Below are 118047 nucleotides of genomic sequence, written 5' to 3'. Positions count from 1 at the left end.
CGCACCAAATATCTTCAAGTGCTCCAACAATCTTTCTGCATTTAATCGAGTGTTACGTTGAACTCAAACTCCTCTGTTTTCACATGCTTATAGTGTCTTTGACGCCTTATAAACTAAAAGTACAGTAAAATTTATAATATTCCATAAATTTATATTCGGGTGAATCCAAATTTCCAAGAGAAGCAGTCCCTTTCTCCAACGCTTTGTATAAACCGGCTTTACTATTTTCGTTCTGGTTGATCACATTTTGAAAGCATAGCAAACGAAAATAGATATGTCAAGTAAATGTTTTTTTTTTTTTATGTCAAGTAAATGTAAACTTAATTAATTTGTAAAACGGGTTAGATACTATTTTGGCTTTTAGATATTATTGTAAAACGAAAATAGATATGTCAAATAGATATTTATTTTTATTTTGAGTTGGATACTTTTTTAGCTTTTACACAGCAATCTACTTTGGCATTCACATAGAGATTAATTACTTGAAATTTGAGTTTCCATTTTCTTAACGTTTTAATTCACTTAAAGTAGAAAGCTTTTACAAATTTCCTAGCAACCTACCAAAAGAAAAACAGGAATTAATGTTCACTAAAATTAAGAAAAGGTAAACTTGCCAAGCTACAACTACTTCAATCTTCTTCTTCCTTACTTCAAGAGCTTCTTTCTCCAAATTATCTTTTAGAAGCTTCTCCTAAAACTGCAGTGGGTTTTCAACAAAAGGGGCATTGTCCTTTGCACTTGCACATTCCATAACCTCCCCCAAAAGATTAAAAAAGGTTACTGTGTTTGTTTAATACTTGGCAAGATCTCATCACAGCCCCAAGAGAATGTAGTAGAGAAGCGTTATAGGCAAGGCAATTAGCATTCCAAATATCACACTGCAAACAAAGGAAACAACATACGTTAACATAAAAACCCAAATCATAATCCAAAGTTCATAGATGTAATATAAAAGCTAAACAATACAAAAATAGAATAAACTTACGCAGTGCTGAGAATGGAAGGATGCACATTGTACTCCTTCGCGAACACAAACGGTACAATCCCTTGTGGCAAAGCTGCCTGTTTTTTTAATCAATAAAATAATTTTTTTAAACTTATATAAATGACAATAGGCACAATGCCATGCGAATAAAAACAGTTTAATTTATATATTTAACCACTGCATATCATCTAAGAAATACCTGAATGATGGCTACGCGAAGGAGAACGCCACGGAGGCCGACGGCATAGGAAGCAACAACCATGACAGCAGGTCCGACGAGAAATCTCATACCCGCCGCAAATGCTGCTTTTCTGTTTCCACACGCTATTATTTTAGGGTTCAACGCCATGAACAGCCCTTTACACGTTTAACAAAAAAGCCACAGTATTAAACAAACAGTTTTAACAATGTTATGCCTTTTGTTTTGTATAATTTAAAGTTCTACACTTTAACAGATAAACTGCAAAGGAGTGTTAGAAAAATAATTATTACGGCCACTATTACACCACCATATAGCATCATCATCTTATATTTATTTTCAAAAAAGTTATGATTCAAAGACATTATAATAATGAATTGATGGAGACTAGATTGAAACATAGTTCCTCTGGCCAAGAGAGACATGTTATGATGAAAAGCAGAGACTGTGAAGCATGCTTTCTGCTGTGAAGCCAGTTTTGTTTGCTTTTTCTATACAAACATGCTTTTTTAGTAGTTATGAAAAGTAAAAGGCAGAGAGAGAGAATTATGCATTCACATGATTTACTTTTTAAATCATTTTTTAAAGAATGAAGGCCAGAGTAAAGAGTACAATTGACTGTTTTATGGTAATTAACTAATTATAATATAATAAATGTAAAGAGGTAAAATTAAAAACTGACCAAGACTGAACATAGCCATGCCTAGACCTGCATCTGAGAGTATGGAGATAGACTTTGCTATAATAGCTGGCATTTCAATGTTCCACCTGCACAGACCAAATCAATTTAATTCCCAAAGATCTTTCTCAAATCTTTTTTTACTACAAATACATTTAAAGACTGGCTTGACTGACCATTTTCTTCTCATCAAGAAAGTTTATTAAATGTCAAAAATATAAACGTTAGATTTCTTAAGAAAAGACGACGTACTTGAAGGAGATGAGGGACCAGGTGATACCGAATAGACTGGAGTAAGAGTTGGGGTTACGGATGAGTTTTCTCCAAACCATAATGAGTATGAGTCTAGTCATCACACTTGTTGGTGGCATAACCTTTGCCTGCTGCTGCGACTTGTTGCTAATGTTATTAACGCCGTCTGTGGCCAAGACTTTGCTATCATCATCTTTATTACCGAAACTAAACTCTTCCCTGTCCACATGCTGGTTGTCTGAAATAAATTAAGCATCTAAAAACTGTTAAAGACCATACATTAATCAAAGCCTAATTCTTGACTAAGCATCTAAAAACTGTTAAAGACCATAACATTAATCAAAGCCTAATTCTTGACTAAAGATACTAAACAAGTACACATGAAGGAGAAGACTTTAATAACAAACAACTTATGATATGAATCTTTAAAATGGAACCAATTAGATTCAAGAGAATTCATGGGGATCTTTTTGTAAATAAAATAATTAGGAGTTGCGGAAACTAAACAGTAAAGTTGTTGAGGGACCATACCGTTACTATTCCCCTGGGGTACAGAGATCTTAACGTCCTTGTGAAGATCGTTATTAGCGGCGGCGTAATCAGCATGGTGGTTAGCTCCTCCGCCGAACACGTCAGACACCGGCGAAGCGCTTGAGCTCCAAACAAACATATGAAGATCTCTCCCGTTACCATCTTGCCCACTCCCTCTCTTCCCACCACCCACCGGAACACTCCCCTTAGCCGCCGCAGCTCCGCCGCCAGTCTGCGGCGAGAACATCCCCGGATTCGGTGCCGGATAATGAGCACCACTTCCTCCGGACTGATGATGAAACCTCCCAGCTCCACCACCCGCCGGTGGTTTAGCTCCGCCGTCTTCCTCGTAGTTAGACGGCCGAGGAGTGGGTCCCTTAGAACCAAACACAGCTTCTCCGGGACCAAAGTTCGAGTTCCGACCACCACCAGCAGCAGCACCCATCATCGAGTAAAAATCAGTATGGTTAAAACTCGAGCCACGTGGCGTCGGGTTCCTAGAGCTCTGCAGCGAATAAATCTCCGCGTTGGTTAGATTCGAAGGCCGAGGAGTCGCGGATAGCCCCTGAGACCTCCTCGAGTATATATCAGACCTCGAGGCGTTAGAACGCCTCACGGTCACGTGAAGCTTCCCATCCTCTTTAATCTCCGCCTCAGTCTCTAGCGGCTGCCTACCGTCCAAGGACATAATGTCGGAGTCCACGTGGATGGAGACGATGGAACCAGCCGTGTCGGGAAACTGCTCGGAGATCAATAGCTTCGCGCCGCGGTACTCGAAGAGGAAGAGCATGAGCGTGTACCATATGATGCACTGAAGCACCACGATCTGAACCATTAGCTCGCCGGAGAACTCGCCGTACATGCCTTTGAGGAGGGGGATCCCCATGACGAGGGTGTTGGGGAGGGTGGTGAGGGAGAAGAGCGTGATGGTCCAGTCTAGGGACCCGGTGCGGCTGATCTTGCACCAGAGGAAGAGGAGGCAGAGGACGATGATTTTCTGGAGGGAGTCGGCGGCGAGGAAGCGGAGGTTCATGGCGTAGGGGTTGTTGGCGGCGATGAAGTGGAAGGAGAGGAGGGGGACGGCGAAGAGAGCGACGAAGCGGTTGATGCCGGAGCACTGGTCCGGTGTGAAGATCTTCCACCATTTGACGGAGCCGTAGGCGAGGATCATGGCTACGTATAACGGAACCATCGCCGTCATGACGTGGTAGAAGTCAGTCGCCGTTATCATTGTGTTTTGTCTTGGGGGGGGAGAGAGAGAGAGAGAGAGAGAGAGGAGTTGTGTGAGTTGAGTTTGTAGGGAAGCTGTGGAGAGTGGGGAAGAGTGTTAAGAAGGGATCATCACATTTTCCTTTTTATATTCTCTTTTGATTTTCTTTTTCGTTGAAAAATATCACATTTGTACAAAATATTCTTTTGGAAATCTATTATTCGTTATTTCTTTGTCGCCATTCGATAACAAGCTTCATTTAAGAAATAAAATAAAATAATTATTCAAATAGCTGGAGTAAGTCGAGTACCAAAAAAAACTATTATGATGGGTTATAAGTCTATGTGATTGGTTTTGTTATGTTTTTCTTTGATTTTTCTGCTTTTTCCAGAGATATAATATTATTTATAATTCGTACAAAAGCAATCGGTTGATATAATTAGGAGTGCTGATAGTTGAGGAAACACAATATTCCATCAACAGTATGCTCTTCATATTTTCTCTCGACATCTCTCATACAAACCCAGCTCTTATTTTTTCCAGCTTTTTATTTTCCCAATGTTCAACTTTTGTTTCAAGGACTTGTTGTAATACTGTAATGACCGTTTTCTCATTGTGCCAAGAGACAAGCGGATCAACGTCCATGCGTTTGTTCTTTAGCTCGCTTGGCTAAAAACAAGCCTTCGAATTGTAATCAAATCAAATAATATCACTACTAAACGGGTGATGACTAATGAAGATTCGTGTTTGATATGAAAGTTTTTAGCTTTAAAAACAAACAAACTAATGATCTTTTCATTGACATAAATTTAAAGATGAAATTTGACCGACTTTGTATGAATTCAAATCATATCATTACACTTTTACTAATATGCAATATCCAAACGCCTAAACATATATATATGCATATAATTGAATACCAAAATTTCCAAAATACGTAGGTAAAATACTGACTTACAAACACACAAATTTATATCCAAATTAACAACCATTGATTTAAGACACGTATTACTAATTCATGTTAGTGTGAATACGTAACTTAATATTTAGTTACTAATTAAATTATAAATATTTTAAATTATTATACAATTTAAACGGTCTAAAAGTTTTTGTATAATCAGACATTTAACCACTTAAACTAGCGAATACATACACATATGATGTAAGTAGTTGAATTTGTACTTCGTAGTCGTTTTATAAAGCTAAAGGCTTTTGTGATCAAATCGCTTATTTTTAATGTTCCTTTCATAGTAGATTCTATGTATTGTCTACTACTACATATAAATAGAGTTAACTACAAATTTATCCAGTGACGATTTTAATTAGTAGATAATACAACAACACAATCGTATAACTATCACTTGATTGAGAAACAACGGCTATTTTTCTGGATATGAATTTTGGTAACAAATCGAGTACCGATGATGTGTGGGACTGCTCAGCCTTAATGGTTACTTATAAGTTATAAGTGAAATAATCTCGAGAGTTATAAAAGCGAAAGAAACACAAATGTAGAGAGAGAGAGAGAGAGAGAGAGAGAGAGAGAGAGAGAGAGAGTCAGAAGAGCATGCGTCTAAGAAGTTAATGATGGGGTAAAGGTTAAACTGGAAACTAAAAGTTAGAGGCACGACACATTGCTCAAAAAGAAAAAGAGGAATGACACTTGTTTTTTTTTTTAACACAAGGAATGACACTTGTTTTCAGCTTCATTTTAGAACTAAAACTAAAAGTTTGGGATGTTTTAAGATATGAATCAAGAATAAGAGGTCTGGTTTAAAATCTCGAAAGTTTTCCCCGACCAAAAGAAAAACATCAGATGGAAAAAAGCATATGTAAGATGCTTTCCAAAAACAAAAATAAATTAAAATTTAATTTGCACGGTTTTGGGTTCACTAAAAGGCTGAACATAAAAAAGAATATATATATAGAAATATAACAGAGAATATTAAAAAGGATTCTGAAAAATTTACCAACTTTTTCTACTTCGTTCCTGAAAAAAAATATTGTGTTCCTCAAAAGCTGCTAAACTGCAATAAAGTTATCTTTTTCCATCTCTTTTCTTCTTTACTTCGTTAAAAGAAAAAGAATATACGAAGTAGAATATATCTTTTGTCATCACGATAACGTGATGATTCCTTTAAACTAAACACCAATCACTAAAATTCGTGCCGTCGTGCCTTGGGCAGAGACTTGTCAAACCCAATGGTTCACAACTTCACACACACAAAGAGGAATAACATCACCAAACCGAACCATCATCTTTTAATTAAGGCTTCGTATTATGTAATATAATGGGCTTTTTAACCCATTAAAGGATTCAAAGCCCAATAAGACAATTCGCAATGTTATTTTCACATTATTTGTTACAAAAAAGGTTTGAATTGGTTTGGTTTATTCACCCTTTATATCCCATGCGCGGGAAAAGTGCCAATTTCGACCCAAACTATTTCAGTCGTGCCAAATACGACCCGAACAATTGATCAGTGCCAAATACGACCTCAACTCAATTATAATTCAAAAAAACTACCCGAACTTCTTAAAACGTGCCTAAATCTACATTGACTCTAACAGAAGTTAGTCAACCGTTAACAAGATAAAACGACGTCGTTTGATGTACGAGGAAAAGTGCCAATTTCGACCCCAACACTCTCAATCGTGCCAAATAAGACCCGAACAAATGGTCAGTGCCAAAAACGACCTCAACTCAATTATAATTTAAAAAAAAATTATCCAATTTTTTCTAAAACGTGTCTAAATCTACATTAACTCTAACAGAAGTTAATCAACTTTTAACAAAGATAAGACGATGTTGTTTTGATATATGTATTTTTTAAAAAAATATGTTCATTTCGGGATTCAAATCCGTGCTGTGATATCCTTTTAAAGGGGCACACTAACAACTAGACAAAAATAATTTTTTGAAATATTATTACAAATTGAAATTCTCCATTATATAAACTACTATTCTTGTTCATCTTATCCAATTTAAAACTTTGGTGATTGCTTTATATATTTTAGTTATTGTTTAATTTGTCTAATATTTTGTACAACATATCTTAGTGAAAGAAAGGTAAAAGGCCTCTTAACATTTTTGAACAAAATATCAAAATATATAATATCAACTTTGAAAACTAAAAAAAATCCCACTTAATTTTAAAAATTAAAAATAATTTATATAAGAAAATTGTATAAATAAATTCAAAGTTGTAAGCATATTTAAGATCATATAATAATAAATATTTTATTATTTATATTTTAGTAAGATATAATTTTATTAAAGATATGATAAATAAGAAAAATACGTTAATGTATTTATATAAATCAGAAAAAGTAATAATAAAGATAAGACGATGTTGTTTTGATATATGTATTTTTTTAAAAAATATGTTCATTTCGGGATTCAAATCCGTGCTGGGATATCCTTTTAAAGGGGCACACTAACAACTAGACTAAAATAATTTTTTGAAATATTATTACAAATTGAAATTCTCCATTATATAAACTACTATTCTTGTTCATCTTATTCAATTTAAAACTTTGGTGATTTTAAAAAGTTACTTTTATCTAGTTGTTAGTGTGCCCATTTAAAAGGGTATCCCAGCACGGATTTGAAACCCGAAATGAACATATTTTTTAAAAAATACATATATCAAAACAACATCGTCTTATCTTTGTTAAAAGTTGATTAACTTCTGTTAGAGTTAATGTAGATTTAGACACGTTTTAGAAAAAAATTGGATAATTTTTTTTTAAATTATAATTGAGTTGAGGTCGTTTTTGGCACTGACCATTTGTTCGGGTCTTATTTGGCACGATTGAGAGTGTTGGGGTCGAAATTGGTATTTTTCCTCGTATATCAAACGACGTCGTTTTATCTTGTTAACGATTGACTAACTTCTGTTAGAGTCAATGTAGATTTAGGCACGTTTTAAGAAATTCGGGTAGTTTTTTTGAATTATAATTGAGTTGAGGTCGTATTTGGCACTGATCAATTGTTCGGGTCGTATTTGGCACGACTGAAATAGTTTGGGTCGAAATTGGCACTTTTCCCTCCCATGCGCATCTAAAGAGCTTTGATGAACATTTGTCTTTACTAATTTAAATTAAAAAGCTATATTTAGCATTTTCTGATTTTACTGTAGATTATCAACAGATTAGCTTTGATGGACATATATATTTTCTAATCCTATAGTATTAAAACAAATTAGTTAAAAATAAGGTAACAAAATCTATGACATTCATAAACAAATCTCACAGCCATTTCTTTTTCAAACAAATCTCACATTCTTAATTATAACAAAAAAAAATTCACATACAATTGCTCATTTTCCTCTATTTATAACAACACATGATAAATAAACTACACGACAAGATACACACATAAAACACAAGATGGAGATTTGCAAATTTCTCACCGTGATATTCGTCGCCATTGTCGTCCTCTACTCCGTCCAGGCAGCAGAACAAGGAGGAGATCATCATTCGATGGCTTGCATGCAAAAACTTATGCCGTGTCAAAACTATATACACGCCGTGAATCCGGCGCCTCCAGCGTCATGTTGCGGACCAATGAAAGAGATCGTGGAGAAAGACTCTAAGTGTCTATGCACAGTTTTTAACAACCCGGAATTGCTCAAATCACTCAACCTCACCAAAGAAAATGCCCTTGATCTTCCCAAGGCCTGTGGAGTTAATCCTGACGTCTCAATCTGCACCAAAACCGCTTGTAAGTTTTTTATTATTTTTTCAACTAAAATCCCACATATATATTTTATTTAATAAAACATCTTATTGTTAAAGTAAATGACGTTGATTTCATATATTTCTCTCTTATCAACCACGAAGCATCTCCGCCTATTGCGTCGCCCACCAGCGGTATGCACTTTCTCCTACTTTGCTGTTACATTTTAGAGGGACATTGTTCATTAGAGATTACAAAAGCTCGAATATTTAACCGTCTAATACCGAACATATGAACTGATATTTTTTGAAGATTAAACAATTTTTGTCTTCTAGAAAGGATTTGAGTCAATTAATTCAGTTTCAGTGTTGTAAAATTTATCCACATGTTCTTCTCATTCAACAGGAGGCTCTTCCGTTCAAGCTGTCAGCATCATCGGTCTTGCCTTTGCGTTTGCTTTTGTGGCAAGAATCTTATACTGATTATGTCATCACTATATTTTATGTCTGTTTTGTTGTAACTTGTCATCATTTTATATGTTTGTGCCTAAATATTTTGTCTGTTTCATTTATTTACATTTTACATGGTTGAATCTTGGTTATGTTTTGTATTTTGGCAATTCTTGGCAAAAGACTTACATTCTAACTGCCAATTATACATTTAAAATATATTTGTACAAATAAACATACCAAAATGTAATTGTATGAATGGATGGTAGCAAAAATATACTAAACCAAAAAAAAAAACTGACGAAGAAAAGCGAAAAAGGTTCAACTCCTTTAAAAAGCTGTGTAGTATACTCGCAAATATAAACCGAAAATTAAAAATATACTATCTATTACTGTTAGTTTGTTTGAATTACTCAATTCATTTTACGTTGATTACAAATATTTTGTAAAACACAAATATTTGTGTACAAAGGAGGATAAGTATTTAATTTGTAAAGCCACAAGCAAACAAAAGATAGTTCGGTTTCAGATCAGATATGTACATTTTCTTTTCCAACGACATATAGTTGAACACTGTTTACAATAAACATCATAGAGAGAATTCTGACTTTATCTCGAATTTGAAGCAGAAAAATGACGAACACATAATAAATAAATTATAGACATTCTGACTGGTGTTTCTTATATAGTAATACACTAGGTGATAACCCGCGCCTTGCGCGGGGTGAATTGACTCGGTGATTTAATGTTTGACATCCAAAATAAAGTCTGTATTTGCAATATATGATTGATAAAGTAGGACTTTATAACACCGGAAGAAAGTTTCAAGAACGGTAAAAACATATTTAAACAATAAAATAAGTCTTTTATAACTTAAAAGCTCATTTATTATTAAGATGCATAATTAAAGAATTTATCATAATAGTTCTTAAGTAAAATATTGAAAGCCAAAACAAAAATATAAATGTGAATAGAATACTAATAAAACGAAAAAATCTCCAGTGTGGAGCTGCGCACCTTAGCGAGCTTGGTCATGTCTCGGTTCTAAGATACAGAGTGTACTCTGCTTCAAAGTGTTCTCGTAGAGATGAATAGTCATGTCTCTCTTCTAAGAGAAAAGAGTGGGTTATATAGTTCATACAATATATACACGTTCAAGAACCATTATGCAGTGTGGATGAAAAATGCTTAGCGAGCTCGGTGATGTATCGTTTCTAAGATTCAGAGTGTTCTCTTCTTGAAAGTGTTCATGCTGAGTTCTTCGCCGATATGAATGTTTATATCTCCCGTATAAGAGAAAAGTTAATTACGTCTTCATCTTCTCGATTCTGTGTTTCTAACTTACATGTGTTACTATCTAGTGCTTCGCGATATGCACTGACAGACCACACCCGTATTTGTTTTGGAAAGTCTTCATGATGGGAAATAATCTTTACGATGGTACGGTGATGTCGTAGCTTAAGCTTTACGTGATAACTCATTCCACAAGTGGTTTTTTTTAATTTTCTAGATCAATGAAACATTTCCAAAAATTCTGTAATAGCAAAACCAATTAAGGCAACTAATTTGTGAGAGTCTCTGTACAATGGACACGTGTCATACATGGTGTGAAAGCATTAACTCCAATGCTCCTCTTTTAATATATAAGGGATACTGGAGTATAACGTTGGTACATGCTCTCAGAATACAAGATTAGTGACACAAATACAACTGTGTGGTCAAGATATCAGTTTAAGTTTTATTATTCTCATCCAACGAAGACTAGAAAACAGAGTATAAGGAAATGATATCATTGGATACATGGACTAGACCAGGTGATAATCTTCATTCAAACATTGAACGCATCTAGATTCAGAATATTAAGATTTATTACTAGTTTTGATAGTGTTTAATCGGCTAACTATTTTACTAAATTCAGAAACAAAATCCATATAGTTGACCCTTTAAAAATCATCAGAAATCGAATTGATCTATATATATATATATATATATATATATATATATATATAATTAAGAACAATACGTTACATACTCATTATCTAAAACCACTTAAGAACTGAAAAGCTGCATAACACATAAGAAAATGAGTATTTCCATTTTTCTCGGCGTATCCACCGTCCTCGCCATTCTCTACGCAGTTCAAGCCACAGCAATATGGGACCAAGATAAAGCGATGGTGCAATGCGTAGCAAAACTAACTCCGTGTCGTCCGTACGTTAACTCCGAGGCTCCTCCGCCGCTGTGGTGTTGCCATCCGCTGAGAAAGATCGTGGAGAATGACGCGACATGTCTATGCGAAGCCTTCAAACATCCAGACATGTTGGCACTCATTCATCTCACCCAAGAGGCTGCTCTAAATCTCATTAGTTCATGTGGCGTTAGTTATGATGCTTCAAGTTGTGACGCTGGTGAGTTCTATTTCTTCGTCTAGCTCTTTATTTATGTGTGATTATTGCATACTATTGAGTTTTTAGAAAATAATTTGCCTCATAATTTAAACGTGCTGTCTAAGTCAATGACCCGCCGTTTCTAATATGTTTGTGTTCTCACTGAAGATTCTCCCTCTGATGCGTCGACCGCGGGATCTACGACCAGTAATTCTTACTTTCTCTGATATCATTCTTAAATTTTGGATTTTCATTTTTTCATTATTTATATCACATAATCACGGTTTTTTAATCCAAATGTTTCATTACTTTGGTCAACAATCTCGTCGTTTAATTTGGAACGTAATGTTTTTATAAAGAAAAAAATAACTTAGAACTTATCTCCACGTAGTATGTAACCAAACAAAAATAATATTTTAGCTGGGAAAGACTTTCTTATTAAACTGGAAACTGTATAATAAAGTAATTGATGTGACATTTCTAATTGAATCAGAGAGCTCTTCCGTCAGCACCTCCAAAAATGCAGCCCTAGCTATCAGTTTGTTGGGAGTAAGCTTCGTTTCTGCTTTCACAGGACTTTGATCGATTCTTCTTCAAACCAAAAATGAGATTTATGTTCTGTTATGTCTCAATTTTCCATCAGTTGTGACCGAGCATGTTAGTATGTAGTATGTAGTCTCTTTTTGGTTTGAGTTGTATTAATGACATTGTCGCCTCATAAACTATATACATGTTTAAAAATGTGGTGCGTGATACAACAAAAAAACAAGAATTGCCATCAGCTTCTAAAACTATATGCAACTGGGTATGGGATGTTATGTTAAAATAAATTTTCCTACTGTTGAATAAGTGCAATGAGAGTATTGAAAAACCAGTGAAGAAATATGACTTATTTGATGCTAAATTTATCCAACATAGTAAAGTAAAAACTAAAAAGAGATTTGATCCACAATAGTGATATGGTTCAATTTTTTTTTCTTTTTGAACACTAGTTCAATTCAAACCAATCAATCAAAAGTAGTGTATGTTTATGCGAATTAAAAAGTAAATGTAAGCTTTTTAAAAAAAGAATAAATGGTATAAATGTAAATATCTCACAGGTTGGTAAATTCTTTTTATCTAATCGTAATTATTTCATATAAATTATCTTGCATCAGATTAGATTTTTTTAGATTTTCTGTCCCAAATTATCTCCGTCAATACCGTGTCCGCATCACGTGTACGTACATGTTGTGTGTAACCCACTTGCTTGCTTCTCCACTCACCTTCTCCTTTTCCGCGTACGTGGGGAGTTGGACTCATTGACATCAAAGTTTGATTTTTGTTCTATGTAACAAAAATGATCTAGAAGATGATGAAAGTGAGAATGTTGTTAAGAACCTCGTTCTAATCTGAATATTGTTGGAAGAGTTGTCACGTGAACTAATCTCAAAAAAAAAAAAAAAGACAGAACATAAGAGAAGAGAAAAGTTGTTTAACTTCTAAAAGGTACTATTTGATTTAAACGAAAAAGTCAATTCAATAACCGGTTCCTTAACCGAACTAATCACAAATAGTCAAAGACAGGAAGCTAGTTGACCAAAAAGTTGTAATAAAGCGCGTGAGACTTTACTTATAAATAACAACGTTTCATCTTCTTCCTCCTCGTTCCAATCTCTCTCTCTGGTCTTCATCATCAAATCAATCTTCTTCATTCTCAAGAGAAGAAGACCAAACACAAAGATGACAGATCTCTATGTTTCTCTATTCATCTCAAACTATTCTCCAACTCCGATTCAAAAGGTCGTCTCCTTGGTCTCTCGAACCGGACGAGATTTACAACGCTACGATACAACTGGGTATCGTCAGGTCGTCGGGTACGTAAAATTAAACAAAACTCTAATTTTAATTTTTTTTAAATTCTAGGGTTTATGGTTTTTTTAGAATCTGAATCTTGGTTTTGGTTACGCAGATGCATACCGTATAGATACAAGAACGATGGAGAGATTGAAGTTTTGTTAATAAGTGCACAGAAGAAAGGGAAAGGGATGTTGTTACCAAAAGGTGGTTGGGAGATCGATGAATCAATAGAAGAAGCAGCGTTAAGAGAGACGATGGAGGAAGCTGGTGTAACGGGTCATCTCGAAGAGACGCTTGGGAAGTGGCAATACCAAAGCAAAAGACATAGTATGGTTCATGACGGGTTCATGTTTCCTATGCTCGTTAGCGAGCAGTTTGAGCAGTGGCCTGAGTCGGGATTCAGACAAAGGAAGTGGGTTTGTTTGTCTGAAGCGATTGACTTATGTCAGAATTGGTGGATGAGGGAAGCTTTGGATGCTTTCATTGACCGGAAATGTCTATGATGATGATCTTGGATGGATGGATGGATGGATGGATGATGTATAAAGAAAAGACTTTTGATTGTTCTAAAGCTTTCATGGGGGAGTTTTTGAAGAGCAGATCATGTTTAAGTCTTTTGATTTGATTTATTCATTGGTTAGATAGGTATTTAGATAGAAAAAAATTCATTTTAATTGTTTGAATAATGTTTGGGCTTCCTGTAATCTGCAACTGTGTATATAAATAAATTGGATGATCAAAATAATATAAATTGTTATTCATATTCTTGATTGTCCCCGTATATTTAACTTGGTGATGGACAAGGTAGCAAATAGGCTTTCCTTTGGTATGAAACAGAGGAGGAGCTAGTGAAAGCAACTGAAGGGATGCACAGAAAGGTAACTCAGGTCAACATCATACGTACACTTTTATTCATTTTTAAATCGATTGAGAACAAAGAAAGGGTTAACTGCAAATCAAAACTCCCATCTCTTATTTTTTGTTTGTGTCCAGTTTTTTTTGATGGAAGGGTTATATTCGTGGAAGAAGCTAAACCAAGGTCAGATATTCAAAGAGCTGAGACTAAACCTCAAATCCTTCGCACGTGGGAGCTAAGCTAAAATATTACAGAATCAAGCAACTACTGAAAATATTACATTATGCCTGATATCCAAACCCCAACCCAAAATATACCTGATATCCAGGTAGCTGTTTTGATGTTATCTTCATACTGTAATAACGAATTCTAAGGGCATGCGCATCAGGGGTTCAAGAGGAAAGAATCGCACGTTTTACAAAAAAAAAAAATTAAAATAAGCATAACTAAAGACTTCGGCTTGTCCTGCCTCTCCCGCGTGAATCTGGATCGTGACTGTTCAGCGGGTTCCACACCACATGGCGGTCCGCTATTGGTCATTTTATTTATTTATTTTTAAAATCAAACGAAAAAAAAAATTAATTTCGTGAACCCCAATGAGCGGTTCGCCGCTGCGCATGGTCTAACTTTCAATGTATTTTCATGAATATACAAAGGATTCATTGGTAACTCCTGCCGAGTTCGCCTAAAGAAAGCAGTCCGATGTAACAATATTTTAGATATATCTTACAAAACAAAAATAAGGTAAACCTTCTTTGGTCAACCATTTTCCTTTATTTGAAGTTTAAAATTAATCATAAACCACATAGTCCATGTCTCCATGATACAAAAAAAACTATTACTGATTTTTGTCTACATTAATAATTTTAGGATTTAATGTTAATTATGATTTAGAAAATAACTAACTAGAGTTCTTAATTAGAGTAAATTAAAGTATTTTTTTTTTGCTCCATGATTCCAAATAAACATAATTATGTCAGTTTAATAATTTAGACTCAATAATTGCTTTTTAAGTAACTGTATATTATAGTAACTCTATTAAAGTTATGCCATCTCTCAAAAATAAAAACCTCTATTAAAGTTTATGAAAAAGTTTGACCAGTAAAAAAGTTTGAACAATAAAAAAGTTTGACCAACAAAAAATAACTATGAAGTTACCTTATGTGAAAAAAACTATTTTTTTGCCAATACTAGGATCACAACCAAGCTCCTCCTCTTTATACAAACTGAAGAACTCATTACGCTTTAAACCACAAAAAACCATATTAAAGACCTCTCTAAAATCATGTTCAATCATATAATTGCTGCGAAACGAAACATGGAGTTGAGGAAACAAGAGTACTCACTCACCAAGAAATGTTCGAGTCATCAGATGATGGACCACAAAGCCTTGAGATCATCATCTTGTACTGATGAAGCCATCATGATCAGCGACGATGAGGTGAAGGAAACCCTAGAGCTGAATAAGAATAAGAAGCAAAGGCTTGGGTCTTGGTGGGACGAGCCTGGTGCCTTAAACGGTTTAAATAGCGTGGTCAAGGGGTTACCAAAGTCTAAGGATGCTGCTTCACTTGTGGGTTCATCAAGCTTACCAAAGAGCAAGGCGAAGAGGTATGAGAGAGCATTAGCATTAGTTCAACGTGGTAAATTCTTTGATTTTTCCGACGATGAGAGTCACAATGGTGGTAATAACAAAACAAATCAAGATCCACTGCTAGGCAGCTACCAGACCAGACACAACATGTCCCATGTGGATGACTGCTTTACTTTTTGTTCTATTAATGCTCTCATCATTAAGGATACAAAGAAGGGTAACGAGAGATCTTTATCCTCAAGTCATCATGATAATAACTTTATTGATTCGTGCGAGGACGAGATTCTCTATGAGAGTTCTGGTTGTAGCAACAAGGGAAATCAACATGTGTCTCTTGATGAGTTCATTGCTTTGAGCGAAGACAAGATTCTCGGTGAGAGTTCTGGTAGTAATAACCGATATGTGACCCTTGAGGAGTTGGGTGTTAGTGTGGAAGATCTCAAGAGTACTCCATGGGAAGCGTTTGATCCAACCTGGGAGACTAGGTCAGAGACCATGGATCCATGGCTTGGTGGCTACGTCAAAGATATGCTCTCCTCTGCTGATTAAATTGCTTCTTTTATTTTGTACCCTTTCCTTTGTTTGCTTCTTAGTTTGCTTGTGTAAAAAAATGTCATTATGTGTTCATCTTGTTAAACCAATCATATGTGAGAGATTTGATGTTTCTGTTTGCTGATCAGTTCTAAATTGCATTTAATTATCCGAAATTTAAATCATGAAAAGTCCCTTATATATCTTGTACGTGAAAAATTTTGGTCTTGTCTACTTGCTTGAAGCCTTGAATAGAAGCAAGGAGCCTTCTAGAACACTGCCTATATCAAAGACACGCTCTCTCTCATCATTAATTCAAAAAAAAAATGCTTAGTTCACACAACAAAAATATTTACAAGCGGAAACAATCAAAATCAGAAAATCTCATATAGATTTCATATAAGAACTAGTATGACAGTAGTAGTTAGATAGAAATAGTATCATCCTCGAAGTTACAAAATTATTAATGATTTATGACAATATACCAGCGTCAAATTGTTCTGAGAGATACAATAACTAGCAAGAGAGTCCAGTTTCTTGAGTCTTGTCTTTTCGCTACCTTACGAGTTGAGAAAAATCAACCAACAAGTTGTTAAATCGACCAAGAACTCCTTAAAATGTTTCTCAGTCAAGTTACTCAGAAATTTCCACGATATATATTATTCTTTTTGTCTGAACCAAGAAGCTTAAACCCTTTGGTTTAACCAATCTAAAATGACTCCAGCTATAACTTCTCTCTCAGGCTCGAAGAGTAGATCGTGCAACAATCCTTTAAAGAGTTTTATCGATTTGTCTGAAGAAGAAGCTTCCTCGTAGAGCCTCTTAGAGGCATTGGGATCAGTCACTGTATCTGCTGTACCGTGCATGACAAGAAAAGGAACTTTCACTTTGTTTAAGTTTTGCTGCAAGTGAGAAGCGATTCTAAGGATCTCGTAGCCGGTTCTAACCCGGATGGATCCGGTGAAGACTAAAGGGTCAGAGTATTTGGTGATAAGAGCTTGTGGATCACGAGAAACCTGCACTCCTTCCTTGTTTGCTGCACTGAGTTGGTACCTTGGCAACAAGAACGCAACGATTGGAGCAAGAACCTGTTTGAATAAAAAACAAATAAGCCTGAACAGACTGGTAAGGATTAGTTGAAAAATGAGTGAACTATATATGACTTACTGTGAAGATTGGATGAGATGGTTGGACTCCAACAGCTGGTGAAGTCAATGCAATGCCTGAAACTCGAGACTCGATCTTTGGATCCAGCATAGCCTGCACTTGATTGTTTTATACATCGTTTGAGATTTTGTACTACTTGGATGATGGCTGTTTAATAGGAGTCTAAAGATGTTAACCTTGAGGATGATGGCTCCTCCTGTTGAGTGTCCAATGCAGAAACAGGGGAGTCCTGGATTCTCTGTGAGAACCTTGTCAAGAAATGATTTCTACAAAAGGTAATGATGGTGTTAGTTTGTTTTGGAATCTAAAAACTATAGAGGGGGGAGAGTCAGATACCAAATCGTCAACAGCGAAATCAAGGGAAGGAACATAAGCATGAAGTCCATCACTTCCACCATGACCTGGCAGAAACATTTACTTTTCACGGTCAGATGAATTAGATATGGAAGTTATTATCACTGAGGGAGATGCCTGAAAAGGCTATAACTTCTAAACTTCATGCATATATAACAAATCATAGTAAACAAAAAAAAAAAAAATCATAGTCCCTAAGTTGTTGGCAGTGTAAAACTAAGGATGAGGTTTATGTGTCACCTTTCCACACGAATTAAGCAGCACCTCAAACACAAAATCACTATATTCCCCTGCCACATCCAAACACAGAGAGACATTGTTGAAGACTACTAATGTCTGCTTCTATTTATGCTAAGAACATGTTACATATATGTTACCAAACGTTCAAGATCAAGACTACTAACTATGTGAATTTATTTTTTAACCTCAAATCATCAAGATATTGAAAACCATGTATAGGTTTTTATACTTTGATAACTTTTCATGTGATGTTCGAGTAACTGACTCATTTTGACCCAGCAGACTACAGAATCCCCTTTGGCTAAGGATGAATATCAGAAAGCTAATTACAAGTGGTGAAAGAGAAGAAAGATTACCGATCCAATCGATTCCATAGACCTTGAACCCATTAGCATTTAGCTGCTTTGCAAAATCATTATACCTTCCACTGTCAAAATTTTGAAAAAGAATTAATATTAAGCTTTCTTTCTTCCAAAAGAAAAAAACTATATATACAAAGCAAATGATGCATAACTAGAAACGTATATATATTCAGACCTATGCTCATTTAAGCCATGTAGCAGAACAACAAGTCCCCTGCAAGAAAGAGACAAATCAAGAAAGTTAAGAAACCAGACAAGAACATAATGAAATATTTTGTAATAAACTTTTTTTTGTAAGAACAAAACTTAAGTTAAACGAAAAATAATTTACCTGTGATTAAGGGAAAGAGGTGACCATGACTGAGTAAACAACGTGTCGCCTCTCTTCGTGGTGAAAAGCGAATAATCTCTGTCGTAGCTTCCATCTCCGCCTTCATCTTCCAAAACTCGCCTTATCGCAAGCTCCCTTCTAACGGCAACCTCCTCATCAACAACCTTAGCTGGAACCGACGGAGGCGAGACGCTGATCATGTTCCTTTTCTTGACCAAGATCTGCGGCGCGGCTCGCACCTTCCTCTCCTGTTTCTCGTCTCTGATCACCACCGCTCCCATCTTCCCCTGCCAAAGGACGAAGCGAAACGGGAGGAGGAGGAAGAGAATGAGCGAGTGGATGATGGTAAAGAGGCGCTTGAGCTCTCTCATGGAGAAGAGAGCCCTAACGCGACCGCTTGCTCCCGACGTTAGAATCAAAGCTGATGAATGATCTGTTCCCATGGACATTGTCTCCACCGCCATTAACGATAACGATGACGATGATGATTGTTTTTTTTTAAAGAAACTGACGATGATGATTGTTATTACACTAAGGGTTCACAAATTTGTTTTTGGACAAAAACAATTGTTTTGTCGTCCAAAATTAGAATCCAAATTTAGGGCCTCCTCTTTTTATTATGAACAGAGCTTTAAAAGAAACAGAGCTTGGATTATAATAATAATGGCTGATGAGGAAGAAAAAGAAGAAAGAAAAGATGATTGTGAAATTATTCGAGAGGATAACCTTCCTTATAAAGAAATAAATTCAAATCTTTTATTACCGTTTTGTGAATTTTTTTTTTAACTTGGACAAAAAGCCTTCGTAGCTTCGGGACACATGAGAAGACACGAGGAGATGCTTCCAGAATCGACACATGAAAGGTCCATATATTATTTATCTTTATGTGTAATCTTCCATTTGTATCGGATGTAAATCACTTCTTTTTTTGGCAAATTACTTTCTTCGTGGTTGATTCATTTTAGCAATATATGATTAAAAATTAGAATAAAAAGCTCCACAAGTAAGAATAAATTCGATATTGCCCCAACTATTATGTTAGCTTTTTCTAACCATGCCTCCAATGGTCACGTCGTGTTTTGGACGTTTGCGATATAATGGAAGGTTTCGTGATATAATTTTATTCACCAAAACGACAACTATCGTTCTCAACTAGGGCCACGAATGAATTAACCACGTCTTAAAAATTACAACCACAAAAAAATGTTACAAACTTACAATCAGTCAATTCGTATTTAGACATCTTCACTCCACACTAACAGATTTCACTGAAACATTAATAGTAGAAAGCATTTTAAGTTTTAACTAGAGAAAAAGACTAGAATAACACTAAACCAAGTTTATGTTCTCAAAGTAGCATTCAAGGCTCAAAGTTACAAAAATAGGTTTCATTAAAGAGGTAAATATACACTTATACCCCTTGGGTTAATTAATCCAAACCTTAGGATTTAGAGTTAAGAGATGGGTTTTTGGAATTAGTGTTTAAAATTTTATAAAAAAAAAATACTAAAATAAAAAATAAAAATTTTAAAAACAATTTCAAAAAGTATTTTTAAATTATAAAAAAAAAATTTGAAAAAAAAAATTAAAAAAAAAATTTTGAAAAAAAAAAATTATAAAAATTTCGAATCTGAAAACATATAATCTGAAACTATAAAAAAAAATCTTTTTTTCATTTTTTTATTTTTATTTTATTTATTTTTGTTTGTTTATTTAATTTTAAACCAAGGGTATTAGGAATATTTTACCCTTTAGTGAATGTCATTTTTGTGACTTTCTACTTCTAGTACTATTTTTGAGACATAAACTTTAAAATGTGCTATTATTGACAATTACCCTTTTAACTATGTTCGCATAGTAAAAAAAAAAAACTAAACAAGCATCCACAGTAAGAAGTGAATGATAATCTAGTAATAGTTCACCTTGTAACGTGATACTAGTCGCAACTATACAGACACTTACGGACGATTTTGTTTGCATAAGAAAACTTTTTATGCAAAACAATTCAGAAAATGTTTGCATAATAATAGTCTAAAATTTCGACCAAAAAAGCCACGTGGTGAAACGCGGCGGCTGGTTATCGTCGTGAAAGAAACAGAACCGTTGCTTTCAAGGGAGCGATGGACCAAACACGTGTAGCAAAGAGACCCCTCACTTCTTATCCACGGCTCCAAAAATAGCGTTTACAAACGCCACTCTTTTTTCTTCTGTTCCAGTAGCCTATCTAATTTCATATCAACCACATAGGAGTAATATATTATTAAACATTATTACCGACATACCTCCTAGAGACACAGACTGAAAATCTCGAGAAACCACTGTTGCTTCGTTGACAAGGTAGCCTGCGTGTCCTGGTGATCCGTGATTCCATCCCAATCTGGAAAACATACAAATCATTGTAAAATCTTATTGAACAATACTATCACATACAAAATATTAAGACTTTGGCAATAAACCCTGTTCGTTTGACAGTCGCTGGCCACATGTTCGTTTGAGAGTCGTTAGCCATAGCAGTCAAATGTTGTTCGTTTAATTATTGTAATGATTAGACGATCAATTTCAGCGACCAACGACTCAATTTTTTATCACTGATAAATTAGCATTTTTATCAATAAATTAGTGTTTTTATGGGAAAAATAACTATCAAAATTTTGGTTGCTATTGCTGATAAGAAATGAAACGAACAACAATAGCTTATTGCTTACTGTTTTGATCACTATTGCTGGCGACTTGTAAACAACAGTACCAAGATATAAGCGTACCTGAGTAAACGCTTAAAAGTGATCCTAAAATTCTAGTGTAGTCAGTCTTTTAATCATTTTCTGCTAATAAAACTTTTCTTTTTCCTGATGACAAAAACCCATTTATATTTTGAAGCTTTTTCAGATTTCAATTAATGAGTTTTAAATTGGGTTTGTTTCACTATCCACTCTACTGTTATTTATTATCTTATCACTTACAATTTAATAAAGCCGACCAAACAAACTTAAAAACAACATAAACAATGAAAATAACATCAAAGTAAACATTAATAAATATCATAATCAAAAGGACTAATGATCAGCAGTTGATACAAAAAAAAAACAGTTTTACTACAATCTGTTTCTAAGAGTAAATAATAATCACAAGCCAATGTTACATGATCTAATCAAATTTTATCACCCAAAAAAATTCTTTTCATCTCACCTTTGCACTCGCATATAACTTCTTACACTGATGATGAGCTTTCCACTAATCTGCGGTTTTGGCTACTCTCTTTTTTTCTTATTGATAGCCAAAGTAGTAAGTCACTTATTGTTTTAAGTAGAGATTGGCTCGTATGGATATGAAAGCCAAGGGTGCTTGAGAGCCTCTGACGCAGAAGGTCGCTTCTTTGGGTTTATCTCAAGAAGATGAGCCACAAAGTCTGTGAATCCTTGGTCTCCCATTGGTAGCCTATGTCTCAGTGATGTTCTTTTAGGTATCAAGTACTCTAATCTGCTGCTTTCCTGCCAAAAGTTAGAGAAAATGTTCTTATTAGCATTCAGAGCTGCATGAGTTCATTTAAGGTCACTGGACCCACTCACCTGGTTCCGCTCGTATAGCATTCTGTTTTTTGTAAAGTATTTGTGGGAATCACGTCCTTTCCTAAGCATTTCATGATCGATAGATCCTATGATTCCCATAACCCTTGCAAGCAAACTTGCTGGAGAATCATTCTGGAAAAGAACCTGTAAAAAAATGACATAACCGATACATTAGCACTGTTACTATGCTCCGATTAGCATTAGCACTGTTACTATGCACTTACGTTCCCCGTACATAGTTCAGCCAAAATGCACCCAAGAGACCACACGTCTATCTTCTTATCATAAGGAAGTCCCAAAATGACTTCTGGTGCTCTATACGACCTCGACTGGACATAGGAGCATAGGTGATCCGTCTCGAAACAGCTGCTTCCAAGGTCAATGACTTTTATTTCACATCTGCTGTAGCTTTTCACCAATATGTTCTCAGGCTTCAAATCGCAGTGTATAAGTCCTAGTCCATGTAGAAACTGAAGTGCTTCAAGGCATTGGATCGTGATTGACTGTAACAATAAACGGTCCAAGAGAGATCAGGAATCGGCTAGATATGTAAAACTATGCTAAAAATGGTATATGATGAAGCGGTGGTGACTAACCTGTAATCTTGGCATTGTGAAATAGACTTCACCACCTGATTCTCTGTTAAATTTGTGGAACTCGTATAGGTTAGCCTTAAGAAGTTCACATACAATTAGCAAATGCTCCTGCAAAAGAAAAAACACATCCAAGGAAACCATTATTTCAAACCATTCAAAAAGACACGCCATTATATAAAAGGTACTAAAGCTAAATCAATGTTCAAGAAATGACTAGACCGGTTTTTTGAGCGACTAGACCAAAAATCAAAATCGTTTCGTTTAAGTCAGATTTGCCAGATGCTTTGCCAGATGCCTAGACCGATTTTTAGAGCATTGGCTAAAATTGTAAAGGACATAGACGCTAATACATAGATGAATGTGCAGCTTGCAGAGCCCAAAACATTAACCATAAAGCAAAAAAACTATTGGACCTCACCTCCCTAAAAGTTACACGATTGGTCCATTTTGATATTGTCTAGCAGAGTGCAACTGTTCAGTAGAGGTGTGATCACTTACCCGGTAATAAAAGTAATCGTACAACCGGAGAAGATGATATTTGTCAGCAGGATCATGCTTGTTAACATACTTCAAAAGCTTTATCTCGTCAAGACTCTGGTCAAAGAAGTCTTTGTTGTTCTTTATGATTTTTATACAGACGTCCATTCCTGTCTGTAAGTCATGCGCTTGTATGGCTTTACTGAAGGCTGCTGATCCAAGGTACTCGGTGACATGGTAACGCCCAGCAATCACCGAGTTTAGAACCACGTGGAAGTTCTTTTCCTCTTCAAAACCAGTTCTGATCAAACATAAAAATTATAATAATAAGAAAGCAGCATCCAGCTATATTCCGAACCGAATTAACCGAACTTAACAAAAAAATTCAAATTTTATTCAATTTAAACCAAAAAAAATTTTGAAACCAAACTAACCGAAAACCGAATAAAATTTCTTTACGGTTCACTTCGGCGAGATTTCAACCGACCCGAACTAACCGAAGAAACCGAACCCGCAGGCCTACTCTCTTAGACAGGAAATAAACCGAAATTACTGTGATAGTTCAAACCATAAAAGCTAGGGGAGAAAGGTTACCTGTTTTTCCTATGCACAATCTTGAGGTTAAAGGTTTCAAACTCCTCCTCTTGTGCCTTAATTTGTCTAATTTGCTCTTGTACAGCCACCGCCTCTTCGTCATCAAGTGCTGTCGCATTATCATCTTCACTCTCACTATCATCATCTTCTTTATCAGCACACTTTCGTTCTCCGCAAGCATAATTTGACAGAGACGAGGGAGATGACGAGTTTCTAGATTTTGCATTATCTTCTTTCACCGAAGAACTTGACGTATCACTGCTTTTCCGTCTCCAAGTAGCAACCATATCATCAGTAGCTGTTGAAGTATCTCTAATCACCGTTTTCTGATTGCCAAACTCAAAACCTCCATCGGTTTGAGTCTTCTTCACATGGAAACTTCCCCCTGAATCTTCTTCTTCACTTGCTTTCTGTTTATTCTTGTTTGTTCCATCAATACGTTTAAACCTGGATGATGATGATGATACAGCATCATGATGATCACGAGGGTACTCAAAATCTCCCTCGCTGCTCCCTCCAGCCAAACTTTCACGCACTTCGCTGCCGAAATCAGCTGCGTCGCTGTTAATACCCACGCCAATGGACCTGACTGAATCATGCTGATCATCATGAACAACATTCACGCCTTTCTTAGCTTCAAACCCTTGCCAAACAGGCTCATCACTTATCGAATCGAGCACTTCCTCATCCACCAGCTCCCCAATATACTGCGATATCATCTCATCCTTCTTGCTAGCTGGATAGATCTCTGAAACAGTAAGTCTCCGGTCACTTTCAGGCTCAACAACTTTGGCTAGAGGATACTGTTCGCCAGATATATAAGAAGAAGCCTCCTCTGCGTAAGACTGATCATCATCCTCGTCTTTGGTTGCATGATCAGGACTTCCGCGGGTGGTTGCTTTCTCATGATCACTTGGATAATCAATTTCATGGGAAAGGAACCATGTTTCATCCTCAATAGGTTGTCTGACGTAACCAATGTCGTCATCATCCTCATACTCGTCAGAGTCCCAGTATTCATTACGGTAATCAACGGATTCACTCATGCCATCACCTATGGTGGCAAAGCCAGAAACAAGATCTGATGCATCTACATCCTCTGCTATTCCCTGACTTACTGAAAGCCAGTTTCCTCCAGCAGATTTTTTCCCACCTATATGAACATCATTGGGAGATTAAAAGACTTACTTTCACACTTCCAACTAAAATTGATAAGGTTGAGGTCAAACTAAAACAAGTAAAAAGTGAAGCAACATGGTTTTATAGAACTCAAAAAAAAGAGGATAGTCTAGTTTAGGCCTGCTGGTTCGGTTAGTTCGGGTTATTCGGTTCAGTTCGTTCGGTCCAACATAAATCTTACCGAATTAACCCTAAATAAATTCGTTTCGGTTAGTTGGTTTATGAAAATCCTACGGAAGTTTTTCATTTCAGTTAGATTTTCGTTTAGTTTTGTAAAATTCCGAATAATTTTGGTTAAATTCGGTTAGTTCAGTTCGAAATTTGGTTAGTTTTCGGGTTTTTGGTATGGTTTGGGTATAATTTTTTTAAGAGAAGAAAACCAAAGTAAACCATTGCCGAACCGAAAACAGCTTTTTAAAGAAAACCTACCAAATCGAACCGAACTTCTAACCGAACCAACCAAAATTTCGGTTACCATGTAATCTATCTAACCTGATGAGCTGATTTCTTGTCCAATGGGAATATCAAGGTACGAGCCAATGAGAAGAGACTCGCCATCACTGATTGGCCTTGAACCTGAACCATCACGCTCAAACTTCTCTTCACAGTAAACACTCAGAGGGTTGTCTTCAGACTTGAGCTTAACAGGAGGCAGCCTAGGAAACTCTTCCTTCCTTGCATCATAGACAAGCGGGAAACCCAAACTGCTTACATTCTTGTCATCAAAGGTAGACTGAGTTTTACCAAAGAACAAAGCTCTCGCCACCTCACTCTCCTGCTCCTTGATCGCCGCCCTCACATCATTAATGTCTGCTGCTGCCTTTTTCATTCCGTCTCTTTTGTCCGAGCTGGTGACCTTACTGTAACTAGTTGAGGCATCATCGCCTCTCGAAGTCTTCACAGAACTCTCTTTCAAGTTCTCTGAGATTGTACTGCCCATATAATTTTCATGTTTTCCGAAATTTTCAGTTAGCCTATCAATCTCATTTACTGTGGATCCAGAGTTCCCTTTACTAGTAGCGTTTCCAGACCATGAAGTAGTCTTGTTGCCAAAGAAAACAATATCTTCACCAGTTTCCACTATCTTCTTATCAATATGCCTCGACTGTTCCAATGCATATGGATCCACCACACTGCTACTACTAACATCATCAGTGCTTCGATAAGGGTCTAAGGTACCCTTACCTGAAGTAGTAAGTTTACAGGAACGCGCATCAGCAGCATCACCTGAGTTTTCAGAGAATGTGAAGCTCATCTCCCTTGATATAACCTTCTTGCTAGGTTTCTCACCAATTCCACATTTGATAACAGACCCGTTATTGCCAGTCCCACAGTCTATTTCTTTCACAATCAGCTCCTTGGGGACTTGACTATCTCCAGAACCTTGATTACCAGCAGCCTTTGGTTTTGAACCTTTACTTGAATCTTTGTCCTCAAGGCTAAGATTCTCAAGAAACCTATTCAAGTCAGAAGGGTTGTTGTTGTTGTTGAGCTCATTACGCAGAGCTTCCTCTGCTTTAGAGAAGCGATTCTTCTTGAGAAACTCTAGGATCCCATCAACAGAGCTTTGGTCCGTCATTGTTGACCAAAGGGTAACAGGAGAAAGCACTTAGCACCTACCCTGTAAAACCAAAGATTAAAACTTTTTTTTTTAATCTGTTCAGGTGTTTTCTAATAATACATACACAAACTCTCTACGAAAAAAAAACAAATCAAGAATCAGGCAGAAAGATAAAAACAGATATGTCAGTCACATTATTATTAATAAGATTTTCTGCGGGACTCACGTTTGCTCCGATAAGCGCGAGGATCCTAAGGAATCATATGCTCTAAATGAGAGATCAAAGAGTCTGGAGAACAGCTGGAGATCCAAAGAAGAAGAGGATAGATGAAATTAAAAAGGCGTATATAAGGGGGTGGGGGAGAGAGTGGATCCAACGAGAAATGAGAGTTCTGGTTACGCGAGAGGAGAAAATGTGCTTACAGATCAAACGAAGACGAAGCTATGTTTAGGTTTCGTTTGGATGTAATGATTTCGGACATTCACTTCGAATCATTAAAGATTCCTTAATTTTAAATAACTTAGATTAGGGTTCTTTTCTTTCTTTCTTTCTTTCTCCATTATTCTATTTTTATGAGATTCAAAATTAATTGCAAATAAATTCTCTTTTTTCATTTGTTGAAAGTGGAAATATATTTATTTTTATACATATCAGTTAGAGATACTGGACAGCTAGAAGTTAAACTAGACAGCTGAATAAAACGTATCCGAAGATTTGAAAATAATTGCTTCATGCCAATACAAACTACAAAACTAGTTTTTAACTTTTTTGTGTCTGAACCATTTAGCGATTTAAATAAAAATTGCTTAAAAGCTAATATACATTTAAAAACTAGTATAAGTTAGTTTGAAAATATTTTAAATGGAAGAACATCATTTCATTTTTTTGAAATTTACTTCTCTTGGCACCTGAGATGACAATTCCATGTCTTATAATAAACTTTGACATCGTGATTGTAAAACAAGGTTTTTTTGGCGATGATAATTTTTTTTCTTTTGCGACGATAATTAATTCAGATATTAATCCATTCAGTCCGTCATTTCTACTGTCATACATTAACCACCAACCCCAAAGAAAACTTGACAACTAGCTTATATAGAAGGATAAGATCTACATCTTTCACCTTGAGATATATTGATGCAGAGACTAACAGATGTATGAGTTCTTGGATACAAAATAATATTTATATATCTAAAGTGAACTCTTGTAAAGTATGTTTTTTTTTGACGACAACTCTTGTAAAGTATGCTAAAAGTAGAGCCAAAAGAAGCAAAAGTACTCTTCATATAATAAAATCAAAACCATTGATTGAGGCATGACCTTAAAGCAAATTGTCGAGTTGGGTTTGCAGATCCTGAATGGATATCATATTGATGTTGGCTTGTTCTTCAGCTGAGTATTCGGCTTTCAGCAAAGACTCCACTTGTGTATGAGCTTCCACAATATTTGTCCTTTAATTATATATACCAAACATTATTTCTTAGTATTTGAACTAGACAGAGAATTTGGACCAAGCACACACATGAAACAAGCCAAAGATAGTTTAGATGGTCTATATATGGACTTACTTGATCGGCTTGAAAAGTATGGTCCTTGTTGATGGATTCTGTAGGTAGAGTTTCATTTTTGCTAAAATCGGAAGCAGCTCTTGTTGTATTGCAGCATATACCTGGTGAAATGAAAAAAAAAAAGTGATACAAAATCTTCATTTCCCTGTGCTTACTATAATTAATTTAACTTCAGAACAACAAATGCATGTTTAAGGGATCCTTAGCATCTGTATTTGTTAGAACTAGAAATACTGATGAACATTTATTTTAATATCAGGGCTCAGTAAAGGAAGTTGCGTCCAGGAGAGCTTAATGGGGAGCTGACATACCTTCTGAACAAGTTCAGCCACCTTATCTGGAGTAGCGAATGCTTGTTCCTTTAGCGGCTTAGCCATGACAGAGTCAACTTTTTGATTCTGAGTTCCACTGGATAGAGAAACTTTTATGGCTGTCACCTGCATACACACAATGTATAAACACAGCAAAGCTATTACGCTATTCCATTACGAGAGAAGCCCCTTTAGATAACAGAGCCCTCCTCTCATGATCAGTGCATTGCGTAACATAGACAAAGAAGATTTTAAAGTTTCTTGAAAATGAAACGGTGCAAGACTACTGAATTGACTTTATATAGGACTTCTAGAATCTTTAGAAAACTTGAAAAAAGTTCCCCAGAAGACAGAGGAAAAGAGAAACTCACCTTGGTTACGAATGAAAGCATAGGATCCACAACTAGCTTAGTGACTGACATGATAAACTCCTCACAAGTTGTCTTAAGACATTTTTCTAGTTCCTGCAAAATTAAAGGGCCATATGCATCAGTCCCATTCATATAAAGGAATGCAAGGATCTAGCATTGAAGAGCCATCCACGTAAAGCTAGAAGCAAATCTGCAATTGATGTTGGGTGAAAGAGAAAATTACAAACCTTCTTGGCATCTATTTGGCTCTCCAAAACTCGAGGTGAAAGTGTCCTTGCTAGGGAGGTTGACCTAGACCAGTCAAAAAGTGAAGCTTGACCTCTAAGTATCCTCCTCAAGTGTTCCTAACCACATTTTATGAATAATATTAATTACTGGCGAAAGTTAACAAAGTCATCAGCAAAGAAAGAAACTGAAGGAGGAAAAAGATATGAAATCTGCACCAAAGAGAAGCATTCTCAAAGGCATAAAATAATGTTTAGATCTATCATACAAAGTGGACCTGATTGTTGAAAAACTAACCAATAAATGGGAGAAATCAAGCTCTTTGTGGGTGACAGAAAATTCTATGTCAAAAGGCGCAATCTGGAAACAAATATAAGTATCGTTAAAATATAACCATTGGCTATATAGCAAAATAAGCAAAGTAAAGATAGATCAGCCATAACCTGTTCCCTCAAGATAAGGAGATGCTTGATAAGGAACAGCTGACCATCCATTGTAGTTGATCGCTTAATGACAAGCTTGCTGGCTTTCTGTTGCACATTTGACAAAATAATGTGGACTTAGTAATTAAACAAACAAAAATAACTAAAGTATTACAGGAAAATGTCACATCTTAGATTAACTGATAATATCAATGAAAAGAAGGACAGCTGAAAAGGGATCAAACGTCAAGGTTATGAAAATCTGGTTTTCTAGCTTGCTTACTTGAATTGACAGAGAGCAAACTTCTACAGCTTCCTGTGAAACAGAAGAGATGGTCAGTTAGACAACTTTGCATGTCTTCTTTGACAGAATGAGAAGCAATAAAGCTACTGATTGGCAGTCTTACCTGTGCTAACCCAGTGAAGACTGTAGGCTCCAAGCAACGATATAGTTTAGATAGACAAGAGAGCGTCTTCTCCAGAGGTGGATACCAAGTCTTAAACACATCAGCGTTTTCATCATCCTGCACCACAGAATGTAAGTATACAACTAAAGATTACCAAATCATGGAAATAATCTGAAAATTGATATTTTACCCCGAGATTGTTATCAGATGTTGTATTAGGAGATCCCTCCAGCTTTGCAGGGTAATCCAGATCTTCATAAGAGGGAATATAATTTGCAATCTGCATAAGTAAGAAGGGGGTTCAAACAGAGCAACTGAAGGAAAGTAAACTTAACAGGATAAGACCGCCAAAACTAGCAAATTTCTCCACTTAAGAGTCGTTCAGCATCAGATTTATAAGACAACTTCATATTATCAGATTAGTCGCCTTACGGGGGACAACATATAAGGTTCACTATTTCTACATAGACGCAGATGAGAATCATGCTTGTGGAAGTAACAACAAGGGAGAGAGACAGTAAAGAAGTTGTAGGAAAACGATCCAAACATCTGCTTGTAAGGTAAAACGGCACCTCATCTCGAATATATGTTCTGGCACGAAAAGTCAATCTCTCGTTAACATCGGCTAAAATTCTTTGTAATGTAGGCTGCAATCCAGCCAGGGGTTCACTCTGTCTGGCGGACTGCTCTCCCAAGACTTCAACTTTAAGGATATGAACAAGCTCACAGAGAAGGTCAATATTTGCCTCGTGAATCAACTTTGGACGTAAAATGTCATATAAGTACGTAGACCTGTTCAGGAATCAAGCAGTTATGATAAATTGTTAGCATCGCATAAGATTTGAAAAACGGAAAACAATCTGGATCACCTATGCAGTGCTTGCTCATATTTTCTATCTCTTATTCAATAAGTCGTATTCAGACTCAAGGAAAGTTGACTACAGTGTAGTGGATCCACCAACTACAATAACTACAGTTGGAAGCATGGCATAAGACATAACAAAGGAAATCCATCTGGCTCAAACTAGTTCAATCTATATCAGCTGTTTATATCTCAGTATAAAATGGCACCAAAATCACTTGTAGGATTAAAATGCACAGAAACAGAGATGGTGAACATGGACAGCACGGCACATAAAAGCTTACAAAGGATCCACTAGAGGTGCCAGACTCGAAACTTCTTCCGATGATGCTGGAAAGAAATGAGTAAACAGTTGATACTCCATTTGACAAACCTGAAATTCATAATGGAGAAGTCATGTGATACGTTAATTTTTTTTTTTCAAAACCAAGTCGATTAATAATCTCTAAACTTTCAGTTGCTAAAGCTGATAATCCAGGCATTGTCTCTCTCGAAGACAGCTATATTGACTTTCTATTCCCTATGATGATGGTCCTTTCTGCAAAACTGATATAAATCCTAGTATCCCTCTGTACTAAGAGAGGTACTCGTCCCTTTATTTTCAATCACATACCTGCATCAGATATGCACAACCAGATCTTGTCAAAGATGGCAGTGCCTCTTTCTTGGAAAAATCAGATACTCGTTGGTGAACTATGCCTTTGACCTGATAATGTGAAATGAAAAATAAACAGGCGATTATAGTTACCAGCAGATAGAAACTAAATCATGTTGTAAATCCAAAAAATAGACTCACAAGAGAAAGCCGTTGTTCACAGTATAGTCTGTGGCATTCTGCAAGGATTTGAACATATTCCTTTCTTGCCGACCTACTCTCGATTTCCTCCAATACAGGTTTAAGCTGGACAAAATATTTTTCCGATGTTAAATGTCATAAGAAGGAAAATATCATGATGCCGTACTCTCAACACTAAAACTCCCATAAAATGAAACTGAATAATGCTACAAAAGAAAGTTTCCGTTCTTTATATAATATTGTGGCCCTGGAATTTTTGCACTAAAATGGAAAAAAAAGTCAAAAGGTATTACCTCACTTGCAGCAGCCTTAAAGCGAACATATATAACAGATGCCTCGACACCCTCCGAGACAGATGCTTTGTTTCCATCTGTCCCGCGAAATGCTGCCTGAACCTGATAATAAATTTAACATGTCTCAGGAAAACTAGGCATAACTACACAATTCATATTACGCATAGATTACAGGCATAGAGGAATTCAATACGTACATACACAGTCAACATAACTAAGTACATGTTTTGTGTAAGCTGTGCAAAACTATATGCATGTTACAAGGAATAGTTACCTGGGAAGCAGCAGTTTTGAGCACTGCAAGGATGTAAGTTCGAATCATGCCCAAGGCGCGTGACTGTAAAATTATAAATATTAGTCTTCTCTCATAACAGATGTTACAGGATAATTAGCTCCTCTATAAATTCTGGAAACAGTGTGCATGCGCAAGAATTGTAAACCCATGCGTCTCTCAGTGAGAGAAACAGGGAGGAGAGACAGCGAGAGTGAGGGCTCTTTCATAGTACCTGGAGCTGACGAAATTTGAGCAAATAAACACTTGACTCCGCATATTGGGGATTACTTTCGATGTACCTACGGAAACCATGGTAAAGAAACAAATTACGATCTTTTCACGGGAGAAGGACGAATTTTAAACGCCGCGTTCTTTTAGAAAATCGCCAGTTATATTATTGTTTGCAACAACATTTACTCACGATATGCACTCATCGAGCCGTTTCAGTAGTGGGAGAAAGTTAGAGTTTGATACATTCATATTTGGAGAGTAAAAGTTGGAGGATATCTGCAAGATAAAAAGGAAACATAAATTAGAGAAATTCAACAGCTTCGGTATTTTCTCCTAAATTTACAACCAGTATTCAGTGAGAAACATACACTAAGCAGATTATTTTAATGAGTAAAACAAGTGTGCAATCTTAAGCAGCTACACACTTATACGCAAGCAAAAATTATGTTGTTAGGCCAGTATTTAAAATCTTACATTCTCCAATTCATCAAAATAGTTGAGCTTACTCCTTAGTGCTTCTGCAAACTCCATCAATTTCTGCTTCTCCATTAACTAGAAAAGGTGGAAGAAAGAGCTCAGATAAGCAAACCATAATAATCACATATCTCAAGAAACTCCTGATCCGCCAAGATGGATAAGCATAACTTGTTTGTTATTTTCGATATCATTAGCAGGTTGGAGAAAATAACACGCAGTCATTAAAGAAAGAGTGAAGACAATACCAGTCGGTCGCATGCATCATGAAGAGTTTTAGTCTTTGTTGTTACTGCTTGATGCTGAAGCTGTAGTTCATTAAATAGGTCGAGCGTTTCATCAACCTACAGAAACAGCTAGCTTATTATTTTTTGGTCAGGTAAGGCCACAGCACTATACAAAACTTGGTGGAAACCTACCTGGTGAAGTATATCATCACACGTCTGGATGCGGTCAGTTAAAGTATCGACATAGTGCCGATACTTTTCCTCTGTCTACGTCACAAAAAACGAACAAATCAATTAGACACATACCGTAATGTCTCCCCCACTTTTAACCTCACTATCACTAACCTCAGACTTCATCGCTGATTCAAGATCAGTAAACCACTTGTAGAACTGTAATAAAAAAAAGCAACATACATCCGAAATGAAGAAGCATTAGTACTAATGCCCAGAAAATACAAATGCAACTTCTTTATCATCAAATCAGCTAAGCATAGTCTTTCTACCTGATTCGTATTAACCAAAACAGCTTCAATTGCTCCAGAATCTCCCAAGTGAGTGTCCTCTACCGAGACAGATAAGCCATTCTCAGGTCGATGAACATTCTCATGTACCTAAAACCAAAAAAACTAACACTGAACATCAAAGAGAAAGCATTCCAGCAACCACAAACCAAAATAGATAACCTCAATACTCACAAGATTAGCTGGAAACGGCCGCTCAGCTACTGCGTGGGATAAAGAAACGATCGCTGCTTGCTGCTCCTCTGTCAAAGGAGCGCTCTGCAATTGGAGAGTAACCACATTACGAAATGGGAGATAAAGCATGTCAATCCACACTGTGAATCTCTGATATTCTCAGTTCATTCAGATCGAGACTCATCGAGTGATCTAACGACGGGATCTCGAGCTTAGGATATCGCGATTACCTGTTCCCAAGTGGAAGCGAAATTGTAGCCTTTGGAGACGGCTCCAGATCTGGGAACGCTTGAAGACGATGCCGCCATATCTATGGCGATTCAGAGAGACGATCGATAGGCTCCTCCTGCGTATCGTTTACTCTTTAGCTTGAGCCTTGAGAATGTGTTCACTTGCTGTGCTGATTTGCGATCTAAACGGAGTTACAGTTACACGAACCAAAACGCTAGAAAGAAGACGCTTTTCCGCGTTGGCGTTGGCGTTGGCGTTATCGAAAAAAACGCGATTAAGGAACGACGGTTTGATACTAGAGTGATGTCACACGTGTGCCGTCTTCAACAATATTTATCAGTTATTGCAAATTAGTCCTAAATTTCTATAACCTTTATATTTTGCCCCAAGGCTTCTAGATTGAAAGTTTCACTTATGTATATCGTCTTCTCTTTCGTGATGACGGACATATTTAGCCTAAGGAAGATATGTAGGAGTGATTATGAAACCAAATTTAAGAAAATTAAACTTAAACTGACATTAGAGAGTACGGTTTAAGGGGTAACACAACAAAAAGACTAGAGGGTGTAGTTATAAGTCGTGTCGAATGTCAATATATATGTTTTTTATCTTCACCTGAATCCCATTATATTTACTTTTTAGTGTTTTTTTGACCAAGGTTTAATTGCTACCTTGAAATATATTTATTGGTGGCTGATAGCTACGCCCAACTTAATCATATCTATACTCCAACTTCCATTTCGTCTTTCCCTTATTATACTTCACCATTAAAAAAATACTAAAACCTTTAGAGTTTGTCTAACATTGTGTTCAGTTACAATTTACAAAGAAAATACAAAGATACGTGCAAACATTTGTCTTCTTTCTTCAATGACTAACATGTAGCCGCGGTTTGTACAAATCCATGCATATTATTAATAAATAAATTATTTAGCTAGATTTCATTTAGTCTTGTAACTTAATTTTTGTGTTAGTATATACAGTGAAAAAAACATTTTTTTTTGGTAAAAAGTGAAAAAACATTTGCTAGCCTACTACTACAGAAATTGATATATATAGGAAGAAGAAACTGGATTATATATTTTAAGTCATGGGTTAAACACATAATATATTCACATAAGTTATAGTTTACAAGGAACTATATGTGAATGTATATAGGAGTTTTACTTGTGCATGATCATGACCGTAAGCGATATGTTTGAATAATGAATAGTCCGCTGATGTAATTGCATCTTTCTCTTCGTTACACGACATCTTTTGTTATCTTTAGTTAACCACAAAACCATCTTTTAGTTTTTCTTCCAAAGTAATTAAGAACGCCGCCATAAATTTATATGATTGGTTTTCTTGGTAAGAGAATTATATGATTAGACATTTATGCATATCATACAAAACTGATTGAGAACGTGTGATGTGGATGCTTTAACCAACATTTGGTACATTTTCACATTTGGCTCAGATTAAAGCTCACTATTTAGTGGTTTTATACGCCAAACATACATGTAATCGATCTAAAGTCTCGTACGTATACGGACTAAGAAGTTAAGCTAGAAATTTGGGACTTACATATGTATACAAATACAGATATGAGATATATATATACTACAAACGAGTTAACCCTAGGAAGCAGATTACTTTCCAACAGACAAAAAGTCGAAGAAAGGAACATGACTTTCGTTTTTGTTGTCCGAGTCATTGGGGTTGCTTTGGTCTGAATATTGATCAATAACCTCGCTCTTGTTTGAATCCGTATCTACTTGTAGAAAATCGTAGAACTCTAGAGGCTTTTTACTCTGATTTTCTGTTAAAAGAAAACAATTAAGATCAGAATTATAGTTTAAAAAAAGATCAGAATTATAAGTTATACTTTAGCAAAAAAAAAGAATATAATTTATGTTGGTTGTAACCATAAATGTATAAAGATACAGAGATAAATTTAGCGTAATGAAGAAAATAATATATACTATACTTAAACAAATGTTATAATACTATACAACAAGAAAATAATATATCCGTCCTACAAAACTGAATTTTATCACAAAATTTGATCATGTTACACTTTCCCCATTTCAAAATTTCGGAACTAATCACTTTTCAAAAAAAAAAAAAAAAATTTGGAACATGCATAAATTTTCGTCACCAATCCTAGCAACAAACATATGAAGATGTAAACTCACTCATATAAAAATAATTTTGAGGTTAATTACCTTTGGTATTTAAAGCAATCTTTCCGGTGAAAAACTCCTTGAGGAATTGAAGATGATTGATATGTGAGAACTGATAAGGGTAATTAACAACGTCTCCAAGTATTCTCTTCCGATCACCAGAACCCATCATGAATTGGTCAGTCGCAATCAAAGAAGAAGAGGCAGTGGTGGAGGGAAGAAAACGAGGCTTGGAGGTTTGACGTGTGCGTCGAGCCATGATGACATGCCAATGGTTCTTGACGGCGTTGTCCGTTCTTCCGGGGAAAAGCCTAGCTATGATGGACCACCTGTTCCCGTGGATCCGGTGAGCAGCTAAAAGTCTTTCTTCTTCATCTTCCGTGAAAGGGTTTCGGTTTATTCTTGGATCCAGTTGATTAAACCATCTCAATCTACAGCTCTTACCTGCATATATATATATAAACATAGTTAATTATATATATATATCAAACCCTAGTTTAGTAAATTGTAATAGCTCTAGGACCCTAGAGGATAATTACCAGATCGACCAGGGAGCTTCAGTGCTATGGCGTTCCAATTATGAGGACCATATTGTTCAACCAGATCCTTGAGCTTCTCGTCTTCTGATGGTCTCCAATGGCCTCGACTACACATGATCTTTTTTCTTTCTTTACACCGATCTATCAACTACCTAACACCTTTATCTCAAATGTACCAATTGAAACCAATACAAGAACAAAGAAGTATACTAAGAAAAGAAAACACACAGATGTTAACTATATGGAAACCCTAAGTTTTTTTCTTGGGGAAAGGTTGGGGAAGATGGGTATGTGGGAACAAGAAGAAAAGTGAAGAGCAACCGCACGAATACATGTATATATAGTCTATTATATAGTTTATATACAAATATGAAGAAAGAAATAAAAATGTTGTAAAAAAAAAGAAAATAAATCAAATAAATAATTCGTTAGAGAGTCGGGAGAGTTTGGACAGACCTCTCCACCGGCGACTGATGCCAACGTCTTCCCTAACCAACACAACACCCATTTTAAGTAATCTATCTACCTTTTTTCTTTTCTCTATTTTCTTTAGATCTTAATTAGTTAATAATATATACTGAATATATATACATGTATTATAATTTTAGTTTTAGATATAATTAAGGGTAGAGATTGCTTGGTGTGGACTGAATTTCGTTAACCTATCAACGTCTCTTCGTATAGTATTAATAACTTAATGTTTTTCTCTAAGTTCTAACCTACACCCGCTACTTCAAGCCACCAATATTCATCTAAGTTTCTGTATTCTTGGGCAAACTATGTACTTGCATATAATAAACATTGACAAAGACAAAATTATTGACATTCCAAACTGATAATTTTGTGAGTTTTGTTATTCCATTTTTTATTCAAAGTAATACATACAAGATCAAATTTCAATTATAAACTACAACATTTTGATAACTTTAGTTACATGATTATATAAATTATAAACTGCAACATTTCGATTATTCTATTTTTTAATGCAAAGTAATACTTGCATACAATATTTTTTTTTCTTGAAATGTTACGTACTTTAAAAATGTTCATATTCAAAAGTTAGCAAAAATAAGTTGTTACTTTAAATGTGTGTTTATACGTATACGATCTATGTTTTTCTTAATTTATGTGTATTCTTATAAAAAATTCTTGAAAGATTACATTAGATGGAGCATGAAATCTTTGTTATTCAATAATATGTGGATTCCAGCCAACTACATATTGCCTTTGTTAGTTAATGGGTGGTACTGCTGATTAAATGCTTAGAATACTTTCAAAAATAATTATTTATATATAAATTCTTGATTCTTGAAAGATATTGAAATTAAATCTGATAAAAAAAAAGAGTTTGGTAACAATGTTGTGGACTTCTGGTTAAATTGCAGGTCACATATATTCTTGATGGATAGGTTCTGATAACCTTTCAGACCTAATCAACGTTTTTTTTTTCCTCCTAGCTAGCTTAATTCGAACTGATATAACGTGGACAGCATACAACTAACTCTTTTTTATCTAAGTTGAATCATTCAGCTTTTTACCATCGCAGCCTTAACTACTGACTGGGATAATCGGATAATTAGTCAATTTTAGTATTTTATGTCCTCTTGTAAATTGTTACACAGATGATGTCATACATTAGTAAGTTTTATGCAAAAATATCGAGAGTTAATGACGTCTTATGTGGTCAAGCATTATGTCATAAAAATGAAAAAAAATGGTCAAATATTTGGTCTCCAAGCATGTCTTAGTTTCTTTCTTGTCCAAAACGGAACTCTATAGGTTTCGTACTTTCAGGATTAAAAACAGCATATCAGTTACATTGAATGTTCCGTGGGGTTTCTATTCGAACATTTCTCAGTTTTGTATTATTATATTATTATTATTTTAAACAAAGCCGAAACAATTGCTGGTAAAGTTAAGTAGGAAAAAAAAACAGAGAGTTAGTTGGGAAAGGAGCCATAACCAATTTCATTTGTTCTGTTGTTAGTTAGGAGAGAAGCCTTCTTCAGTTTCGGACCTATCATAACTAAACAAAACATGTTTTATTCAAGAAATACTCATACATCTAAACCGGATCCTGATTCCACTTAACCATTAGTATACCAGATCGGTTTTCACTTCAAAACCGTACCAAATGTTGTTGACAGAGACTCAAACCGACCGTTAACCAGAAACTGGTGAAACCTTCTTTACCTTATTAGCAGAACGAAGAAGCTCTGACCTTGATAAGCTCTCATTGCTTCTGAGAGAATGAATCTTTGGTCCAGAACTGGAGACAGTAATCAACGAAACTTAGCAAGATCATCATCTGGAAGAGCTCCTCCCAGAACATTTGCATAGCTGCCTCTATAACATATATGGTCAAACTGTTTTTTCCAGTGCCCATTACTTCCCTCTGAGTTTTGTACTTTTCCTCTTCTCGCTAAGCGCAAACCGCCTCGCCATACTATGATTATAAAACTTCTTCATATGCTCAGAAACCTTATGGATCACCTTGATGTTCCCAACCTCGGACAAACGCATCAAAAAAGTGTCAAACGCTCGATACGGCAGTTTCATCCCCTTGCTCACAACCTCCTCCAGAAGAAAACACGCCTCCTTCTCCCTACCACAGTCAAAAAGCCCATTCACCATAGCACAGTAAGTCTCAACATCCTGTCCACACCCTCTCTCATCCATCTCCCTCCACGTATTATACGCACCATCCGGATCCGCCATATCAAAAAACATAGTTATCAACATGTTATACGTCTGAACACTAGGCACACAACGCGTCTCAACCATCCTCTTATAAAGCTTAACCGCCTCATCACTCTTCTTACTCTCACAAAGCACCCTAAGAAAACAGTTATAAGTGACTATATCAGGCGGATACCCTTTACAGCTCATCTCATCCAAGAACCTATACGCTTCCTCAACCTTTCCAGCGTTACACATACCTTCAACCACATCCTTGTACGTCGACACGTCAGGAAGACACCCCATGGCTATCATACGCCCAATCAGCTCAAAACATTCATCCTCCTTACCACTCTTCGCTAAAGCCACAATCATCAACGCAAAGGTCCTCGCCGTGGGGGCAGAAACAGCAGAGCCTTTAGTAACCATAAACTCAAAGAGCTCAGCGGCCTCATCCACCATCCCCGCTTGACAAAAAGCATCAATCGCCGCGCAATAAGTGAAGTTCTCAGGCTTATGTCCAGCTTCAATCATCTCCTCCATCAGCTCCATCGCCTTCTTGGGATCCCTAACTCTACAACAACCAAAGAACAGCACATTGTACGTATTCGCGTCGGGTTTGACTTTAAACTTCATCTTTCTAACCAAAGCTTCAGCTTCTTTGACAAGACCACACTTGCACAAAGCGTCGAGAAGGAAGTTGAACGCGTTGATCTCGGGCTGCGTCTTGACTCTGATCCGTTTTCTTTTAGCGAACTTCTGAACGTGAGTCAAGTACCTCTCGCAGTACTTTCTGAGAATCTCTAGCATTACGTCAGCAGGTACGGATTCTTTGTTGTTACGTTTCATGTAGTCGAGCATGTCGATCACGATCCTGAACTGTTTGTTCTTGTACTTGGTGCTTGACAAGATATCGATCATCTCGTTGTAAGTGGAAGCCTCGTGGGAATAGTAATGGGCCTGGTGTCCGGCCCATGTGAAGAATCTAAAGGCCGTTTTTTCCTCGAACTGGAGCCTCTGGAGGATCTTTGACACTATTGGGGTTGTTAAAACGACGCCGGTTTGGGATAGGGCTGTTTCGAGGTCGTCGTATGGGTTTGGATTCGATGTGATGGCTTCGTGGAGGAGTCCGACGGCGTGATTGGAGCCTTGCGTTCTCGCTTCGTGGAGGTTTGATGTTAGCAGAGTCGTGGAGGAGAATGAATGGGTTGAGACTGGGATCGATTTTGAAGGAAAGGTTGAGAGATGAGAGAGGAGTGTGGACCTTTCTGGTAGTGGTGGTGGTGTTGATGGATGGAAGGAGGATGTAGAGCGGAGGATATAGGAGAACACCAGCCTTCGCATCATCGGAGAAATGGAACTCTTTCGGCGAGGGTTCTAGTGACGGCGATGGAGGCTTTCAAAGTTATTAGTGGCCTTCTTCTATTGGGCCTGTTACATTTTAAACATATGGACCTGTTACATTTTTTAATCATATGAAACGTAATTGGTAGGCATCCATAAATAAGTACAAGAAAATAGATAAATAGGTATATGAATAATTTCATTTTCCTTTTCTATACAAAATGAAAATATGTTTGTCCTTCCAAAAAAAATTCAATTGTTTTAGCCCAAGTAGCAAAATTTTAAATATATTTTTTTATCTTGATAAATAAATTTTGACTAATATCTATTATAAAATTATAGTAAATCGAGATAAAACTATTGTATGATAATTTTGTTAGTCGTTGTATATTATTGATAAAAAATTTAGTATTGGGTTGTTTTAGTTGATTGGAAGCAATTATTAAGCTTTTTCTCGACATCTCAAAAGAACGGTAATGTTATCATTATTGTTAAAGTTAAGAGAGGGTTTTTAGTTTTTTAGTTAAAGTTAGGAGATGGTTATTATATTACGCTAATAATCTCATCTTAAGAACTCTCAATTAAATATGGCCTAAACTAAGATGAGCTTGTTGATCACTTCTTAGTTAGCGGCAAGAGTTTAGTTTATAGTGTTTCTAAACCCTTTAATTTGTTTTGTCTATAACCAAATCACTTTGTTTATTGATGCTTGTCAATCTTAATCTTAGTCGAATCATGCTTTATTGCTTTATATCATAATCTTAATTAAATTAGACTTGGTAAGTCAATCATTCATATATCCTAACTTTTTGGATTAAGGACTTACGGTGAAAATAAGACAAAACATCGGAGCAATAAATCAATGAAAACAGCTTATCATCATTGTTATACCTTATATGATTGATGCTATATGTCGATGTCTCAATGATATATGAATAGTGACATATATCAATGATATTTGAATAATGATATATGCCAATAAAATCTAACAATTTATCGTATATATTTTTTTTTTTGCTCAACTGATCTTACAATGACAAAATTTTAGGAATCTGCCTCCCCGGTAAAAAAAAGGAAAACAGGAGAGACAAAGAATTTACAAGACAAAACACAAAGACAACTAGATTATCTATAGTATTTATGTATAATAACTTGTATCAATAATATAGAACAACAATCTATTACCAATGATATATGAATATACGAATAATAACTAATAACATATCATTGGGATAAACAAATGATGGTTTATCAACCCCAAAATATATTTTTTCCACCACAGCTCTATCTATTCTTTTAAAAATGCAATCATTTGTATCAAAAGTTTTTCGAATACTTAAACAGAGCATCTACAAAGGTTTAAAATGTAATAGGTTTAGAATTAGAATAGTTCATGACTTTTGGTAAAGAGAAGAATCAGTACTCGTGACCCACTAGCAACGAGCGATGATTGTTCTAATGAATGGTCCCCTCAAGTGGCCGTTAGAGAATCTTAGCGTAGTCTTTCCCACTCTCATATTAGAATCATTGCACCTATGTTAACGCATTTGGCATTACTTTTCAGAAAACTATTTACACAGTCTCTATTTACTATACGAAATGATGCAAATGGAGATTGGTTAAAAGAAAAGGGCACTCCATTATCATTTGGTTATCCCTTTTCGCAGTAGCATATGCAGATCTATTATTTGATATGGTAGCGAATGAGAATCGTATATTTGCATATGTATATGATATTTTTCATCATTCTCTTTGGTACTTCAATGGATGATTTGGTTACGATCCACAACTATACATCGTCAGTTTAGGAACAATAATTGATATCTAAGCAAACCTGACAAATAGCAAGAAGTCGAAACAAAAGAAAATCCAAATCCAAACCAAAATTAAAATACCATTTATATATAAAGTATTTTTATAAGAGTATATATATATATATATATATATACTATCTTGTGTTACATTGTATCTTCTTATTAGATATAGTACGTTATTTGTATAATGACTAGTGATCAAACCGAACCAAACCAGTAATAGTTTGTGAGTGATGATAGTTAACCAGTTTTGTTAATGTAAAATATATAAAAATCAAAATTCTGCAATCAACATAGTGTTCTGTAGATCTTAAGATTCCTAATGATTGAAAAATGACACTAACCCAAAATCTAAGAAAGAGTATCATATATGAATATATATTAGATACAGTTGTATTTTCTTACTAATAATTTTGTAAACCAAACGAGCCAAACTTGGGGAATGATATCTATGTTTACATGTAAATACATGATAGAATAGCAAACTATAGCTTTTGGTTGTCGTTAGTTACAGTGTATGAAAAAATACATAAATACGTCTCGTTTCTATAAAAGTAAAGCAAATCGTAGACGAAACGAACACAGAAAGATAGCTTGAGCTGTAGGTACATCGACCAACAATTATAACCGAATGATTGAAGACACGCGTCGACACCAACCGCACTGCCGCCCATTTAAATTTGTGTTCAGACCGTTGGGGGCGGTGAGACAGTCGTGATCTCCTAACCGAAATCTGATTCATGAACCTGGACACGTGTCATACTTCCACTGGTTTTGTACAAATATCTTCTTGCGTTGTTGTTACATAACCCCCACCCCCAAAAATAATATCAACGTCAGGTTCATAATTTTACCGCCACGTGGTCTCTATATGACATCACTGCTATTTTCTAATCTATTACCAAAAAGCAATCAATGTTTTTTTTGTGTAAGAAAATATTTTTTCAGCTCCAACTGGCTTTATGGGAGATTTGAACAAAAATTGGACGTGTCATGCTTATGCATAGGCCGGTGCATTTTGTCTGTGACTCGTCAGTTTTGTGATTGTAATCAAAATTAAACATCTAACGAGTCAATGACATTTTAGAAAATGACGGTATGCTGTTGATGTCATGTAGCACACTTGCGTTCGGCTTAAACCGAATGTCCTAAGTATAAAACTATAAATAGTCCAATTTGATCCATTTTGTGGCATGTAGGAAGAATATATTACAATTATACATATACATGTAACACATATTTAAGTAAATAGTGTGTTGAATTGTCATGTATTATACACATTTATTCGGTTTAAGTCGAATGTATTTAGTATAAATAGTCCAACTTGATGCATTTCGTAACATGCAGTACAATACGTATACATGTTTAAATAAAGCATAACGTACGAGGCAATTGACTATACCAATTTTAATATCATATATATATATATATATATATATATATATCAAAAGGTATTAAGAAAATAAAAGCTATTTTATGATTCTGAGAGGATAGTGCCAAGGAGTTTCCAGTTTTAATATCATAGAATCATGGAAACCAACCATATCCATGCGTATGCATGTTGGCGGATAAGCATTGGTAGTGTTGGACATCACCCTCCATACACATTTATTTATAGTTAAGAAAGTTTCTTATACATTGAAACTGTGGGCACGTTTGTCTTTTTGGTTTACATGCTCGTAAACTGAAAACCATACCAGCCATATAATTAATATTTTGTAATTAAGTTTATTTTAAAAACTATTTTATTGTAATAAAGTTTTTTGATACATATAATATATAGAATAATTTAATAACTTAGATTATGGATTTTGTTGTGATACTGTTTGCATATAATGCTTTAAATAATTAGTTAAATCAGAACGGTTTATCAGAAAGTTGTAATTGATGTGAGTATGTAATGTTGGGGTTTGTTGTGTAATCTCTTGTAACATTTTTTTGGCTAAATGAAATATCATAGATGAAAAAAATGTGTGGACAATATATTGGCAATGCTAAGTTGCTAACGATCTGAAAAAGTTCCACAAAATGATTTCCTTTGCTAATTCATCGTACAAAATTTTAAAACGAGGAAAACGTAAAAAGATCTAACGCATTTTGCACAAGTAGTAAATCATACTGTAGAAAGGAACAGAACACATCCCCTTCGTTACACTTACGGACTTACCTAACACATGCTCAAAGCCTAATGACATGTAATAGGAGAAATATATGCATCGCATTTACTCCACAAAATGTCTCATACAGAAAACTAACATGTGGACAAATTAAAGGGAAAACCACATGTTTCGTATGCTAGGATCCGAACTGGACAAGCGTATGCTACAAACATCATTTTTTAAAAGGACTAGAATTCATTCTGTATTATCTTAGAGAGAAAATGCACATTAGTAATAAGCTAGTACACAAAACAACTGTAAAGTTAAGAGCACCCACATATCACCTTTTGCGCATAATTTCTCTTTCTTTCTTTTCTTATGATCGTTGTCTAGCTTGAACGTTTAATTTAAAAGTTGTCAAAAACACCTTTAATAATTTAAATGACTTCAACTGTTTTCTTTGTAGCGTCTAGTCATTCACCAACCAATATTTTGTAGGAAAGCTAATGCAATTTCATTGATTTTAAATTGAGACCTTAAATCAGTATACAAAACTTTTTGAAATTAAAATATTAATTTATTGCATAGTGAATACTCCATCTATTTCCAAAATAACACTCCATCCGTTCCTTAAAATTACATATTCCAGAAAAAAAAATTGTTTCAAAAAGATTCATCTTTTATATTTTTAATGCATATTTTATTAACTAATTTTAAATTTCAAAAAAACTTAATTGTAGTAGTTAAATTTTTATTAGCTTAAAATTATGGAAAAATATAAACACAAAAAACTATGCAAATTTAATGTGTTTTATTGAAATGTGTGAAAAATCTAGAATATAAATAACTTTAAGGAATAGAAATAATATTATTTTGTGTGTGTGTGTGTTTAATTTACATATATTAAGAAGGCATTATTAGTTAATTATAAATACATTATTTTCTATAATTAAATATTATAATAATTTAAATTAAAACTATTCTAATAAATTCTGTTATTGTTTTTGAAATACATAATTTATCACTATTATGCTTATCTAACAAAAATGCATCGAAAACCTTAAAATTGTATATTAAAAAACATATATCTTTCTATTTTAAAATGCATAGAAAACCTAAAATGAATAGAAAACATTTAAAATGCATAGTAAACTATACTTTAAATAAATCAGTTATAACTAACTTTTTTATTTGTAAAAAAAAATTAGGCGTCAATGAATTAAATTAAAATCAATAAATAAAATCTCTGATATTTGTCAACAATTATAAAACAGGGGCCATACTGGGGCTTTCGAAAGTCTGAAAGAGCATTAATCTCGTCCATAAAGTTGAAATCTGTGCCCCTCTCAAACTACCCTTCTCTCTTATTTTTTTTTCATTTCATCATCCTCTGCTCTCTCTCAGCTCCCATCCCCCTTCTTTAATTACTCCTTTCTCAAACCCCCCACGATTTATACCCTCGCGATTTTCTCGAATCCAACACCAATGAGGAGAGATCAGTAGCATTCAGCTCTTTGACGGTAAGGTTTCCAGATTCGTACCCTTTTCGTTCGAGAATTAGGGTTTGATAGTAATGGAAGAATGTTGCTTAAAGGTTGTTCCTTTTCATGAATTGAGGTTTCATGTATTAAATTTAGCATTATCCTTGACGACCCTTCACTCAAAATCTTCGTTTTTGTTAATGTCAAATTGCTCGTTTTTTTTAATGGGATTTTTTTAGTTTAAAAGCTTTTGAATTAGTTCCAAAGTTTCATGCTTTCTATGTGAGTCACATGTTTTTGCTCATTAAAGTCTCTCTCTTTCTCTTTCTCTTTCTCTTGCAGCCATCACTTGTCTTGTAGCCAAAGCCAAATTATTCTGATAAACGTCAACAGGTAGGTGAGAAACTCAAAACTCTCTTTCTCTCTAGTTGTGTTCGGTTTACGATAACCACATCTATCTGATACCTTCATTTGTTTGTTTGTTTCTGATTGGAAAATTATTGAATATTGTATTTATGGCAGATGGCTCGTGAGTTTAGTTAGTTTAACTTTCTCTCTTATGAATCTAGTGGACGAGAATTGAGTTGGTTATGTATCAATTAGTTTCATAGTTTCAAGGTTCATAAACTCTGTTTTGTTTTTATCTGTGGGATTGTAGATTTTCTTAAAGCTCTAGAGATGGGATGCTTTGCATCAAAGCCTACGGACTCTGGTGGAAACAGAAGAAAGCCTACGAGCATCGGCGACGTTTCAGTGTATGTGCCCGGTTTAAGGATACCTAAGCCCGTGGAGTTTTCTCAGTCACTGGGTGATCAGTTGCCCAAGACTCTTGTCGAGCGGTTAACGGCTTTGAGAACGCGAATAGTTGTGATGGCGAATCAAGAAGGACCAACGATAACGAGAACCAGGAGAAAAACACAACATGGTGTGTGAATGTATTTGTCTTTTTACCTTGCTTTCCCGGATACAAACTCAACATAATTGTTTGTTGCAGGAGGTTCAACGCTTGCAGATCTCCATCAAGCTTTGGAGGATTATCTACCTGTTCTATTAGGATTAACTAAAGATGGTAAAACACCATTTATGTGCTTACAGAACCGATATCTGTTTGGTTCCTTATGTTCTGAGATGCATTATTTTCTTATGTTTCAGGTAGTCAATTACAGTTCAAAGTACAGTTTAATTGGATAAATCAGGAGGACGAGGAAGAGGTGTGGTAATCAAAGCAGTTTATCTTTAACTGTGCTGTTTTCTTCTTATTTGACTTTTACGTTGAAGGTTGTTGAGTATATGACAATGTTATTTACCTCTACCAGGAAACAGCTATGCCAAACGTTTGGTATGAAGTATTGTCGGTTTTGCATCTAATGGCAATGCTACAAATGTCACAAGCCAATTTGCTGCTGCTTCCTAGAGGTTCTACTGATGGCTACCATCCAAAAGTATCAGAAGGTTAGACCTTCAGAACTACTCATGCTTCTTTTGTTCTTCGAGAAAAATACTCATACTCATGCTTCCTCTGCACATTTTTTTGAAAAATTCATAAGCACCACATTGTTCTCCTGAAATGAATTTGTGAGATGTGTTGAGTCTTCGTTATTCATCCAACAACGGATTAAGAGTTTTTTTTAATATTATTAGAAAACAGACGAGCTTCAATTGATGTCTTCTTAAGGGCAGCTGGATACCTTGACTGTGCTGTCAAGCATGTTCTCCCTCAGTTTTCAGCCGAGCAAAGGTTCATATATGATATAGTTTCTATTGGCAACTGTTATAATTATTGATACTTGTGAACAGCCTTATTGACATGGCCCCTTTTTATGTTTTCTCCTGTTCTACAGGAGAAGTTTGCCTGTTGACCTAGCAGAAGGAGCTCTACGGGCTCTTTGCCTGCAAGCATTAGGCCAGGTAGAACCTCTGGGATATATTTAACTACCTATGATGTGCTTCATGTGTTTCCTAGTATATTTGTGAAAAATAGTTTTCGTGAGCCTAGGGTTGAAGCAGTGATTTAGTTTGGTACTTTTTGAGTATTGTGATAACATTTTCAAATCTCTTTTAAGGTCTAAACTCTTTTGCGGTTCTGATTCAGGGTGTTGATATCCAACTTGGTATTGCGATTGATAGCTCAAAAGCCACTCTCGCAGTGAAGCGAAGACTTTCATGTGAAATGGTGAAATACTGGCAGCAGGTAATCCTTTACCTAATCAAAATTTGTTTTCTTGTATAATCTCTTCGGTTATTACTTCATTATAATAATGAAATGGGATGCTACATTGTTAATGGGAGTAGTGTGTATTATCCACTTATATTAATGGGAAAAAAAAAAGTAAATAAACAAAATGAAAGAACGAAAAAGTGGTCATATCACTATCACAAAAGTGTCACACTAACTTGTGGCGGCTGATCACCCATGTTTGAGGGCGGAACTAGGATCATAGGACTAAATGTGCTTACAAGTTTATTCTCTATCGCTATTTCATTTATTTAAAGAGAGAAGACCATCTAGAAGAAAGCTTTAATTACTACTTTTGCTCCCTCTTTTCTGAAAGGCTCATGGAAGAGTTGATATGTATTTTCCAGTGTAAAGTTAATGATGATTTCCGCGGGTTGAAACACTTTTTTTGATGAACGCTGATCAGGCTCAGGACAACTTAACGAATCTTCCATTAGCAAATGGCTGGGGAGAAAAGCATATGCTCTTTGTTAAGTGGAAGTATGTTGAAGCTAAGGTACTGTTTGGACATCATTCTAGATCTTTATATAAACGAGAAACTCTAGTTATATATACAAGGCTTACTTTTGTCTTCTATTTCCATTTTCTCGCTAAGCCACTTGGTATCTATGTGTATTGGTAATGCCAGGCTGCAGCTTACTACTACCATGGCTTAATTCTTGATGAAGGAAACACAGAGAAATCACATGGCATGGCGGTTGCTGCCTTACAAGCTGCAGATGAGTGTTTCAAAGAAAGTAAGAAAGCAAGCGAGGCATTCAATGCATCTTCACCCACGTCAAGGTAACTCCCATCTCATGTGCCTTTTGTAGTTGCATCACCTGTATCTACCTATCTGTCGGTCATTAATATATCCATCAACGTTTTTTTTTCAGGACCCCACCGCTTTTCGGGACAATGAAGTATCTATCAGAGAAAATACCGAAAGAAACTTCAAGTAAAGTCAGGATAAACCGTGATCTATACTCATATGAAAAGTGAGTTTCAGCTTGACATGTTTGTTTGGTTTCTCTGTCGTCTCTTTTGCTGTTAAATGCTCATCAATGTTTTCTTGGTGTTCATTTATAGAATCATGGAAACGGCCCCAACTCTTCCTGATTTTGCATTGGCATTGAAACCTGATGAGTACCAACTCCCTTCGGTAGATGCATCATGGTCCGAAGATAGGACTAAAAGCTCATCAAGTCACATTACAGGCAACCAAAGATAGAGCAGTGGATAGAATGAATGTTACCTTATAGAGTACAAAGCCAGTGGCCGCCATATAAATACCAAATGGTATTAGCTCTATAAACTACTTTTATGATTCCCCAATTGTTGATAATATATGTAAGAAAAGCTCCCTTTGTGTGCAAACTTCCAAATTGGATTTGTATAAGTTTCCAGAAAAAAAAATCAAGGGAACATGTTGTCTGTATTCTGTATGTTTGTTTAGTGCAATAAAATCATATTCTTTCTGCAAAATATAATTATCATTTTCATACATGTTAATCTCATTTTCATGGCACAGTAAAAAAAACTCTCTCAATTAATAATGACAGAGTTATTATTAATTTACAAAAAGTTTCCTTGTTAGATTTTTTCTATTTTTAAATATTTTTATTTATAAAATACAAAAATAGTTGATTTTAATGTATATAACATTGATTAAATTTTAGAAGTTAGAATTTCATATTATTTTACTATTTTTTTTGAATTAATGTTAAATTTATTCAAGAAAAAGACTGCAAGATGATTTGAGAGTTTTCAATATGATTTTATTAAATATTGTCAAAATATATTGATTTTTTTTTAAAAAAATTGAGTTAATTTTATTGTGAATATAAAACCAGCAATATAATATTTAGTTTGTACTTATATAAAATGTATATATAGATAGATTATTAATTTATAATTTTAAAAATTTTCTAATAAATTAGTATCTTATTATTTTATCGATTTGAGTTATATATTGAACTGGCCCAAGTCAGGACTAGAAAAATTTATTAATTTATCTAGTATTAGTTTATAGCGTTTCTACTGTATATATATTATGACTAGGATCGGCCCGCCCTACGGGCGGGATATATTTTTATTTGTGATCTAAGTTATTATTTATATGTATGTTTTGTGGTTTGTGTTTTATGATTGCATCTGCAAAGCTAGTATACTAATGATTTTTTGTCTTTTAAAAAGTTTTGGATGAAAAGAGATCATATGTGATAAGATATATTTTGCTTGTGTACAATAGTTGTTTCTGTTGTCCAAAAAAATTAACTTCAGGATAAAATATATTAGTTTAGTTTTATTTACTTAATTAAATTATTTGATATAATATGTGTGTTGAATTTGATGATAGTATATAAATGTCTTTTATCTGCAATTCAATGAAAACATCAGAGTAGTGAAAAAAAATGAAAGATGAATTCATTTTTTAAAATATGATTTTATTTATGTTTATATAAAAGATATATATATGTAAGAGTTATTTTATTATTATTATATCGAATTAAGTTATATTTTACATATGTCCAATTCAAGACCAAATTGTTTTATTAATTATTGTGTTTATTCATTTGTCGAGTATTAATTTATAGACTTTCTATTATATATATTTTTTTTCATTATTTTGTGTCAATATAATGAATCTCTACATTATCGGTTAAATATTTTTATTGCCAAACATTATCGACTAAAGCAAGAACTTCACTGATTACACAATTTGTTAAGAAAATACATTTTAAACTGAAGCGAACATATAATGGAGTACGAACTCAAACCAAATTGTTTCTTGTTAAGAGCATTTCTAAAAGCAATTTCAAAATTTTAAATATGAGTTTTAGATACTCTAAAAGCAAATTCAAAACTTTAAATGTTGAATTTTTGTATACTGAAACTCAATATTTGAGATTCTAATGTACAGAACTTCATATTTGAGGTTTCTTATTTTTAAGTCCTTGAAAATGTTTGTTTTTCAAATAACATTGTTATCTTTTATTGTTATCACTTTAGTCCTTATAATTTTATTATCTTATACAAATTTTGAACTTTTAGTTCTTATAATGATCTTATCAACTTTCATATAATATCTGATAAATTGGAGTAAAATATTTTGATTAATTATAAATATTTTGCTTGAAATATCATTAATTTATATTTTAATACATATTTATATGTAGACATACATAAAGATTCTATAAAACTTTTATTGATATGTATATTTATTATATTTATTGAAGCATCTAATTGAATTGAAATTATTCACTTGAAGAGAATGTAAATAACTTTCATCCCAGATGTATATATATATCTCAAAAAGAAATTAATATTTTGAATACTTAAACATTTTAAATTTTGATGATCAATAAAATTGACATGGTAATCTTTAAAATCTTGAAGCCAAATTTTATTTTGCATGTGTAAATTTATTTGCTATTCAATATGTAAGTTTATCTATTATATAATGAATCTGTAAAATATATGAAATGTTTAGGTACTAACTACTAACACGCACACCTAAATATATTGGTATTGTGTAGGTACTATGTATTCTATATTTTTGAAGTTTGAATGTTCCATATTTGGCTTTTTTTCTTTCTGATACATACTAAATAATTATCTACTCTGTGATAAGAACCATCGACGAATGGATGCACAAAATTGTCATAAAGCTATTTGGCTCAAACTTTGCATTAATTTTCAACATGCTCAATCAAATATTTTCCATGAACTCCTTGAGAATGTCTCTTAGGTTTGACTTCACCAGGAAGAATGGCTTCACAATACACCAATAAAGAGCATCATCTTGTTGACTTCTTGATTCTCCGGGAGCACAACAAAGCTCAGGAAACAAATCTTGATGTCAGTACTAAGCTCCAAGAGCTCGTCTCTAATAGTCTGAAATCCTTGAGTCTCTTAAGATCTTCTTCATTAACATGTATACTTGGAAAGGATTCGTTATTCTCCACTTCACCATCTTCAGAATGTAACCCTCCTGGTTTTCTGCTTTTGCTGGGAAGCAAAAAGACCTGACACATCAACTCAAAGATCTTGTTGACATCTTTCTTCACACCTTCAACTGAGTTTTGGTCGATCCGTTTCCTACTTTCGCAACACTTCATTAGCCTTTGGAGGAAGAGCAGTCGCAGGAGGAATACTGCTCTTACACTTCCTTAATTGTGCTGGCTGAGACTGAGATCTTGAGCTTGCACTGCCTGGAGTGGAAAGATTCTATGCAGAGTTTCCAGGATTATAGGGGTATGTTTGATTGGTTTTGCTGAATCAAAATCATCTCCTGCCTTTGACTCCTCTGCCTCCAATTCTTGATTTGTTTTCGGCTGTGCCTCTGGCTCCAACTTTGCCACCATATCTGGCAGCTGTGAGGACTACTCGGGAGCCATGCCAGTTTTTCTTCTCAACAGAAGTAATAGGGGAACAATAAAAATGTAAGAAAAAATCATAGCACAATAGATAAGTACCTGATATGTTTAAGAAATACCATGAATTCAAACAAAGCTATATGTTGAAGGGATGAAGTTTAAAATAAATTGAAGATTAAAACTCTTGAAGCAGCTCATAAAAACAACGAAAACTATCAATTGCCAATAGAAAGAACACGAATGAGATTTGTTGAGAGAATAACAAACTAACAGTTTTATAGTATGTATTGTGGAAGTACTGAAGCAAAAATTAAAAAAGATCAAGAAAGACATTCTAATCAGCTCCATAAACGTTTAGAGAAAATACTTTTTAGAAAGCAGAGAGAATTTGCAGCTATCTATACTCATCGGTTTACTTATTCTTTTGATTATACAAAACGAACATATGAAAGGAAGTGTCTAATATGCCTCTGCGTAATAACAAAAAAAAAACAACCACTGACCTCTTAACTACCATCCTAAGCATTGTCGTCATCACTAACCTCTGAAAATATAACTGAACGGCCTCATTGTCGTACCAAAAAGTGAAATAAATATGTATACTCAAAGATTCAAAAATTTCTGAGATTATATTTTATACGTCAGAATCTGTTTCAAGATACGATGAGTCTGAAGAAAGAAACAACCTCAGCGTCGAGGAAGAACATGTCCACACCCATCTAGTCGCCACCATGTTTAATGTTTCTTGCCTCCCAGAATCGGAGCAGTCGCACCTCCACCGTGGAAGAACAACGGCCAGCCTTCTACTCAGAGAGAAACACAAATAAAATAGCCATTACACTGAAATTGTCAATCGAGATTTAGGAACGCACTGTGAAGATGATGATCAGTGGTTAAGGCCTCACCTTTTTATAGGTGAGAATCACCGCTTCCAAGATGGATTAGATTGATTGTAGGCAGGAAGAGTTAAAGCATAGTTAATGACGATTCATCAATGCGACTTGTAACTGTTTGAAGGAAACGAATCGAGAAAACGACTTAGAGTTCCGACGAAGCGGCGAGTCACGCCCTGTTTCATAATCACCATTGTTGATACACAGAACCTTGTTTTCCAGAGACGACGAACCCTAGAATCCTGAAGTGAGAAGAATGTCTATGCACAAATGGGCGATGAATAGCACGAAACCACGCAAACAAAGTATAACACAGACTCACATAGTTTCTCCACGATGATTCGTCTCGATCAAATTTCAGAATCTCCATGGTTGGTTCAGGTCGTGACAGATCGAAGAAGACAATGAAATCCTAAAGTGAGAAGAATCTTAGGGCGTCACCGCCGTGGAAGACGATCTCCATCTCCTCAATTCTTTAGAATAGGGTTGTGTATGATTCCATCAACCCGGGCCGCGAAAACACCCGATTCTAGAGCCCAAAATGTAACACACAGAACAGATCGAAAGCCCGCACATTGAAGTGAAGTTAAATGAAACGGTGAGTTTCGAAAACAGGGACAGGTGTCGCCTTGAGGATGAGCGATTTTCTGACGTGGCGGGTGACGTGGCTCAACAGGAGGGAAGCAAACCCTTCTTTATAATAATAGATGTTGATACACAGAACCTTGTTTTCCAGAGACGACGAACCCTAGAATCCTGAAGTGAGAAGAATGTCTATGCACAAATGGGCGATGAATAGCACGAAACCACGCAAACAAAGTATAACACAGACTCACATAGTTTCTCCACGATGATTCGTCTCGATCAAATTTCAGAATCTCCATGGTTGGTTCAGGTCGTGACAGATCGAAGAAGACAATGAAATCCTAAAGTGAGAAGAATCTTAGGGCGTCACCGCCGTGGAAGACGATCTCCATCTCCTCAATTCTTTAGAATAGGGTTGTGTATGATTCCATCAACCCGGGCCGCGAAAACACCCGATTCTAGAGCCCAAAATGTAACACACAGAACAGATCGAAAGCCCGCACATTGAAGTGAAGTTAAATGAAACGGTGAGTTTCGAAAACAGGGACAGGTGTCGCCTTGAGGATGAGCGATTTTCTGACGTGGCGGGTGACGTGGCTCAACAGGAGGGAAGCAAACCCTTCTTTATAATAATAGATGTTGATACACAGAACCTTGTTTTCCAGAGACGACGAACCCTAGAATCCTGAAGTGAGAAGAATGTCTATGCACAAATGGGCGATGAATAGCACGAAACCACGCAAACAAAGTATAACACAGACTCACATAGTTTCTCCACGATGATTCGTCTCGATCAAATTTCAGAATCTCCATGGTTGGTTCAGGTCGTGACAGATCGAAGAAGACAATGAAATCCTAAAGTGAGAAGAATCTTAGGGCGTCACCGCCGTGGAAGACGATCTCCATCTCCTCAATTCTTTAGAATAGGGTTGTGTATGATTCCATCAACCCGGGCCGCGAAAACACCCGATTCTAGAGCCCAAAATGTAACACACAGAACAGATCGAAAGCCCGCACATTGAAGTGAAGTTAAATGAAACGGTGAGTTTCGAAAACAGGGACAGGTGTCGCCTTGAGGATGAGCGATTTTCTGACGTGGCGGGTGACGTGGCTCAACAGGAGGGAAGCAAACCCTTCTTTATAATAATAGATGTTGATACACAGAACCTTGTTTTCCAGAGACGACGAACCCTAGAATCCTGAAGTGAGAAGAATGTCTATGCACAAATGGGCGATGAATAGCACGAAACCACGCAAACAAAGTATAACACAGACTCACATAGTTTCTCCACGATGATTCGTCTCGATCAAATTTCAGAATCTCCATGGTTGGTTCAGGTCGTGACAGATCGAAGAAGACAATGAAATCCTAAAGTGAGAAGAATCTTAGGGCGTCACCGCCGTGGAAGACGATCTCCATCTCCTCAATTCTTTAGAATAGGGTTGTGTATGATTCCATCAACCCGGGCCGCGAAAACACCCGATTCTAGAGCCCAAAATGTAACACACAGAACAGATCGAAAGCCCGCACATTGAAGTGAAGTTAAATGAAACGGTGAGTTTCGAAAACAGGGACAGGTGTCGCCTTGAGGATGAGCGATTTTCTGACGTGGCGGGTGACGTGGCTCAACAGGAGGGAAGCAAACCCTTCTTTATAATAATAGATGTTGATACACAGAACCTTGTTTTCCAGAGACGACGAACCCTAGAATCCTGAAGTGAGAAGAATGTCTATGCACAAATGGGCGATGAATAGCACGAAACCACGCAAACAAAGTATAACACAGACTCACATAGTTTCTCCACGATGATTCGTCTCGATCAAATTTCAGAATCTCCATGGTTGGTTCAGGTCGTGACAGATCGAAGAAGACAATGAAATCCTAAAGTGAGAAGAATCTTAGGGCGTCACCGCCGTGGAAGACGATCTCCATCTCCTCAATTCTTTAGAATAGGGTTGTGTATGATTCCATCAACCCGGGCCGCGAAAACACCCGATTCTAGAGCCCAAAATGTAACACACAGAACAGATCGAAAGCCCGCACATTGAAGTGAAGTTAAATGAAACGGTGAGTTTCGAAAACAGGGACAGGTGTCGCCTTGAGGATGAGCGATTTTCTGACGTGGCGGGTGACGTGGCTCAACAGGAGGGAAGCAAACCCTTCTTTATAATAATAGATATTAAATATGTGTGCACTTATCTGCATATTATTAAGTTAGATAAGAGCAGAGTATATGCATAGATCTTCTTTGTCCACAGGGACAAGAACTTAACTTACCTATAAAGCATCCATCAATAGAGGAACCTTTTTGCCATATTATACCTTTTATGTTAAATTCACATGAACCCCAAGAAAAGCAAAAATGTGTAAAATGTGATTTTGCTTTCAACAAATATATTCTTTTTGTTTACTTGTACACTTATCTTTCCCAACTTTTATTTCTAAGGAATAATCTTCTCCCCCTTCCTTCTCCTTCTACTCTGTCCCCTTCCACAGCATATATTCATTACCCTTCATTTATCCTATAAATACATTGTGATTATCACCTTGTTTCATCAAACTACTTCATCTCATTTATTTCAATCGTATTGAGTAAGGTTTGAACCCTTCTTGTTGTTTCTGTAACAAAAAAAAAAACATGGCTTCTGCTTCATCTCCAGCTATGCTTCAAAGATCGGATTCTATCGCAGACAAAATGCCTGATGCACTGAAACAAAGCCGGTACCATATGAAGAGATGTTTCGCCAGGTTTTTCAAAACTTTAAACATCAAACTCTTGATTAGTTTCCTTCTCTTTGCTACGTTTTGATTAGTTTCTCTCTCTATGCTATGTTTTAGCTTTGTTAAAGGAGGAAAGAGGCTAATGAAGCGTGAGAATCTGATGAATGAGATTGAGAAATGTATAGAAGATAGTCTTGAACGCAAGAAGATCATGGAAGGACTGTTTGGTTACATTCTCTCTTGTACTCAGGTAGTAGATATGTAGATGATATTCATTACCATTTGCAGTTAAGACAAGGTTTAGAGAAGCATCTTAGGTATGTAACAAGTTCATCTGCTTTAACCACTCAGGAAGCAGCAGTGGTTCCACCGTTTGTTGCATTAGCCGCGAGACCAAACCCTGGTTTTTGGGAGTATGTTAAGGTCAATGCTGGAGACCTAACAGTTGATGAAATCACAGCCACGGATTACTTGAAGCTCAAGGAATCTGTTTTCGATGAGTCATGGTTAGTAAGAGATTTACATAAGGCATTTAGAGTCAGGAGTGTAATCTTTTTATTTAAATTTTTTGTAGGGCTAACGATGAAAATGCATTGGAGATAGACTTTGGAGCTATTGACTTCACAACTCCTCGGCTTACTCTTCCTACTTCAATTGGAAATGGAGCTGATTACATCTCTAAGTTTATATCTTCTAAGCTTGGAGGCAAATCTGATAAACTAGAACCATTGTTGAACTACTTGCTTAGCCTTAACCATCACGGAGAGGTATCATTATTTCTTGTTTCCATATTCATTTGCTTTCTTCACCCAAGTTATCTCACTCTGGTAATTTATTTCTGCAGAATCTTATGATCAATGAAGATCTCAACACAGTTACAAAGCTCCAGAAATCTCTGATGCTTGCTGTGAATGTAGTCTCCACTTACCCCAAACACACGCCTTATGAAACTTTCTCACAAAGGTAAAAATAAACACAGCTCAAAGATTATTTTATCTTCAAAGAGGAACTGGAACAAGAATCTGATTCTTTCTTAGGTTGAAGGAAATGGGATTCGAGAAAGGTTGGGGAAACACATCAGAGAGAGTTAAAGAAACTATGGTTATGCTCTCACAAGTTCTTGAGGCACCAGACAGTGTGAAGCTAGATCTGCTCTTTAGCAGACTTCCCACAGTGTTCAACGTTGTGATCTTCTCTGTCCATGGCTATTTTGGTCAGCAAGATGTGCTAGGTTTACCAGATACCGGAGGCCAGGTACTTGCATAAACATGTATTTAATGTCTAATTAACAAGAGGAAGCTTACTGGTTAAATCTTGATGTATAGGTTGTTTACATTCTTGATCAAGTAAGAGCATTAGAAGAAGAGCTGCTCATTAGAATCAACCAACAAGGTCTTGGATTCAAGCCTCAGATTCTTGTGGTGACAAGGCTAATACCTGAAGCAAGAGGAACAAAGTGTGATCAAGAGCTAGAAGCCATTGAAGGAACCAAGCATTCTCATATCCTCAGGGTTCCTTTTGTTACAGAGAAAGGAGTCCTCCGTCAATGGGTTTCACGGTTTGATATCTACCCTTACCTTGAGAGATTCACACAGGTAACAATGGTACATGTTTTTCTTCTTGTATTGTCTAAATAACAAAAACCAAACTAAAAACCACTCTTGTTTACAGGACGCAACGAGCAAGATTCTCCAACGGTTTGATTGCAAGCCTGACCTCATCATTGGAAACTACACAGATGGGAACTTGGTTGCATCTCTAATGGCTACCAAACTTGGTGTCACTCAAGGAACCATTGCACATGCTTTGGAGAAGACTAAGTATGAAGATTCAGATGCAAAGTGGAAAGAGCTAGATCCTAAGTACCATTTCTCTTGTCAGTTCACAGCTGATTTAATAGCGATGAATGTCACTGACTTCATCATTACCAGCACATATCAAGAAATTGCTGGAAGGTTAGTTCTTGTTTTTGCTATTTTGTACCATTAACATATTTAAGATCCAAACTCATGAAACTATAACTTGTGCAGCAAGGAAAGACCAGGACAGTATGAGAGTCACACTGCCTTTACAATGCCTGGTCTATGTAGAGTTGTCTCTGGCATTGATGTGTTTGATCCCAAGTTTAACATAGCTGCTCCTGGGGCAGATCAATCTGTGTACTTCCCTTACACAGAGACACAGAAGAGATTGACCAAGTTTCATCCTTCAATACAAGAACTTCTCTACAATGAGAAAGACAATCAAGAACACATGTAAGTACTAGTCTCATTACAAATAATGAAACACTACACTTTATGGTTATTGAGTTTAACCTAACTTATGGTGGAATCAGGGGATATCTTGCGGAAAGAGAGAAACCAATCATCTTCTCAATGGCTAGACTTGACATAGTGAAGAACATAACTGGTTTGGTTGAGTGGTATGGTAAAGACAAGAGACTAAGAGAGATGGCTAACCTTGTAGTTGTTGCTGGATTCTTCGACATGTCGAAATCTAATGACAGAGAAGAAAAGGCTGAGATCAAGAAGATGCATGATCTTATCGAAAAGTATAAACTCAAGGGGAGTTTCAGATGGATAGCTGCTCAAACCGATAGGTACAGAAACAGTGAGCTTTACAGGTGCATTGCTGATACAAAAGGAGTCTTTGTTCAACCTGCTTTGTATGAAGCCTTTGGTTTAACGGTTATTGAAGCCATGAACTGTGGACTGCCAACTTTTGCTACGAACCAAGGTGGACCAGCTGAGATTATCGTTGATGGTGTCTCTGGCTTCCACATTGATCCCAACAATGGTGATGAATCTGTTGCTAAAATTGGAGATTTCTTCAGCAAGTGTGGTACGGATGGTTTGTACTGGGATACTATCTCTAAGGGTGGTCTTAAAAGAATCTATGAGTGGTAAGTAGATATGAATCTTGTAACGCAAGTAAAGTCACATTACATTTGCTAAATTTTAGGTTTTTAATGTTTGTGTAGCTACACATGGAAGATTTATGCAGAGAAGCTGTTGAAGATGGGAAGCATGTATGGATTCTGGAGACAGGTGAATGAAGATCAGAAGAAAGCTAAGCAGAGATACATTGAGATGTTTTACAATCTCCAGTTCAAACAATTGGTGAGATTTTTTTAAATAATCTGAAGCTTAGTATTGATGATAGCTACAAAACTAACCTTTACAATGCTTTCTTGTAGACCAAGAAAGTGACAATCCCTGAAGATAAATCTCTGCCTTTGAGATTGGCATCACTGCGTAACCTCCTTCCCAAGAAACCAACATCTCTTGGAGGAGGAAGTAAGCAGAAGGAAGTGAACGAAACCGAAAAGATGAAACAGGAAAGTAAAGACGGTCAAGAACATAATGAGTCTACAGTTGGAGGAGAAGTGAGAGAGGGTTTGCTTGCAGCTGAAGCATCAGAGAAGATGAAGAAAGTTATAGAAACTTCTGAAGAGACACAGAGACTAGAGAAGATGAAGATTGCGTACGGACAACAACAACAGCACCAAGGAGTTTCGACGGTTAGGAACTTGTTTTGGTCTGTTGTGGTTTGTCTCTACATCTTTTACGTTTTGAAGCAGAGGTTCTTTGGAACTTACTCGGTTCAAGAGGATTAAAAAAGTCTGTCATGGGTAGAGAAAAGAGTCAAAATAAAAGCTGTAAATATATAATGAATGAAATTTACCATCAATGTAAAGTTTTCATTAATAAAACATAGTATAATCAATGATAAAAACTTTGTGAATTATTATTTTTATAATGTTATGGGCTTACTAGATTGGACAACTTTATAATTGATATAACACGTGTGCGTGTGTTAATCATGAAAATTTGTTGAACATTATATTTGAATTAACTTCGTTTTGTAAGATAATAAATAATGCAATCAATCGGTCCATATGATAATTAAATTGGTATAGCTAATATGGAGCAACGAAGGCAGAAACTGTACGTGAAGTTCCACTTTATTCAAGGTCCCAAAATAAATGTGGTAAGATGGGAAATTTATAATCCAATTAAATTGATCCCTTTTCAAAATAATGTTAAATATTAAAGGAATATAATAAGGAACACATGAGTGGTAAATTAAAGACCAAAGATGATAATAAAAAATATGTTGATAAAATTTCTTCTTAAATGATTAATCTCATCAATAACAAAGGCTTTTTGCATGACAAATTCATTACACTATCTTTAGTTCATCAATATACAAGTATTTACTTCACGTTGGAGCATTTATATATTAATCTATTCTCTTACGTTTCTATATCATCCTAATAACACCAAGAAGGTAATTCTCAAATCAATTTTGATTTTGAGATATGTTTTTAGATGATCAGGCTTTTCCACCTAATCAGGTTATTAATTAACTTCTTACCACTTTTTTCAGCTACGCTTAATTTCTTTCTTTTCAGCAACGAAAATTGAAGTATATTATAGTAGTATTAAATTCACATTGTTGTCAAGTTTTCAAAGTCTCAACCATATTTCTTTCTTTGGCAGTTTTGTATTTTCTATGTATGTAGTAAAACAAGTTTGACTTTTTGGATGTACGCTTCGAACTAGGACTGGGGCTGAGAATTTCGGAACTTCATGCAAAATAAATAAATTTTGATGATACAAATTTAGAGACCAAAATAACTATGTTATTTATAATCCATTAAATTTTGAAAACAAAAGAAAAAAATGAAAAAAAATTCCGAATGGAACGGAACATGTTTAAAAAGGACGGACGAGATTTCTGCAACTCTTTCCATATTTAACTAATTATAATTAGACATGATTAATTTATGTAAAGAATCTGTAAGAGTTGGTGTTTAAGATTTTAATATTCAAACAGACCAAATTGGAAAAGATTTTGAATAACGTGTGATGTTGCTGAATAAAGATGGGGTTATATTAGGTAGTACACATCAATATGATAGCTATCTCATACAGAAAAACATAAATTAGTGCAATATTCACACATTCATTATATTCAGTAAGTAATCTTTATGAATTTCATTTTTAATAATATAAAATCTGTTTTGTTTTCTTAAATATAAATACACTTTTTAATCTTTTAATCTTTGTTCACTATATAAACAAGTGATATTTGGAAGTAAATTACATAGATGCAAAATTGTCTAAATACATATGTTCTCATTTTCCTTTCTAAATTTCTTTCCAAAACCTTTCTAGATTATTAATAATAAAAATAAGAAATTTTTAGTTGTTTTTAAAATGGGAAAAATATTATGGGGAACTTTAAAAGAACCTAAGAAGAAGATGAGATGAAGCGCAAGACCCAAATAAAAAGTTGATTTTTGTCATTATACGACGGAGAAAGTGGATAAAGTCTCTTCCTTTTTATCCAACCACCGTCGATTAACCCTCGCCGGAGACAAACCCATCTCCTCTTTCTCTCTCTTCCGGTAAAATCAAAGAGAGTTAGTTGTGGGCAGAGAAAGTTGGTTCGGTTCCTCCCATTCTCTCTCTCTCTCCTTGCCCAAGTATGGTGAGAGTTAGTACTTAGCAGTAATGGTAAAGACCAAGCTAAACTTTAAAACCCTTCTCTCTCTTCATCTGTCCACAAAACCCCATTAAAAACCCCATCAGTTACACAGTTTCTAAAGAGAGAGAGAGACTTTTGGAATCTGTAATGAATGTGCAGAAAAGAGTTGGGAGAGAAAGCACTAATGGCGGGCTTTGATGTGATAAGCTTAGAGATATAGATTATTATCTCTATAGGGTGGCTCTGTAGAATCTAAAAAGAGACATCTTTTACGGCTTGATTCAATTATTTATTTGCCTTAAAAAATCAAAAACTCTTTTCACCCTCCCGTAATAATCGCCTCTGCATCTTTCTTCCAGATTCTCTTCCGTTTCTTTTTTTAATCTCTATTTTTTTTCGAAAAGTTCGAAACTTTTTGTTTGTTTGTTCTGTCTTCTCTACTGGGTTTGCGTTAATGGCGACAGTGGCGTAAATGGACCATTAACAACACTTTGTGGTTGGGTGAAAATAGAGAGAGAGAAAGAAAAGTTTTTTTAAAGTGTTTTACTGTTGTCTTCTTTGTCTCGACGTTTGTAATAAAAAGATGAGTTTCGTCGGCGGCGTCGGTGGAAGTGGAAGCGGCGGAGGAGACGGTGGTGGTAGTGGTAGTGGTAGCCAACAACATCACGACGGGTCTGAAACTGATAGGAAGAAGAAACGTTACCATCGTCACACCGCTCAACAGATTCAACGACTTGAATCGTAATTTCTTATTCTTCTCTCTTGTTGTTTCTTTGTTCAGACAATCATAATGGTTGTCTCTTCGCAGGAGTTTCAAGGAGTGTCCTCATCCAGATGATAAGCAGAGGAACCAACTCAGCAGAGAATTGGGTTTGGCTCCAAGACAAATCAAGTTCTGGTTCCAGAACAGAAGAACTCAGCTCAAGGTTATCTGTCTTAATCTCTCTCACTTTTGTCTGATTAAAATGTTGTCTGAATAAGATTTTGATACTGTCTCTGTAGGCACAACATGAGAGAGCAGATAACAATGCACTAAAGGCAGAGAACGACAAGATTCGATGCGAAAACATAGCCATCAGAGAAGCTATCAAGCATGCCATATGCCCAAACTGTGGAGGTCCTCCCGTTAATGAAGACCCTTACTTTGATGAACACAAGCTTCGGATCGAAAATGCACATCTTAGAGACGAGGTTTGTTTTGTTTTTATCCATTATGGTTTTGATGATTCAATTTCTAAATCTGATATTTTCTTACACAGCTTGAAAGAATGTCAACGGTTGCATCAAAGTACATGGGAAGACCAATCTCCTCCCACCTCTCAACGCTGCATCCACTCCACATCTCACCGTTGGATCTGTCCATGACTGGTCCTTCACTGGATTTTGATCTTCTTCCAGGAAGCTCTATGCATTCTCATCCTAATAATAACTTGGCTACTATATCAGACATGGACAAGCCTCTTATGAACGACATTGCTTTGACTGCGATGGAGGAATTGCTTAGGCTTTTCAACACAAACGAACCTCTCTGGACTAGAGCAGATGGCGGGAGAGAGATTCTTGATCTTGGAAGCTATGAGAATCTTTTTCCAAGATCAGGTAACCGAGGGAAGAACCATAACGTTAGAACCGAGGCGTCTAGGTCTTCTGGTATTGTCTTCATGAATGCTATGACGCTTGTCGACATGTTCATGGATGGTGTAAGTTAGCTGAAACCTCCATCATCCTCCTCACAAATGGTGGCAGCATTTTGAGTTTTTCTTTTTCTTGTGTTTACAGGTCAAGTGGGGAGAGCTCTTTCCTTGTATAGTTGCATCGTCTAAAACACTTGCAGTGGTGTCTTCAGGAATGGGAGGCACCCATGAGGGTGCATTGCATTTGGTAAAACTGTTAGCACTCTTCTTACTTCATTAGGATTTTTAAGTTTCCTCATATGTACTCCATTAAATGAATGTTGAATCAATAGAAGTTTGAATGTTCAAAATATTGCTAGGCGGTATTTAGACACTTTATAAAGAATTATTATTTACTTAAGCAGACGCCTAGACCGATTTTTTTTTAAATTGTTATATAAAATCGTTTAGTTTATGCCTAATTTGCTGTCTAGGCGGGTTGCCTAGACTGATTTTAGAACTACACATTGCTTAATCAAAACTAAACATTACTTCATTAAGATTTTTAAGTTTCCTCATATGTAATAAGAACGTTGTTTGGCTTGGTTTTTGTTAGATGTATGAAGAAATGGCAGTGCTTTCTCCATTAGTAGCAACACGCGAGTTCTGCGAGCTACGATACTGTCAGATGATTGAACAAGGAAGCTGGATAGTTGTAAATGTCTCATATCATCTTCCTCAGTTTGTGTCTCAATCTTCTAACTCCTATAAGTTTCCATCTGGATGCTTGATTCAGGACATGCCTAATGGATACTCCAAGGTTTTGTCCTTTTTTCTGCTCTCTACTAACTTTAGTTACATGATAGCATCTCTATCTTTATTGATGATTTTTGTTAACAGGTTACTTGGGTTGAACATGTTGAAACTGAAGAAAAAGAACAGACTCATGAGCTTTACAGAGAGATGATTCACAAAGGGATTGCCTTTGGAGCTGAACGTTGGGTTACTACTCTACAGAGAATGTGTGAAAGGTTTGCCTCTCTGTTGGCACCAGCAACTTCATCCCGTGATCTCGGTGGAGGTAAATGAATGTTGAATCAATAGTAGTTTGAATGTTCCAAAAAATCGATAGGCGGTAACTAGATGTTTTATAGAGAATTGTTACTTAGGAGGCGCGTAAGAATTTTTTAAAGGGCTAGACAGATTTTGTTAAAAAAATCTAATAAAATAATTTTGTTTAATGTTGATTTTTTGAACGCCTAGACCGATTTTTAGAACTACACATTGCTAATCTAGTTTTTAAAAGCCCAATTAAACTCTTTTGAGCAACATTTTGCAGTGATTCCATCGCCGGAAGGGAAGAGAAGCATGATGAGACTTGCTCATAGAATGGTTAGCAACTACTGTATAAGTGTCAGCAGATCTAACAACACTCACTCAACAGTAGTTGCTGAACTAAACGAAGTTGGAGTCCGTGTGACTGCACATAAGAGCCCTGAACCAAACGGCACTATCTTATGTGCAGCAACCACCTTCTGGCTCCCAAACTCTCCTCAAAACGTCTTCAACTTCCTCAAAGACGAAAGAACACGTCCGCAGGTAAACACGCAACACACAACTTCATAAGTAAAAAGAGTCATCCACTATGTGTATGATAATGTTTCTTTGTTGTTGGTGTATTAGTGGGATGTTCTTTCAAATAGAAACGCAGTGCAAGAAGTTGCTCACATTGCAAACGGATCACATCCTGGTTGCTGCATATCGGTTCTACGTGTAAGCCTCTCTACTTCTTTCTCAATATCTTCCGCACCATTCACAGTTTCTTAGCTAATGGAAGTTCCATTTCCCTTGTTATTAGGCATCAAATGCATCACAGTCACAGAGTAACAACATGTTGATTCTACAAGAAACATCAATAGACTCATCAGTAGCACTAGTGGTGTACAGTCCAGTGGATTTACCAGCACTGAACATCGCAATGAGCGGTGATGATACTTCTTACATTCCCCTCTTGTCCTCAGGCTTCGCAATCTCACCAGACGGAAACCACAGTAGCTCAACCACTGAGCAAGGAGGAGCCTCAACGTCAAGCGGTTTTGGTGGAGGAGGGTCGTTGATTACAGTTGGGTTTCAGATAATGGTTAGCAACTTACCGTCGGCAAAACTAAACATGGAGTCGGTGGAGACGGTTAATAACCTGATTGGAACCACTGTGCATCAAATTAAAACCGGTTTGAACAACTGTCCTAGTGGTTCAGCAACAGCTTGATACAACCATTAAAAGCTTTCTTCTGGGTGTGTCTCTTTCTCTTCAATGATGGAACAGAGGAGAGAATTAAAGTCTTTCTTCTTTGCCTTCAATGCCAGAGAGAGAGAGAGAAGAAAGAACATTAACTCCGATTGTTCTGCTCTGCCTATGTTGGTGCTGTTCTTGGACAAACCTCATTAAACAACCAGCTGGATTCTTCTCTCTTTATCATTGTTTTTTTTAAATTCTTTTAATGGATTTTAGGTGTTTTTATTTATTTATCGTTTTGGTTAGAAACTGGAAGTCAAGAACGCACCATGCAACTGTGACTTTCTTTGTATGGTTCGGGCATTGACTTCTATTGCAAAGTATTTTGTTTTCTTTACAGTTAAAACTTTAGACTTTGTTCATCTCTCCCTTAAATAGTATGTTTCTGCTTTAAATCTTCCCTATTTGATCAAAGTGGGTGTTGGTTGATCTAAACGTGGTTATGGGTGTTGATAGAAAACAGCTAGGTGACGAACTGAAATCTGACAAAGTTAAATGACTTTTGGTTGGTTCACTTTTAATGGAAACTGTTTTCGTACAGACCAAAACCCATCACTCCTCTAATAATGGAGTAGTTTATGATGATCAAACTTATGGTGAAGATTCATGTCACGTCTTTTGGACGGTTGGACCAAAAAAAAAACTTCGAACGTGCGGTTTTGTTTTTCTGTTTATTATGGTTTTTTTTCTCCTTATTATGGTTTATAAAACTATTTATTATTATTATTACTATTATTTTCAAATGATTGTCTTAGATTGTTGGTTCAGTTTTGTATTTAATTGTGAACAAATTTTCCTTGTAGGGTTTGATGTATAAATATGTAGTAAATGTAGTTTCTATCGTAAATAAGGGTCCATGCCAATAAAGGATACTTGACGTTTCTCGGATCATGATTGTTATTAGCTTTTCTTAGATTTTAACTAAGAAAATTAACTAAGAAAAATTAAGAACCGTCTATTGAATAAAAGATATAATAACCATTTTTTAGTTTTAAAAATGTAAAAAAAAAAATCAAATCATGAGTTAAGAATCTCTGTTAAGAGTCAGGGTTAATCGTGTTCTTGGGATTCTTTTTTTCCTACAATAATAATTTTCACACAAAAATTAATCAGATAATTATTCTCTATCTATTGTGAATTACTGAAAATTATTATTACTCGAATTAGCTGGTTAAGGTATTAAGCTTCACCACGTCATAACTTTATTAAAAAGAAAAAATTGTAGTATGAATTTAAAATTGAGTAGATGATACATAAATAAAGTGAAGGTGACATGAAATAAATCTCTTACTTGTATCTCTATAATGTTTGCAAATTTAATGAGTTCTCTTCTCCGTTCTTTTAAGAGAAAAAAACTAGGATAACACCAAACCAAGTTTATGTTTTCAAAGTAGCACTCAAAGTTCAAAGTCACAAAAATAGGTTTCATTAAAGAGATAAATATACACTTATACCCCTTGGGTTAATTAATCCAAACCTTAGAGTTTAGAGTTAAGGGGTGGGGTTTTAGAATTAGGGTTTAAAATTTTATAAAAAAAAATACTAAAATAAAAAATAAAAATTTTAAAAACAGTTTCAAAAAGTATTTTTAAATTACAAAAAGAAAATTTGAAAAAAAAAAAATTCGAAAAAAAAAATTATAAAAATTTCGAATCTGAAAACATATAATCTGAAACTATAAAAAAAAAATCTTTTTTTCATTTTTTTTATTTTTATTTTATTTATTTTTATTTATTTTTGTTTGTTTATTTAATTTTAAACCAAGAGTATTAGAGATATTTTACCCTTTAATGAATGTCATTTTTGTGACTTTCTCCTTCTAGTGCTATTTTTGAGACATAAACTTCAAATGTGCTATTATTGACGATTGCCGTCTTTTAAACACACTGATTATTTTCATGGAACCTATATTTATCAAATATTAAAAGAAAATTTTTGTTTTCAAAAATTGGGCTAAGAAATATAATGGGCCTGAATATGGGCTAACAATAAAACATAATGGAGGAAGCCAGACAACCAAAAATCAAATTTCGATCGAACAATCTGTTTCATCCTCGTTCGATTTCGTCGTCATCCTCTCGACTGCAAGTCCTGGAAAACGTAAGAACCCTAATCTTCTCAGAAGTTTCTTGTAAAAATCGAAGACGATGTCAGGGAGGGAAGTGAAAGAATACACAAATCTCTCCGATCCCAAAGGTGCGTGCGACATATCTCAATTGAATATGGTTTATCATTGTAAGGCTTTCTCTCGATTGAGCTGCAGATAAGAAATCAGGGAAAGGGGGTAAGGTAGATGATGAAGACGTCACCTTTCAACGTATGGTTGCAAAGGTTAGCGCCTCGAACCATAGCTTTGTTACGTGAGAGCTTATCTGAATGTGTATATGTAAATGCATAGCTTTGCTCTTTCTTGCAGTATACAATAGTTAGTTGATGATTCTTTTTGTATACAATAGTTACTGGAGCAATATGTGTGTGTTTATTGATTGTTGTGGAATATGTTGTAGGTAGGAAAGTTAAAATCTTTCTTTAGAATTGATGTATGTTTTAAGTGATTCTTCTGTATTTGGGAGGAGAGTTTTTTTCTGATAACATGCCCCGGCAGGGATAACATGTCCCCGCCTACATTTTTCTTGTTATTTGCATTTAGATGCAAGAGGTTGCTGGTGAGCGTGGAGGCTATCTTCATGGACGTGGCGGTACCATTTTCCTTTTTTTATTCCTCATCTCTTTTAAATGGTTTCATTACCATAAATGTTGAAGGTTTATATCTTTATGCAGCTTTGGACAGCGACGACTTACTATATCTTAAAGAGCAGATGGAAGCAGAGGATGATGCAGAACGCCTTCTGAGACGAACTGAGAAACGTGCTTTTGCTGCCTTTAAAATATCCTTTCTTGTTTGCTTCTTGTTTCTGTTATCATGATTTCATTCTCTATGCCACTAGACTTAAAGTTACTGTGTATGTCTTCCAAAACCTTTTTAGAACTTTCTTGACCATAGTTCACAAAGCTGCAACCCAAGCAGATTCATCTCCAGCAGCCATTCCCTTGCCACTTCGTGTTGAGCCTAAACCAAAGAGTCGTATCAGGTAGCAATGGCTCTTTCTCTTCATGAGCTCTTAAAATTGGTCGAACCATGAACTGGGGTTTGAATATGTGACCAATGGTTTTGTTATTGTGGTGCAGGCAGCAAGATTTACTGAAAAAGGTCGTAGAGGTTAAACCAAAACGGTCCAAAATCTCAACACCGTCAACTCCCAGCTTATCACCTCCCATTAGAAGCGACAGAGGCTCAACAGATGCTAAGGTTAACACAGTGTTGAAGAAACAGGACAGACCGAAGGAGCAACCTGGAGCTGACCCAAATGACGGCAAAGGAACTGAAAGCAAGGGGCAAGGTTATGCTTCTTCGAAAGGCTTGTTGGGTTTAGCGTATGATAGTTCAGATGAAGAAGACTGAGAGGAGTTATGAAGGTTCTATCTCCCTTTTAGTCTTCTAGCCTTTTGTTTTGTTGTTATGTCGAGAACTCGCTAGGTTTTGTAGCTTTAGGATTCAAAACAGCTTGCACCTGTTGTAATTGTTGAAACCAAACTGGTTTGTTGGAGTTTGAAACAGAGAATAGAATGAAGAAATATGGGAAGAGAAAGTCCATTGTTCTGTGTGTTTAGTGGAGTCTTTAGTGTACATAGTTTGGATTGGATTGACTTTGGAGTTAAAACACTAATATGCAAATCTGGAGTTACAATAATGACAACAAAAATCACTTGCGTTTTAACAGTGAATATACATATCATTACAAAGAGATAGATCTACAGAAGTGAAGATTGTTGGGTTGATTATTGACATTGAGGAGGATCTTTCTCCCGTCTGTTCAATTGGATCTTGAATCCATTCACTAGACGAGCAGAAGGGAAGAAGGAGATACGATCTTCCTCAAGTTGTGTCCACCTGTATGTAGTGATGAAGTAATGTAGGAAGAGAGCGATTTGAAGGCGAGCGAGCTCTGCTCCTGGACAAAACCGAGTTCCTCCACCAAATGGGCTATAGTAAGGACTCGTTCTCCAATTCCTCTTTTGCTGCACATTCAGATCAATGGATATTAGCTTTTCAAGCTGACACAATGAAGTAAAGCTTCAATGTCAAAAGGCAAAGTAAAAAAGGAACCTGAGTTTCAGGGTCAAGCCACCGCCATGGATTGAAGGAAAGACTTTCCTTGTAATAGCTCTCGTCTAAGTGCACTGCTGAGAGAAACGGAACCACGAAGCATCCCTTGGGGATCACGTAATCTGCTCAGAGCCAGAAAGAGTCGAGTTTTAAACCATGTTTCTGCTGCATATACACAAGAAAACAAACACGCTATCACATACCTTGATATACGACATCTTCTTTAGCCTCTCTCATTAGCCATATCGCAATCCCACCAAGCCTGAGTGTTTCATCTATTACCTGTTGAGAAACCAAGAAAGTTTGTTGAGTTCTTTAGCATCTAAGATGAGTAGCATGGAAGTTTCTTGAGCTTCTTGACTTGACTTACACATTGAGTGAACTCCATCGTCTTGTAATCTTGCCATGTTAGCGTTTCGCCTGCAAATTTCTCGTGTTCCTCCTGCTCATTTACAGAATGTTTCATAAGGTAAACAAAACTGGTAACCATGAGGAAGTAATCTGTTATCACCAAACCGAGATATTACCAGGATTTGGGTCATGGCCTTAGGACAGTGAGTGAGGAAGTAAACAGCAAACAGCATTGTTTTCGCGGTAGTTTCATTTCCAGCAAACATAAGATTAATGATGAAATCTGCCATGGATTCATTTGGTAAGCTTTCTTCTTCAAGCAACCTTCCAAGCACACCGTTCCCAGCAGTATCAGCTTCTTTCCTATGCACCAGCTTCTCTACGGTCTTGTTTATTTTCCTTATGATCTCCTTTCTTGCCTGAACAAAGAAACAAGAAAACTCTCAGGAAAAGACCAACTATTGGTTTTGTTTTATCTAATCATCATTACCTTCATGGCTTTGTGGTAAGTGAAGCCAGGCAAGTTGATAGGAACAGAGAGACATCCATCAACAAAATCAGAGAAAAGCTGAGACATTTCATCGACTTCTGATTCGCTTGACACTCCAAGAAGTTGGTTAACCATAAGATGAATCGCAACCTGAAAGAACAAAACCAAACAAAGATCAGAAACCTATCAAGCAGTTTACAAGGCTTGTTCTTATTTGATTACTTGCCTTTCTGCAGACATCTTGGAGAAGCACGACTTCACCGTCCTTGAAGTTACTCAACGTCTGAAGCATAACCGCGGGGATATCCTCAAGGAAATGAGTCTTGAGCTGGTCCTGACGCATCATGCTCGATGCGATTGAGTGAAGCCTTCGCTGTTGTTCACCGTGGACAGTGATGATTCCATCTTTTCCCACCAAGTCCCTGAAAGACTTTGGATAACTAGACTGAAACAGCTTGCCTTCGTTCTGCATTATGAACCTGTTAAACGCCGGGTCTGCTGATACCACTGCCCATTTCCCAAACAAGCTACACGAAAATATCCTCCCATACCTGTTAAATCCCAAAACAGAGCATTTCAAAACAGAGCACTTTCAAAACAGAGTATTTAAAAACAGAGCATTTCAAAACAGAGTATTTCAAAACAGAGTTTATTATTCATGCAAGTTTTGATTTTTCTTGCGTAGAAGATGGTTTTGATGATGTACGGAGATAAATTTAGAACCTTTTGACTTGTTTCTCGACGAAGCTAGAAGGATGAGAGCCGGAAACGGCATTGAGCCAAGCTATGGTGTCTCCGATCAAAGGCCATCCTCTGCTTCCTGGAGGCAGCCTGTGAGGCTCTCTTCTCTTTCTTTTTGTTATTCCCACGAGAAGGAAGATGGTGATGCAGGCGAGAAACGTGGTTAATGCAGAAACAGAGAGAAACCAATAGGATTCTCCTGTATGTTCGGCCATTAAAATCAGTTCCTCTGTTGTGTTGTGTTCTGTCTCGATGTGTGTGGAGAGTTCGTGGAGAGTTAGTTTTTATATAAAGAGTTTACAGCTAAGACTACAGAACAAGTAAGCAGAAACTGAGGAGATTATAAAAATGAAAAGGAAGGTGATAATGTTAAGCATTATAAAAGAATGTAAGAGAGTCGTCGTTGTAGTGTTGCGAGGTTGCTTTGACCTCAAGTAGCCTTTTTTAGGTTGACGTGACGGTGAAGGAATCATTAGGTAAGGTCAAACTTTATGGAGCCACTAAAAAAAAAAACTGAGTCAAAAAGGTGTCGTTCCGACCCCGCCTAATGGCTAATAATAATGTTTTTTGATATCGTGAGCCGCAACAGGAACCACGCGTTTTAGACGCAAACGTGGTCTGTTTGGAGTTTTTAATTGAAACATTTGCATAGTCAAAAATTATTAAGAAAAAGATTTGTATAGTTTTGCGTGTTTTTTTTCTTTCGTCTTTTAGTAATTTTGTAAGAAAAATAACAGAAAAATATGATAGGATGCGTATGAAAATATAAGATATGATTATTCTAATGCAACTGGCATTCACAGTAGTAGCCAGCAGGAGCCAGCTAATACAATCGTGTGTAAGAAGCGTTGGGACTAAAGCCTCCGAGTCAGCCGGAGACTCCTGACTTGTTGCTCAATCATACTGTTACATGACGCTTCACTGTTTACACTTCACACCAATGCTAATTATTGTTTAGCTTTGATTGGAAGCACATTGAGAGACTATATGGGTGCGAGCGACGTTTCTGATAACCAATCAAACGGAGGGTCGACACAAGTGCTTCATAGGTGATTGAACCATGTAGTTAGAAGTCATGATGATAAGAAAAATAACTAATTTTCTCTATAAGACGCAACGTTTTCAATGAGCTGTTGAATTTTCCTAAATTTTGTATACTTTGGATTTACTTTTTTTACTAATACTACTGATTTACCTTTTTTTTTTTCATTTTAAGAAATGTATAACTTTAGGATTTTCTAGTTAACTTAAGGGATCCTAGTTGCAAAAAAAAAAAAAAACTTAAGGGATCCTGCATGGTAAATCATAAAGAAATAGTGAGAAGAAACTATGTGTTGGTTAATGACATGGTAGATTGGTACATACTATACCTTCTGTAGAAAGTTGTATATTATATGCTCTCATAGCTTAACAATAATTGTTTCCTTGAAAAATCTTTACAAAATGACAAAATAGTTGTTACAAATAACATTCTGAGAGGCAAAAAAAAACGTGCGTAGATTGAGTGGATATTATTTCTTGATTATCGAAAAAGACCTATAGTCCGATATGAACTTCAATTATTGTCTGGTTACAACTTTATTTCCAACGAGTAGCATTTTTGTTACATAAAGATATGCATACAAAAAGATAAGCTATCTACACACGACACACCACAAACTCTAACCTAATGAAGATGCTTACTCTCTCTTTCATCACTCTCACCGTTCTCTCAGCCGTGTTGGCCGCAGCTTCTGCCGCCAATGCTCTACCAAGCAAAGCAGTCCTCGACATATCAGGACATCCAGTTCAGTCCCATGTCCAATACTACATCATACCGGCTAAGATCGGAACCGGCAGGGGAGGGGGTCTTATCCCTTCAAGCCGAGATGCAAACACACAAGACTCGTGTCTGAATCTCGACATCGTACAGTCATCGTCTCCTTTCGTCTCAGGCCTTCCTGTAACTTTCTCTCCACTCAACACCAAAACCAAGCTTGTCCACCTCTCAACTAGTCTCAGCCTCGAGTTTGATCCCACGGTTTGGTTATGCCCTGAATCTAAAGTGTGGAGAATCGACCATTCTGTGCAACTCAGGAAGAGCTTTGTAAGCATTGGTGGTGAGAAAGGCAAAGGGAATAGCTTGTTTCAGATTAAAGAAGATGGAGATGGTTACAAGATTATGTATTGTCCGATTATCTCTTCTGTTACGTGTATCAACGTGGGTTTGGAGATTGATGATCTTGGCGTTCGACGTTTGGTTCTTAGCAATGATCAATCTTTTGGTGTTAAGTTTCAAAGGGCTTATGATGATTCAAACTCCAACTGTCATCTCAAGCCTCGTTGGAGGATGTTCTCTTTGTTCTATAATGTCAAGTAATCCTATCTTGTATTATGGTTGGAGAATGCTTGTGACAATACCAAGTTTGTAATGTAACCAACGGTTTAAATGAAATAAAACACATGGTTATTGTATGTATGTTAAGAATGCTTGTGACAATACTAAGTTTGTGATGTAATAACCAACGCTTTTTTTTAATGAAATTAAACATATGGTTATCCTATGTATGCTAATATCTGTGCCTAAAATAAAAGTGTGCTTGATCATTTGGGTCAATAATATCATTTCTAAAACTTTGGGGGTGAATTAGAGAAAACGTGAAACTATTGGTTAATTACAAAAAAACCCAAAACTATGTCGTATTTCACTTTGAGGGCCTGTTTGGTTCACCCAGGGCAACGAAGAAGCGCCCTAGAGAGTCGATTCGGTAAATGGGGGAGGAGGAAGTGAGTAGAGGTGAAGATACTTCACTGTATCTGATCACAAAACCCGTTGATGACTCTTCCCTTAATCAATTTTGTTAGCCATTGAGGTTTGTTTGTTTGTTTACATATTACAACACTGTATGATGACGACGACGTATCACTAAACATATTGATATTAGAATATTACAAAATAGTTACAAATATTACTTTACGTTTAAAAAGCTTGTTTCTTATGCTCGCCATGGTAGTTATGTATAAGTTTGTATTCTGTTAACATTATTATATACGGTTTGAAGATCAGGCACGAAATATTCCCATTTTAAAAAAAATGTGATAAGTTCGGTGACGAAGCCAAAGTTAAAAGATGAAGAGTTTGTAGAGTCCACTACTTGTCCAGTCCATAGAGGAACTGGCTTTCTCACTTCTCAGAACTGAAAACGAATGGTGAACGACTACGTTTCCTCTGTTCTGAAATCGCTGCTTCTGCTTCTTCAACTCGTCTTCTTGAGCCACCATCATGCTGGTTCTGCCTCAGTAATCAAGTTTCTTCCTGGTTTTGACGGCCCTCTTCCTTTTGAGCTAGAAACCGGGTTTGTTTTCTTTTCATGTTGTGTGATTAGTTAAATCCGAGTTCTGAAGATAATCTAAGTACAATTACTGTTTCTTGTGAATGAAGTTACATTGGTGTTGGTGAGGAGGAGGAAGTGCAATTGTTCTACTACTTCATCAAGTCTGAGAGGAAACCAGAAGAAGACCCACTTGTTCTCTGGCTAAGTGGAGGACTTGGCTACTCTTCCATCTCTGGCCTTGTTTTTGAGAATGGTAAAATATATAAAACCTTGATTTTCTTCAACTCGTTCTTTTGTGTCTTTGATTACAGCTCAATTCAATTCAACAGGGCCTCTGGCTATGAAGCTTGATGTTTACAATGGAACTCTCCCTTCTTTGGTCTCTACTACATAGTCATGGACGAAGGTAACAACAAATTAGTATTCCTTCCTTCCTTTTTACCAAATTTTTTTTTTAGTATTCCTTACACTATATGTAGCATACCTTACCATATGAATAGTAGCATCAATGGCCATCGTTCTCTCATCTTCAGGTCAGACTTTTGCTACTATCAAAGCAAGTCCTTCCTCTTTCTTTTTTGATGTTTTCTTGCTTCCCACTCAACGTTTTTACTGCGGTTGAACTCAGTGGAGTTGTGTGTTTTGGATTATAGGGAGGTGGACACACAGCAGAGTTTAAACCAGAGGAAAGCTCCGTCATGTTTCAGAGGTGGATCATTGGCCAACCTCTGTAAAATAGGAGAGTGGCCTTTACCTATAAAAGAGAAGAGATTGTGATTCTCTAACGTTATTTGTGTACATATCCTAGTACATACCTTCTCCATATATAAAGGGCTAGGCTTGGCCTTTATGTCACTTTGAACTAAACTGAGTAAGCTTCTCCGAGACATTAAATCTTGAAACTGAAATATCACAGTAAACAATTTCCCCTTATTTAAAATCATACAGTGAGAATGTATCAAATCATATGATGTTATCCATATCTCCTTTGTTCAATATTGTTAGACATTATTCCTTGTTTGTATGAAAACGACGTATCACTAACTATCTTGAAATTAGAATATGATAACATAAATAATAACTTTAGGTTACAGAAAAATAGAAGAAAATTTAATGCCCACGACAAGCGCGAGGACAATTAACAAGTAATAATATTGTATGCTTTTTGATTATAAATCTGGCACGAAATTTTCCCATTAAAATAATGTGACAAGTTCAATGATGAATCCAAACTTGAAAGATGAAGAGGGGACTAGGCGACTTTTTATTGTTTTTAGTATACAGACCCAATAGCTTGTCCTGTCCTTAAAGGCCATTGACTTGGAAAAAAACGAATGGCTAACGACTATATTTCCTCTGTTCTGAAATGGCTGCTTCTGATTCTTCAACTTGTCTTCTTGATTCAGCATCGTGCTTATTCTGCCTCTATTGTCAAGTATCTTCCTGGTTTTGATGGCCCTCTTCCCTTTGAACTCGAAACCGGGTCTGTTTTCTCTTCTTGTTGTGATTGATTGAGTTCTTGAGTTTTGAGATATTCTTACTAGGTGATTATTTTTGTTTCTTGTGAATGAAGGTACATTGGTATTGGTGAGAAGGACGAAGTGCAATTGTTCTACTACTTCATAAAGTCTGAGGGGAACCCTGAAGAAGACCCTCTTCTTCTCTGGCTAAGTGGTGGACCTGGCTGCTCTGCTATCTCTGGTCTTCTACTTGAGAATGGTAAAATATAAAACAGTGATCTTCTTCAGCTCTTCTTTTGCGTCTCTGATTACAGATCGATTCAATTCAACAGGGCCTCTGGCTATGAAGCTTGATGTTTACAATGGAACCGTCCCTCCATTGGTCTCTACTACATACTCATGGACAAAGGTAACACAAAATTGTGTATGATGATCACAAAAACCGATGAATCAATTAATCCTTTGATCATTTTCATCAGAGTTCAAGCATATTATACTTGGATCAGCCTGTTGGAACTGGCTTCTCCTACTCACGGACTCATCTTGTTAACAAACCTAGTGATTTAGGAGAGGCCAAACAGATCCATGAGTTTCTTCAAAAGGTAAATTAATGATAAACTAATTAAATGTCTCTTGGAGAGATTAATTTGTGCATATAGACATCAATAGCCTTTTTATTGTTATTGTTGTGCAGTGGCTAGGCAAGCATCCAGAGTTTTCCTCCAACTCTTTCTACGCCGGAGGTGATTCTTATTCCGGTAAGATTGTTCCGGCTCTAGTTCAAGAAATCTCAAAAGGTATAATATGTTTGGTTTTATATATGATACTAACCCGGCCCCTAAGCCCTTTTATAGTATCATTTTTTGCCATCTCTCAATCCACAACTCTAACAGAAGAAACATGATGATGATGATGATGATATGCAGGAAATTACCAATGTTGCAATCCTCCAATAAACCTTCAGGTTCTTTGGTATTTATTTAATATATATATATTAGCATGTGCAATGGAACATTGGGCAGAGCTTCGAGATTATAAAACTTACCTTATAAAATATGTATGTAAATTGGAAAAAGTAGTAACCAATCAAATATGCCAAGCACTACAAACTGATATTTTTTTGTCAATGCCAACATTAATAATATAGGGCTACGTGCTTGGTAACCCAGTAACAGATGGAAAAATTGATTCTAACCACCGCATTCCGTATGCTCATGGTATGGCGTTTATCTCTGATGAACTCTACGAGGTATGAACACATCATGACATTTGCTCTTTTGTTTCTACAATGAAAATAATTAACAAACAGTTGGCATGCAGTCGCTAAAAAGAAATTGCAAAGGAGAATATACATATGTTGATCCACTTAACACAAAATGCTTGGAACTCATTGACGAATATCATAAGGTACACGAGGAATTTGATTTAGTTGATGTTATGTCTTCTGCCTTGTTAAAGATCATCATTAAATTTAGAAATCTTTTGTGGTTATTTTATAGTGTATAGATGGATTGAACCTATATAGTATACTACAACCTTGGTGCAAAACTGAGAATCCAGATTGCTATGTAAGTAAATCCATCTTGCCCTGTGTAACTGTGTTCACCGTATCTATACACATATATAAGTTTTGCTTTTGCAGTATTATCGCTGTTTGTTAGTTACATACTGGGCCAATGACAAAACCGTACGCAAAGCTCTTCAAATCAATGAGGTAAATATATATGATTAATTATTTTAATAGATTTTGTCTAGTCTTATAAATGCGGCGATCTGTATGATTGGTAGGAGAGTATAGGGGAATGGGTACGATGTAGATATGGTATTCCTTACACATATGACATTATAAGCAGCGTACCATACCATAAGAATAACAGTATCAATGGATATCCTTCTCTCATCTTCAGGTCAGAGTTTTAACCTTTTGGTTAACTTTTTTTCTTTTTGTTCCCTACAAGATTCAAGGATTTATGTAGCTTTGTGCGGTTTTTGGTGAACAGTGGTGATCACGATATGGCAGTGCCTTACCTTGGAACCCAAGCTTGGATAAGGGCTCTCAACTATTCTATTATCGATGACTGGAGGCCATGGATGATCAACGATCAAATCGCTGGGTATTTATATGCACCCAACTTTCGTCAAATTTTTTTATGTCTCTTGTTCATTTCTTCCATTAAACTCACGTTAAGATTACTCTTGACTCTTTCTTGGTAGATACACAAGGACTTATGCAAATAAGATGACATTTGCTACTGTCAAAGCAAGTCTTTCTTCTTCTTCTTTTCTTTTTTTTTTTAAGTTTCCACGACATTTTTATTGTGGTCTTTATTGAGTTGTGGATTTCGATTACAGGGAGGTGGGCACACGCCAGAGTACAAACCAGATGAAAGTTCTATCATGTTCCAAAGGTGGATCAATGGCCAACCTCTATAAAAGAGGAAATTAATTATGATTTTAATATTCTATCAAAGTATGTACATAGTACATACTCTCTAGTACACACATTCTCCAAATATATAAGAGCATTTGGCCTTTTAAGTGACTTGAAATAAAACTCATAATTTGTTAATTTACTTTGTAAACAACTACATGAACGTTGCCTTTCAAGATTGCTACATTTGCATTACACTTCTTTACAGAAGAAGCAAAACAAAGATAAAGTAAACTTGGAGTATGTAAGAGTTTCTCATACTTTTATTTATATTTGGATGTAGCATATTAAGTTAAATGTTCGAGGTGCATCACCGGCAGTGAAAACTCCTAAAACACGAGGCCGGTAAATAAAGAATGCTCGTGAAAGGTTTGCAAATTAAATACTGGATGATCATCTTCTCAAGATATGTACAATTGCTTAATTTCGATGTCCAATATAAAATCAAGAGTCGACATCCATATAAATTAAATAGTAATTCCTTCTATCAGACTCACACTGAAATTGCTCTTTGATTCTTCTTCTTTATGAACAGAGATATACAAATAAAATGACTCGTGATAAAAACTTGGTTGCAGACAGCCTAGCAAAAAAGTGCTTTGTTAGGTGAAAATGATGTAATGGTGTTATTCATAATTTGTTAATGTAAGCAACTTGACTAGTGTTGTTCTAGCTTGCTTCATTTGCATTTTACTTCTCTACTTGAAAACAGTCAAGAAAATTTTGAGCACTAAAAGATATGATTTACCTACCTGGTGTGAATCAGTCAACTTGCGCGGATAGCTCAGTTGGGAGAGCGTCAGACTGAAGATTTGAAGGTCGCATGTTCGATCCACGCTCACCGCATCTTTTTTTCTTTGTATATATTCCTCTGTAAAACGAATACCAAAAGCCCATTTTAATGCCCACTATGTACCCCCCCCCCCCACAACTTTCACATCTATAATCAGTTTCGACATCGGTTTATTTGATTCGTTTTACTTTTCTTTCTTTGATTTAATTTGTTTCAGAGTTTTTGTATGTTTCTTCCAATAGATTGAAAATATAAAACTTTGGTTCAGATGAACCATTTAAAATATGTAATTGACATATCTAGAAGTGAATGGTGATGATTATATTTGTACAAAAAATAATCATATTATCCGATTCGGTCCAGGTCTTTTGAATTCAATTAGTTATATTATGACATATCTAAAATATATAACACTAATTATAAAAAACAAATATCAATGTATAAAAATGTAAAATCCAACACTCGCAGGGATGCGCGGATCAATCTTTATATTAAAACTCTTAACAAATATATTCCACTTCAATGGTTTATTATCCTCCATAACTTCGATATCGTGTTATTCTTTGTTTTATCCGGATATTTCACAAAAAGAGAAGAATAGTCTTCACGTATAAAGGATGAACGATTATTTTCTGAAAAAAACCATGTAGTTATATTTATAACATATTGTAGATAATAGAATCAGAGAAATAGAGCTAGTGAAGCACATACCATTTCATTAGTAAAGTTAACCCGTTATTGATAAAGAAAAACAAACAATTAGAAAATGGTGAAACTCTGGTTCGATCTCTGCTGACCATCCAAACTACCTTAAATAGCAAGAATACGTGGAGTGCTGTAGGTTGAGTTCGGTCGCTGAAGAAAAAAATATATTAGAAAATAGTGCTCGGAAAGTGGAATATTTATAATAAATGATCACATGCTTTTGCAAATGCTGTATAATTTTTTCCATTATGCATAAAGAAAAAAAACCAATTTCTCTATATGAGCATCAACTATATATGTTTATTATGGCTTAGGGAGTTAGGGTAATTAAAAATATTCACAATTGTTGGACTCGTGCTGCTTAGTGGCATTAAACATTAAGTTTAGAGCTACTAATTTCGATGCCAACCACTTGTTTTAAAAAATGTTATGGTTTAGAGGATGAGCGGCTTCGATCATTCCTCATCTTAATCATTGAGTGTATAGCTCAAACTTCACGTGCTCGTATAGTATTCTACCAACTTTTTATAGGAACATAAGATTAAAAACGTGGTAGTCAAAAAAAAGAAAAGTAAACGGAGTGTTAAAACTTAAAAGTGTATTTTTTTACTTTTAAAATTTTTAGAGCTGGAGATGTTGTACTCCCCGCCCTACTAAGTCGGCTCTATAGTAGTCACTTTGAAAGAAGAAAAACTATCAACGGCTAACTACACTTTTGACTACATTGAACCTTGAAGATTAACTGAGATACAGAACTAATGGAGCTTTTAGTTGTTCTTTTTCTTCTCGTGGCGTTTAAATAAAAAAAATTGTAAGAAAACAGAACTATAGTGAACACACATGATCTCATCCGTTAACCAACGCGGTCCAAACCAGGCTAAAACCCACGAAAAATAAATAAACAAACAAACAAATTTAAGAATTAGTAGCGAATAAATTAAAGACCCGTGTAGTAGAAAAGACAGGCATCTTCTCGATTATCAATGTGTGCGCATGTATACGCATCCGTGTATAAATACCGATCACATGAACTCACAATTTCTTCATCCAAGTAACATTTAAATCTCATCAGCTAAATAAACTAAAAAATGATGAATCCTATGTTTTACTTTCTTCTTGCCTTAACCGCTGTTTTAGCCACGACCGCAAACGCTGGACCAGTTCTCGACATTGATGGTGATATCATATTCCACGGCAGCTACTACGTTATCCCCGTCATCCGGGGCCCTGAAGGTGGCGGCTTAACTCTCACCCCACGCAATGGCAACCAGTGTCCCCTCTTTATCGGACAGGAGCGTTCAGAGGTCGAAAGGGGCATTCCCGTGAAATTCTCAAACTGGAGGTCTAGAGTTGGGTTCGTTCCCGAATCCGAGAACCTCAACATCAAGATGGATGTCGAAGCTACGATCTGCGCTCAGTCAACTTATTGGTGGGTCACTCCAGCCCCCAGTCACTGGAGATCGTTGTTCATAGCGGCTGGTCCTAAGCCAGAAGCTGGAGGAGAAGATTCGTCGAGGAGTTTCTTCCAGATCAGGAAAACTGAAACAAAACTTAACGCTTACAAGTTTGCATTTTGTAGGGACGGCAACGATTGCATCGATGTCGGTAAAAACGTGGAAGGTGGCGTTCAGGGTTTGGTTGTATCTAGGCCACCATTCGCTACCCCATTCGAGGTTGTGTTCGTGAAAGCTACTGAGAAACAGACTTCATCCAAGACCATGTCTATTATCTGAGAGAAATTAAGGACCACTTAATAAAAGGAATAAGAGTTATAACTTACGTCTAATAATAAAACTCTATCTATGTATGATGTTTTCTTTGTTCATCGATCATCATGTGTGGAATAAAACATCTTTCCTTTGTTTCTTTGTTTGTTTTTAATTATCTCTCTAGTTTAAGATTCACATAACTTGGAAAAAAAAAACAGAAGCATTTTCCCTTTTAGAATGACCGGATAAAAAAATAGGTTATCTAACACAACTGCACGACGAAACTTCTACAGTTGTTTGCTTCATGCATATACAATCAAGTGAAATTGCTGTAAACATTGATAATGTTTTTTTATGAAACGGATGGATCGAGTAATAAATAGAGCTCGTGAAACACATACCATTTTATTAGTAAAGTTGGTACATGATAGAAAAAAAGACAAGCAAGCAATTAGCAAACTAGGATAGGATAGTATCCGCGTTTTTTGAAAGCGCGAAATTATTTTTGAAGCACGGAATTATTTTCTGTTGATAAATTTATTAATATATTTGTTTGTTCACTAATATATTTAAATATGGATGTTTTTTGGTTTTTGGTTTGATTTTGTACGGTTGTGGTTATTGGGCTTTTATTCAAAAGATATAGAAATCACTTGATTATTTATGAATTTTAGTTTAGTTTAGGTTTAGTTATTTTGGTTTTGGTTTGGTTCAAATAACAATATCGTAAATCCGACAAAATTTCGAGTTCAATGAGCGTATGGATGGGTGCGAATAAAAATACAATTTGAGTTTATCTTTTTAAATTATGTTTGGAGACAATTTGAGTTTCAACATTTTATAATTTGTAAATGAAATTTAGAAGATATAGTTGGTGTTTTTTATTTTTAAATGTGTTCAATGTGTGTTGAAAAAAAAAACAATATATAGGGTGTGATTGGTAGTGGCTGTAGGTGATGTCCACAACCTCATTTATTTCTACAGCACTAAATTCACAGCAATTAAGCTTTAGTAAAAATTTCAAAATCACAGCTTTTAAAATAACCTACAGCTGTACAAGTGTTCTGTAGAACCAAAAATCTAGAGTAATTTTTTGGAGCTTTTTATAAAATTGTAAAGCAATAAAATCTAAAGGTACTGCAAAAAAGTCTGTAAATTTTTTCTACGGTAAATTTTTTAAAGCTATCGGACCCATAATATGATTAGTTTCATGTAATATCCAACTACTTAATATTATTTGGCCCATCTATAATCTATCCTATACTAAAAGGCAGATATAGAGTGATTTTAGCATGTCCACGTAGGCAAATATATTTGGCCAATCAAAACATTTCATTAAAACACGTTGGATCTCCTACATTAAGCTATTGATTTTGTATGGGCTTTGATGTGCTTCTGCTGGGCTACAATCTATCGCTACAATTAACCAAAAAAAAACAGCCCTAGACAGAAGTCTCTACGGCTCTACCTCTTCGTCTTCTTCGCTTGATACCACAGCGATTCAGCTTGATTGATCCACTTCTGTATAATCAATACTCCACTACATCTCGATCAACCAATTTCTTCTTATCTATCCTATACTAAAAGGCAGATATAGAGTGATTTTAGCATGTCCACGTAGGCAAATATATTTGGCCAATCAAAACATTTCATTAAAACACGTTGGATCTCCTACATTAAGCTATTGATTTTGTATGGGCTTTGATGTGCTTCTGCTGGGCTACAATCTATCGCTACAATTAACCAAAAAAAAGCAGCCCTAGACAGAAGTCTCTACGGCTCTACCTCTTCGTCTTCTTCGCTTGATACCACAGCGATTCAGCTTGATTGATCCACTTCTGTATAATCAATACTCCACTACATCTCGATCAACCAATTTCTTCTTAATGATTTCGTTTCGGTTTTCTCTTTTCCTCCTTCTTTATATACTCATTTTCTTCCTGTGTACAAATCAAACCCTAAAACTTCTCTAACTTCAATCTATGGCGATGAAACCAAATGGGAAATCTCCTATCACCTCCGAGGATCTCAGCCGCCGCTACTCCCACCAGCTCATCTCCGTCGTCGTTTACTGCCACTCACGCGGTGTGAGCTGATGGGTGTGGATATGCTACTTATTGATCCAAGGTTATCTGGATCCTTATTTTAGTATTTGGTTCCAGATTTTTAGTTTTTTTTCTTAATCCGGTTCACTATTTTCCTTCTCAGGCAAAGCTCATCCACGTCTTTATCAATTTTCACCGTCTTAACACCTTTAAACCAAAGCCGCAACGAAGCAGGTTCACTTAGGTCTCAATTTACTATAAATAATGCTGCTTTTTAAGTACCATCAGCACTAACGGAATCCATTTCAGGAAACTACCGGAGCTTGGCTGAGATCGCCATGAAAGCATAGAAGCAATATCCAGCCAACGAATTTACTTTATTAATCTCATACAAGGTTACAGGCTTAAAAAAGAGTTTACAAACTTAACGTAGGATGGTTATCGTGAATGCAATATACCTTGCCCTGTTTGTTGTTCTATCGCCTGTCTCACCTAATAATATGTCTCATAATTTTTTTTTGGTCACTTTTATTGTGCCTCACAGTCAGTAATGTTTCTTTCATTCATCACGCCATTTTCAGGCTCAAAAGGAACGAATGAAGCAAGAAATTACAGGAACAGGCACTAATGGCCGAGTTGGGGAGCCTGTTCATGGTTCTATTGGCAAGAACCGAGATGTAACTGAAGAGAAGAGTAGCTTTGACCTTGCAGAAACCAAATATGGAAACACGGTTGAGAAACGCAGTTAGTAAACTTTTCAAACTTCTAATGCCCACGGAGAAATACACCACAGGAGTAAAGAACATGGTGCTTGAGACACTGTTTTCTGCAAAAATTGAAGGCTTTGTGGATGGATTCAGAGGTGAAACCAAAGCGGCCAGCACGGAAAAAACGGTGGACAAGTAGTTGAGAATCATAAGCTGGAGATGAAGTAAAGAGCAATGAAATGGCATCTTTGGCTAGATCGAGGGAAAATCTGATGCTTCGTGTAGCCTCTTATGCTTCATGTAGCCTCTTATGCTTAGACGTATGACATGAGATTTTCTCATCCCACGGATCAGTTGTGCCGGTAGCGACAAGGAGTATCAAGTTCAATGCAGACCAATTAGGAGATTAAGAAGAGTGTGTGTGGGGGGAGAGAGGCTGTGCTGTGTAAGAATAGGGAGAGGGAATACTCATAAGGATGAATTTGAGAGAATTTTGTTGTAGTCATTGTAGTCATAAACGGTTAATTTCATTAGTTTTCCCAACATCCAGCCAAATTAAAAATAACTCATGCACTCGGGCTCTTAAAGCTTATTTTAAGATTGTTATCTCTCATGTCATGGCGCAAACAAAACATAGGTTCAGTTAGTACCTGAGGAAATATTTTTAACTGGAGTTATAATATATTAATTTAATATTTAAATTAAAAATATATGTATTATTATAACAAAAATAAACTTTTTTATAAATTAATGGAGGTATATGAGAACTTTGACATGAATTAGTGGAATCAAATGCCAAATTTTAACTAAATATTATAGTATTTGTTTTTTAAAATACAGTAAAAGATTTTTTTTTCCAATTTTAGTGGGATCACTTGACCCCAGATGTCCCTATGTGCCCCGCCCTATGTTCAGTAAGAGTTTCAAAATATACTTAGTCTGTCCAACAAAAACCATCCAGGTCATTATCGAAAGTTTGCCACCATAACCCAATAATAAAAACGATTAGAAATTGGATTAAATGATAAGTGGATGTTTGTACCGCAGGCTACCAAATTAAAAATTAGTAATGACCTTTAGTCTTTGAAAGGGCTAATAGTTAAAATAAATATTATAGTTATCATCACACTATTTAAATAACTAATAATAAAAGCAATCAGCTTACAATTTTGTAAACCGGCTTTACCAAGGGTCATGGCATGGCATTGGCGCAAATGAAAAGCACCGACGAAGAAACAAACCCCATGTCTACCACTAAACTTTTATGGCAGTTCGTATCACAACATATGTCGAGACATGTTGGACTACATAAACCAGTCCTATTGTCGCAAGTATTATGTGGATTCGGCGAGGGTCCTCCTCATTGGTAGTAGCACGATCAAAGAGGCACCACAAGAGACCGATCACCATTGCTTTCTCTTGATGGTCCGTGTTTGGACTTGCATCTCTTGATGGTCCAAGAATAGGTCATGAAACAAACAGAAATCTGTCAAGTTATGTAGTCATCATCTTATTTTTTGTGTGTACTCTTAAGTCTGAACACGTTAGAGATAGAAAAATTATGAGATGAAAATCTACGAGCCTATGATGGTTAACAAAAGCCAAGGTCAAAAGTTAATAGCTGTTCTTTTGTACTTCTCAAAACCATTGTTCACTTAGGAACAACTATATGTTTCTCTATCAAACGTTACTTCATTGATGAAAATCATAGAAGAAACCCAAAATTCTGATAAGAGTTAAGAAGATAGTTAAAAGTATATATATCTATATATATACAATGGCTTTACAACTTGAAAAAATTGGTAAGAGATACAAAAATATGTTGCTTTGATTCGAGATTTATAGATTAAAATAATTATTTGCTTTTAAATGCACGAACAAAAGCTTCGAACTTCTTAACTAGCTATTGAACCACCTTAGTTTATTATTATGTTTTTTTAACCACAAGCGTATTATTATGTTATAAGCTACGAACTTCATATTATGTTACACCTTAGCTACGGACTTCATATTATGCTATAAAGAATGGTAATCTCCACTTTGGAGCTTATAACTGGATCATGGAAAAATGCTGGTGGGTGCAAAGATTTGAAGATATCTCATTTACTTGGCCGCGAAGAAAGACAAATTAGGTGGCGGATCTTTTGCCTAAAGCTAGAATTCCGTATGACAATTTATTTGTATGCTATTACAATGTACTTACTTTAATTGTTCATCCTCTTCATGAAGGATTATGTAAACTCCACCTAAGTTTAATAAAATTAGTTGTTATAAAAAAATTATGTACACTACTATTTCTTACATTTAATTATATATTGATCCACCTTAGCTTCTTAAAAGTCCAATACCACAAAAATAAAAACTTATCTATTACAATACATCAAAAGTGTTTTGAAATAAAACTATGAAAACCCTTTAAACAAGAGATTATATAAAAATAATACAACAAAATCAACAATTAAATATAAAAAGCAACTATAGTCTATAATATTTGATATTCATATAAAAATCAACAATTACATATAAGAAGCAATTATCCGCGCGAAGCGCGGAAAAAAGATCTAGTAATTTTTAAAAGCTCATTGTCGTTGTTAGCTAAAACCAAAAAAAATCCATTGATGAAAATTTTGTTATGTATCTTCTTTGAATTAGTTTTTATGAGAATTAATATTGAGTAATATTCTTTCGTTAGGATTTGGACGTTGTTATACCGTTTGTTTGTATTTTTTGATTTTCTAATTCAAATTTTGTTATGTATCTTCTTTAATATTAATTTTTATTATGTCGAACAAAGACTATGTAATTTGGTTGAAAAGAAGGGATTAGTACATGTGTTACAAAGACTTAAAAAAACTATCTATTTAATGCTTTTAAAACACGATGCTGAAATTACTTATTCAGTAAGCACATGATTTTGTATCTTTCCTCTTTAAAATAACCTTGTTGTTATCCTATCTTCTAAAGACTTGCTCAGGTCACAAGAATCAAAACACAGGTGTGGAAACTATCAAACAGTAAACCAAACTTTTGACCAGAGTGCTCAATTTCGAACCAAGCCCGATTGAACCAAGAACATTAACAGAAGTAACAGAACTAAGGGGTTTATTGTTCATTTTTTCTCATAACATTTAAATAAAAACTTGTAAGCTATAGTCAACATATATATGTTTCTTATTCATTTACCAACGATCCAATACAAACAAATTAAAGAAGCGTTCGTAGCAAAATAAAATAAAATGAAAATAAAGAAGTGCAAGAAACGTGCATGGATTAAACAATTATACTTGAAAAAGCTACGCATCTTCTCAAATCTCAATATACTTTTGTTTTTAGTTAATAATTCAAAACCTAAGCGTAGAGTATACAAAGCTGTATTGTTCATGTATCCACATCCGTGTATAAATACCGATCACATGAACTCACGTTTTCTTCATCCAGTATCATTCAAACCAAATAAAAAACATAAACCCAAAAAGCATGAATCCTATGTTTTACTTCCTTCTTGCCTTAACCGCTATTTTGGCTACGACAGCAAACGCAGGCGGGCCAGTTCTGGACATTGAAGGTAATATCATATTCGGCGGCAGTTACTACGTTATTCCCGTCTTCTTCGGCGCTGATGGTGGCGGCCTGACTCTTTCCCCCCTTGGTAACAAGCAGTGTCCCCTATATATCGGGCAAGAACCTTCAGAGGCCAACATGGGCATTCCCGTAAGATTCTCAAACTGGAAGTCTAGAGTTGGGTTCGTTCCCGAATCCGAAAACCTTAACATCCCGATGGATGTCAAAGCTACGATCTGCGTCCAGTCAACATACTGGTGGGTCGCTGTATCTGGCATGCCCACTGTGAAGTCTTTAATAGCGGCTGGTCCTAAGCCAGAACCTGCAAAAGATTCATCCAAAAGTTTCTTCCAGATCAAAAAAGATGGAGATTCTAGTAATGGCTACAATATTGTGTTTTGTCCTAATGATAAAGATTGCATTGATGTCGGGATATTTGTGGACAAAGATGGCGTTCGACGTTTGGCTTTAAGCTCCACGCCATTCCCAGTTATGTTCCTGAACTCTACTGATGAGACAGAGACTTCGTTCAAGAAGACCATGTCTATTATCTGAAATAAATTATAAAGACTACAAATTAAAAAAAATAAGAGTTTTCACTTACGGCTAATAATTAAACTCTAGTTTCTTTGTTTTTTTATCAGTCTTCTTCATATATGGAATAAAAATTGATTTTCTTTGTTTTTTATTTTCTTTTTGATTCTCAATCTAGTTAAGCGTCACATGACACATAACTTGAAAATTAAACAAAACATTTTCCCTTTTCGAATGACCACATATAAAAAAACAGATTATCTAACACCACTGCACCACATAACTTCTACAGACGTTAACAATATCACAAAAGTAACAATTTCAAATTTTTATAAGTTAACAATATCAAATACTTTTTAGGTTTCTCAATTAAACAATATATCAAATACTTTTAGGCGGTTTCTCAATTAAATAATTTTTGTTACTTTAGATCTCACAAAAATATTATTTAGATATTCGCATCTCTAAAATATTAATCCATTTGGCGAGATCCAAGAAACTTTCAATAATTTTAATAAGCTTATCTGTAAATAATGAAGAACTTACAATGCATATAATATATGCTTGAGGAACACTTAAAATGCAGTTAAGAGAAACACCTAACATGCCATGCCATGTGCGAACCGCGAATCAAGTATCTATTAATCAAAATTTGTATTAGGGCACACTTACCATGGTGATTGCTGGTGGATTGATTAAAGCATCATTATTGAAAGTTTTTCAAGTTGTTTTTTTTTTTAATTTCGTTTGAAATATTTTTAAATGCCTTTTTATTCTTTGATTAATCAATATAAAATTTAATTAAAAAATACATATTAATATAATTTGTATTTATATTTTTGTCGATCAACTTACCATACCGTCAAGGCGTCAATAATAATGTTTTGAACTAGTTCAAGTATTTCGTTCGGATAAATCTGTCAGTGTGTCAGTGCTTATCTGCATCTCCAAAAAAAATTAGCCATGCATGTCGCGAGAACCGATTCCTTTCAATAAGCTTAATAATGCATATAATATATCCAGGAGGAAACACCTAAACACGCAGTTGAAAAAGGAACAACTAAACGTGCCATGTGCAGACTGCGAATCAACCATTGACTACCAATCAATATTTGTATTAGATTTCGATAGCTATCAACGGGGTTGGGTAGCTAAGTAATTATTTAAATTAACCACAAGGTGGAAGTCGGACTTTGGGAACATACATAATCTCTTATTCGTTAATCAACGGTCCAAAACCAGGCTTAAAAACTTATCTCCCCATATGCCAACACATTAAAGAAGCGTTCGTAGCAAAAATATAAATAAAATTAAAGATGCGTGTAAGAAAAGTGGAGTAAGCAAAAATATTTTCAAAGATAAGATAGGCATCTTCTCAAATATCAATGTACTTGCTCGTTCAAAAGTAAATTAATATTTAAAACCCCTAAGGTGGATGTGCATGTATACCCACCCATCCATGTATAAATATCGATCACATGAACTCATATTCTTTTCATCCTTTAACATTTAAATCTAAACAATTATATAAACTCAAATAAGGATGAAGCTAATGTTTTACTTCCTTCTTGCCTTGACTGCTATTTTTGCCGCCACCGCAAACGCTGGTGGACCAGTTCTCGACGCTGATGGTGATATCATATTCAACGGCAGTTACTACGTTCTCCCCCTCGTCTGGGGCCCTGCAGGTGGCGGCCTGACTCTCACCTCTGGTGATTACAAGAAATGTCCCCTCTATATTGGGCAGGACTCTTCAGAGGTCAACATGGGCATTCCAATAAAATTCTCAAACTGGAAGTCTAAAGTTGGCTTCGTTCCCGAATCAGAGAGCCTCAGCATCGAGATGGACACCAAAGCTACGATCTGCGGTCAGTCAACTTACTGGTGGGTCGCTGCGCCAGACATGCCCAAAATGTTGTTCGTAACGGCTGGTCCTAATCCTAAAGAACATGTGGAAGATTCACGGAGGAGTTTCTTCCAGATCAAGAAAGCTGAAGACTTTCGTATCGGTTATAAGATTGTGTTTTGTCCTCAAGATAATTATTGCATGGATGTCGGGATACATGAGGACGACAATCATGGTATTCGGCGTTTGGCTTTAAGCTCTGAGCCATTCTCAGTTCGGTTTGTGAAAGCTTATGGGACAGAAATTTCGTACAAGACTATGTCTATTATCTAAGAAAATTAAAGACTACTAAATTAAGAGGATAAGAGTTACCACTTACAACTAATAATAAAACTCTATATGTGTTCTTTGTTCATTAGTGATCATATGTAGATGGAATAAAAAAATCTTGTTTTTCTTCTTCTTTTAATTCTCTCTGTTTTAAGATTCACATAACTTGAAATTAAACAGAACCATTTCTCTTTTAGAATGACCACATTTGGAAAAAAAAATATCGAACACCATTGCACCACACAACTTCTAGAGGCGATTGGTTCATTCATATATGATCAAGTGAATTTGCTGAAAACATTTGAATATTGAACTATACCCAAATGTTAGAAAAAAGGTACTACTAATTGTTGACAAAAAAAAAACTTCATTATATATGTATGAAGAATGTACGTGTAGAAATGTAGACGAACAAAAAGAATGGCACAAAATGATAAAATGGAAGAAGAGAAACGAATTTTTCATACCTGTTTCATTTTAATTACTCCTCTCTAACAGCGTAACTGGTGTTGGCACGTCAGATGTTACCAGTTCTGTGATTTCCTGGAATGTGTTAATATATGCTAAAATATGTAAGTACTATCTATAAATTTCACGTTGGTCTCTTAATATAGTCTGAAAAAAGTCCAATCTTATGAAATAGATTATATATGTTCATGAAAACTCGGTTATATAATTGGTTATTTAAATTAAACTGCATCATTAAGATCATAGTTTAAGACTAAAGTGATCTTGAACACTATTTTTATATATTAACATTTTTAAAGCGTTAAATCTGTGAACTAGTTCGGTCAACAAGATTATATAGGCAAATCACCATTAAATAAATATAAGCTCGCGGAGCACATATCCATTTTATTAGTGAAGTTGACCCAAATAGAAAAGACAAAAAACAATGCGAAAGGTGCTTAAAAAAGTGGAATCTATGTTTTAGAATTTGTTGTATTTAGTAATAACTTAACGCTTTTAAAAATTCCCACTTGAACAATTACCTCATTAAGTAATCACACGAGTGAAAACACGAGGTCAACAATTACTATTATTATAAGCATATGCTTTGGTACCTTTCCTCTTTAAACGACGTGCGCTCATCTCGAAAACATGTGTGAAAACTATTGACGATTAACCGAGAAGATTAACAGAAGTTACAAAACAAAAGGGGAGCTTTTTGTTGTTCTTTTTCTTTCATAACGTTTAAATAAAAACATAAAACCAAAGCTATAATGAACATATATAATCTTATAAGTTAGCCAACGGTCGGTCCATTGCCAAGCTAAAGCTCCATCTCCCCATAAGAAATAAAACAAACAAATTAAAGAAACGTAGAAGGAAAGTGGAGTAAAAAGATAGGCATCTTTTTCAGATGTCAATGTAGTACTTGCTTGATTATAAAGTTAACGATTTAAAATCTATAGCAGCTATATGTGCATGTATCATGTATACACATCCGTGTATAAATACGGATCACATGAACTCGCATGAACTCAAAAAGGGATGAACCCTTTGTTTTACTTCCTTCTTGGCTTAACCGCTATTTTGGCAGCGACCGCAAACGCTGGCGGACCAGTTCTCGACACTGATGGTGATTTCATACTCGACGGCGGCAGTTATTACGTTCTCCCCATCTTCTCCGGTGGCGGTTTAACTCTCACCCCCCGTGGTGGCAACCAATGTCCCCTCCATATCGGACAAGAATATTCAGATGTCAATAAGGGTATTCCTGTAAAATTCTCAAACTGTAGATCTAAATTTGGATTCGTTCTCGAGTCAGTTAACCTCAACATCGAGATGGATGTCAAAGCTACGATATGTTTTCAGTCAACCTATTGGTGGGTCGATGAGTGCGACATGGCCATTAAGAAGTTCTTCATAATGTCTGGTCCTAAGCCAAAACCTGGAGAAGATTCATCGAAGAGTTTCTTCCAGATCAAGAAAACTAAATATTTTCATAACGGCTACACCATTGCGTTTTGTCCAAACGATAACGATTGCATCGATGTTGGGATATTTGTGGATGAATATGGCGTTTGGCGTTTGGCTTTAAGCCCTACGCCATTCCCGGTTATGTTCGTGAAAGCTATTGGAACAGAGACTTCGTCCAAGACTATGTATGAGAGAAATTAAACTAAAGACTACAAAATTAAGTAGATATGCAAATACAAAATTAAGTAGATATATTTGTGATCACTTTTTTGTTTTGTTCATCAATCATTATATATGGAATAAAACATTTTTCATCTGTTTCGTTTTTCTCTAGTCCTCTCTTTAAACTAAAGATTCACATAACTTGGAAATTAACCAGAAAAGATGCATTATCAAACCATTGCACCACAAAACTTCTACAGAAGATTGGTTTATCTTTATACATGATCGAGTGAAATTGCTGAATATTTTGAAAATGAAACTATACCAAAATGTTTATAATAAACTCTACTATCCGTTCTACAAATTTCAGTATATATATAGTTCAAACAAAAATAATTCAGTATATACAGAGAGAAATAAAAGGCAACACAATGATAATCCTCTGTATTACTGGCGAGTAATACGTATGTATGATAGAATGTACGTGTTTAATTTTAGACGAACAAAGAAGCGACCAACTATCCATAGAAATGATAATGGATTTCTCATTTTTTTAAATCACACGAGAAGTGAGCAGATAATAAATTATGTACAATAGTATTATCCTTTATCTGCGCACATCTCCAAAATATAATTTAGCCATATCGCGAGATCCAAAACCATTTCAATAAGTTTAATAAAGCTTTATGTTAAAGAAAGAGCTTACATTGCATAATAAAGCTTTATGCTAAACATGCCATGTGCAGACCACGAAACAAAGCATTGACTATCGATCGGTATATGTATTATACGATTCGATAGATATCAACAGGTCTAGATAGCTACGTTATTATTTACTAATTAATACTAAATAGAACTCGTGAATCACATACCCATTTTATTAGTAAAAGTTAGACCATTAAAGAAAAAGACAAATAAACAATTATCGAATCGTGCTTGGAAAGTGGAGTTTATACTAGATCATCTTCTCGACGTTTTCTAACGTGTTTAAATTTAAGAGAATTTGAATAAAATATTTTATAAAAAAAAAAGAGAATTGAATAAAATAATGAGCAATTGTCAATAATAACAACTTTTGAAGTTTATGTCTCAAAAATGACACTAGAAGGAGAAAGTCACGAAAATGACATTCATTAAAGGGCTAAAATATCTCTAATACCCTTGGTTTAAAATTAAATAAACAAACAAAAATAAATAAAATAAAAATAAAAAAGTGAAAAAGAATTTTTTTTTATAGTTTCAGATTATATGTTTTCAGATTCGAAATTTTTATAATTTTTTTTTGAAATTTTGTTTTTCGAAATTTTTTTTATTTTTTTTTTCAAATTTTCTTTTTATAATTTAAAAATACTTTTTGAAACTGTTTTTAAAATTTTTATTTTTTATTTTAGTATTTATTTTTTATAAATTTTAAACTCTAATTCTAAAATCCCACCCTTTAACTCTAAACCCTAAAGTTTGGATTAATTAACTCAAAGGGTATAAATGTATATTTACCTATTTAATGAAACCTATTTTTGTGACTTTGAGCCTTGAGTGCTATTTTGAGAACAAAAACTTGGTTTTATGCTATCCTAATCTTTTTCTCTAGAATAATTAAAGACCACTTTTTTTACAACGGAAATTTGGATCATTTCTCAATTTGCGTGGCAAATCCTTGCACAAAGGCCATACTACTATTCTCTATATCATTCTAATTTTATTGGATGTCTCCGAAGGGACAATAACTAAATATCATTTTTACAAAATATTTCTGACAACAATATTATTAAAATTGAAGCATAACTAGACTTAGCTTTGATGTACCGTGTGACAATACCAAATTAAATTTTTATATTAACACTCTATAATATATCAGATAACAACTTAATTAGTCATCTAATACAACTAAAAAATAAAAAATATTTCTAAAATAAAATAACTATAAAGCTAATCGTTGCTCAAAAAGAAAAGCTAATCATACAATTTCTTAAGATTACAATCTAATAAAATCGTAGTGTATCATTTGAAAAAAATACAAACATACAGTCTTTTAAAATATTAGAATTTAATAATTATCTAAATGATTAAATAATTTTTAATTTTATTAAATAATTCTTAACCAACTTTACTAAGTAACAGTTTTTAGTTTTTGTTCTTTAAATAGCTTCCTAAGCTAACAAACTTAGGTTTTATTAAAGGGGTAAATGACAATTATATTCTTATTTATAATTTTTTCTTAAATATTTTTAAAAATTTAAAATAAAAATATTAAAAACTGAATAATAAAAAATGATTTTTAAAAAAAAAATTATTGATAAATAGAAGACTTTTATGAATGTGTATAATGTTTTACTGAACTTTTACAAAGAAACATTAGGAATGCCACATAAACATGTAACTAGACTCCTTAAATGTATTTTTATGTATATTTATAAAAATCTTCATAAATGTGTGTGACATATTCTTGAATTTAACTTATATCTATATTTAGGAAAACATATTGAATATATAACATCATCTTTATTATTATTCTTTTAATTTTTCAATCCTAATTAATCAAAAAACCAGAATAGAACTAGAACCGAATGGAATACGCAATTAGTTCGGATGTTAGCTGGTTCTCAACTGTGTTATTCAATCGAACCCGCAGAACCCAAAATAACCGAACCAAAATCAAACTGAATTTTTTAAATGTTTGAACGGATCCTAAACCTCTAAAACCTATGAATCCAAGAGCCAAAATAACTGAATCGGATTCGAACCCGAAAACCGTACGTCCATCGCTAACTAAAATTATGTATTTAGTAAGATGTTAATAAAATTAATCACACGAAGAGTATATGAAAACGCGATGAGGCCAAAAATGACTTAGATATTATAAGCTGGTGTCTTACCTTATTAATTAACATTGTTGTTATCCTTATCTTGTAAAGACGTGCGCTTATATCACAAGAATCGAAAAACATGTGTGGAAACTATCAACGTTAACCAAACATTTAATCAGGAAGCTCAGTTTCGAACCAAACCAAACTGAACCAAGAAAATTAACAGAAGCTACAGCACTAAACATTTAGGTGCTCCTTGTTTGAAGACGGTTAAATCAAAAACCAGAGGTATAGTGAACAACTGAACATACATAATCATATACGTTAACCAACAGTCCAAGATCAGGATAAACCATATGTAAATAATCAAACAAATTAAATAAGCGTGTAAGGAGGAGAGTGGAGGAAACATGAATATTAAAAAAGATAGGCATCTTACTCAAATCCCAGTGTACCTCCGTGTATAAATACCGATCACATGAATTCACATTTTCTGCATCCAGTAACACTCAAATCTTATCATACACAAACTAAAAAAAGGATGAATCCTGTGTTTTACTTCCTTCTTGCCCTAACCGCTGTTTTGGCCGCGACTGCAAACGCCGCCGGACCAATTTTCGACACTGATGGTGATGTCATATTCGGCGGCAGCAGTTACTACGTTCTCCCCGCTATCTGGGGCCCTACAGGTGGCGGCCTGACTCTCTCCTCCCTTGATGACAAGCAATGTCCTCTTTATATCCAGAAGGAAGATTCAGAGGTCGAAAGGGGTATTCCCGTAAAATTCTCAAACTGGAAGCCTAGAGTTGGATTCGTTCCCGAATCAGAGAACCTCAACATCGAGATGGATGTTGCAGCTACGATCTGCGTCCAGTCAACTTACTGGTGGGTTGCTCCGTCTCACTTGCCCATTATGACTTTTTTCATAGCGGCTGGCCCTAAGCCTGGAGAAGATTCTTCAAGGAGTTTCTTCCAGATCAAGAAAACTGGTGGATTTCATAATGGCTACAAAATTACGTTTTGTTCTGGAGATGGGGGTTGCGACGATGTTGGGATAGCTAGGGACGCAAATGGCGTTGGGCGTTTGGCTGTAGGATCTGAGCCATTCCCGTTTGTGTTCAGGAAAGCTGGTGAGACAGAGACTTCGCCCAAGACGATGTCTATTATCTGAGAGAAATCAAAGACTATACAATATCAAGAAGATAAGAGTTTTAACCTACTACTAATAATAAAACTCTTGTCTGTGTTCACTGTTTTCTTTTTTCATCAATCATCATATATGGAATAAAACATCTTTCCTTTGTTTCTTTTTTCAGTTCTCTCTCTAGTTTAAGATTCACATAACTTGGAAATTAAACAGAAACATGTTTCTTTTCCAATAACCACACATCAAAATAGATTATATAACACCACTGCACCACACAACTTTTACAGACGACGATCGGTTCATGCATATGTATATGATCGAGAGAAATTGCTGAAAACATATTTGGAAATTAAACTAATTGTATTATCATTTATTTTCATCTCCAAAATATTAAGTCACGTTGGGAGCTCAAGAACCTGTCAATAAGTTTAATAAAGCTTTTATCTATAAGGAACTTACATTGCATATAATAAATATATGCCTGAGAAAACACCCAAACATACCATGTACGGACCACGAATCAAGTATTGACGATTAATCAAAAAATTTATGAGGGCACACTCACTTACTGGTGGATTGATTAAAGCATCATTAAGCATTTCGATCCCATCCCTAATACGAACGACGAGTTCTTAAAAAAAATTAAAGAAAGAAATGATAATCTAAATATTAAAAAGGTTCTCAAAACTATGAGTACCTATGCAATAAAATTTTCTCAAATTTATAATTTTAAACTAGAAAAATTTAATTATAAATATATAGTATTATTACGTTCATCTATATAAATTGGATAACTAAGTTTTTAAAATAAATTTAGAACGTTTCCGATAAACAAAGAAGTCAAATGATTCAATTTAATTAACATATTTAAGCGATGATAATAGAAACTAAGAATGTTACAATAAGGATAACTGCAAATTTGAAATAAATATTGAAAAAGGAGAATATTCTACTGGGTTTCTAAAAAGGCCAATTTAATATATGTATTTTTCTATTTGTCTACTATTTTCGCTTAGAGAAAGACAAACAGATGACAACTATGGATTATAATCAAAGTTCCAATTACATGTTCATTTTGGTTGGTTTGGTCAAACTGAGCTGCAATAGACACTAAAAAGAACATAAACAAATCTCGTCTGCGCCCTTTGCCACTTGTATTGTAAAAAAGGTAACATAAAACGAAGTAAAATGTTGACAAAAGAAAGAGTAAAATAATCAAATGAATGCTTTAATCTTTTAAAAAGTTTTTTGGAATCAGTTCTCATTCTTTTGAAAGATAAACTCGAAAGAAAAATATGAAATATTAAAAACAAGAGAAAAACAATCGAGCTTGACAAAAATAGATAATAAAGAAATTAAAGAAACTAGCGCAGAATATAGGAAGATATGATCGTCTTCTCAAGTATCATATAAATATTGAGTTTATAGTTCACAAGCTAATATATAAGCCTCCACTAGACATTAAAGCCGCCTCATCCAGTCACCACTGGATATACTTGTATGTTTATAAATAAACTGCAATCAACTCATATTTTCTTCATCCACCAAGCACCTAGATCATCGCAAGAAATACTAAAAAATACAAACACCATGAGTCCTACGTTTTACTTCGTTCTTGCCTTAACCGCAGTCTTAGCCACAAGCACAAATGGCGCGGTTCTTGACATCGACGGTGACTTTATGTTCCGCGACAGTTACTATGTTCTCCCCGTAATCCGCGGCCAAGGCGGTGGCTTGTCTCTACGCGGCCGCGGTGGTAAGCCATGTCCTTTTGATATCGTGCAAGAATCATCCGAGGTCGATCAAGGTATTCCCGTAAAATTCTCAAACTGGAAGATCAAAGTTGCTTTCGTTCCCGAATCAATGAACCTTAACATCCAGACGGTCGTTAGAGCCACGATCTGCATCCAGTCAACATATTGGCAAGTCGGTGAGTTCGACGAGGAGAGGAAGAAGTACTTCGTGACGGCTGGTCCACAAGACTCAGGGAAGAGTTTCTTCCAGATTCAGAAATCTGGAGATGATGCTTACAAGTTTGTGGTCTGTCCTCCCGCTCTTGAGACTGGCTGTCCTAGATGCAGAAATGTAGGAATATTCGTGGATGAAATCGGCGTTAGGCGTTTGGCTTTGACCTCTGAGCCATTCTTGGTTGTGTTCAAGAAAGCCGACGTTACCGAAATTTCGTCCAAGACTATGTGAGACTTGTGTGGGAGGACAAGACTCGATCGATGTTTGCTTTGACTTATAATAAAACCTCTATGTGCATTGTTTTCCTTTGAAGATTACATATTGAATAAAATATCTCTTATCTGTTTTCTTTTCCCAATTAGCTTAACATTTACCTGAACACGGTAGAGATTTTTTTGTTAAATGTTAATCGCTATCATGAAACTCACAGAATAATTCGCTATGATGCTGACAAAATGAAATAAAATTATAATCACCATGATGCTTAGAAAATAAAATAAAAATTATAAATCGCTATGACGCCAAAATCAATTAGCCTGATCCAAATCAGTTTTTGACTGTTATAAGCGGACTTGTGGTCAACGATTGGTAGGTAAGAATAATACTACCGTGCATGGGAGTTTCCACGTATAATAAATGCGAACTGGAAATATTCGGTTCAAATAGATGGGCCTGTTATGGGCCGATATGATTAGGATCCGTCCATACTGAAACGAAACGCCTCATACTACGTTACCTTGGTAGAGAAAGTCAACTGCTTCAGATCTCCAGAAATTCAATTTCCTAAAATATAATAAAAACTTAACTGCTGACCAAACTCGTCTCACGATCTCTCAGATTTTTCCACAACCTTTCGTCTCTTTGAACTTTTCACGACTCGAAAATGGCGGAAACGATCGGCTCAGGTACGTCCCTTTTCCTCTCTATCTGAATCGAATCATTAGTCTATCAACATTTGTATGGAATCTACAACGGAATATTCTGAAACTAAAAAAAAAATATGTCGCCGATTTTGACATTGATATAGATCGAACCTGTGACCTTTTCGCTTATATCGCAGAGATGTCTGACAAATCCGCCAAAATCTTCGTCGCTGGCCACCGCGGCCTAGTCGGATCCGCCATCGTCCGCAAGCTCCATCAACTAGGCTACACAAACCTCCTCCTCCGAACGCACGCCGAGCTCGATCTCACCCGCCAAGCCGACGTCGAATCCTTCTTCGCACAAGAGAAGCCAGTCCACGTCATCCTCGCCGCAGCCAAGGTCGGCGGGATCCACGCCAACAACACCTACCCCGCAGACTTCATCGCCGTCAATCTCCAGATCCAAACCAACGTGATCCACTCCGCTTACCTCCACGGCGTCAAGAAGCTCCTCTTCCTCGGATCCTCCTGCATCTACCCCAAGTTCGCTCCCCAGCCCATCCCCGAATCGGCTCTCTTAACCGGCCCGCTCGAACCGACCAACGAGTGGTACGCGATCGCGAAGATCGCGGGGATCAAGACCTGCCAGGCGTATAGGATACAATACAAATGGGACGCGATCTCGGGGATGCCGACGAATCTGTACGGACCTAACGATAATTTTCACCCTCAGAACTCGCACGTGTTGCCTGCGCTTATGAGGAGGTTTCACGAGGCGAAAGTGAGTGGAGCTGAGGAGGTTGTGGTGTGGGGGAGTGGGAGTCCGTTGAGGGAGTTTTTGCACGTGGATGATTTGGCTGACGCGTGTGTGTTCTTGTTGGAGAGGTACAGTGGGTTGGAGCATGTGAATATAGGGAGTGGGCAAGAGGTGACGATTAAGGAGTTGGCTGAGTTGGTTAAAGAGGTTGTTGGGTTTGAAGGGAAGCTTGGGTGGGATAGTACGAAGCCTGATGGGACGCCGAGGAAGCTGATGGATAGCTCGAAGCTTGCGGCTTTGGGGTGGACGCCGAAGGTTTCTTTGAGAGATGGGCTTCGCCAGACTTATGAGTGGTATTTGGAGAATGTTTGTGCAGCCAGTAAGTGATGTACATGACTCACAGGTCAATCGGCTTTGTCACTACAAGGTGATTTATCTATCTTTGAGGTTTAAGAGTTGCTTCTTTTTTTTTTTTTAATCTACATTGGGTTGTTTTCTTGTACCTGAGGAATTACATTATACTCATGTTTGATGCAACATAACTCCATGAACAAGATATGCTGTATTATTTTGTTTTCTTTTATAAAAGTATTTGGAAAGCATTGTTTTTGTGAGAAGTTATAACAAACAAAAACTATGATGAAGGATTATATAATACCAGATTCGTGTAGTGGAAAGATCACGAAAAATAAATGTAACTAATATGAAAGCATTTGAAGTTTTGAAACTAAAATGAATATCAAAACACCAGGGAATATCTCTCACTTTGCCATGAACACTTTTACTGAACTGGAGACCCTAGCTGAAAAACTTGAATCAGTACTCAACCCAATATGTGTATGATGGTATTTTGGAAATCCGGGTATAATTCAAATCAGATTTGAATCTGAATTGATATACGAAAATTTTGAAAACTAAGAAAAAATAGTATCTAAAATAAATACTTAATTTCATGATATAAAATATATGAATTCGAAGTATTAACAACAAAATCTGAAATAAGTTTGGATTCAAAATGATAACCATATAGTGAATCATAAATCGACCCAATGGGCTGAACAAGGCCCAATGGGCTGAATAAAAGCCTTGTACTAATAGCGTCAACAAAACGCACCGCGAATCCATGCCAAAAAAGGGTCGGCTTCGTCTCCGTCTCTCTCTTTCTTTCCTTAGCTCTCACTCACTTCTCAACTTCAGACACGAAAAAACTCAATTCAAAATAAATTAAAAATCAAAAAAATGCCTTCTCCTCCGGCGCCAGAGGCGGTAGTCAGCCACCGCTTCGCCGCCTTCCTCATCTGGCAATCGATCCCATCAACAGCCATCTTCCTCTTCTTCAACCTCTTCCTCTTCTCCGCCACTTCCCTCGCCTCCTTCCTCCTCACCTTCCTCGTCTTCCACGCCTCAAACCTCATCTTCTCCATCTCCCTCGCGCTCCTCTCCTCCCTGACTTCCGATTCCCCTCTCTCCCCTCTCCAATTCGCCCTCGGCCTCCTCCGCCGCCTCTCCGATCCGGACTTCCGCCGCCGCGCTCGCGTCTCTTTACGAATCGCGCTCTTCGTCTCCGCCACGGGGTTCGCCGGGTTCTGCTCCGCCGCTGTGTTCTGCTTGGAGACGGGAGTCGTTGGGAGAGTAGGGTTTAGAGGGTTTGTCACTGGCTTGCTCTACGCGGTCCTCTTCGTGGTTAAGCAGCGATGGCTGTTAGAGTTCCCAATCATTCAGGTTTTGTGATTATTTATTCATCGATTTGTTTGTTGTTGTCTTCTGCTGATTCTTTACTTTGTGTTTTTGATTTCGAACAGCGTCCACCGTTCTACAGCTTCAAGATTGGTCTCCCTTCGGCGTTAACGCAAGCTTTGAAGCTGTCGGGTGTGCTTTATGTACTGTCGACGGTAATGCTGTTGTTTCTGCTAGACTGGTCTGGTGGGCTTGTGTCGGTTTCGAGGTTCTTGGGTGAGCAGGTTATTTCTTATGCTGGGAGTTTCTGTTTGATCCTCTCTTGGGAAGTGACTCACCATATTCATCAGGTTTGTGATTCATCTACTTTCACTTGTCTTTGTTGTTTTGCGTATTTGCTTTGCTTAGTGATGTAATATAGAGATCCTTGTAACGTTTTAGTGAACTTAGTCTAGGTAATATGTAGATTGCAGAAGAGTTAGGACCTCAATGTTACTCAAGTGTTGCAAAACACCACTGTGAAGAATCTGAAAACCAGTTGCAAGTTAGCTGTTTTGGAGTTAGTGTTTAAGCTTTCATTTCAAATACACTTGCTGCCTCTACTATTGTGTCTATAGATGTGTATGATCAAACTAATAAAAATTTAATATCAGTATGCATAGAACCATGCCTTTTGTATGTACTCACTACTTTCAACATTGTGATTTGTGAGGCAGGCAAGAATATTACTCATCAGATTGTTTACTTGTCCTGAATTAGCTTTTATTATTCATTGCCTAGTGCATTGACATTTTGAATGACTTTCTCTGAGAAAGGAAACCATAAATGTTAGCCACGCTTCCAGATCTTACATACAAAAAGAGGCTTGTTGTGATTGACATTTTTTTTCCAGGTTCTGCACACAAAACGCTTTGGTTTTGCTCCTCCAAAAGGATCTGCAGCAGCAGAAACAAATCCAAGCGAGCCTCTTCTCGCTGCTTTAGAAGGGAGTCCTCCAGGTTCGCTCGAGCAGTATCTCGCGTACCTTGACCTCTACATGGTGTCTCAGAACAATGTCGACACCTGGCGTCGCGCTGCTTTCTTCGCGGAGTCCAGCGAGACTTACAAAAGAGTCATCACTCTATGCTTGAAGCCTTTAGAAGAGCTTGCCTCCAAGTTAGCTGCTGGGATAGACCACACCTTTGCTGAAATAGGTGAATCATACATCGATCCTAAATTTGGCGAATCACTCAAGTCATTCCAGGTAAAAACACAATTCACTTTTTTGTATCTGAAACGCAAAACTTATCGCTCTCTATCTGGTACATGCAGCTATATGCATGGTGTGCTCAAACAGCCGCATCCCTCACTTCAATCTCACACAAGGAAGACAGTCTCGGAGTAGCACAGCTCTCCGGAGCAAACGCCGACGTCGTCTCAACGCTCCTCTCTCTTTTGCTAGCTGTTGAAACGTTCATGGGGAAGAAGAACAATCTGCAATCACCGCAGCAGCTCTTGGGACCCGCTAGCATCAAATGGGCGACCTCTAGCATGGTGAGAAAAGATGTTAAGCCGATCAAGAAGAGAAGTGGGGCGCTGTACTCTTACGCGTACGCAGTCTCGGATGTTTTGAGGGTATCGATGTACCAGATTGTTTCCACGTTCCGCGATGAGATGGTCAGCAGCGACAGAACCGAGATTCTTGGTAGGGATTGGATCGGAAGCAAGAAACCGGTTTTTGGAACGAGCGAGATGTTGTTGCAGAAGCTTAAGCTCTTCCTAGAGTTCCAAGCTTAAATGGAGAAAAAGATTTAAGAGAAAGAACAAACGAGATGTTGTGATCAAAATGTGTTTGTTACTTTAGAAAGGACTTGTAACGCGATCTCTCATATATTATTTTTGGCAAAAGTTTTGGGACTATTCATATAATCTTCTCGTTAGAGTGATCTACATGATTACCTAAGAATCAAAACCTTATTCTGCCTAACTCCAAATGTGCTTACTGTTGTTCTTGTAGTGACGGAAGAAAAAAAAATTTGAATGTGAAATGGGCCATAGGTTTAGGCCCATGGCCCATATCGAGCGGTACGGAGATTAGCTAGGCATTGCATTTACTAAAAAGGGCGAAACCCTCCACCGCCGCTTTGAATTCTCTCTCTCTCTCACTCACTCACTCACTCACTCTTTCTTATCTTATTATTCTTATACCCTTCGTCGGAGGAAGAACCCTAGAAATCGAATAACAAGGTAAGCTTCACTTCAGTAATCTAAGCTTTCTGATTTAGCTGAAGTGGTCAAGATCAGTTTCATTTTTTTCTTTTCTAGATTCATTTGGTTTTCTTTATTGATTCGTGTTACTCTCTGTGTCATTGATTTATTGTCTTTCCGACAGGTTAAATAAATGTTAAAAGTACTGTCTGATAATATCAAGGAATGTATAGTAAAGACGCAACCTTTGTTCCTCTTGCTGCTTTGTTTCCTAATCATAGTGTGTTCCATATATCTAATTGATTAGACAATGATGACATGATTAGTTATTGTCTTCTTTGATACATTTGTGGGATTAAAGGTTTCACCTTTGTGTGTGTGTGTTTTGATACAACAGATGAATAGGGAGAAGTTGATGAAGATGGCTAACACTGTCCGCACTGGCGGCAAAGGAACAGTAAGAAGGTATGTATATCTAACTCTCTTTTACTTTCAGTTCAGCATTAGACAATGTTTATGTCCGCTAAACTTATTTGTGTTTTATGTCATTTTCAGAAAGAAGAAGGCTGTTCACAAGACAAACACGACCGATGACAAGAAGCTCCAGAGCACTCTTAAGAGAGTTGGAGTCAACTCCATTCCCGGTATTGAGGAAGTTAACATCTTTAAAGATGATGTTGTCATTCAGTTCATTAACCCTAAAGGTAAAAAAATCTCCAATCTTTTTTTCGTTTTTTTAAATTATAAATCTCTTCACTTGGGTTAATATTTTTATGTTGTTATTACAGTTCAAGCCTCTATTGCTGCTAACACATGGGCTGTGAGCGGTACACCACAGACCAAAAGTAAGTGTTTTTGTATCCACATTGTTGACATACTCTTTCTCTGTTTTTGCATATTCTAATCTCAAAATCTGAATTTTCTTGTAGAACTGCAAGACATACTTCCTCAGATTATCAGCCAACTTGGTATGCACGCTACTCTCCAAGTCCTTTTCCTAACTAATGATCCTTTGTATTAAACCAATATCTTACTCTGATTATTTCAGGGACTGATAACTTGGAGAACCTGAAGAAGCTAGCAGAGCAATTCCAGAAACAAACACCAGGTGGAGCTGATATTCCAGCAACTATCCAAGAAGAGGATGATGACGATGTTCCAGAGCTTGTAGGTGGAGAGACTTTCGAGACTCCAGCTACTGAAGAAGCTGCTCAGCCCAAAGCTACTGCTTCTTAAGAGAGCTTACCAGTTCTTCGCTCCACCGTTTTTGAGCACCTTTCAGATTCTTGTTTTCTCTAAATCTTTTTTTTTTTTGCGAACAGAAAGACGTGTTTTTGTTATCACTTGTCCAGACACCAATGTTCCTTTTTATTAAGGTTAGATCGTTTTTTTTTTGCTTTACCATCAGATGAGTTGTGTTCTGTCTTTTCAATCAGTTCTTGCAACGTAGCCTTACTGATTCTTGGTTCTGATTAATTTAGACTAACATTTCATCAACGTTGCATTACAATGCGCTGGTAAATCGAAAAGATTTTACATTTTTCCCATTTATTAGACATAAAAACATCATATAAGACCAGCACTAAAATGATCAAGTGTGTTCTGTTCTGTTCTCCATCTCTTCTGCTTTCTCCTGCTGCCTTAGCGTTTCATACAACGGAGCGTTACGCGTCTCTCTTAGCCACAGGCTAACCACACCGCTCAACACAGACGCAACGCCGAACACAATAAACGACATCATCGCACTCTCCCTTCCCAACGCAACTAGCAACGGAGCCGCAGACGCTCCCAACATAAACGCTTGACGCAGAAGCGAAACCGCAAAGTTCCTCACGTTCGTCGGGAACAGCTCCACCGCATAGACATATAGAACATCGTAAGCCGTCGAGGACGCCATGAAACCAACCGCCTCAACCGCAAGCTGCAGCCATTTGGCTACAGGCATGGCCTTGGTCACACGCTGGAGCGAGAGAATCGCGCAGAGCAAGCACGAGATTCCAGCTAGGTACGATGAGTTTGAGAACAGTGGACGACGGTTCATGACACCGAGGAGGAAACTTCCTATGAAAACCGCAGGAAACTCCATCATAGCGTTCACCGCGACGGTTAAGTAGAGATTGAAGTTGAGATTCTCAGCGTTTAGTTGAATCCCATAGTAAACAAAACCACTTCCAAATCCAGCCATCATAACCATCACAATCCTCTTCACGGCCCACTTCGTTTTCCAAAAGTTCTCCGAGGACGAGGTTTGATCATCTCGTCCTTGAATCGGATCGACCAAGCTAAGCTCAGCTGGGAGCTGCTTCCCGTTGAGCCTCGCGAGTTTCTTCAAGACCACCATCGCTTCTTTGTTACGTCCTTTGACGAGAAGCCATCGAGGAGACTCGTAAGCAAAAGGCAAGAGAAAGAGAGCGTAACCAAGTGGTAAAACGGATATGATTCTGTATAGGTTTCTCCATGACTTTCTCTCCAAGTAACCCATGAGGGGCAGAGATAGAAACCCTAACGTGAAGAAGAAGAAACCGTATTGGCCTACTTGTCCACGCCATTTTTTGCCGACGACCTCGGTGGCTAGCACGATGCAGCAAGATCCGATGCCTGATCTGAAGAACCCGTTGGCGAAACGCAAGAACGCGTAAACCCAAATGTTTGGGGCAAAGGAGATGGCCAAAGCGGTGACGAAGGTTAGTAGACAAGAGAGAAATAGTGTCTTTTTCCGACCAAACCATGAATCTGCAAGATATCCATAAACTCCAGAACCTGTCGGAGAAAACAAAAGCCAACATGAGAATTACTTAAAGAGTAGTGTTATAAACTGATTTAATATTTTTGGACCACATAAACCGACCGAACTGAATTCAATCATTGGACGCAACTGTTTTTTACTACTTGGTACCACACCTGGAAATATATTTATGGTTAACTTTTCACGTATTCTAACGGGTTAATCAACAGAAAATTAGAATTAAAATAAATAATTTTAGAAAACTAAAAATTAAAATGGAAGGTAAGAAAGTGTTTTAATTGGTTGGTAGATTTACAAAAACAAATATGGCGGTTTTATCCTTAATTATATGAAAAGTTATTCTAAAACTGAGTAAAATCTGAACCCAACTGAACCAAACCAAAGGGATGGTAAGACTCTCCAAACTGTAAAATACAGAATTTTAGAAACCGGGTTAAGAGCCATACCGAAAAGAGAACCGATGAAGAAAAGAGTAGATGGAAGAGCAACAAGAAACTTATGTTGACATATAAGATCCCATTCAGAAACAATAGTGTCGCTCTTTCCTCCGACCCATTCCCACTCGCTGGTACTCATTCCACACATCAAAGAGCCCTCCACGATGGCTCCAGTTGCGAGAAGCCTTGCAGCAGGCTGAGCGTCGGAGAAAATAGAGACAAGAGTGGTCTGAGCATCAAAGGTCCAAGCAATAGAGACCAAGAGAGCATGCATGATCTGAGCAAACCCAAGTGCTCCTATATGTTGCTCGATCACCTCATCAACTGTGAGTGCATACCCATTGTTGGATTGCTGTTGACTTGTTGCTTCTCCTTTCTCGGATGCTGATGAATCATTTGATATGTTTGATAGTGTCTCCGCAAGCTTGGGAGCTTCTTGTTCAGAAGGTTTCATATTTTTATGTTGTTTCAGGTGTAAAATAATCTTGTTTTTAATTTCTTGTTTTGTTGGTTTGATATGTTTTAAGTAAGCGACCGTTTATATACACATGGTCGACCAGCGTTTTGTATCTTATTCATCACTCTCGAATAAACAATCAAATAAAAAGCAATTGTGGGTAATGAGTCATGATATTTTTCTTATATAGCTCAGTTAACTTTTTCTTAAATTGTGTGTCTATATTATCAGTTGCGTCTGATTGGCAAATTCATTAGCTTGAGCATATAATTAAAAATTGAAAGAAAAAATATTTAAACCTGTTAACATAATTTATTATTACTCTATTACAAACTATAAAAAATCGTTATATCAACTAATTTACAACGAATAATCTTACCATTATATAAAGATTCACGCTAAACAGTTTTTCTGACAGCTGAACATTAATCTAAATAGATGATAACAAACCATATTCTGTAAGATTTGAACCTCAGATTTAATGTAAAATATTTAGTGAACTCTTAGTCCACTGGACCAATAAGACATCTACAAATTATTAGAACTTGTTATTGAAATATTAACGTTTATAGGGGTGTATGTAACTCTTTACCAAAACATTAACTAAAAAAAGGTGTGTAAACCTCTCTTCTTTTGTAATGCTCTTCCATCTTTTTGTCCACAAATGTAACTCATTTTTCTTTTTTGAAACAAACGTAACTCTTTTGTACCCACTAATATATAAAGTATTGAAAAATAAATATAACAAACGTCGACAAAAGTTACGGTTAGAATATAAATGAGGCATGAAGAGAAGGAAAAGAACGTATGATGCGTAAAGAGAACACATGGCCAAAACTACTGAATTAACTCTTTGATGTGTCAACAATGCATGTGGGTTCCAAAACTCATCAAACGTTTGTTTGATCGCGCTTTCAAAGTGTTCGGTTTAATTAGTTGTAGGTACTGGCCGAATAATACATGAAAAAATGAGTTTGAATTTCGGAAGAAACTCTCTTTGTATAAGAAAACGTATTCATCCGTAAGTAGTTGAACGTTACGTATCGGTATGCCATAAGATATATACACTGCTTACGATATAATATTATGTGGTTGATGTACACTTGATCTCTTTACCAAAAAGAAAGTGAATAGTGTAAAGAGAAATTTAAACCAATCATGAAATAGTTTGAATTAAATAGATATGTATAACTATATTTTTATTTTGTTACAAATTATGAGGATCATTAATCGACGATTCTAAAATAAAAAAATTCTATAATATTTTGAGGATTCATACATGACACACAAAATTATTTTATGAAGATGTATCACAGTTCTACTTACATAAAAATACCATATATTATTATTTTGATAAATCTACATAAATAATACTAAATTGTATTTTGTGATTCGAACTCTAAATCTTTAACCACATTAGTGAAAAATTAATCAAAACAGTAAACTAAAATAGTTATATATAAATACAGTATAAAAATCAAATTAACTGATAATTCAGATTAGAAAAAACTTTTATTTCAAACAACCAAATCTAACCTCTAATTAAAAAGGAACTTACTTATGAGAAACGCAGACCTCTTTTTCTTGATAATAAAATGTAAACTTTCATCACTTAATTTTATTTTGGTTTGCACAATTAATGGAAGACTGAACTTACTCAAGTTTTCCGTTTAGATTATTGGGTACTACAAAACTAAAAAGGGTGGTGCGCAATTGGATCATTAAACATTAGTATATTAATCATGATTAAAGAAGATTAGTATATTAAATAGGTGCGATCATCCGGAGAGGCCATGAAGAAAGTGGGTTAAATAGTAGGATTAAGACATTACGTGGGGGTTGAGAGGTCTATCAGGATGTAGAAACCTTTGTATATTTTTGTATATTTGATGTACATAACGTTCTTTCTTAGCTCCTACCTAGCTATTTTCTAGAATGTGAATATATAATTCTTCTCTTGTAACCTAGGTTCATATTCTCATTAGCTTTCCCGAACTATATATCAAATACAACCCAAAATTCATAAATGTTGTCTTCTGTGATATATTGGTATAAATAGTTATCCCTACAGAAAGAAAAGTCGGCGTGTTCACTAAACTAAGTTATATATGTATTATACTCTTTTGTGAAGAAGAACAATTCCGCTATGTTGCGCATTTTCTGCTTGATTAAAATTATTAATGGACTAGGGTCATGATTACGAGTAGCACCATAATCATAACTAGCCTCAGTTAGGTTAATCGCATATAACACGTCTTTCGTGTTAAAACTAGAAAACACGTCTTTCGTCTGATACCATGACACATATAATGTTTTCTCACACATGAAATCTCCATACTAACTCGCACTTACTATATATTTGGCTCCACCTAGGAAAACAACTTGTTATTGTTCATGAACTTGCCTTAAGTATTGATTATTTGTGCTGATGGCGTTAGCCAAAATTATATGATACATATTTCAATTTTTTTGTTATTGTAATTTAATCATGAGGATGAAAATGTTAGGACTTAAAACACTTGTAATTACGTCTAGTATTATCGTCTATGTGTAATCATCCACAAACTTTTCTTGATTAAGATATATTTTTGAGGAGGAATATTCGTAATTTAAAGCACCTTTTTCATGTGTTTTTCTCGTATCTGATGATAAATTACGTAAGATTTTGTTATATGTTTACATATATCATCGACAGTTATATGAGAATCAAAATGTTATCTCTATGGCATATTCTACATTCTATGTGATTGCATTGGTATCTCTATAGTTTCCAATGTCTTTTATATATATACTTAACTTTTATTATAAAAATAAAGTGTTAGTTAAGACTATCAAAGTGTAAAGAAAATTACTGAGATCATGAAAAAAGACAAGTAACTAAATGGGGGAATAGTTATAGTGTAATATTATATATGGCCTGGTCGTCGAAGCACTAGCTAGAAGTACTCATGCCAATCAGAATTCATACAAACTGTATGAGCAAGTCAGATTTGAAATCCAACTAATATATAATGAAGTCCAGATAATTCATGGCTATGTGTATCCGAGTGTTATTAACCAAACGTAAAATATCACATTATGTTGCAAAGTGACATAAGAAAGAAGATTGTCTGGTCCACTTTGCATTAACCTGATGAAAGAAGCATAAAATCGAGGAAGACCGAAAACACTATCACTAGTGGAATAACTAGTAATGACACGACATAAATGCGATATCCCTTTTATATTAAAGAATCATTGTAATAAATGCATTCACACTATAATATACACGTGGCAGCCTCACAATAATTTGATAATAAATATGTTAACGCGTTCACACTATATTCATAAATGTGTTCACACTATATACTTTTTTATTTTTTTTTAATATAAAACTTATGTGCATGGTTCAAATAAAACTTTGGATTTTTCGGTTCGAATCAAAACAAATAACAAATCAAAAGCTAAACTATATATATATATATATATTATTTTTATTGTTTACGGATAAAGTTGGGCAAAATATTTATAAGTTTTGATTCAATTCGTTATCCGTTTTGATTTGAACAAAAAAATATGGACATCGTAACTATACGAAGCAAATCAACTACTAAAATACAATTAAAAAAAACAAATCACAAATACCAATATTTTTAGAAACGGATATCAAATTTGATCTGTTATATGCATATATATACATATATGTACAGAATTATATATATATATATGTTATATATATTATAGTTTATATAAGTTTTACAATATTTTTATGGATTAAATTTATTATATTAGGTATTAAAATTTAAAAGTTAAATAATATTTTATTTTTGTAATAAAATGTTATTATTAAAATTTTCAATTATTTTTTAAATTTTATTTTATTTACGGATCAAATCAGATATTCTTTAAAATTCTAAATCATTTCGGATATCAGAGTCAAAGCCTTTTTAATTTTTAATTAATTTTAATTTTATCTTTCATGTATTATTTAGAACAAAAATGTTATTTAATACTAATTAACAATATATTTATATATTTATCATTTATTTTTATATACTTTTACATACATATACATGTGCACCTTGATGTGAACACTGTATAAGTATTTACCACTAGTGAAGTATCAATTTTTTTTGGAAGTTGAAACATTTTTTTTCTTAATGTTTCTTTCACTACCGACCAAATTATAGTAAAATGATTTGTCTAAATAATTTTTTTTCTTGAACTATTATCCATTTACAAACTATGAAACCATTGGTTCAACATGACGATTATCTAAAATTTATAACATGAAAATAAATAAATAATAATAATTTTTGGATTTTATCGAAAAAACTAAAAAACAAACGTTCTAACAGAATAAACCAAAATAAATATTAATTTAAAATAATGGTTATATTTTAGGAGATTAAAAACAAAAAAATAACTTAAAACCGAACCGATATCCAGATTAAATAGATTTGTTTTTTGTTTATTAAAAATAACAAAACTAATAATCACATTCCGCGCAAGGCGCGGGTTATTACCTAGGATACTACTAAACCAATTACCAAATCATCATCCAACCCATTTTCGTTTTGTCTTCTTTACATTAATAAAAATTACGAATACGTATCTGATCAATTATTAGTGGATGACGAGTTGTGGGAACATTGCAAATGCTTCTTTAAAGTTAGGCATTCTCATATCTATAAATAAATGAACACCATCTCTTCTCTTGGTTCACAATCTCTTAACTTATAATACTATAAACAAAATTTATAAATCTAGTTTAAGAAAACTTAAAAAGCGTTTGACAACTGTAATCCAGATTCCAAAGATTAAAGGTGTCGACGCCATTTAATCCGTTGAATTCAACTTATGCAGCACAATTGAATTTTTAGCGACCAAAAAATAATATGTATACGTAATATATAAACTTATAAAATAAATAAAACCATTGAATCATCAAAACTACTACCACCAAAACTCACAGAGAGGAAAGCGTAAAAAGACTACCGAGAAAACTTAGACATTTCTTAATTTTATTTTATGAAGAGTAAACTTAATTATAAGACATAATATATAATTTCAAAAATAAATTGGTTAATTTTAGGAAAAAATTGAAGAAATACATTTATATGAGATTTAAATTTGAAAACTACACCATTACTTTTTTTTTTTGAAAAATAGACTTTTGTATATGTAAATTTACTAAATGATCCTATCTGAATAATTAATATTGTTGTCAAAAAATTTTTAACACCTATAATTTATTTAGTATTTAAATTAACAGGTTTAACAAGAATATTATCTACAAAATATTATCGAAGAAAAAGAAAACAAGCGTACTCTTATCCGTAATTTTTTATTCTTCAGTTTTGTAAAGCATTTTCTCTTTCTTTTTAGTTTAGATTTTCCTCTTCTTCTCATTCATCACAGATTTGTCAACTGTTCATTAATGTTCTTAAGTATAATTTGATTTCTTAAACTCATCATAACAAATCTGAGTAGTCATTTAAAACTTAATTGATAGAGACCTGTAGCAAGAATGAATATGTTTGTATAAGATATTCATTGATATGTTCGAATCCAGAATTTTCTTTTAATGGGTGCACAATGATTAATACTAACAAACATAGTGTTAAAAATTCAGAATCGTGGAGCATCGAACCCACATCCCTTGAAAGTTGTGGGTGCAACATAGCCATATAAGCCAATTCTGAGTACCCATATAAACTATACTATTCAACATGAAGTTTAAATTTGTCTACATAGATAATGTATAAAACATGAAGTTGTATTGTTGTAACTTGATGTCACAAAGTATTAAATGCAAACAATATTGATCTAAATTAATATCAAAATTATTAAAAGGGAAGTAAATCAGTATAGCTTTATGAATATCTCGTAATTGCTTTGAATATTAATTTGTTAGACATAACTAAAGGAATGTCACAAGTGTAATATTTAGCAAAAACCAAGGGGATGTCCAAACATGTACTTCAATTATAATAGTATAGATAGATAATTATAATATTATAATTATTATTTTCTGATTTATATTCTATTTATTAAAATAATAATTTGGATAAAAAATTTCTTTTAATATCTAACAAAGTTTAATTTTCAAAATAATAATAAGAGAAAGTGTAGATATCAAATTGTGAACTATTAATAGAGTAATTTTCAAATTATCCCTTAATTTTAAGGTAACTGATTGTTATACTTACACCAAAAAGCTAATTGTTATATATTTAGTTTTATGTTTGTAATTTTGAATACGGAATCTGCAAAACTATAACATATCCCACGTAATCTCATATCACTGGTAAATGGTAATCGTATTCAACGTATTCGGTGCTCAACCTCCAAATCCCGTTTTCTGTTGAGTTTGATGAAAACAAATTGAAACTTGAATGCATTCCAGTGAGTAATTGAATTAACATTAGATCTTTATCAAAACATGCATATCTACTAAACAATGTCGGGTACTCCATAGTTAGATTATAATTGTAATGTATAAACCTCTCTCAACTTTTTTTCATACAAAAATAAACCTCTTTTTAACTCCATTTACATAGTATATGACATATGTAGTTTCATTCACATCATCTTGAAGTTAGAAACTGCTGAAATAAGATTGTCTGAGAAACTCGAGATATTGCCAGATTAATCAACAAAGACTGTTGAAATAGAGTTTGCATTCGCAGAGATAGATACTTCACCTTATAAGAGACTTCATCTTTGACATTTGGTCATTAGTACTATTTTGCTAGGTTCTGGTTTGGTATATTATGTCAAGATGTGTCTGAAATGAGATGTTGAAGATTAGTCATTGTGAAAGTCTCGAATGTTATCAAAGTATGTAATGTTTGAAAACAGTGATGGAATCGAAGTCTCATTCTCAAAAGTCTTGGAAGAGTAGTTCAGGAAAAGGAAGGATTACAATCTTATTTCATGGAGAAACTATAATGTTAAAGTTAGTTTGAAATGGTGGAATTTTATAGGCTCCGCCGGCGTGATATGAAATACGTTTATTATTTTTAAAATTTGGTAAAAGAATGTCAAATTGGGCTTTTAAGGGTTTTAGGCCCAAAGTTCGACAAAACTGTGTTCGAGTTAAGTGATTTGTTTATTTGGTCGGGGTTTGTGACTGCAACTTGTCATCTCAGACGGATCCAGGTGGAGATGTCGCCCTTCTTGCCAGGTCTCTCTCGCCCTTCTTGAAGTTTAACATAAGCAAAGAAAAAAACTGATGACCCCAAGAAACGAACAAATGGGCCTAAAGAATTGAAATAGAAAAGAGTTCGCCCTAAACGCTCCCAGGCACGGAGCTCGAGGTACACCGAATTTCAATTTCTTCCGGCGCCGGTGACGCGTTTTCCCGCCGGCGCTGGTCTCTCTCGTCGACGCTGTCTTCTGCCTTCATTCCACTGTTCGCTGCTCACTTCAAATTTCAGATGCTACGGAGTCGTAGCCTTTTGCAAACCGAAGAAAGGAATACCCGACGGAGCCTTTGTCGGAGACATGAGCTTCGGCTCCTCGTCTTCAATGTAGTCCTCCCGACGGCTCTTCCTACTTGCTCGGTCTGCTCTCCAGCGATGAGTCGAGAGGATTCTCTCACCACCGTTGTTCTCCGGTTCACGGGAACGTTTTCCGGTGAACTCCACTCTGACTGTCGACAGAAAAGCTATACTGTCGACCTTAGCCACGTTCTTCAACTTATCATGGAGCTAAGCTCTCAACGCTCAAGCTCTTGCTTTCCATCTCCGGGAAGTGAGACAGCAAAACTACCGCATGTCGCTCCTTTCTACTCATATGGCTCCAGAGTGCAGGGCAACTCAAGCTCAGATCCGAATCTCATCGGAAGATCTTCACCTTCCTCTCCTCCTAGTGAGCTGCCATTTCCCCTTGGGTGCCTCTTCCTCAACGGAGGATCTGCATATCATCACCGAACGTCTCTCTCTACATCTGGGTTCGATGGTCACTCAGCTTGCTCCGGTGAGCTCGTCTCTCCGCCGGTGAGTACCATCTATCTCTCAGTCGACGTCTACTGCACCATCTCCGACCTTCAATTTCGATCAACAACGTCTCGAACTTTGCCGGCGACTGCTTCAGAACCAAAAAGATATGTACCTAAGTGGGTCTGGCCCAATTCTTTTTTCGAAGCTACTAAGGTGATTACCAAAAACCTAAAGCCCATATTTTCAAATCAAAACATGCGATATATAGTTGTGGGTATGGCCTTTTTGGTCATGTTAAAGATGTTCGATGGATTCTTCGGGATCAATAAGCTGAGATTATTACAATATCATCTCTTTTGGAAGAATTTTTATGTGGGTTCACCAACTCTGGTATGGGTTTCATCATCCTCCTCAAACGAGGAGAGTTTTTCACAACTATGCCTCCCTTCTATGAACAGAGATGCTCTCTCGGATTCTCTGCTGAGTCCTTGTTTCAACTTACTCACCGGTTTGTTACTTTGCGTAGCGGTCTGTACGGGGCCAGAAAGTGCAATCGAGACTACTTCGGTTTTTCTCGTTGGTGAGGGTTGTCCCTCAACGTCACTTGTGACTATTTCTCAGCTATCCGACTTTGTTGTAGCTTCTTCGACGCATTCAGACTTTGTTTTGAATTCGCTGTCAACTTCATATGGAGACTTATCCGGTTTGTTATCATTTTCCATTTTAGTTTATGATTTGTTTTCAAGAGGATGCCTAATTCCCTCTTTCCTTTGTAGTCTTTGAAGTTAAGTTTTAATGAAAGTTGTGTTTCAAAAAAGGGCCTAAAGAATTGAGCTTATTAGCACAAGCGAGATTATTGACTAGATTACTTTAGTCGGTAGTCACATCACTAAAGAAAACCATATTCGTCGCATCACACGGTCCAACACATATATAATCATGAACACTACCTGTATCACAATCTCACTATAGTACACAGATTATAGTTTAGTGTGATGAGGAAACGACAAAGTGTTTGACACGTGACTTTATCTAAAACTAACCACTTTACTGAGCCAAAAATAAATAAGGAACCACTTTCCCCACGTGTAAATATAATTCAAATCATTGATACACAAAATGGTTTTTTTTTTTGGTAACAACAAAACACAAACATGAACAAAAAGATGAAATGCTACGAGCAAAGAGCTAATCATGCTATGAGTCCATGGAGACATCCAAAATTTTAAACTAATCAACTTTTTACGATTACTTTCATGTCCAACACTAGACAGCTGCTTATACCAAAAAATGAGTCCATCTAGTATAACTTGCAAACTACAATTAAAACTATTAGAAGTATGTATAAATACTTTTTTTTAAATACGTATTTTGTAAAAGAAAATAAAGGGAAAATATGAAAAAGGAAGGACCAAAACGCGAGAGACTGACGCAGTTTTGGAAAACACGCGTCCAACAGAAAGTCCAGCGATCCGACACC

General features: G+C 35.7%; 26 protein-coding genes, 1 long non-coding RNA gene and 2 other non-coding genes across 42 annotated transcripts; 19 read left to right on the top strand and 10 right to left on the bottom strand.

Annotated features, from left to right (window-relative positions):
* Window positions 1–478: 478 nt before the first annotated feature.
* LOC103831832 (auxin efflux carrier component 1) lies at window positions 479–4095 on the bottom strand. The gene is made up of 6 exons (XM_009107767.3): window positions 2647–4095; window positions 2116–2353; window positions 1867–1952; window positions 1185–1342; window positions 986–1062; window positions 479–878 (listed from the first exon to the last, which is right to left on the bottom strand). The coding sequence occupies exons 1-6, from the start codon at window positions 3875–3877 to the stop codon at window positions 812–814; spliced, it is 1857 nt and encodes a 618-aa protein (XP_009106015.1). The 5' UTR covers window positions 3878–4095; the 3' UTR covers window positions 479–811.
* A 4103-nt stretch (window positions 4096–8198) lies between these two features.
* On the top strand, window positions 8199–9189 carry LOC103831831 (non-specific lipid-transfer protein). The gene is made up of 3 exons (XM_009107766.3): window positions 8199–8582; window positions 8702–8731; window positions 8943–9189. Exons 1-3 carry the CDS (start codon window positions 8249–8251, stop codon window positions 9017–9019), a joined length of 441 nt encoding a protein of 146 aa, XP_009106014.1. The 5' UTR covers window positions 8199–8248; the 3' UTR covers window positions 9020–9189.
* A 1880-nt stretch (window positions 9190–11069) lies between these two features.
* LOC103831830 (protein YLS3) lies at window positions 11070–11417 on the top strand. The gene has a single exon (XM_033276045.1). The coding sequence runs from the start codon at window positions 11070–11072 to the stop codon at window positions 11415–11417; it is 348 nt and encodes a 115-aa protein (XP_033131936.1).
* A 1418-nt stretch (window positions 11418–12835) lies between these two features.
* Window positions 12836–13977, top strand: LOC103831829 (nudix hydrolase 21, chloroplastic). The gene is made up of 2 exons (XM_009107762.2): window positions 12836–13229; window positions 13325–13977. Exons 1-2 carry the CDS (start codon window positions 13096–13098, stop codon window positions 13713–13715), a joined length of 525 nt encoding a protein of 174 aa, XP_009106010.1. The 5' UTR covers window positions 12836–13095; the 3' UTR covers window positions 13716–13977.
* Window positions 13978–16503: 2526 nt separating this feature from the next.
* On the bottom strand, window positions 16504–19909 carry LOC103831828 (monoacylglycerol lipase). Its single transcript, XM_009107761.3, has 7 exons — window positions 18648–19909; window positions 18492–18530; window positions 18311–18381; window positions 17697–17761; window positions 17537–17626; window positions 17361–17453; window positions 16504–17281 (listed from the first exon to the last, which is right to left on the bottom strand). Exons 1-7 carry the CDS (start codon window positions 19109–19111, stop codon window positions 16880–16882), a joined length of 1224 nt encoding a protein of 407 aa, XP_009106009.1. The 5' UTR covers window positions 19112–19909; the 3' UTR covers window positions 16504–16879.
* Window positions 19910–21655: 1746 nt separating this feature from the next.
* On the bottom strand, window positions 21656–27427 carry LOC103831826. Its single transcript, XM_009107760.3, has 8 exons — window positions 26847–27427; window positions 25552–26680; window positions 23881–25033; window positions 23308–23587; window positions 22810–22917; window positions 22438–22716; window positions 22214–22357; window positions 21656–22135 (listed from the first exon to the last, which is right to left on the bottom strand). Exons 2-8 carry the CDS (start codon window positions 26636–26638, stop codon window positions 21947–21949), a joined length of 3240 nt encoding a protein of 1079 aa, XP_009106008.1. The 5' UTR covers window positions 26639–26680; window positions 26847–27427; the 3' UTR covers window positions 21656–21946.
* Window positions 27428–27717: 290 nt separating this feature from the next.
* LOC103831825 (conserved oligomeric Golgi complex subunit 3) lies at window positions 27718–34264 on the bottom strand. 2 transcript variants are annotated; one of them, XM_009107758.3, is made up of 25 exons: window positions 34008–34264; window positions 33778–33861; window positions 33586–33693; window positions 33428–33472; window positions 33275–33349; window positions 33104–33199; window positions 32856–32933; window positions 32572–32657; window positions 32383–32449; window positions 32151–32213; window positions 31877–31978; window positions 31584–31688; window positions 31401–31493; window positions 31072–31160; window positions 30498–30717; window positions 30116–30205; window positions 29926–30042; window positions 29802–29834; window positions 29540–29626; window positions 29394–29456; window positions 29099–29215; window positions 28872–28964; window positions 28501–28626; window positions 28190–28290; window positions 27718–28072 (listed from the first exon to the last, which is right to left on the bottom strand). In XM_009107758.3, the coding sequence occupies exons 1-25, from the start codon at window positions 34083–34085 to the stop codon at window positions 27943–27945; spliced, it is 2346 nt and encodes a 781-aa protein (XP_009106006.1). In that variant the 5' UTR covers window positions 34086–34264; the 3' UTR covers window positions 27718–27942. The 2 variants fall into 2 exon arrangements, with proteins under 2 accessions (XP_009106006.1, XP_033131769.1); XM_033275878.1 differs by lacking the exon at window positions 34008–34264 and having other exon boundaries at window positions 33586–33708.
* Window positions 34265–35457: 1193 nt separating this feature from the next.
* On the bottom strand, window positions 35458–38501 carry LOC103831824 (transcription factor MYB54). Its single transcript, XM_009107757.3, has 3 exons — window positions 36713–38501; window positions 36216–36617; window positions 35458–35809 (listed from the first exon to the last, which is right to left on the bottom strand). The coding sequence occupies exons 1-3, from the start codon at window positions 36825–36827 to the stop codon at window positions 35640–35642; spliced, it is 687 nt and encodes a 228-aa protein (XP_009106005.1). The 5' UTR covers window positions 36828–38501; the 3' UTR covers window positions 35458–35639.
* Window positions 38502–38735: 234 nt separating this feature from the next.
* Window positions 38736–41311, bottom strand: LOC103831823 (pentatricopeptide repeat-containing protein At1g73400, mitochondrial). The gene has a single exon (XM_033275879.1). The coding sequence runs from the start codon at window positions 40736–40738 to the stop codon at window positions 39098–39100; it is 1641 nt and encodes a 546-aa protein (XP_033131770.1). The 5' UTR covers window positions 40739–41311; the 3' UTR covers window positions 38736–39097.
* A 4597-nt stretch (window positions 41312–45908) lies between these two features.
* LOC103831822 lies at window positions 45909–49822 on the top strand. Of its 4 annotated transcripts, none has more exons than XM_033275883.1 (13): window positions 45909–46168; window positions 46472–46522; window positions 46788–47054; window positions 47124–47198; window positions 47282–47340; window positions 47446–47581; window positions 47771–47867; window positions 47971–48037; window positions 48222–48320; window positions 48772–48861; window positions 48994–49148; window positions 49241–49342; window positions 49434–49822. In XM_033275883.1, exons 3-13 carry the CDS (start codon window positions 46808–46810, stop codon window positions 49573–49575), a joined length of 1269 nt encoding a protein of 422 aa, XP_033131774.1. In that variant the 5' UTR covers window positions 45909–46168; window positions 46472–46522; window positions 46788–46807; the 3' UTR covers window positions 49576–49822. The 4 variants fall into 4 exon arrangements, with proteins under 4 accessions (XP_033131774.1, XP_009106002.1, XP_033131775.1 ...); XM_009107754.3 differs by having other exon boundaries at window positions 45910–46168; window positions 46472–46526; XM_033275884.1 differs by lacking the exon at window positions 46472–46522 and having other exon boundaries at window positions 45939–46168.
* Window positions 49823–50911: 1089 nt separating this feature from the next.
* LOC117126782 lies at window positions 50912–54320 on the bottom strand. 2 transcript variants are annotated; one of them, XR_004449597.1, is made up of 4 exons: window positions 53939–54320; window positions 53629–53858; window positions 53227–53526; window positions 50912–52754 (listed from the first exon to the last, which is right to left on the bottom strand). It is a non-coding gene; the product is annotated as an uncharacterized LOC117126782 (long non-coding RNA). The 2 variants fall into 2 exon arrangements; XR_004449596.1 differs by having other exon boundaries at window positions 50912–53526.
* Window positions 54321–56419: 2099 nt separating this feature from the next.
* On the top strand, window positions 56420–60699 carry LOC103831821 (sucrose synthase 6). Its single transcript, XM_009107751.3, has 12 exons — window positions 56420–56951; window positions 57042–57174; window positions 57276–57430; window positions 57499–57691; window positions 57769–57887; window positions 57962–58178; window positions 58250–58519; window positions 58596–58879; window positions 58955–59179; window positions 59260–59826; window positions 59905–60043; window positions 60121–60699. Exons 1-12 carry the CDS (start codon window positions 56842–56844, stop codon window positions 60538–60540), a joined length of 2832 nt encoding a protein of 943 aa, XP_009105999.1. The 5' UTR covers window positions 56420–56841; the 3' UTR covers window positions 60541–60699.
* Window positions 60700–63000: 2301 nt separating this feature from the next.
* Window positions 63001–66723, top strand: LOC103831820 (homeobox-leucine zipper protein HDG11). The gene is made up of 10 exons (XM_009107750.2): window positions 63001–63158; window positions 63226–63343; window positions 63420–63608; window positions 63677–64117; window positions 64197–64298; window positions 64647–64850; window positions 64931–65111; window positions 65370–65629; window positions 65714–65803; window positions 65889–66723. The coding sequence occupies exons 1-10, from the start codon at window positions 63001–63003 to the stop codon at window positions 66297–66299; spliced, it is 2154 nt and encodes a 717-aa protein (XP_009105998.1). The 3' UTR covers window positions 66300–66723.
* Window positions 66724–68316: 1593 nt separating this feature from the next.
* LOC103831817 lies at window positions 68317–69997 on the top strand. 5 transcript variants are annotated; one of them, XM_009107746.3, is made up of 6 exons: window positions 68317–68522; window positions 68590–68657; window positions 68977–69025; window positions 69108–69214; window positions 69336–69418; window positions 69516–69997. In XM_009107746.3, exons 1-6 carry the CDS (start codon window positions 68474–68476, stop codon window positions 69787–69789), a joined length of 630 nt encoding a protein of 209 aa, XP_009105994.1. In that variant the 5' UTR covers window positions 68317–68473; the 3' UTR covers window positions 69790–69997. The 5 variants fall into 5 exon arrangements, with proteins under 5 accessions (XP_009105994.1, XP_018508727.1, XP_018508726.1 ...); XM_009107748.3 differs by having other exon boundaries at window positions 68345–68522; window positions 68932–69025; XM_018653211.2 differs by having other exon boundaries at window positions 68977–69214.
* A 61-nt stretch (window positions 69998–70058) lies between these two features.
* Window positions 70059–73395, bottom strand: LOC103831819 (abietadienol/abietadienal oxidase). The gene is made up of 8 exons (XM_009107749.3): window positions 72059–73395; window positions 71562–71886; window positions 71336–71485; window positions 71022–71264; window positions 70865–70936; window positions 70698–70776; window positions 70495–70616; window positions 70059–70406 (listed from the first exon to the last, which is right to left on the bottom strand). Exons 1-8 carry the CDS (start codon window positions 72289–72291, stop codon window positions 70167–70169), a joined length of 1464 nt encoding a protein of 487 aa, XP_009105997.1. The 5' UTR covers window positions 72292–73395; the 3' UTR covers window positions 70059–70166.
* A 243-nt stretch (window positions 73396–73638) lies between these two features.
* LOC103831816 (kunitz trypsin inhibitor 3) lies at window positions 73639–74619 on the top strand. Its single transcript, XM_009107745.3, has one exon. The coding sequence runs from the start codon at window positions 73746–73748 to the stop codon at window positions 74433–74435; it is 690 nt and encodes a 229-aa protein (XP_009105993.1). The 5' UTR covers window positions 73639–73745; the 3' UTR covers window positions 74436–74619.
* A 233-nt stretch (window positions 74620–74852) lies between these two features.
* LOC103831815 (serine carboxypeptidase-like 2) lies at window positions 74853–80298 on the top strand. Of its 5 annotated transcripts, XM_033275880.1 has the most exons (17): window positions 74853–75411; window positions 75498–75643; window positions 75720–75796; window positions 76044–76873; window positions 76964–77109; window positions 77183–77259; window positions 77330–77452; window positions 77545–77647; window positions 77777–77814; window positions 77998–78099; window positions 78171–78257; window positions 78350–78418; window positions 78493–78564; window positions 78639–78757; window positions 78851–78964; window positions 79065–79110; window positions 79203–80298. In XM_033275880.1, exons 4-17 carry the CDS (start codon window positions 76725–76727, stop codon window positions 79281–79283), a joined length of 1326 nt encoding a protein of 441 aa, XP_033131771.1. In that variant the 5' UTR covers window positions 74853–75411; window positions 75498–75643; window positions 75720–75796; window positions 76044–76724; the 3' UTR covers window positions 79284–80298. The 5 variants fall into 5 exon arrangements, 4 of the variants coding, with proteins under 4 accessions (XP_033131771.1, XP_009105991.1, XP_009105992.1 ...); XR_004449595.1 differs by having other exon boundaries at window positions 74853–76873; window positions 79203–79926; window positions 80048–80298; XM_009107743.2 differs by having other exon boundaries at window positions 74853–75923.
* Window positions 80055–80127, top strand: TRNAF-GAA. Its single transcript has one exon. It is a non-coding gene; the product is annotated as a tRNA-Phe (tRNA).
* A 1423-nt stretch (window positions 80299–81721) lies between the features above and the next one.
* On the top strand, window positions 81722–82645 carry LOC103831812 (kunitz trypsin inhibitor 4). Its single transcript, XM_009107736.3, has one exon. The coding sequence runs from the start codon at window positions 81868–81870 to the stop codon at window positions 82510–82512; it is 645 nt and encodes a 214-aa protein (XP_009105984.1). The 5' UTR covers window positions 81722–81867; the 3' UTR covers window positions 82513–82645.
* Window positions 82646–82887: 242 nt separating this feature from the next.
* On the top strand, window positions 82888–89489 carry LOC103831811 (kunitz trypsin inhibitor 4-like). Its single transcript, XM_033275885.1, has one exon. The coding sequence runs from the start codon at window positions 88718–88720 to the stop codon at window positions 89354–89356; it is 639 nt and encodes a 212-aa protein (XP_033131776.1). The 5' UTR covers window positions 82888–88717; the 3' UTR covers window positions 89357–89489.
* A 234-nt stretch (window positions 89490–89723) lies between these two features.
* LOC103831810 (kunitz trypsin inhibitor 4) lies at window positions 89724–91683 on the top strand. Its single transcript, XM_009107734.2, has one exon. The coding sequence runs from the start codon at window positions 90879–90881 to the stop codon at window positions 91512–91514; it is 636 nt and encodes a 211-aa protein (XP_009105982.1). The 5' UTR covers window positions 89724–90878; the 3' UTR covers window positions 91515–91683.
* Window positions 91684–91994: 311 nt separating this feature from the next.
* On the top strand, window positions 91995–94319 carry LOC103831809 (kunitz trypsin inhibitor 4-like). The gene has a single exon (XM_033275887.1). The coding sequence runs from the start codon at window positions 93006–93008 to the stop codon at window positions 93633–93635; it is 630 nt and encodes a 209-aa protein (XP_033131778.1). The 5' UTR covers window positions 91995–93005; the 3' UTR covers window positions 93636–94319.
* A 620-nt stretch (window positions 94320–94939) lies between these two features.
* On the top strand, window positions 94940–97713 carry LOC103831808 (kunitz trypsin inhibitor 4). Its single transcript, XM_009107732.3, has one exon. The coding sequence runs from the start codon at window positions 96882–96884 to the stop codon at window positions 97572–97574; it is 693 nt and encodes a 230-aa protein (XP_009105980.2). The 5' UTR covers window positions 94940–96881; the 3' UTR covers window positions 97575–97713.
* On the bottom strand, window positions 95216–95318 carry LOC117127040. Its single transcript, XR_004449798.1, has one exon. It is a non-coding gene; the product is annotated as a U6 spliceosomal RNA (small nuclear RNA).
* A 1247-nt stretch (window positions 97714–98960) lies between the features above and the next one.
* LOC103831807 (kunitz trypsin inhibitor 4) lies at window positions 98961–99867 on the top strand. Its single transcript, XM_009107730.3, has one exon. The coding sequence runs from the start codon at window positions 99051–99053 to the stop codon at window positions 99747–99749; it is 699 nt and encodes a 232-aa protein (XP_009105978.1). The 5' UTR covers window positions 98961–99050; the 3' UTR covers window positions 99750–99867.
* Window positions 99868–100188: 321 nt separating this feature from the next.
* LOC103831806 (GDP-L-fucose synthase 1) lies at window positions 100189–101740 on the top strand. The gene is made up of 2 exons (XM_009107729.3): window positions 100189–100423; window positions 100579–101740. The coding sequence occupies exons 1-2, from the start codon at window positions 100402–100404 to the stop codon at window positions 101523–101525; spliced, it is 969 nt and encodes a 322-aa protein (XP_009105977.2). The 5' UTR covers window positions 100189–100401; the 3' UTR covers window positions 101526–101740.
* A 390-nt stretch (window positions 101741–102130) lies between these two features.
* LOC103831805 lies at window positions 102131–104723 on the top strand. The gene is made up of 4 exons (XM_009107727.3): window positions 102131–102860; window positions 102941–103165; window positions 103708–104058; window positions 104127–104723. The coding sequence occupies exons 1-4, from the start codon at window positions 102378–102380 to the stop codon at window positions 104589–104591; spliced, it is 1524 nt and encodes a 507-aa protein (XP_009105975.1). The 5' UTR covers window positions 102131–102377; the 3' UTR covers window positions 104592–104723.
* A 162-nt stretch (window positions 104724–104885) lies between these two features.
* LOC103831803 (nascent polypeptide-associated complex subunit beta) lies at window positions 104886–106409 on the top strand. Its single transcript, XM_009107725.2, has 6 exons — window positions 104886–105041; window positions 105400–105467; window positions 105558–105706; window positions 105791–105847; window positions 105932–105970; window positions 106051–106409. The coding sequence occupies exons 2-6, from the start codon at window positions 105400–105402 to the stop codon at window positions 106236–106238; spliced, it is 501 nt and encodes a 166-aa protein (XP_009105973.1). The 5' UTR covers window positions 104886–105041; the 3' UTR covers window positions 106239–106409.
* Window positions 106410–106471: 62 nt separating this feature from the next.
* Window positions 106472–111924, bottom strand: LOC103831804 (organic cation/carnitine transporter 1). The gene is made up of 2 exons (XM_009107726.3): window positions 108195–111924; window positions 106472–107762 (listed from the first exon to the last, which is right to left on the bottom strand). The coding sequence occupies exons 1-2, from the start codon at window positions 108637–108639 to the stop codon at window positions 106594–106596; spliced, it is 1614 nt and encodes a 537-aa protein (XP_009105974.1). The 5' UTR covers window positions 108640–111924; the 3' UTR covers window positions 106472–106593.
* Window positions 111925–118047: the final 6123 nt, after the last annotated feature.

This window comes from Brassica rapa, chromosome A07 (genome assembly GCF_000309985.2).
Source record: "Brassica rapa cultivar Chiifu-401-42 chromosome A07, CAAS_Brap_v3.01, whole genome shotgun sequence".
In the NCBI taxonomy this organism is placed as follows: Eukaryota; Viridiplantae; Streptophyta; class Magnoliopsida; order Brassicales; family Brassicaceae; genus Brassica; species Brassica rapa.
This window is presented reverse-complemented; position numbering and strand designations above follow the sequence as displayed.

Coding starts and splice junctions, on each gene's coding strand:
- LOC103831832 (XM_009107767.3), bottom strand. CDS start 3,877: ATGATAACGGCGACTGACTTCTACCACGTCATGACGGCGATGGTTCCG. Junction 1,953..2,115: donor TGGTCCCTCATCTCCTTCAA/GTACGTCGTCTT, acceptor TGGTCTGTGCAG/GTGGAACATTGAAATGCCAG. Junction 1,063..1,184: donor TTCGCGTAGCCATCATTCAG/GTATTTCTTAGA, acceptor TTAAAAAAACAG/GCAGCTTTGCCACAAGGGAT.
- LOC103831831 (XM_009107766.3), top strand. CDS start 8,249: ATGGAGATTTGCAAATTTCTCACCGTGATATTCGTCGCCATTGTCGTC. Junction 8,583..8,701: donor AATCTGCACCAAAACCGCTT/GTAAGTTTTTTA, acceptor TCAACCACGAAG/CATCTCCGCCTATTGCGTCG. Junction 8,732..8,942: donor TATTGCGTCGCCCACCAGCG/GTATGCACTTTC, acceptor CTCATTCAACAG/GAGGCTCTTCCGTTCAAGCT.
- LOC103831830 (XM_033276045.1), top strand. CDS start 11,070: ATGAGTATTTCCATTTTTCTCGGCGTATCCACCGTCCTCGCCATTCTC.
- LOC103831829 (XM_009107762.2), top strand. CDS start 13,096: ATGACAGATCTCTATGTTTCTCTATTCATCTCAAACTATTCTCCAACT. Junction 13,230..13,324: donor GGGTATCGTCAGGTCGTCGG/GTACGTAAAATT, acceptor TTGGTTACGCAG/ATGCATACCGTATAGATACA.
- LOC103831828 (XM_009107761.3), bottom strand. CDS start 19,111: ATGGCGGTGGAGACAATGTCCATGGGAACAGATCATTCATCAGCTTTG. Junction 17,762..18,310: donor CTATGGAATCGATTGGATCG/GTAATCTTTCTT, acceptor TGTTTCTGCCAG/GTCATGGTGGAAGTGATGGA. Junction 17,282..17,360: donor CATCTCATCCAATCTTCACA/GTAAGTCATATA, acceptor TTATTCAAACAG/GTTCTTGCTCCAATCGTTGC.
- LOC103831826 (XM_009107760.3), bottom strand. CDS start 26,638: ATGACGGACCAAAGCTCTGTTGATGGGATCCTAGAGTTTCTCAAGAAG. Junction 22,717..22,809: donor TCACAATGCCAAGATTACAG/GTTAGTCACCAC, acceptor TTATTGTTACAG/TCAATCACGATCCAATGCCT. Junction 22,136..22,213: donor TGCTATACGAGCGGAACCAG/GTGAGTGGGTCC, acceptor AACTTTTGGCAG/GAAAGCAGCAGATTAGAGTA.
- LOC103831825 (XM_009107758.3), bottom strand. CDS start 34,085: ATGGCGGCATCGTCTTCAAGCGTTCCCAGATCTGGAGCCGTCTCCAAA. Junction 32,450..32,571: donor CGGCTCGATGAGTGCATATC/GTGAGTAAATGT, acceptor TGGTTTCCGTAG/GTACATCGAAAGTAATCCCC. Junction 30,043..30,115: donor CATCTGATAACAATCTCGGG/GTAAAATATCAA, acceptor TCTGTGGTGCAG/GATGATGAAAACGCTGATGT.
- LOC103831824 (XM_009107757.3), bottom strand. CDS start 36,827: ATGTGTAGTCGAGGCCATTGGAGACCATCAGAAGACGAGAAGCTCAAG. Junction 36,618..36,712: donor GAAGCTCCCTGGTCGATCTG/GTAATTATCCTC, acceptor ATATATATGCAG/GTAAGAGCTGTAGATTGAGA. Junction 35,810..36,215: donor GATTGCTTTAAATACCAAAG/GTAATTAACCTC, acceptor TTCTTTTAACAG/AAAATCAGAGTAAAAAGCCT.
- LOC103831823 (XM_033275879.1), bottom strand. CDS start 40,738: ATGATGCGAAGGCTGGTGTTCTCCTATATCCTCCGCTCTACATCCTCC.
- LOC103831822 (XM_033275882.1), top strand. Junction 47,582..47,770: donor CCATCCAAAAGTATCAGAAG/GTTAGACCTTCA, acceptor TAATATTATTAG/AAAACAGACGAGCTTCAATT. Junction 47,868..47,970: donor CAGTTTTCAGCCGAGCAAAG/GTTCATATATGA, acceptor CCTGTTCTACAG/GAGAAGTTTGCCTGTTGACC.
- LOC103831821 (XM_009107751.3), top strand. CDS start 56,842: ATGGCTTCTGCTTCATCTCCAGCTATGCTTCAAAGATCGGATTCTATC. Junction 57,175..57,275: donor ACATTCTCTCTTGTACTCAG/GTAGTAGATATG, acceptor TTAACCACTCAG/GAAGCAGCAGTGGTTCCACC. Junction 57,692..57,768: donor GCCTTAACCATCACGGAGAG/GTATCATTATTT, acceptor TTATTTCTGCAG/AATCTTATGATCAATGAAGA.
- LOC103831820 (XM_009107750.2), top strand. CDS start 63,001: ATGAGTTTCGTCGGCGGCGTCGGTGGAAGTGGAAGCGGCGGAGGAGAC. Junction 64,118..64,196: donor TCGACATGTTCATGGATGGT/GTAAGTTAGCTG, acceptor TTGTGTTTACAG/GTCAAGTGGGGAGAGCTCTT. Junction 65,630..65,713: donor ACGAAAGAACACGTCCGCAG/GTAAACACGCAA, acceptor TTGGTGTATTAG/TGGGATGTTCTTTCAAATAG.
- LOC103831817 (XM_018653211.2), top strand. CDS start 68,620: ATGATGAAGACGTCACCTTTCAACGTATGGTTGCAAAG. Junction 69,215..69,335: donor GTGCTTTTGCTGCCTTTAAA/ATATCCTTTCTT, acceptor ACCATAGTTCAC/AAAGCTGCAACCCAAGCAGA. Junction 69,419..69,515: donor AAACCAAAGAGTCGTATCAG/GTAGCAATGGCT, acceptor ATTGTGGTGCAG/GCAGCAAGATTTACTGAAAA.
- LOC103831819 (XM_009107749.3), bottom strand. CDS start 72,291: ATGGCCGAACATACAGGAGAATCCTATTGGTTTCTCTCTGTTTCTGCA. Junction 71,887..72,058: donor GTCGAGAAACAAGTCAAAAG/GTTCTAAATTTA, acceptor GGGATTTAACAG/GTATGGGAGGATATTTTCGT. Junction 70,407..70,494: donor GGCTTGACCCTGAAACTCAG/GTTCCTTTTTTA, acceptor CTGAATGTGCAG/CAAAAGAGGAATTGGAGAAC.
- LOC103831816 (XM_009107745.3), top strand. CDS start 73,746: ATGAAGATGCTTACTCTCTCTTTCATCACTCTCACCGTTCTCTCAGCC.
- LOC103831815 (XM_009107744.3), top strand. CDS start 76,725: ATGGCTAACGACTATATTTCCTCTGTTCTGAAATGGCTGCTTCTGATT. Junction 77,260..77,329: donor CTACATACTCATGGACAAAG/GTAACACAAAAT, acceptor CATTTTCATCAG/AGTTCAAGCATATTATACTT. Junction 77,453..77,544: donor TCCATGAGTTTCTTCAAAAG/GTAAATTAATGA, acceptor ATTGTTGTGCAG/TGGCTAGGCAAGCATCCAGA.
- LOC103831812 (XM_009107736.3), top strand. CDS start 81,868: ATGATGAATCCTATGTTTTACTTTCTTCTTGCCTTAACCGCTGTTTTA.
- LOC103831811 (XM_033275885.1), top strand. CDS start 88,718: ATGAATCCTATGTTTTACTTCCTTCTTGCCTTAACCGCTATTTTGGCT.
- LOC103831810 (XM_009107734.2), top strand. CDS start 90,879: ATGAAGCTAATGTTTTACTTCCTTCTTGCCTTGACTGCTATTTTTGCC.
- LOC103831809 (XM_033275887.1), top strand. CDS start 93,006: ATGAACCCTTTGTTTTACTTCCTTCTTGGCTTAACCGCTATTTTGGCA.
- LOC103831808 (XM_009107732.3), top strand. CDS start 96,882: ATGAATTCACATTTTCTGCATCCAGTAACACTCAAATCTTATCATACA.
- LOC103831807 (XM_009107730.3), top strand. CDS start 99,051: ATGTTTATAAATAAACTGCAATCAACTCATATTTTCTTCATCCACCAA.
- LOC103831806 (XM_009107729.3), top strand. CDS start 100,402: ATGGCGGAAACGATCGGCTCAG. Junction 100,424..100,578: donor GGCGGAAACGATCGGCTCAG/GTACGTCCCTTT, acceptor CTTATATCGCAG/AGATGTCTGACAAATCCGCC.
- LOC103831805 (XM_009107727.3), top strand. CDS start 102,378: ATGCCTTCTCCTCCGGCGCCAGAGGCGGTAGTCAGCCACCGCTTCGCC. Junction 103,166..103,707: donor TGACTCACCATATTCATCAG/GTTTGTGATTCA, acceptor TTTTTTTTCCAG/GTTCTGCACACAAAACGCTT. Junction 104,059..104,126: donor AATCACTCAAGTCATTCCAG/GTAAAAACACAA, acceptor TGGTACATGCAG/CTATATGCATGGTGTGCTCA.
- LOC103831803 (XM_009107725.2), top strand. CDS start 105,400: ATGAATAGGGAGAAGTTGATGAAGATGGCTAACACTGTCCGCACTGGC. Junction 105,468..105,557: donor GGCAAAGGAACAGTAAGAAG/GTATGTATATCT, acceptor TGTCATTTTCAG/AAAGAAGAAGGCTGTTCACA. Junction 105,971..106,050: donor TCAGATTATCAGCCAACTTG/GTATGCACGCTA, acceptor TGATTATTTCAG/GGACTGATAACTTGGAGAAC.
- LOC103831804 (XM_009107726.3), bottom strand. CDS start 108,639: ATGAAACCTTCTGAACAAGAAGCTCCCAAGCTTGCGGAGACACTATCA. Junction 107,763..108,194: donor CTTCATCGGTTCTCTTTTCG/GTATGGCTCTTA, acceptor TTTCTCCGACAG/GTTCTGGAGTTTATGGATAT.